The sequence below is a fragment of the Melanotaenia boesemani genome, chromosome 20, assembly GCF_017639745.1.
Source record: "Melanotaenia boesemani isolate fMelBoe1 chromosome 20, fMelBoe1.pri, whole genome shotgun sequence".
NCBI lineage: Eukaryota > Metazoa > Chordata > Actinopteri > Atheriniformes > Melanotaeniidae > Melanotaenia > Melanotaenia boesemani.
The window spans coordinates 1,993,121-2,113,651 of record NC_055701.1 but is presented as its reverse complement, the minus strand read 5'-3'; the positions used below and the strand labels follow the sequence as shown (position 1 = coordinate 2,113,651).

The following is a 120,531-nucleotide window of genomic DNA, read 5'->3' as shown; positions in this document are numbered from 1 at the left end:
TTAGTGCAGTTTCTGGTCTTCTTCTTTCTGGTCTGGATTTTTTTTTTTTTATGTGCAGCTGCACTTTTATTCCTGGTCTGTTTGTGTGTGTTTCTAAGGTTTAATGTGTTTATTCTGCTGCAGCTTGTGTGTGACGGCGTCTCGCCCGACAATAAATCGTTTAATCATCAGAATAAACAAGCAGACTGCGTTTAGCTGAACACGATGCTGTTTTTGTTTATGTTGTGGTGTAAAATGCTCTGCTGTCAGCATTTATTAAACCATTTTATAGATTCTGCCCACATCCCAAACTCGGACCGGGCAGCATCTCTGGTCCCTGGAGTCCCAGTCGGAGTCAGAATGGCTGAAGATGCTCCAGAGTTCAACCTGATCTCCTCAACGTGATGAACTCGACTCACAGCTGCAGACTTTCTGAGTCCACCCCCCACATTCCCACATGTATCCCTGTGGAGGTCCAGGATCAGCTTGGAATGATCCCACAGGATGAGACGGTTCACATAGTCTGAGCTTTAAAACTTGTCCCTGATTGCAGCTCGGCTGCTGCTTATCAATAAAATGGCTTGTTGCTATGACGATAAATTGTTTGTGTGGCAGCATCTGGACTGAATCCACTCTCAGTGATGCTGGTCACTCTTCCCAAACACCCCTTAATCCACACACACACACCTCTCCTGGCTGTGTGTCCTCACAGAGGGAGTGTGTTTTGTTGCTTAGGAACAGTTTGCCTGCCGTCTCTGCAGGAGGTCTCCATCCGAATATCATTATCTGCCTCCATTGTGGAGGACGACACATTTTTCTTTCTGCCAATATTTATCTTGGGCTCGTCTCGCTCTCCGGAGGCCCGCAGAAAGATTTTCATTGATTAAAGTCAGACGGCGCCACCACACACCTTACCTCTTCTAACGTAAATTTATCAAAGCGGCTGCAGGAGGCGGCAGGTGTCACAGAGTTCTGCTGATCTGGAAGAAGCCCGAGAGGAAGAGGAGGTTTTTAGGATGAATCAATGTACATCTGTCTGAGAGCTGCAAAATACTACATACAAGCAAGAAAGTAAGATGTGGGCCCCCATCAGATCATCACAGTCATGTAGACATGGTGAAGACCACTTACTGAAGTTCCAACTGAGTGTCAGAATGAGGAGGAAAGGAGATTTAGGTGACTGGTTGGAGGTGACAGAAAGGCAACAGGAAGTCCAATCAGCTCTGGTTCCAACCAAGGTCTGCAGAGTAGCATCAGAGTAGCAGATGGGCTCCAGCAGCAGAAGACACACCGGGTTCCTCCTGCCAGCTAAGAACAGGAAACTGAGGCTACAATTCACACACACTCACCAACACTGGACAATAGAAGATGGAGAAACGTTGCTGGTCTGATGAGTCTCCATTTCAGCTCCACATTCAGATGCTCGGCTCAGAAACATCATGAAAACATGGATGGATATGGAAAAATAGAGAAGGTAGTAAAAAGAAGCTGAAAAGTTGATGCAGTTGCATCATTTCCTTTTTCTTCATCACTTCCTGTGGAGCCAGACCACCTTCATGATGAAACTCTCAGACCTGCAGCTCCTCGGAGGTTCGTCGGCTCTCTGAACGAGACTTCTCCTCCCATCGGTTGTCTCCTGGAAGCTGGCACAGAAACGAGCCCAGCAGGAGCAGTGCCTTCATCCTTCTCTCCACTCCTTATTTCCCTATGTTGTAATGGATGGGCCTGTGTGTCATTCCAGCAAGCAGGCCAGTTCAGGGGAGGATGAGGAGCTGCTTCCTCCTCTTCTCTAATGAGAATCAGCAGCCGTTTGGCTTTTAGCAGCAAACAGCAGCTCCTTCATCTGCAACACACTGAGAGGAGCTTCATCTGCCCTACACCCTGAGTCTTCATCATTCATGATCTGGAAAACTGGTCAGATTCACTATTTACCTTTTAATGTAGCACGATTCCTCCTCAGACATCATACTTTCCTCATTCCTGTTACTTCCTACTGCTACGCATTCCGAGCATCTAATTAATTTCACTTCGCTAATTTGTGTTTGTGTCCAGCTCACATATTACTCCACGTATTTGGTTCATTTTACGATCTAGAAAAGAAGATTTTCAATGCTACATGTGGGCTTGTATTCAGCCAGGAGTGTTGCACACCACACTTGCACGAGTGTGAAAATATTACTTTGTTTTAGTTCTGAAACACAGAAGCACAAATAACACACAGTATATTCTATACACTCACACACAACGGTGCTTACACCCGTGACTTCCTGGTGAGAAACTAGCCAGATAAAGCACAGTTCAGTTCTACATTCTGCATTTTTACTTGCAAACTTTCACACACCTCTTACACACCTGTAACGTTACCTTCTTACTCTACCTGAAACATAGAAACACACGGCTGTGCACTGCAGGCTGTCAGGGTTCAGCCTCAAGGCTCAAAACCCGGTCCCAACCCGGTCCCAGCCTTGTCCAAACCCAGTCTAAATCCGGCCCAAACCAGGTCCCAACATGTTCCAACCTGGTCCAAACCTGTTCTGAATCTGGCCCAAACCAGGTCCCAACCTGGGCCAAACCAGGTCCCAACCTGGTCCAAACCTGTTCCAACCTGGTCCCAGCCTTGTCCAAACCCAGTCTAAATCCGGCCCAAACCAGGTCCCAACCTGTTCCAACCTGGTCCAAACCTGTTCTGAATCCGGCCCAAACCAGGTCCCCACCTGGTCCAAACCTGTTCCAACCTGGTCCAAACCTGCTCTGAATCCGGCCCAAACCAGGTCCCAACCTGGGCCAAACCAGGTCCCAACCTGGCCCAAACCTGTTCCAACCTGGTCCCAGCCTTGTCCAAACCCAGTCTAAATCCGGCCCAAACCAGGTCCCAACCTGTTCCAACCTGGTCCAAACCTGTTCTGAATCCGGCCCAAACCAGGTCCCCACCTGGTCCAAACCTGTTCCAACCTGGTCCAAACCTGCTCTGAATCCGGCCCAAACCAGGTCCAAACCTGTCCCAACCTGGTCCCAGCCTTGTCCAAATCCAGTCTAAATTCGGCCCAAACCAGGTCCCGACCTGGTCCAAACCTGTTCCAACCTGATCCAAACCTGTTCTGAATCCGGCCCAAACCAGGTCCCAGTTAGCTGGATTTCTTTTCATGTACATTTGTTAACTTCTTTGTTTGATAATGTTGAAAAATAAATAAAAAAAACAAAATGTAGAAAAGAACAGCTTGAGATTTTGAAAATCTTGAAAAAGTGATGATGATGATGATGATGATGATGATGACTGATTCATTCTCTGTACCGTCTAATCCAGTTAAAGATGGCGGGGAAGCTGCATGAAGAAGATGTCTGGTTCTGTTTGGGTCTTCTTCCTCCAGGTGTAGTTTCCTACGGCGCCACCTGCTGGCCAAACCGGTCTAAGCCAGCTGATGGAGACGACGTGATGAAGATTTAACCAAAGAAAACAGCTGCTGTCCCTGAGTCGGTGATGATAGAGATGAACTCTGATTTCTGGCAGGAAAACGTGTTTTATGGTGGGAGTTTCTTGAAGGAGGTGATGGAGCGCTGGGCTCGGCTTTAATGGCTCCTCACCGTCTCACTGAGCAATTAAACAGGACAGTTGTGTTTTTTACTAATGAACAGTGGTGGAAACAAGCCTCCATCCTCCGTCTCATCCATCACACACACCCGTCCTGCTGTTGCCGGGATGTTGGAGGTGTTTCCACCGCTTTGATGACTTTCTGGCCGCGGCTCTCAGCCTCCCTGCTGAATGTGTAGCTGCTTCCTCCTCCTCCTCCTCCTCTTCATCTTTCCCCCTTGTCAACACAATCCCTTCATCCATCCATCCTGAGGCAGGGGCCCGACGGGGGCCAATCCGCCCCTCGCTGCGTCCTCTGGGTGCTCTCTGCTTGTCCTGTGTCCTCCTCTCTCTGCACACACACACAGACACACACACACACACACGCGCTTGTCTTTCAGCAGCAACGAGGACCTTTGATTTATTACATCGCTTCCAAACTCACAGCTTGGCAGTTTCTTCTCTGCAGCTCCAAAACTTTGCTGAAAAGAACTGAATCTTCATGAAATCTGCAGCGAAATCCGTCTGTTTTCATGTTGTCAGGAACAATCGTGTGTAAATATCCAGCTTCATCATCTGTGGGGTCAGTGTCACGCGGCAGGACTCCGTTGAAATCATAAATAAAACCAGAATGAATCATGTTTTCATGATATTGCCCACAGGACCCACAGGAATGTTGGACATACTGGGAGGAGCAGTGGGCTGTGAGGAATGTGAAAGTGTGTTTAATTAGTTTAACGTGATTATTTTTATCTCACACCAACATTTTCTACTGGATACTGAAACTGGTCTTAACTGGATTTCCTAGAAAGTTTAGTTATTTTTCATGATGTTATTATGATCATTTTAACTATGTCTCTTTTTATTTCTGCATTATTTCTGTTTCTCTACGTTTTTTCTCTGATGTAAAACACATTCAGCTGCTTTTATGTATGACATAAATAAACTTGCTTTGCTTTCTGATTTAAATGTGGAGAAATTTGATCTTCTAGCGTTTAAAATCAAACTGAAAGAAGACTCTGCTACTTTCCTGACCAAATGAAGCAGTTTCTCTTTCTTTAAAGCACCAGTGTGTCAGAATATTCCCACCATTTTTACCAGAAAGGTTTCTTAAATCCTCTTTCTTCCTCACTCTGATGCTCAGTTTGAACTTCAGTAAGTCGTCCTCACCATGTCTACATGACTACATGCTGCTGTGTGATTGGCTGCTTAGGTATGTGTAAGCAGGATGTGGAACAGGTGGAGGGGATAAAGTGGATGGTAAGTTTATTTAAATTTAGTCATGTGATCAGTGAACTTGTCCCTCTGCAGACCTGCATCCAGCTTAGAGCAGTTTTCAACTGGAGACATGAAGCAGTTTAATAGTTATGATAATAAAATTTTATTTTCCTTCAGCTGTGTTTCTCATAGCCGTTATTTCTTTCTCACTTTACCGTGAACCTTTAAGTTCTACCAGAGAACTTCTTCCTTCTGCTCTAACAGCAGGGATCCGGTTATTTTCTATTTAATATGAAGGACTTTTTGATTTTGTATTACTTCATAAACATCTTGTTTAGTTTTTCTGCTTAAAACAACACAAGTTCAGACTGGTGGTTTAATCCTTTGTTTATAGTAAACTGTAGCTGTGGGTAGTGACCGAAAGTGGCCGGGCTCTTGCTTAGGGTAGGATGAGGATAGCTCGGTGAGCTTGGTAAGGGCTTAGAGGAGAGTCGCTGCTCCTCCACATCGAGAGGAGCCAGATGAGGTGGTTTTTCTCCTGCAGGGACAACATCTCTCAGCTGGCCTGGAAAGAACTTGGGGTCCCCCTGATGAGCTGGAGAATGTGGCTGAGAGAGAGAAGTGTATGTATGTATGTGTATATATATGTATATGTGTGTGTATATATGTGTGTATGTATGTATGTGTATGTATATGCATGTGTGTATGTATGTATGTGTGTGTATATATAAGTTTAAGTCTGGGCTTTCCTGCTTAGGCAGCTGCCATAGCGACTCAACCCTGGATAAGCAGCAGAAAAGGGATGGATGGATGGATGGAGGGATGGAGGATGGATGGATGGATGGAGGGATGATGGACGGATGGATGATGGATGGATGGATGGATGGATGGATGGATGGATGGAGGGATGATGGACGGATGGATGATGGATGGATGATGGATGGATGGACGGATGGATGGATGGATGGATGGATGGATGATGGATGGATGGATGGATGGATGATGGATGGAGGATGGATGGATGATGGATGGATGGATGGATGGATGGATGGACGGATGGATGGAGGATGGATGGAGGATGGATGGATGGATGGATGGATGGATGGATGGAGGATGGATGGAGGATGGATGGAGGATGGATGGATGGATGGATGGATGGATGGATGGATGGACAGATGGATGGAGGATAGATGGATGGATGGATGGACGGATGGATGATGGATGGATGGATATATTATATTAGGGCTGTCAAGTGATTAAAACTTTTAATCTGATTAATCACAACATACATATTAATTAAATGAAACCTGAAATCTGTCTATTTTTACTGTATTGTATCAACAAAAAAAGCTAAAACTCACTTCGGTTTTTCGTTGTAATTTAGTTACTTTAGTTGTAATAATCAATTCAGTATTTCACAAAATCTACCAAATATATCTCATTTGTGCCCCCTTTTCCAGGTCAGGTCAGTCCTTCCAGCTGTCCCCCCCCCCCCCCCCCACCCCCCCTCCCATCTAAACTTTTCTAGACCCGCCCCTGCATATCTGAAGTATAAAATCTTTCTGCCACCGTCAGCTACTCCGTTAAAAAGGGAGAGTTCCCCTGATTTGTATCTCAGAACCTGTTCAAAGTTTCTCTCCACATTCAGGCCACTAAATGATCAGACCTGTGTCTCCAACAGCTGTTAACGGTGTATTTTTGACAGCTTTATATATATTCTATTCTATTCTATTCTATTCTATTCTATTCTATTCTATTTTATTCACCTCCAGCATCAGTAAACAGGAGAATATCACATATTTCTTTATTGTCATTCCACATGTACAACAAAATTATACCCAGTCTGGTCAGTGCAAACATCAGTGATGTTTAATAAATATATCAAACATTGAAGTATAATGCAAGCATCAAATATTTTTTCCCATTCTGCTGGAATAATCAGGATTTACAGATTCAGGATAAAACGCCGATTGGTCGCTTTGCTTTCCTACCCTTCTGGGTCATTAGTGTACAAAAGATTTCTCTTCTTAAAACTGCTATAAAATGTTACAGATAGACATTTACATATTTAAGCTACCAACATTTTAATAATTCTACTTATTTTTACTCTTTAAATACCAATTTAGTCACATGGTGTCTTTTTTTTAAGTCATTTTACAAATAACAGACTCTGGGTGGCTGATGATTTTATTTACAAAACAGTCTAAAATATACTAAAAAAATAATAATAACATTTGATATTGATGGATTTACAGTTTGTGTTGTTTTTGTTTGTTTTGCAGTGTCAGATTTATAAATTTCTTTCACTCCAGATAAAAAAAAATCCATAAAACATCACTGATTCACTTTTTTCTACTTTTTTCCTTATACCTTTCAGTTATCTTCAGTCCTAATGAAAACTAACAAATATGTACATAATCAAAGTAATTTAACCTGTAGGAGCCATTTTAGTATATTTGCATATTTATGAGGTGGTACAGGTGACAAGCAGCATCGGCGTCTGGGTGGTGGGTGGGTTGCTGTGGGCGTGTGTGTGTCATGAAGTTTGAACGGTACCAACTCACAGGTGTTTGGGATGAATGGACGAGGAAGTGGGGTGAGCTCGGTGGTGCTCACATTTTCTGTTGACCGTGTAATCGCATCATTTATAGTATAAGTCTGTTTCAGTTAGAATATCGTTTACTCGTTGTCTGGATTTGTTTTGGAACCATGAATGGAAAGAATAAACGTATCGCTGCTGACACGGAAGGAATACTTTGGAACTGGCGTCTGGCAGATAACCCCGAGTTTAGCCCACAGCGGCCCTCAAATAAGTTATGGTTTTGCCCCAAAATAACCCTTTAGATCCCAGTTCAATAACTGTTGCGCCAGGCCCTGCCACGGACACACCTGACACGCATCACTGCAGTCAATCCCCGGTTACTAATCAGCCACACCTGCAGTTAATCAGACCCTTGGGCCACATATACTCCAGCTCCACACTCACTCCTCGTTACAACTCAGTTGGACCTCTCCTGCCTTCCCCTTCCCGGTCCCGACTCACCTGGCTGATCCTTGGACTCCACTGTTTGCCCCAGTCGTAAGCTCCTCTGTCAAGATTCACTCTTGTAATAAATCCTTGTTCAATCCTGGTCTGTCTGTGAGAGGCCTTTCATAACAATAACATGAAGTCACTTCAACAAGAAAGAACACACATGAGTTATATTCTATAAAATACATGTTTTCTTAGAGATTTCCTATTTTAATCAGTCTGAAAAGTTTTACATTAGTTCTACTGATTTAAGGTTTAAATCTTTTTTGTCCTCTAGGGACCAAAAGCTAGTAAATTTGTTGCTGGTGTCCTGTTGAAATATTTAAATTAGAATTTCAACATTTTCATTCATTTATTTCATAACTAAAAAATAAATAAATAAAAACCATCAATACAAACATAAATCTCACTGGAAATGAGCAGAAAGCAGACAAATCTCATATAAACTGCCCCTCTCACACAGATAATAAATAAAAGCAAATTAATAATAAAAATGAAACTAAAACAGCTGCAGACCGACATGCTGCTGATTTCCATCAAATACTTTATATTTTACTTTATTTACCATCTACACATCACAACAGAACAAAACAAATTAACCTCTTTCATCATAATTTATGTTTTAAACACAAAAGTAAATGTTCTTAAAGTCGCTTTGGATAAATGCGTCTGCTAAATGACTGTAGAATAGAATAGAATAGAATTTTTCTTCCTTAATGTTTTTATTTAGATTGTTCCATAAACCGACTCAGAAACACTTCATGACAACATTTTTGTTCTGAATCTTGGTTTACTAAATATCTTACATCATGAAGAATAATTGCTCTTCTTTAGGTATTTATTGGTTAACATTAGCTTTATATATTAGTTTCAAAACTCTGTAATTAAGTAGAAAAATAAATTGTAATCATTGTAAATTTTCTACATCTGCTCCGATGAACGCGTCCTCCTGCTTTCTTTTTGAATAATGGATGTTTTACAGGATGTTCCCCAAAAGCTAACAAAGAGTCAAATATGGAACAATCTGGAATTACACACCAGATCTAGATCTTTATTTTCCAATTAATTCTTTACATAACAGAGTTCTGTTTTTATACCATTAACATGTGACTTCCACATTAAATGCTTTTCTATTAAAAACCCTGAATTATATTTTAGGGTTAAATTATTTCAATTAAAACAAACTTAAAAAAGGTGTATCATCTACAAACAAAATACATCTGAACAGTTTAAATACATAAAAAATATCATTAATATACAAAATAAACAGTTTAGGCCCCCTGAGGTACCTCATGTGTTGTATTGCATGTATCTGATTTTATCTTCGTTTAAAAGGTACTTCTTCAGGAGGAACACCATAAAAAATCCTCCCGTATGGAGAAACGCAACCAAACTGAGGCCACGATGACGACAAGGTTTTATCTGCTTGACTTTTTTCTTTTTTATGGGATGCATCTTTCTGTTTGTTCAGGATTTGTTTTTTATGTGGGAGCTTTTATGGTCTGAGACAGATTCTGCAGAAGCCAAACTGAAGCTTTAGTTTACAAAGAGAGACAAGAGACCTGGAGAGAGACTAGTCCAGTGGTTCCTAATCGGGGGGGCACAGAGGGTCCCTGAGGCTTTGACTGTTCAGAGCCAGTGTGATTTAAATGAATGTCCATTCAGAGACTTGGTGAGGTGTATTTGCTTATTTTTTATCATCTGAATGTCTCAGTCACATGGAACCAGTGTTCTGGGAGCCTACAGACACTTTGCACCATTTCATTGATGAGACGTGTCTGAGAAACGCTACAGTTCAGATGATTCATCCTTATTTTGAATAAAGAAAAGAAAAATTGAGGCTGTATGTTGGTAATTAGCTTAACTTTGGCTTTATCAAAGGAAAGGAGTCAGCCAGGATGAATCAGCTGATTAAAGGATAAAACCAAGAAGCAACATTGGGTGTGAGGGGGACCTCAGGGAAAAAAGTTTGGGAAGTGCTGCAGACAAACAGGCCTGAAGTGGTTCAGGTTCCTTCCTTTCCTGCTAACTTCTGTACGAAGAGGCCGTGCAGAATTCCTTCGTGGAAGGTGGAAGGTGGGAATATTAGAGGCGGATGTTCCATCTAGGAGATGTCCTCATTCTATTACTCAGATGTGGAGTTTTATGGTGGCTGTGGCGTTATTATTTGCATGTATCCGCGTGCTTGTGAGTCGGCTCATGCGTTCAGGTCTCGGAGGCTTCGAGGCGTCTGGCGTTGGCGAGGCAGCGCTGGCTGATCTCAGACTGAAGCCTCGTCTGAGTCTCCACCAGAAACTCGTCCTGTTGGTCACAAACAAGCAGCAACATGAACATCATCACCTCTGACAGAAAAGAAATGAATAAAAAGAGAGATTTAAGATCAGAAAGTTACATAATGCATCTTTAAATTATAATGTAAAACGCCACAAAACAGTTTTGAGCATTTAGACCTGAATGAACCTTCACTCTGCATCAGCCTGCTAATAAACGATGAGCTACTGACCACAACACCTCCCAGCTGGATGCTAACGCCCACTGTGATGTGATTCACCAGGTTTATGTATCAGACATGTTCTCCAGCAGTTTCAGAGCTAAATGCAGGTGTTTGGAGAAGAGAGGACATCTTTTTATTTATTCATTTTGCCTTTATTAACAAGGTTTAGCTCATCAAGATACGGGGTCTCGTTTCTAAGATTGACCTGGAAGTCTTGAGAAGCAGTTGTCTCCGATGACTGAACATCTCCCCCTCTCACCTCATAAGTTATCACCGTGGAAACGGCTGTGATGCTGTCAGGAAAATGCAGCATCTCTAGAACCAGCAGCAGGAGGTCTGGATGGCAGATCCGGACCTCTGTGTCATCTTTGTGTTTTCAAACCATTTTAAAGGAAAGAAGGCTGAGGGCAGCAGAGGACCGATGGATGTCAAACATCTCCAGGAAAAAAGCTTTCCTTCGTAACACCATGTCTGCTGTGAAGAACTCAAACACTGAAGTGTGAGCAGGTTAATGTGAAGTGATGGTTCTGCTGGACTCTGCTGTTCTTCACCTGTTTCTGCCTCAGGTCCTCCACATGGTTATCTTCATCATTTAACTTCAGTTTCTCAGAATCCTGCAGCTTTTATTATTTTTAAATCTCTAAATCCTTAATCTGGACCACCCCCCAAATCCAATCACTTGTTTCTTATTCCGGTTCTGAGATTTCCTGAAAATTTAATCAAAATCCATCCATAACTTTTTACGTCACATAAAAATCATAATGTTCTCTGATGGTCTGCAGCTTCCCGTGTTTCCTCCATCGTGTCCCTCTGGTTGAGTTTAACTCTGGCTTCATTTTATCTTTGACTCACTGGGAGATCCTCTTCTCTAGATCCTCTAAGTTCTGCACATGGTTTTGTTATTAGTTTGTGGACTTTGTGCAGACACCTGAGGACTAAGCGGTGGTTCAGGTTCGTCCTCCGGTCCTGTGGAAACTCCAGGACGTCCACCATGTTGGAAAACTTACATCATAAAATCACCTTCACAGCTGAAAATGTTTTTGTGGTAAAATAAATTTAATGAAAAATTATTAAGAATAAGATTTTTTCATTAAATATTCTTCAATAATTTTATTTTTTGTGGGTTTTTTCTTCTGTAAAAAATGAACAAATAAATTAAATGTGATTAATTCACATATGATCAATAAAATAATAAAATAATTAGATCTGATCACTTCCTTCATATTCAGATCTCTTTTTCCTCAGCTTAAATAAAGTTAGAACTTTACAGGGTGCAGCCTGCACTCCTCCTCTTCCTCCTCCTCCCCCTCCGCCTCCCCCTCCTCCTCCCGCCCGGTGGCGGTGGTCTGCAGCAGAGCAGTTAATAAAGAGATTGATTATCGTCCTATCAGGAAGTGACAGTTGGACAGAGCTGCTCTGCGTGAATGACAGAGGGCATGCTCACCACGCAGCAGCACGCCGTGCACGCTCACATGCACACGCACACACACACACGCAGATGCTGTTGCCATCACAGAGGGAAGATGAGGTGGAGGAGGATGTAGAGGGTGGATGGGTGAGAGGCGGCCATGTGGAGAACAGAGATGCAACCTTCTGCTGGTGGAAGAGGTGTGTGTATTAGTGTGAGTTAGTGTGTGTTAGCGTGTTTTAGTGTGTGTGAGATAAGGTGTAGGTGGTGTGGGGAGGGTCAGAGTTCACAGCCGTTGCCTTCTGCTGACAGACAGCGAAAGGAAGTGATGCCAATGAAGCCAGACCCTGGAGCCGAAGGGATTAGAGGAGGTTCAGGAACACACAAGCCACCAGATTTCATCTCAGAGCAGCTGCAGGTAAACGTGTCCGGAGGGGTCACCGGGGGTCACATCTGCGACCTGTGTCGCGACCTTTCAGCAGTTCAGCTCAGAGCTTCATGTATGCCTTGTTGGTTCTTAAAATTTTGATGAAGGATCATTTAGTTTTTAGTCATTTTCATTTATTATTATCATTATTTCCCCCTGAAGATTCACTGCCTTATTTTGGTAGGGGGTTTAATTTTTTGCTCTGTTATTGTTGTGCTTGATAGTTATGATTCTTTAATCATTATGGTCTATATACAGACAGAAACAAACACACAGATAGTTGAGTTTATTGTTATTAGTTTCAAATTTATTCAAAATGCTTAGACATCTAATGGCTGTCCAATAGGGCAATTGTTATTTTGTTGGTTGTTAAAGCTTTGATAATGGATCATTCTTTTCTATTTTCTTACTTCATTTTGTTATTGATATTTTCCGTTCCCCCCCCTGAGGGATTGCCACCTTATTGTGGTCAGGGGGTTTGCGTGCCTCAGTGACTCTAAGAGCTATACCAGCAGGAGCTTTGGTTTCAGGTGGGACACCCAAGCTGGACAGGTCTTAGAGTAGAGGCCTGACAAAGTGCAATCCATTTCTTTGAAGTTGGACTCCACTAACAGCACAGTTCCGTTAAAGAAACACTTAAAAAACAACAACAAGAAAATGCTGAAGTATGTACTCATAATGCCCCCTTCAAATTTATGCCTGCCCCCTCATGTATGCATTCCTAGAACCGGCCCTGGTTGTTAGTCCCAAAAAATCCAAAAATGGGCAAAGAGGTGGAGCTAAAAGGGGGGCTGTGAAGGTGGGGGTGGATGATTGACAACCATCAAACTCCGAGCTGCCTGTAGCTAAGAGCTAACCAAGCTAACCCTGAGCAATGGTAGCTAACTAGCTAATGGAGGTAGGTGGGCTACAGCTAAGGTGCACGCACTGTTAGCCGGCTAAAAACCGCGGTTGTGCTACACTCTCCCTTTTTGCCGCGGATATTGGATACCCGTCAATCAAAAGGACACGCCCTTAATTAATGCTGAATTTCATGATTAATAACATCCAAATGGATGAGTTAGAAAAAAATTCATCCCCCTCACAGTTGTCATGAAGGTAAACTTAACCTATTAATCCTAAAATGGATTTTTGTACCAGGCTTTAAACATGTTTATTTCTGCTGTGAAGTTGGTCTTTTTAACATGGGAGTCTATGGGGATTTGCTCTGTTTTGGAGCCCCTAGTGGATGAGGGGTGAACTGCACTTCCGCATAGGCTTCACATTTTACAGGCAGAGGTTGCTGCTTGGTCATGAAAAAACAAACAAAAACAGTCAATATAATGTCCACAGTGTCTCGATCTCAGCCTATAATCCATCTCTCACTCGTGTTGCCGCCTCCAACTTTACCTGGATGTCATTTTCAGGAACTAGCTGCTTGGTCCACATCCAACCACTGAAAAGCAAACCCAGATAAAAAAATGTTTGGCCACATGTGGCCCGCAAGGACTTTGCCATTATCTACATCCAGGCAAGCTTCTACCACTTCTACCACTTCTGGCCCTACTAGCTGTAATCCACACCCAGACCAGCAACCAACATCTGGACCACATGTGGCCCACAGGAGATTTGCCATAATCTAAGCCAGGCTGGCAACTGATAACTGGTCCACTTCCGGCTCGCTAACACTTGTCAGTGCCATAACTGAGCCCTCAGTGCCAGACGTAGGCCTGATTCAGCCCAACGGGATTGTCTCCAGACAGCAGAAACATCATCATGTCCAGCTTCAGCGTCTGCTGCAGCTTCTCCTGTAACACAGCTGCTCTGCTGCAGGTTCCCAACGCTGTTTCGGTTGTTTGAACAAAAATAAAAACCAGTTTACTGTTTAACACCCAGCCATTCAACAAGCAGTTTCTGAAACACTCAGACCAGGAACCACACCATCTTCTCTTAAATCCCTTTCCTCCTCATCCTGATGCCCAGTTCTAACTTCAGCAAGTCGTCTTCACCTTGTCTGCATGGCTACATGCTGCCCTGTGATTGGCTGGTTGGATAAAGCTGAACAGGTGGAACTGATTGAGTGGATGACGGCTCCTCTGCCCTAAACATTCCCAGCATAAAAAGTTGACTTCCAGGATTTTACTGGGATTTTTTCCTAGTAAAAATTCATTTTCTTTACTGGTTGGAGGAGTTTAGAGAAATGAGACCAGATTAAATCCCAGAGAATTCCCTTTACTTTCAACAAAACTCTGCTTTCTGCTCCCGTCCTGCTTTATTTCCTTTTTCCCTCCATGAAACAGCAGCTTCACTCGGGCAGCAGCACATTTTCTGATCCGCGAGAGAAGCGATCAATTCCTCCAGACCAGGAACAGAACCTGGAATCAAAACATTTTCCTTCTCAGACAGCCAGGAGGAGGAGGAGGAGAGCATTTCACACCCAGGGAGGAGGAAGATGAGTGGGAGGAAGAGGAGGAGGAAACACAGATGGACAAGTGCTTTTACGGCTGAGTCTTCCTCTGGCTCGGTGCCACCAACACAGACTCCCTTTGTTTGTCCGGCTACTCGACTAATAGAGATAACGGCAGCTTCCTGCTGGCCCTGTGTTAGAAAGTCATTAAAGACTAAACATGCACACACACACACACACACACACACACACACACACACACACTTCACCTTTTCTCCTAAAGATGAGTTTTAATGGTTTAATGGAGGCTGTGGATTTACAGAAGTTTCCAACATGGTGTTTAACATGAGGGTCGGGGCCCCACTGAAGGTCACAAAATAATTACTTAGCTGAAAATAAATGCTGCGTCATGTTAATAATTCTCATCATATATCTGGTTAAACTCTGCAGTTTAAACCCTAAAAATGAACCAGAAGACATTCAGTTGGTGTTCGAGAGAATCAGCTGTTTGGGATTTCTCCATCAGCTGCTGCTTCAGGTCTAAACATCTTCATCTACCACAGCAGGGTTCTGGTGCTGCACCTGAGTCTGGTTCAGCTTCGCTGCTGGTCTAAAGAAATAAAGTCGTAGCTCATGCAGGCAAATCAAACAATACACACAGTAAACAGCATAAAGAGGAAGAGTAACATCGACTATCAGCTACAGACGTTAAATCAGAAGCTACAGCCTGAACCAGCAGTTTCAGGTGTTCCATGCAGAGCCCAGTCACACACACCTTTGTCCTAACACACACACGCACGCACGCACGCACACACACACACACACACACACACCTTTGGACTGACTGAGGAGCACCAACAGGAAATTAACACACAAACAGTTATCCTTCAACGAAATAGCAAACTAAATTTCCTGAGTCTTTAAAGCTAAGACTCAAAGACTCAAAGACTCAAAGATCCAAAGACTCAAAGACTCAAAGACTCAAAGACTCAAAGATCCAAAGACTCAAAGACTCAAAGACTCAAAGACTCAAAGATCCAAAGACTCAAAGACTCAAAGACTCAAAGACTCAAAGATCCAAAGACTCAAAGACTCAAAGACTCAAAGACTCAAAGATCCAAAGATCCAAAGACTCAAAGACTAAAAGACTCAAAGATCCAAATGCTCAAAGATACAAAGACGTCATGAGACTCAGTGACTCAACGATCCAGACAAAAACAAAATGTCCAACATGTTTAAGTTTACGTTCACAGAGTAAAGTCCTCCCAGTTTGTTTCTGGTTAAACTGGTGTGAACGCGAGCTGGTTTACCAGAACTCACCAAAGGTCTTAGAGAACGGAACCAGAGCCAGAGTCAGAGCTGTGTCTGTGTTAAACTACTAAAAGAATTCCAGAGACATCCCTCTGCACATGCTCAGACATGCCGTCGTCTCCCTGCAGCGTTGCTTTCTGTCCGCAGGATGAAACAGGAAGCAGAAGTTTTCCAACCTCACCGAGAATCTTTAACTTTGATCAGATTTTATGGGAAAACTGTTGTTTCCTGCTGTGATGCAACGAGCTGCTGCACACGAAGTCCGAAAGAATCACGACATTTTTATATTTTATTCAGAAGAAAAAGTCTTTTATTTTTAGTTTTCATTGATGTTTTATTTATATTTAATTAATGAGGAATAGTTTTTTATTATTTTATTTCTATATAATGTTTCAGCAGGAGGACAAATTACTTATTTTGATCAGGAGGACTTTTTTTCCATAAGGTGTGTAAATGATTCTTTTTAAAGGTTTTTGGTCAGGAAGAATTTCTTAATGTTTGATCAGCAGGATAAACAAACAAACAAACAAACAAACAAACAAACAAACAAACAAACAAACAGATGGCTAGCATCAATGCTTCTCTAAAAATAAGAAACTAAAAGTTGGAAAAGTTTTCAGTTTAATATCACAGCTGTAACAGCATCAGGACACAAGACCTGAGACTAAACCAGTGATGAAGACGAGAGGGAGGAAGAGGAAGATATAGGTGTGTGTGTGCATGCGTGTGTGTGTGTGTGTGTGTGTGAGGGTTCAGTTTTTGTTGTGTAAAGACAAAAACACACATTTGCTTATTTTTAGAGAACACACAATTTGAAATAAAATAACAAACAACCATTTAAGTATTTATACATTTAAGATGCTGATGCTGCAGAGTGTGCATGTACGTGCACATATGTGTGTGTGTGTGTGGGACGAAGGACTACTTAAAAAATTCTCTGATAATTGGAGCCGTAGAAGCAGCTCATTTTTAACTGTGTCACCACGACGGCTCGATGACAATTAATGTGTTTGCAGCTTCTCGTGGCATCTGTGCCAATTACTTTATATGCTAATTTATGCAAATGAGGCTCCGACGCGTCTCCGGATCCTCAGAGTGGCGTTTCGTCTGTTTTATGTTTTAACTCAGATTGTTGAAGGCTGATCAGAAAAACGTGCACTTTAAATTTAGAGGTGTGTTGTGAATTTCATCTGAGGCTGCACACACACACACACACACAAACACACACCCACACACACACATTGCATGACATCATTTGTGTTTGTCAGAATTGTCTTTTTGAAATAAAGTAGTTTGAAGAAATTCAATAATTAAAAAAAGTGTAAAAATGAAAACTAGAAATGAAAATGAATTTTTTTTCAGGTGTTAAACTGCAATTTGTGTTTTTATTTCAGAGAAGAAAATTAACAAAAACATCAGGTTTGTTTAATTTTAGAGTAAACAATAATATTAAAAATAAATAAATAAAAATGAGATTTATTTTTGTTACTGAAATACAAATTTAATTTAATTTAATTTAATTTAATTTAATTTAATTTAATTTAATTTAATTTAATTTAATTTCCAAGTATCGAGTCTGAATGTTTGTGAATAGATGTTTTAACCCTGTAACACATGAACTGATTTACAATTGTTTAAAAGCAAAAATAAATACAGTAAAAAAGAATAAAAATAAGATAAAAAAAAGACTGAAATAAATTTAAATATAATAAAATATAAATTATATGAATGACAATAAATACATAAAATAAAAAATGCAGTAGGCAAATAGAAATACAATAAAGAAAAAAGCTAAACTAGTTAGTCACACATTTGTGACAAAAGCCATCAAGGGGTTAAAATAATAAAGCTAAAATAATCAACATTGAATAAAACCTTGCTATACAATGTTTAGACTTCCACTAATATAAGTTTTCTTTCACGGACACGTGGGAATCAAACTGTGATAAAAACTCAAATAAAAACGTTGTAATATGTATTATTGTATCATGTTGAATCATATAAATAATAATATAAAACATCTAAAACCATTTCCCATGTTTTTAAATGTCCTGTATGCTGATTTTAAATGTTCCTGCTTAACGTCTACAGCTGCTCCCAGATCAGGAGAACAAGTCCTCATAAATACGACAAGATCTTTCACATCTGAGCATCACTTTGTCCTTAAAAGACTTTAACTCAGATGAACAGGAGAAGTTCGGAGGCCAGAAAGACGTTTTCTTCGTCCGATTCCTGAAAACATCAGCTGACCAGAGCTGCAGTCTGAGAACCAAGCATCCATCTTCTCCTCCTCTTCCTCAGCTCCCTCTGACTTGTTCAGGTAAAGAAAGGAGATGGAAATGATGTGTAGAGATCTCTGCTGCTCCAGGAGCATTATGGGAAATGGAGTTTCTGTACGACATCTGTCCACTTCACGCTCAGATTAAACATATTCTTCTTATAACTCCTCCGACTCCTGGAGAAAAATGTCTGTCTGCTGCCGCTAACATGCTGAACGTGAAACAGACTTTTAAACGGAGCGACGTTCCCGGATCAACACCAGGATGTAAACTCACGATGTTTTTTAACTGATCCTCAGACCTAAAAAAACCAACAAATCTTTTATGTTTAGAAACGCTCCACCAAACAGGAAGTGAGGTCATGTCTCATCAGTCAGGTTGACAACAAATCTGAGAATCTGACATCTTTTATCGGTAAAAAGAAAAAATCTGGTCTGATCCAGCTGTTACCATGGTAACCAGGCTCTGCGGAATTGAAAAAGACATTGAAAAGTGTAAATGGTGCACAGACGTCTGAAGGTTCGACGTAAAAATACAGCTGCTTCATGCTAGACTCAAGCTTGAGACCTTTGGCTTGCCGTAGTTTTTGTGTCCTGTTCTGTGCCTATTTTTCCTTTTTTTCTTTTGCTGCCCCACATTTTTTTCCCTCCAGGTGATCAGGTGAGAAGCTGATCACATGACTGACCTCTCATTTGCATAATGAAAACAAAACGCATGAGAAATGAGAAAAAAGACGGAGAAATAAATCTGTTAAATAAATGTTAGCATGGAAGTCAGAAGGTAAACAAATGATGGCAAAAACAAGAAACAAATAAACAAATTGAAAAATTAAAAAATACGGAAAAAAAAGCAAAATTAAAGAAAACAACAAAATTTTACACATGTGTGTGTGTTAAGCTAAATGAATAATGAATAAGCAATAAATAAGAAACTAATAGATAATTTGGGGTTAAACATAAATAATGTCAATGATTGAAAAAAATCAACATAAAATAAATCAAAATATTGACATGTGTGTGTTAAGGTTAAAAATACCAGAGAAAGCAGCAAATAAATAAATAAATAAATAAATAAATAAATAAATACATAAATAAATAAATAAAGGGGGCATGAACATATGAATAACTACAAAAAATAATCAAATCAAAATAAATTTAAATATTGACGTGTGTGTGTTAAAGTAAATGAATAGTGATTAATTAGTGGAGAAAGTAATAAATAAATAAACAAATAATCAAAAACAGGGAAAATGTCATTGAATGAATAAATTTAACATTGTTTAAAATACTGAATTTAAAATAATACCGATGAAAATTAAAGCAGAAAAATGAATTTCTGCCACATTTCTGCCCGTTTTAACCTGGTGTTGTTTTTGCAGCATTTATCAGCTGATGAACTCTTCCTGGAGACATTTCTGTATTTTTCCGTTTGTGTTTTGGGCGGTGGTTTGATGCCTGATGCCTCAGAACAGTTTTTACATCCAGCTGCATCAGGACCAGCCGAAGCATCACGCTGCTGAAAACACACACAGTAAATGTTAATGCGTGCACTTTGAACACATTCACCGAGACCTTTTGTCTTTCTATAAATGGCAGTAATTATCAGCACACACACACACACACACACACACACACACACACACACCTGCTCTATTGTTCTGCAGCTTTTCACCTTTCAGCCTGAAGATGTCGCTGTTACACATCAAATCGCTGCTTACAGACGGTATGGAGTGTGTGTGTGTGTGTGTGTGTGTGTGTGGGGGGGGGGGTGAGAGATAGAGAAGGAATATGCTTTCATCAGCGACACACACAGCGATGTTGTTGTGTTTCAGATGCTCGGCTGTGGCGTTTGGAGGAGGCAGAAGAGAATCTGATGTTCAGAAACGTTCAGCAGGAACTTTTAAATGTAGAAACTGGATCATTTTCTGAATCCAGACATAAAACAATTCGTTCTTCTGTTTACAAATGACAGCTGATTCTCTGAAAACAACAAATGTTCTTCCAGTTCTGAAGGATTCATTTCAACACACACTTACCCTCTAGCTTTACACACACTCGAGAGTGATGATGATGAAGAAGAAGCTCTGAATGAAACTAACACTGTCTCTTCATTTTCATTTACAGGAAACATGTCAAACCAGCTCCAACCTTTAAATGTGCAGCTGCTGCTCATCTTCCTCTGACAGAGATGAAGCACAAACTAATCAATCAGAACCAGATTAAAACTGGTTCTGAGATTTTACAGAAACCAGCAGATTCCAGCCTTAAACATAAATACAAGCACAGCATCTGAGTCAGAACCAGAGCCGGTCCAGGTGCGAATATTTGGTCTGTGCAGCTTTATCTTCAACACCGGGGGTGTCAAACTCCAGCCCTGAAGGCCTCGTCCTGCAGGTTTTAGATGTTTCCTGCTCCAGCACAGCTGACTGAAATTAAACGTGCAGAACTTGACAACAAGCTGATGGATCCATCTGATCTGAAGGAGTTTGAGCAGGAAAACATCTAAAACCTCGAAGACCGGAATTTGACATCGCTGCTCAACAGTCTGAACCCTCTTAGAGAAGCTTTCGCTTCTATGAGCCAGTTTGAGCCACGACCCCCAAGATAAGCTGCATTGCTGTTTGCGACCCCACGATGACTCAGTGATTGATTGTGTGATGTATCAAACGGGTAAATAAATTTATTAGATAAATGTAGGATAATGCAAAATTGTCTGGCGACCCCCTGAAAGGATCTTGTGACCCCCAGTTTGAAAACCACTGCTATAAGCTCCAGCTGCTGACTCTACTGTGCATGTCAGAGGAGAATCCTGCTATTTACTTAATGATTTAAAGGAAATGAAGACGCGTGTGCGGTTCCTGGCTGTGTGAGTGTTAGCAGAAAACAGTGAATATGTGACAAAGATGGACTCGGGTGGCTGGATGTGTACATCACTCAGAGAAATGACAAATGACATGTTTTAAAAGTTAGATAAATAAGATCAGACTGTTTATTTATTTTTTTTATAAAAGGAGTAAATACAAACCTGTTCCATGATAGAGGTTGCTTTAAATAACTTACCCTCCTGCTATAAACAACAGGATTGTATTCCCAACAACAGTCATCGATCCCACACTAAATTCTGTGATGCATTGATTAGCATTTATTATGCTAGCTAATGCTAACAGACTGACCCGCACTGATGTCAGACAAAAGAAAAACAGAATAACTCTGAGATCCACGCTGTAAAAAACATTTCTGTAAAAAAACAAGAGAATGTCCTGGCAGAAAATTACCAGGACATTTCACAGCTGATTATACAATTTCTTAAAATCTTTTTGGTACATTTGGCCCTTTTCTTACTGACTTTTCTTAGAGTGCAACAACACAATCCAACTTGGAGATAAGATACTCTTATCGGTAACTGTGGACCAGTCTAATGTCATCAGTCCAGCTATTCATGCCACTGTCCATGTTGGCAGGTAGCAAGTAAAAAATAAACAGAAAAATGTTTGGCCCATATCTGGGCCAAATGTGTATTTTTGGTCCAAATGTGGACTTGACTAACAGCGGTGACTGAATGTGAGCATGGCTGCTGAAATTCAGTCACGTGACCACCACATGTGGCTCACAAGGAAATTACGGCAGGCTTCCCGTATCAGGACCACTTTGGCCCACAAAATATTTGCAGATCCATGTCCAGGCCATCATCTGCACCACATCTGACCCACAGGAGTCTTTCCATAATCCAAGCCAGGCTGGCAACTGTTATCTGGTTCCCTTCTGGCCCATACACCCCTAGCCAGTGCAGTAACTGAGCCATTAATCACCAAAGTAGCTCGGATCCAACCCAAACGTGTTTGCTATCTGGGGAAGGAATTCAGACTCACCACCTCAGTAAGAGATGGCACAACACACACAGATTTAATCCTTGAAGAACTTTTCAAAACTCTTCTTTGGATGCTTCTGCCTTTTGTTCCATTATTAGTCCAGATGATCCCACACTGCTTCAATAGTGGTGAGGTCCGGATTCTGGGGAAGATCCGTCCCTCCAACAGACCCGTTGAGGTCCGGATTCTGGGGAGGATCCATTTCTTGTGCCATGTGACAGGTCCCTGTTTCACTTCCTTAAGAATGGCTTCTTGACAGTCACGTTTCCATGGAGACCATTCCTGGGGCCTCATTTATCAAACTGAGCGTAGCAAAGCAAACTTCAGGCTGCGGAGCAAAAAGGAAATGCTGCACACTTCAACTTTCAGATTAATAAAAGCGCGCACGTCCTACGCCTGTTTCCGCTTATAATCAGAATCAACTCTAAAGCGGGCGCACGTGAGGGAGCACCTTGCCCCACCCACATGGTGGCTATAAATGGTCAGGTGGATGCCTGTAATACATATTCATCACATCATTTGCATGATGGCTCGGGAGGGAAAAATAGGGAAGAAGCTGAATTTTTTCGGGGTGTAAGACAGAGATCCTGATGGACCGCGTATATAAAAATGTTTAACGGGTGGGCACGGCGTGGGCATTACTGGTGTCAAAAAGGCAGAATAGTGGCAGCAGGTGGAGATGCTGTCATCACAGTGTCAGTAGGGAACGCACAGCTGGATATCTCAGTGGGTAGATCATCTGTCTGCCATGTGGGAGATGGAAGTTCGAATCCCACAGAGGTGAACAGTAACACCTTCCAGTTGGGGCCTTCGGCTAGACGCTGCAGCCCACAGTGGATCGTTCTGTAGAAAAGCTGCTAAATGACAGTAATGATGCCGGTAATGTAGTCTTTGGTTTTAATGTATAACATAAATATGTACAGATACATCTGAGATTGGTAGAAGTTTATTTAGTGTTAAATAATATTTCTTTCTAGTTGCTGGGTGCTCCAACTGGGTGGGCGGTGCTGCAGCTGTGGTTGGAGAGGGTGAGGCCAGAGACTCCACCTAGCAGCACAGCAGCCGTGTCCTCAGAGGAAGTTCTGAAAGTGCAGAGGGACACCATCACCGCTATTAATCAGGTGGACAAGGAGCTGTGGAAATGGAGACGGTCTTGATGGAAATTGAGACAACAATTAAAGAAGGATTGTGTAAGAATAAATAAATAAATAAATAAATAAATAAATAAATAAAGGAAATCCAACTCTTGTGTGTTTCACCTCCAGTCTGTCCCAGTGATCTCAGAATAAATTACCAAAGCTTACTTTTTACATCTTTTATTGACTGATAAATTTTGGCAGCAGACTCTTCACCTCATCATCTCTTTGATTTTATTCTGGACCGTTTGTGTCACAGTTTCCCATTTTCCCAGATTCTGTGCGTACGCCATGGTCAGAGTTTGCGTGGAGGGAGGAACATTCTCCTGCCAAGTTTGGGTTTTATAAATCCCCAAAGTTGACTATATTTGGTGTATGCCGGTTTTTGTACCTACACCAGATTTATGAATGAGGCCCCTGATGAGGCTTCCAACAGGAGATGGATCAGCTGATGGTCCAGATGTATCTCTCAGGTCCTGGTTCAGGTCTTGTCCATCTGCTCTGGTTAGTTTGTTAGTCCCGACTCTTTTTCTGTCTTCCATGTGTCATATTGAACATGCTTCCATTGTGCAGCTGGCTCTGTTTTGATTTTCTACATATTCTGCTGGTTTGTTCTGAAGAGAAGCTCCATCAGCATCTCTGGCCTCCTCCTCCTCCTCTTCCTCCTCCCTGCTGTGTTTATCAGGTGGTGTAACTTCCTAATCCCTCTCTTTAGTAGCGGCATGTGAAAGCGAACACTCCTCCAAGAGATTACAGAGGGCCCAGGGCTGCTGATTATCTGAGAAGACCACCACAGAGACCCCCGGCCAGCAGTGATTTAACTCCGTTTAATTGATCTTCACACTTTTACAAGTGCCCCCCTTATCCCACCCTGAACATCAACACAGGTAGAAGTGGTTGTTTTGGCTGCAGGACAAAGCTGGATGTTGTTGATGTTGATGGTTTTCCAGTTTCTGTGTGTGGGGCTGCCAGAGAACAAGGCACACCTGCACCAAGTCCAACACGTTTTATCCTACAGCAGCAGGCTGGGATGGCTCAGCGTCCACACTGACGTTGCATCACCGACACTTCAGAAGAGTGTGTGTGCCAATGGGGTTTCCACCTAAAACTGGACACTAAACCAGAAGAAACCCATGGTGCAGAAAAAGTCAATGGGACACAAAAACACCAGAAATCATTTCTACCACTAACCAGGAAAAAAAACAAAAAAAAACAAACTGTAGCCATGACAACAAGAAGGGATGACATCACATAATGATCAGGCCGTTTATTTTTTCTGAGTCAGCTTACTGAGCGAAGACCAAGTTATCAGCAGATATGTCCTACCACACATCAGATATCCTGCTGGTCCAGAAAGCTCTCCATGACGCATGGAGGGTTTCATCCCAAGTCCTGCACCCTGAGACTGGACCCTTAGGGTGCATTCACACCAGCCCTTCTGATTCAAATCCTACTTCATTTGCTCAGAAAGTCCAGTTCATTTTGCGAGGGGTGAATGCACAAAAGAACTCTAATGTGGATCAACAATGTGGACTCTGGTCCGCCTACAAACCTAGGTCTAAAAGCAGACTACAATGCAAAGGGGGTGGTGGGTACAACACAGGGCATTATGGGTAAATGCAGCCAAAACATACATATGTGTAGGACTATAGTTGGCAGAAATGTCTCGCGGTTGGACGTGGAAGAGCTCAGTAAAAGTTCTGATATAACATGATCAACCCAGGACTGTTACGACCTGATGTAGCTCCATGTTTTACTCTGATGTGGTGGAAACAGAAGTCGTCCTGCATTAACCAATAGATAGTTTGGTTCATTTAAAGAATAAAGTGTGAAAGCAAACTTGAAACCAGAGAATTTTGCAACCCCTAATTATACAGACTAATGCACCCTAAGTGGAAACAGGACCGACTTTGGGCACCCCTGGTTTAGAGGTTCTGGGGACTGGAACAGGAACTACGCGGGAGAGCCTCAGAGGCCTGGGTCTACCACACCAGACAGGACCCCAGCTGCAGGCTGAGACGATCCAGAACACAGTAGCAGGGTGGAGGATGGAGGCAGGTAAAGTAGCCATGAAATACCGGAACCAGCTGGATGGGATAGTAAACAAGAGCATCTGTCATCTGCATAGATGTTTGCTGTCAGATCATGTGCAACGTTACGGTCAGTAAAATCGTTTCTGTTAAGAAAAAGTGAGCCTTTTTATAAAACTCAGGAACACCAAAGAGCTATTTTTATTCATAGCGGCGTCATTTCTTGGAGAATTGTCTACTGCTTCATATTTCTGTCATCTGTACAGTTTAAGATAAAAGGTCATGAAAGTCATTGGGCAACAATAACTTAAAAAATGTTGAAATCATACCATTGAGCTCGAAAATACCCAAAAAAGCTGACATTTTTTAAAATTACATTTTACTAAATAAACACAAAACATTGTGATTCAAAACATTTTAAATTAGCAAAAAATAATTCTTTACACTTTAATTCTCTTTTTTTTTTCAAGCAGAGTACGAAGCCATTTTGACTGATTGGTTGAGTATTTTTAAATGCTTTAAATCCCAAGAATATGTATAACGTAAACAACACGGTCATAGAGTATCGAAAGTCGGAAAAAAATCATGTTTTTCTTGTCATGAAACTAAACGAACAAACAAAAACACTGAACTGAAACACGTAAATGCAAAAAATATTGAATAATTAATACGTTATTTGAACTATATCCTTTTTTTAAAGCCTGTTTTATGTAAAGTTTTTGTTGTGCAAGTACTGTATGTTACAACAGCTCCCTCACCGGCTCCACTGAGTATTTCCTCTGCACCATCATCTCCAGATGTGTAAAAAGAAAAAAAAAGAAAAGGAAGGATGCTAAGACTTATCTAACCTACACTGAAGTAAACTAAGCTAAAAACTACTGATGTGCTAAAATTAAAGAAACTACTCTCAGTCTGCTGAAGAACTGGTAAAAATAAGCAGCTAAAACTACTGACTGTGATACAACTACTGAAAACCGACGGTAAAACTACCTGAAATACATTAGAAACTATAGACTAAATGTTCTCTCTAATCACCCCTGAATGCTGCGACTGTCCTGTTGTGCACCGCATGTAGCGTCACGTGATGGCATAATTAACTGGTAATGATGTCACATGTTGAAAGGGGGAGTATTAGCTTTCAGCTTAAAAAAAAGACCCTTCCAGCTATTATAGTTTTTATTTTAGGGCAGTTTTAACAGGATTATGCAGTTAGGGAAATTCTGGGAGCTGCTCTGTTTTTAAAGGGTTAAATGCTTTCACACTGCACTCAGAGGCCCGATGCTGGCAGGTATGATCAGTGTGTGTTATATGTGGAAAAACTGCCTCTCATCAGTGATGATAATCAGCTCTGGGTAAAAAATCTTTTTATTGGTGATAATAAGAAAGTTTTCCTCACGTGTGAAGAGGATTCAACTCTGCAGACTTATCTTGCAAAAGAATGTCACGTCGTTGTTACCTGGCTACCTGCTGTAATATTTTCTAATTAAATATAGAGGTCGCGTCTCAAAAATAACTCCAGCAGCACAATGACGTGACGACAGCCTGCAGGGAGACGCAGGAAAGGTAGAAAAATATCGTTCCTGCTTCGAAAGCTGATAGAATTTTACTGATGGAGATTTTTACTGAAAGTGTCTGTGCAGATGTCCTGCAAGTCGTCTCGGGCTTTATGCATGTGTTTATGCATGTTTAGAACAGTTTGCATGAGAAAAGGTTTGTGTAAGCTTAAAGATTCAAAAGAATTTAATTGATTTTTAGTTTTTTTGTCCTCACTGTAAAAGCAATGCATCTAACTAAGTCTTACAATCTTATATTCAGCCAAAATGTCTTTATAATCATGTTTTGAGAGTAATAGAGACAAAAAAGAACCATGCAGACACTCATCAGGAGCACCTATTAGAGGACAAATTGAGAAAAACATGACAAGACCATGACAAGAAAACATAACTGTAGCTGTTGGTGATTAAACCCACAGTGCACATTAGTGAATGTGAGAGTGTGAAAATATAAGGAATGATTTGTGCTCAGGGAGTGTGGTCATGCAAATGTGACCACGCCCCCTCCAAGGGCCCGAACTAGACAAAGAGGGTCCCAAGACCCAGGAAACCAGCAGCTACCACTGAGCACAAAACCCATCCAGTCCACCACCGGGATGACAACACACCAACCCAGAAGACGACAAATGAAGGCCAGAGTCACAGAGCAAACCCAGGAAGCCATGGACCACAGCCTCTGGCCCCTCTGCAGGACTCAAGGCCCCACAAGCTGAACAACCATCCCTGTGGCAGAGGCTCCGCTTCAAATAAAGACATTTAAAAAGCAGTAGAATCTCATTTTGAAACACAACGAAAGAGAAATGCAACTTCAGGCTCTCTGAGCAGCTTGTAGATCTTTCATTTGAGAACAATCCAGGCAGACGTTTTACTGGGGGGGTGTGATTTATTCCAAGGAGTCGGGACGTTTGTAGCTAGAACACAGCAGCTGGGATTACAACACACACGGGGAGAGGCTGCGTTTCACTGGCAGTTTTCTGCTGTGTTCAGCTTTAAAACCGTCCCAATCTGTGGGTTTTGGTTCTGTTTGCTGGAAATTTGTTTCTAGTTTCGTTATTTCCTCATGTCCTTCAGTTTGTAAGATTCCTTGTTCTGGTTCTAATGAAACTCTAGTTGCTTTTATTTCCTCTTATATACAGGTGAAAGTCAAAGAATTAGAATATTGCCCAAAACTTCATTTATTTCAGTAATTCAACATAAATAAAACACTAATATTTTACATAGACGCATTATATGAGAAGTAAAATGTTTCAAGCGTTCTAATTTTTTTTACTTTCACCTGTATTGTAGAAGCTCGTCTCACTTCCTGCTCACCTGAGTTCTGTCTCCTGATCACCACACCTGCACCTCATTAGCTGTAATAATACTCGGTGGGTTTTTCCACTCGTTGCCAGATGGAACTGAAAGATTCTCCGCTACATTTTCTGCTGTAAAAAAGAATAGAGACAGTAAAGGTGTGTCTATTCTGAGAGAAGAATATTTTGTTTTTTAAAAATAAAAGGCAGTTAACAGATAAAAAAGAAAAAACTTTGAAGATACAGTCTGAAGAGAAATGTGACATTCGTTGCTGTAACGGCGGTAAAACGGCTCATATTCACACATTTTAAAGAAACAAATATCTGAAACCTGATTATCTCCACCACAAATATCCTCAGAGTGAAATGTTTTGGTCCAGCGTGCAGCAGCAAGACGACAGATCATACTGATGTGAATATCTGCTGCACATTCAGCCACAGCCAGCCTCCCGCCCGTTTCTTTGTTTCTGGTAAAGCAGCTGTGACATTAAATGGACAGCAGCCTCTCCCGGCTTTATGAAACACACTAAAATGTCTCCTATTTGTTATTCATATAGGACTTTATTGTGGATGCAGAAGTGATGGTAGACTCCTCTGGAATTCAGATGTCTTTGCTCTTGTGAAACATTAAAGTTTTCATGCTGTATTTGTGTTGATTTGTCGTCAGTTCACAGTTAAACCGCTCACACATCACTAACATGTAACGGCTGAATAAACTGTCTTTGTTTTCACTTCTGTCTTATTATTCGTTCTTCACAGCCGTCCCCTTCAGTCCCCTTCAGTCCCCTTCAGTCCCCTTCAGTCCACTAAACACTGGGATGAATTAGATGGGTTTGGAGTAACTGAAACAGTTTGATGCTGTGAATCCTTCAGGAAGAAAAATGGTTCCTAACTCACAGGACGAACCAGAGTTGTGTCGACAAATAACAGTTTAGCTAAGAACTGGTTTAAACTGGATCTTTAGGCTCTTTGTCACAAAAACGCATTTGTTCCCGTTTCTTTAGTTTAATCTGTAAAACCAGCAAAGACCAGACAGTCTGACAGGAAACAGGATTTTAGCAGCAACAAGGTGATTCGCACACAGCTGGTAGCTGGAAGCAGAGTCAGGACTGAAAATCATCTACAGGAGAAGAACAGGATCTGAAATCCAGCAAAGACCCAAACCAGGACCCGAGAGATGCATCTGGAAGAGTTTTGGAAAGTCCTTTAAGGATTGATTGACTGAAGTTTTTATTTGAACAAAAGAAAAAATAAAAGAAAAAATAATATATATATATATATATATATATAAAACTATAGTCCTACACATAATACATATATATATATATATATATATATATATATGTATACATACATAATATATATATGTTAAATACTTTAGGATCCAATTCTCTTGTGGGACCCCACTAGTAATCTCCATACACTCGGACATGTTCACCCATTTTTACAGGCTGTTGTTTCTCAGGCGGATAACTGGTGATCCGGTCCGGTGTCGCTAGTCTGATGCCACACAGCTGCAGGTTCTTAATGAATACTGAATGATTTATTATATCTTAAAGTCTATAAATCTACCAGCTGCATGTTTTCTTTGATCTAATGCATTTATTATTTCTACTGTTGCTTCCATCGATGCCAGTGATGTTGTACCTTTCACTCTGGATCCAGACTGACTCTGGTTCAGTATTTCATATTTGTTCAGGGAATTTTCTAATCTGTTGTCAAAATATTTTTCCAGGATTTTTGAATATTGTGGGAGGGGTGATGCTGGTCTGTAGTTTTATAAAGATGTCTTCACCCTGCTTGAACAGTGGTATTACTTTTGCTATCTCCATTTTCTGTGGAAAGGAGCCGGTCTGGATGGATAAATTGAGGATGTAAGTTAATGGTTTTGAGATGCCATCGATAACGCTCTTAACCAACGCCATATCAATACCATCCCAGTCCGTAGAGAACGTGTTATTACAGTTTTAACAGCTGATTTAACCTCCAGCTCATCTGCTGCTGAGAGAAGGATGGAGGGAGGATTATTCTCCATCAGTGTTCCACACGTGGCGTCTCTTGCTTGGCCTGAAATCTTCGCTTACAGCTCTTGTCCCACATTCACAAAAACGTTATTCATTTTATTAACGACCTTATTCATGTCATAATTATCACCATGGTTACCAGTAAAAGATTCTGGATGCATCCTTTTCTTAGCTTTGTCCCAGACACCTTTTATAATATCTTTATTCTCATTTATTATATCAATATTAGTAAATAATATAATTATAAACTAATAATACTATACACTCATTATTTCTGTTAACTTGTTTCCATAGGTTTTATAACTATTTTCAGATTCTTTTATAATGATAAGAAGATATTTTTCCTTTTACAAGCCTTTTGTAATCTCTTGGTTAACAGTTGACAAACTGTATATTTATCATTTTTATTAATTACTTAAACTGGACAGTTTTTATCATATAATGGTCTAAATATATCAATAAATTTACTATATGCCACATCCTCCTCACTAATATCCTAATCTTAATATAGAAAATAGCATCCTAATATTCAGACATCAAATCATTTTTATTGCAGTAATTGTTTCCTCTGTTAGACTTAACTGCCTTTTCTTTGGTACTTTCTCTCATTATTGACATTAAAATATACAAGTACAGGTAAGTGGTCACTAATATCATTGATTAGTTTGCCACTTATCTTCTGTTCTGTATTATTAGTGAATATTTTGTCTAATAATGTTGCACAGTGTGATTCTTGTGACGTTTGCATCGTATCTGAGAAATCTTCTGTTGCTCCGACTTCATAACATCTGTATTGAAGACTCCACAAATGAAATCATCTTCTGTCCACTTTCTGAGTAAATCTCCTCCATGCAGTTTTTAAAAATGTCCACATCTAATCCTGTTGTTCGGTATAAACTGCTCACTAGTATATTCGTCCTGTTTTCCATTATAATCTCAGTAGTTAAACCCTCCATCACCTTTTTCCATGTTGTTTTCATTCTTGGTTTTATTTTACTTCTTAACTTTCTGTCAGCATACAGACATACCCCTCCTCCATTTTTACATTCCTCACATCCATCTACGTCAAAGTCTGCATCTTTCCCGTCATTGATCCATGTCTCCATTATGGATCTGATCCTAAATGGGGTCTTAAACTGACTGAAGAAATCCTTCATACTCTCAAAGTTTGCATAGAGACTCCTGCTGTTTATATGTATTATTGATAAGGTCTAATTATGATTCCATTTAAGTGTTGTTCATGATAATAAGAGCCCTCGTTCTTGACATGATTGAAATAATTATTGTCTGGATCTATATCATCTAACTTGTCTTGATGTTGTTGCTCAGTGAGAACAAACGTTTCCATTTTTTTCTTAGATTCTGGTCATGAGGTGCGTAAACAAAAATACAGCAAAAAGAGAAAAAAGGAAACCGCTCAGTGAGCTGGTATTCTTGGATGAGGACTATCATTTAAATTTGTCCAACTCCCCAACATCTTTTATCAGTGAGACGTAGCTTCTGGTGCACCTAGCAGATTCATCCACACCTTAGCAGTCCTCGTCCACATCGACTGGACCAATAAATAAAAAACAGCCGTTTGTCGGAGTTGATCAGTTTTTGCTTCTCTGCTGTTCTGAAGAGTGAATGCTTCTTCTTGTGTCTCATGCTCACCGCCCTGGTCACCAGCCTCAGCTGTCCCTCCAGCCTGAGAGCAGTGTCGAGCCCTCCATCCTTGTATATTGCTGCAGTTCATCCACACGTCGTTCCGTTACCTTTTTTTTCCTCAATAATTTAGTTCTCTTACTTCTTCAATTAGGCCAATAAGTACTCTTTATTGTTTTTCTATCTTTGACATCTCTTCAGACATAAAATTTAGTGGGAGCTTTATCTCCTCCAGCTCCTGGCTCTTTTTTGGAGGCATGATAACTGAAGTGGCTGAGATCAAAGCAGAAGCTCACCTGGTGGAAAATGGAGGCCATGAAAACTTTTCTGCTGAGTCATGATCCAGGTCACAAGATTCCACTCAAAACAGCCCCACATGTAGCTAGCAGGACCCGAAACTAGCCCGATGGACAGAGGAGGCCTCGTTCCAGATCTCCGGATGGACGGAGGAGGGCGCGTCCCAGATCTCCGGATGGACGGAGGAGGCCGTGTCCCAGATCTCCGGATGGACGGAGGAGGCCGTGTCCCAGATCTCCGGATGGACGGAGGAGGCCGCGTTCCAGATCTCCAGATGGACAGAAGAAGCCGCATTCCAGATCTCCGGATGGACGGAGGAGGCCGCGTTCCAGATCTCCGGATGGACGGAGGAGGGCGCGTCCCAGATCTCCTGATGGACGGAGGAGGCCGCGTTCCAGATGGATGGAGGAGGCCGTGTCCCAGATCTCCGGATGGACGGAGGAGGCCGTGTCCCAGATCTCCGGATGGACGGAGGAGGCCGTGTCCCAGATCTCCGGATGGACGGAAGAAGCCGTGTCCCAGATCTCCGGATGGACGGAGGAGGCCGCGTTCCAGATCTCCGGATGGACGGAAGAAGCCGCGTTCCAGATCTCCGGATGGACGGAAGAAGCCGCGTTCCAGATCTCCGGATGGACGGAAGAGGTCGCGTTCCAGATCTCCGGATGGACGGAAGAAGCCGCGTTCCAGATCTCCGGATGGACGGAAGAGGCCGCGTTCCAGATCTCCGGATGGACGGAGGAGGCCGCGTTCCAGTGCTCCGGATGGACGGAGGAGGCCGCGTTCCAGATCTCCGGATGGACGGAAGAAGCCGCGTTCCAGATCTCCGGATGGACGGAGGAGGCCGCGTTCCAGATGGATGGAGGAGGCCGTGTCCCAGATCTCCGGATGGACGGAGGAGGCCGTGTCCCAGATCTCCGGATGGACAGAGGAGGCCGCATTCCAGATCTCCAGATGGACGGAAGAAGCCGCATTCCAGATCTCCGGATGGACGGAGGAGGCCGCGTTCCAGATCTCCGGATGGACGGAAGAGGCCGCGTTCCAGATCTCCGGATGGACGGAGGAGGTCGGGTTCCAGATCTCCGGATGGACGGAGGAGGCCGCATTCCAGATCTCCGGATGGACGGAGGAGGCCGCGTTCCAGTGCTCCGGATGGACGGAGGAGGCCGCGTTCCAGTGCTCCGGATGGACGGAGGAGGCCGCGTTCCAGATCTCCGGATGGACGGAAGAAGCCGCGTTCCAGATCTCCGGATGGACGGAAGAGGCCGCGTTCCAGATCTCCGGATGGACGGAGGAGGTCGGGTTCCAGATCTCCGGATGGACGGAGGAGGCCGCGTTCCAGATCTCCGGATGGACGGAGGAGGCCGCGTTCCAGATCTCCGGATGGACGGAGGAGGCCGCCTTCCAGATCTCCGGATGGACGGAGGAGGTCGGGTTCCAGATCTCTGGATGGACGGAGGAGGCCGGGTCATATCAGGGAACTCCTGATAGAGGAGACCGCTAGCTTGTAAGGTACCTTGCCATCAGGTCTTTAGTGTTGAGTCACATGTCCTGGAGAACTATTCCTGGAAAGTCTTTCAAGGATCCTGAAGAACTTTTCCTATAGATTATGCTGAGGATTGATGAGAGATAGGTTAGTCATTAGCAATTATTCAAATGTCCAAGGACAGAGATTAATATTCAATAAAAAGCATTAACGATGCGGCGCCACTGGGAGAAATCTGGAGACTACCGACCAAACGTTGGTATCACCATTCAAGGTCTGGGACAGACACATGAACCACAGCACTGACCTTCACAACCAGCAGTTGTAGCTTCCCTAACAGGGTTGATGGAGAATAAAGCTGCTCAGACCAAACATTCCCAGCTCAGAACTGACCAAACCTGTTTCTGGCTCTAACTTTATATCTGTTTTGAACATGATTCTGTGAATCACTGCAGCTGCTTCCTGGTTTCCTGAACATATAGAAAGAAACAAGAACTGAATCAGAACAATTTCATGTAAGTCTACATGTAAAAACAGTAATTTAATCTATTTCATACTGATTAAATGTTCCACTGTAAGAACCAGGGCTCACATCCTCATGAGGTGCATAAGGAAATTTCTCAAACAACGTCTGTGTCTCCACTGGAGCTTCTTATCTGCATTAATTAGTGGACTCTACCTGCAGGACACTGAAGACAGAAATCATTGGCTCTGTAAAGGTGAACCAGGGGACAGCTGCAGTGAAGCCTAAACTACCGAGCTCGACTTTGACTGGCTTCCTGTCAGCGCTTTAATAAGATGTCGAGCAACACAGCGCTTCACAGGGAATGCCATGACACGGGTGTCTGGTGCCAACATGGCCCAGAACCACGAGAACCACAGAGGAGTGTTTGGGGGGGTTTCTGTGACCTCTCCAGCAGAGTGAAGGGAGGGTGACATCTGCTTTAATAAAGCTGCCTCGTCCTCCTCCTCCTCCTCCTCATGACCCGGTCGACAAGCTGTGGAGCGGCCAGCAGCACCGGAGGAGAGGTGGCAGAGGTAACAGCTGGCTGCAGCCGTGGCATCGTGGTTGTGGCATGACCACAGCTTTATTAGCATCGTCCAGGTCTCCAGCTGATCCTCTCCCAGGGTCCCTGTCATGTTGATGTCTTCATCACTAAGCTGAGCAGACAGGCCGGGCCTGCCAGCCAGAGGAAGTGACAACAAATCCAATTACCTCCCCTCCATGGGGCCGGGTCCAGAGTCTGGCTGGAGGAGGGGGTAATGAAGGCGGGTGAATGTGGGACATGAGGGACAGGAGGTGGTGCACCAACACCAGACGGACACTTTCAGTCTTTTCCTGTAAGATGCTGCAGGTTCTGGTATTTGAAACGTTGGTGTGGGTCAAACTGAGAACAGAGGCTCTTTTCATCTGCAGCAGAACCAGAACCTTTAGCTGGGTCAGACCCGGCAGCGTCCCACCCATCTGCTGCAGTAGAACCAGAAGCTTTAGCTGGATCGGACCCGGCAGCGTCCCACCCATCTGCTGCAGTAGAACCAGAACCTTTAGCTGGGTCGGACCCAGCAGCGTCCCACTCATCTGCTGCAGCAGAACCAGAACCTTTAGCTGGGTCAGACCCGGCAGCGTCCCACCCATCTGCTGCAGCAGAACCAGAACCTTTAGCTGGGTCAGATCCGGCAGCGTCCCACTCATCTGCTGCAGCAGAACCAGAACCTTTAGCTGGGTCAGACCCGGCAGCGTCCCACCCATCTGCTGCAGCAGAACCAGAACCTTTAGCTGGGTCAGACCCGGCAGCGTCCCACTCATCTGCTGCAACAGAGTGAACATGATCAGTCTGATCATCTCACAAAGGGATCCAGAACCAGTCTGTGTTTTTATTCACGTACTAAAATCCTGTTCAGAGATCTGCATGAATTTAAAAAAGGTAAAGCTTATCTGCCAGCATCGACATCGTTTCGTTGGTGGTCGGAGACGCCGTTGGTGCAGACTGGCTGTCAGGTGTCTGTCAGGCTGCCCAGGCTGCACATGTAGCTTAGCATCACCAGGTATGAATGAGGAGTGGATGAATAATGGATCCAAAGTAAAGGGCTTTGGGTGCCGTCAGCAAGTGCAATATAAATCTAGTCCTTATTATTATTATTATCTTCATGATCTTCACTCCCCCCTTATTCTTTGTGTGTTTCCGATCCTCTGTCCTTTACGTTCATGCTGCTGTGACATGTAAATTCCCCATTAAAGGATCAATGTTGCATAATATTTCCAAGCAGATGCTTCTTCAAATATGTTAAAAAGAGCTTTAATTTGCTCAGTGAGATTTTCTTCGAGTGATCCTGGAGTTCACTTCAGGCTTTAGAGACGGATAAAAGGAATAAACATTAAACTCCTGTCTTTATTCTGGAAGACATCTTGTCTCTCATCATCCAAAAGGCTGCTTCAGCTCTAACCAGTCAGTGGAAAGCATTGTTATGGTCTCAGTGACTCACTGACCATTCTGTGACTCATTTACCGACTGGATCGAAACTGGTTTAGTCACATGATCCAAACCTCCTGGAGGAGAGTCAAGACTGCATTACTGTCCTCAAAGGAGTGTCCTTTGTGGGTCTGGACCGGTAGATTAGCTTGAAATTAACAGCAATGTCACATTTCAGCAACTTAAATCTGATTTTTCTTCTGTTTTTTTCTTTATTTATCATTTGTATGGATCGACTGTTTTCACTGTTTTTCATCTTAATTCCTGCCAATCTTATTATTTCTTCTTTTATTAAAAACAGCATAATTTGTTGTTCCATGTTTGCTTAATTAAACTTTAATTGTTTTATGTGTGGACTGCACAGCAGATACTGCTGAACAAATAAACTTAATAGCAAAAATCAATTCACGTTTAAGCCCCCAGGCTCTGTGTGAAACACAAATTACTGTCTTCTTCTCCAAGTTAAAGAAAAGGAAGTCAACATTTCCATGAAACACACTTAAAAACAATAAAGTTCAACTATGGTGCTTTAATGAAATCTAAAAACAAGTCAGCTTAGTAATAAATTATAAACAGAACAATTTAATACAACAGCCATGAAAAAGATCTATTTAGGTGTTTCATGTTAAGTCAAAAGAAGAAGTTGGTGTTTAGCAGCTGAATGAACATGTCTGAAGTACAGGACATTAAGCCTCAGTGCGGGCAGCCACCTCTGATCTCTGAAAGTCTCAGCGCTTCATTCGGGGGTTTTTAGATCCCTGAGAATTATTGAAGTTTCTGTTACTTCAATAGGCACAAACATCATCAGATAAAGGAAAGAAATTATTTTGTTTCCTAAAAATTAAACCCCAAAAGCAACTCATGGTGAAAATATCAGTGGTCCTAACATGGAACCCTGAGGTACCCCATACATGAAATGGGGCCACAGAACATGATCTCCTGGTCTGATCCAAACCTGGTTTTATTATTTTTCCTCTTCAGAATAACACTGAACCCAGAAACCATCACTTTTTAATCAGCTTAATTCCTGGTTTATGTCAAAGGTCATTTTGTTTGTGGACTCCAGTTACATCCTGTTTTATTCTCTAAGCTAGTTGAAGCTAGTTCCTCAGTTGTCCTGGTTTTCCTCCTGGGTTCAGGTCCTGACACTCATCTGTCTCCGGGTTTTCTTTGTTTTTTCCTGGATGATGATTGCTGATAGTACTCTTGTTTTTGCCTGTGCAGGTTTAGATTTAATTGCTTCCAACTTTCCACCTTTAGCTTTGATTCCTCACCTCCCTGCCTATCACACACCAACCCAGCGAATTCAGCTTCATCAGAAGGAGGGTAGAAACGGTTGTTTCCCTCTGGTTTCACCTTGGTTTTTACTATTTTCCTTCATTTTAAACTTTTCTCTTGTTATGAGCCAAAGAAACGTGATGTTAATATCACACTGCATTGCCGTCTGGTATTGATCAGGTGGAGGAAAAGAAAACTTCAGGACGAAGATGGAGGGAAAGGATGCAACGCGCAGAACTTCTCAGCCATCATGTTTTCCTTCACTCCATCAGCCTCTTCCCTCGGAGCTCTGACGGAGTCTCACCTCATCATCGACAGAGCCTCAGAGTCTGGAGGTTTCCCTTCAGCTGCTGACTTTGCAGCCCAACCGGAGAAGATCATTCACCACTTTTTCCTCTGACATCCCTCCATACAGGAAGGGATGATCGATTCAGGAGAGCAAAGAAAACGAGGGTTATCTGGACTGAATGCTGAGAGTCAGAGGGGCTCTCACTTTTGAAGGTGGTTGAAGTCTTGCCAAGATATTTCATATTCATAGTTAAATATTCAGTGCACATGGTGGACAGGGGCAATTTCTGCAGTCAGCCCGCCATTCAGAAGTGAAAGGATGTGGCTGCTGGATGAAGGGAGCCAGAGAGATAGACATGCATGGGCTTCATGGTAGTCAGATGAGAGGCTGCCAGCTGCTGGTGGGTGACTGTTTGAGCGTAGCGCCTCAGGACATGCCCGCTGGAAGGCGATGCAATCCAATACCCCCACTTATGCCGGCCTTATATACATATGCCCCCTCTTATGCAGAGAAGGCCCATATCAGTTGCAGAACTTGCAGTGTTTTGGTCATTATGCCAAGTTGTTTGAGCGGGCGTGGTGCATGTCTGAGTGGGGAATGTGGACTTACTGGGCTATGACCACTGAGAAAAGCCTCCTTTGCATTAAACAAACTCACAGCTCCGCAAATGTGACGAGTGTCAGCAAAGCTGCTGCGTGAGCCAAGTTTTAAAAACTGAGTTTGATAAAGTTCACATTGAGGGTTCGTTTGATTAATTCAGATGATGATAAAACCAGAGACATCAGCTGGAAGACGAGCAACACACACACTGATTCCCACATTTAGTCTGACGTCTGTTTTACTAAAGGCAGTATAAACCTGAGGTATTTTCATGTTGTTTTATTATCGACTTCATTTTGCCTGTTGATATTTAGAAACTTTAAAATGTCAGGCTGTAACACATCCCAAATGAAGCTGGAACATGGCGCCAATTAGGACCAATTATAAGGTTAAATAATAAACAGCTGATCATAATTATGATTTGGCTCAAAATCAGCATTCATGAAAGTGCTCCTCAAAGTGAGATTGAAGGATTTCCATGTTTCTCCCTCTACAGTCAGAATTTCATTAAACCATTCAATCAGTCTGGAGGAATTTCAGTGGAAACTGGACACAGTGATGTGGTTCTGTCACCAGCTGACAGAACCCCTGCAACAAGGATTACTGTAGAAACCTTCACCAAGCTCTACACACAGCTGAGATTAAACTTCTCTGAGATAAAAATCAAGGTAAATATGGCAGCAGGATGATTCATCAGTGGCCACATATACATGAAAGTTTTAATTCCTCTTCAATTCAGAATAAAAATGAAATCCTCTTTAAAATGACCTTGTAAACAGCTAATTCCGAATCAAAATGGCCATTCTGGATTAAACTTAAATCCGAAGCAAGTGGCTGCTTTATTCTGATTTTAAATCTGAATGAAATAATTCCTTGTTTATGTAAATGTTCATTCCTCTTTAAATGAATTCCAGTCGTTCTGAGCATGGCCGTTCCCTTGTCCTGTCGCCATGACGATACAGTACGCTACCTCGCTCGTCCTCCTCAGCTGACCAGAGTGAAGCAGGATGCTGGTGTCGAGGTGCTGCTTCAAAACTAGAATCACAATCCAAGCAAAAATGGTTCTTATAATGTGGTCATACGATTTCCATGTAAACATTAAGAAAAATACTTTAAATTAGAAATATTTAATTCTAAATAATTAATTCAGAATTAAAAAAAAAAAATCAGCTGGACTCTAAAGAACCCAGATTTAGTTAAAATCTTTATTTTTTGGATTCACTAAAGAAGTTCAACTTTTTATGTTTTTCAATGAAAAAAATTATTTTTTAAATCGTATTTCTGCAGCACCTCCTTACGGAAATGCAGAGGTTAGGCTCCGCCTCCTGAAAGAGACAGTCTGCTCTGATTTGTCAGTTTGATGGTTTAAAAAAAATGGATCTGCTCATTAATTATTTCATGGTGAGCCAAAAAAAGAAAAAAAAAAAAAAAACACTACAACTTTAAGCTGTTTTTACAAACGACATTGAGCCTCTTTAAAGATCTGGACCAGCAGATCCAGAAGAACCAGTACAGGAAGTGACTCCGCTCCCCATCCAACCCCATCCAGACCCCCCAGCCCTCTCTTCCTGTGACTTCTCATCTAAATGATTACACTACACCTCCAACCCCAAACACAAACATATAAAAACTACAAACACACACACACACACACAGAGCTCAGAGGGGCTAATTAAGGCTTTAATATGCAAATGAACACTGCAGTAAATTACACAGCTGGCAAATATGCCTGTTTTTGCCTGAAAATATATCAGGAGAGCAGCAAAGAGTGTGTTGCTTGTTGTTGTGTTTGCAGAGAGACAGGGGATCACCCCCATGCCCCCACCACCCTCCCGCAGGGTTTGGTATCAATGTGATACCAAATAAATAAAGGACGAGTATCACTGATGTATCTACTTTTTCTAAGGATTGTATTAATGCAACAAGATTGATCTATTGAATTAATGTATCATTTTTTTAATGCATTACAGTTAGATTTTTTTTCATCTGGTGTCCAGAAACAAGGTTATTACTGCGACTATTTTATAAATTCAAACGTGCCATCTTCTCCGTGAGAGAAGTGGATACTGAGCATGTAGGTGTCCAATCATAGCGGTGAACCGAATCCACCAAAAACCACTTCATTCTTCTTATTTCTGAAGATTCTGACAGCTTTCCAGCCTTACATTTAGAAGATGAGCCATCTGATATATCACACAATTAACCACTCGGTCATTGCATCTGGCGTTCTGGTCCACAGTCCTTACCAGTCAACTATAATGGGATTTATTACCTCCGTCAAAACGGAGGTCATGTATTCAGAAGCGTTGCTTTGTCTGTCTGTCTGTTAGCAACATGACTTTTATCTACGATACAGGTCCAGATTTCCAGAGTTAATTATCAAGAAATCTCAGAAATAGAATAAGTGAATAGATTTTGGGGTGATCCGGATCACTGCCTGAATCCTGGAATTTTTCAAAATGATTCTTTGCTATGGGGAGATAAGGATAATTTTACCATTAAAGCTTCTAACTCTAATGCCCACAATCACTGGCTAAAAATGAGTGGCGTGGCAGATTAGCTTAGTTTAATTTGGTCACTTTAAAAATCAGGCAAAACACAAGTATTCAATGCTCTTTCCACATAATTAACAATCAACATGAAGAAATAAAGAAATAAATAAGCTAAGACTCAAGCTAATTAAACTCAACTAAAACTTCAGTTGAGCTAAAGAAAAGGATGCAGAAGCAGAGGACAGCTCATCTATGCAGCTGATTTATGGACAGAATATTTCCTAAACCTCCTTTTTATGGCTGAGTCCGAATCACCATGCAGAATGATTCTGACCAGTACTGTATCAGAACAGTATCTGTTCAGTCTCCAAACCCCATGTCAGTTTTTATGTTAGCATGCCTGACTGAAACCATCATCCTCCACTGGCTTCCCTGCTGCCTCGGCCATCTAAGCTGTATCGTATGCTCGGTTCCGGCAGGTGATGGGCCGATCCAGAAGCAGTGTGAACTCTGGTCCCTGCAGCTGCTCAGGGCTCTGTTCTACCTGGCTGCTGTCATCCAGCTGCTTTTCCCTGGCGCAGTGGTGTCATCATGATGCAAGCCGAAACCTGAGTACCGACTACATGCATGGTCAGGCCGTCCTGTCACCCAGCCACCCTGCTGGGACTGACCGTGACAGGAAGGGTGCCCAGAATCCCCCCCGTCATTCACAGACAGTCAGGTACACAAAGCTGAGAGCAGCCGGGTCATGTGACCGCCACGTTCAAATATCACAAACTGACCTGAGAGATGAATGCTAACCAACTGAGCTGATCACAGCCTCTGAAGTTAAACTGAATCATCCCACATGGTTTGTAACACCAGGAGTACAACAAATAAAAAATAATAATAAAAAAAAAAAAAAAACACCATGCCATGCCATACCATATCATACCATACCATACCATACCATACCATCCCATACCATACCATACCATACCATAATATTTCATACCATACCATACCATACCATACCATACCATAATATTTCATACCATACCATACCATATCATACCATACCATACCATAATCTTTCATACCATACCATACCATACCATACCATACAATACCATATCATACCATACCATAATATTTCATACCATACCATACCATATCATACCATACCATAATATTTCATACCATACCATTCCATACCATAATATTTCATACCATACCATACCATAATATTTCATACCATATCATACCATAATAGTTCATACCATAGCATACCATAATATTTCATACCATATCATACCATACCATACCATAATATTTCATACCATACCATACCATACCATAATATTTCATACCATACCATACCATACCATACCATACCATACCATACCATAATATTTCATACCATACCATACCATAATATTTCATACCATATCATACCATAATATTTCATACCATACCATACCATACCATAATATTTCATACCATACCATACCACAATATTTCATATCATATCATACCATACCATACCATAGCATACCATACCATACCATAATATTTCATACCATACCATTCCATACCATAATATTTCATACCATACCATACCATAATATTTCATACCATACCATACCATACCATACCATACCATAATATTTCATACCATACCATACCATACCATACCATACCATACCATAATATTTCATACCATACCATACCATACCATACCATAATATTTCATACCATACCATACCATATCATACCATACCATACCATACCATACCATACCATACCATACCATACCATACCATAATATTTCATACCATACCATACCATATCATACCATACCATACCATACCATACCATACCATACCATACCATACCATACCATAATATTTCATACCATACCATACCATAATATTTCATACCATACCATACCATACCATACCATAATATTTCATACCATACCATACCATATCATACCATACCATACCATAATATTTCATACCATACCATACCATACCATACAATACCATATCATACCATACCATAATATTTCATACCATACCATACCATATCATACCATACCATAATATTTCATACCATACCATTCCATACCATAATATTTCATACCATACCATACCATAATATTTCATACCATATCATACCATAATAGTTCATACCATAGCATACCATAGCATACCATAATATTTCATACCATATCATACCATACCATACCATACCATACCATACCATACCATAATATTTCATACCATACCATACCATACCATAATATTTCATACCATACCATACCATACCATACCATACCATACCATACCATACCATACCATAATATTTCATACCATACCATACCATAATATTTCATACCATATCATACCATAATATTTCATATCATACCATACCATACCATAATATTTCATACCATACCATACCACAATATTTCATATCATATCATACCATACCATACCATACCATAGCATACCATACCATACCATAATATTTCATACCATACCATACCATACCATACCATACCATACCATACCATACCATACCATACCATACCATAATATTTCATACCAAACCATACCATAATATTTCATACCATACCATACTATACCATACTATACTATACCATACCATAATATTTCATACCATAATCATACCATAATATTTCATACCATACCATACCATAATATTTCATACCATATCATACCATGCCATGCCATAATATTTCATACCATATCATACCATACATACCATATTTCATACCATACCATAATATTTCATACCATATCATACCATACATACCATAATATTTCATACATATCATACCATAATATTTCATACCATACCATACCATACCATACCATAATATTCCATACCATACCATACCATAATATTTCATACCATATCATACCATAATATTTCATACCGTATCATACCATACATACCATAATATTTCATACCATACCATACCATACCATACCATAATATTTGATACCATATCATACCATACATACCATAATATTTCATACATATCATACCATAATATTTCATACCATACCATACCATACCATACCATAATATTCCATACCATACCATACCATAATATTTCATACCATATCATACCATAATATTTCATACCGTATCATACCATACATACCATAATATTTCATACCATACCATACCATACCATACCATAATATTTGATACCATATCATACCATACATACCATAATATTTCATACCATACCATAATATTTCATACCATACCATACCATACCATACCATACCATACCATACCATAATATTTCATACCATACCATACCATATCATACCATAGCATACCATAATATTTTATAACACACCGTACTATACCATGCCATTTAAAGAAATACCAAATAAAGAAGCTAAGTCTCTCTGAGGTTGAAACCCAAAGAATAAAAATGTGTTTTGACTGCAGTTTTTCTGGGACAAGATGACAAAAGATGAACACAAAGACTCATCATCCCATCCCACTATCCCACTCAGTGAATATTTATGTGCTATCAAATTTAAACATTTGTATCTCTGGTTTTCTATGGTCTATCAACAACAGGGTTTAAGGAGGGTTTAAAACCTGAACTTTCGAGTGAAGTTGACTGCAGTTCTTAGGTGGCCAAGCTTTGTTGTTATGTCACTTTAAAAACAGAAAGTGATCTTATCATGCTGGCGTGATCATACCCCTAAAGCCACCTTTATGCTGTGGAAGACAGACATGGAACATTTCATCCATCGCCTGCTTCCTTGACATACATAATTTTTCATTTTTTGGGGCAATGGCGGATGCTTTCCCTGATGGAGCAAACAGTTTAATACCCCTGGGAACCATGGGGGCAGTGTTGAGCAGTATAGCTGCCACAGAAGGAACAAAGAAGAAGAAACCGCAACTTTTTATGTCTCTCTCTGAAAATGTACATTGTCATGATCTCTTCCACCACCATGTTTACTATTTATGAAAACTGATGTTGGCACTTAAAGATGAAGACTGGCCTCTGCTGGATGTATTACTTAGCAACCATGCCAACGTAAGGGACACATAAAAGTATGAGGGCAATGAAGTTTACAACGGACGCAGCTAGGAGCATAAATGCCCTTTAGGTGTTAAGAAGATTGATGAATGAGGGCCACTGTTGCTACTCTGAGGGCCGTTGTCGATGAGTGGAGCCTTGGAGGTAAATTCACAGCTAATCAACTGGTTAGGTGATGCTTCCAATCCCCATTACTGATAACTGCCTGATGCAAACCATACCTTCCCTTGAGGACAATGAAGATGCCATCAACTTTGAACCAATGAAATGAGGGCTCAGTCTCCTTCCTGTTGCCTCTGCTTCCTGAAACACCCTCAGCAATCGCCCCTCAGCTCTAACAGCTGCACCTTGCTGACATTCAGGAGAGGACACTCTCCATCGTTATCTGGATCTCCTCTGCTGAAGAGCGGCTGATGGGAAGCCGGCGTCCGACAAATCCAAAGCCAAATATTTAAGCATCAAACAGACAAACATGAGGTGCGGCTCCGCCGTCCGACCGGTGACGAGGAGCTCGTTGGGCTGAGCGACTGCGCTTCATTAGCTGCGCCCCTGATAAGGATGTATAAACAGCTCCCTCATGCAGTGGCTACAGAGGGAAGCTGCCCCTCAGAAAAGGAGCCTCTCCACCCGGACCAGGCTGCATGAATATTTTAAATGGGTAAATAATTAATAATTAACAGCAAACAGGCCACTGATCAAATGCCGCCGTGTGGCAACAGACATGAAAAATCCAGCTCTTGTAAACAAAGACGAGAGGACCCAGATTTCCTCCCCTTCTTCCACCTTCTCTTGTCTCCTCCTAAATATGCGCATCCTCAATAGCCCCCCCGCGTCCCTGTAAAACCACACATGTACCGACACACAGCGACCCCCTCCATCCCTCACACACTTATTTCCAGGTATTCCTCTGCGACCTGGGGAATGTGACTGAGCGGGAACACTTGATCTGGCCACCCGCTGCTTTCTGATGGAAAGATTTGCTTTTTAATACAATCATCACTCCTCCCACCTGGATATGCCACGCCAAGACAAATCCCATCTGTCACAGCTTAAAAATTCCCTTTTTACAATTCCCTTAAAACTCCCGGCCACACTAACTCCCAACAACGGTGGAAATGCTAATCACATCCCTCTGCAGCTCAGGGGAGCACGAAGACAGAAACACTGATGTGCACATGCAGAAAAAACTGAAGAAGATGAAGATGAAGAAATCCCAGCTTTAATGACACACAAGCATGGTGGCTCTTCAAAGCCACTCCTCCAGAATCTGGCACATCTTTGTGCCTGACTTTAGCCAGAGGAGACATTTCATAAAAATCAGGCTTAATCGTGTAAACAACATGCAGACAAACAAACAAACAAACAAAAAAACACTGCAAAGAAAAATAAAACAAGTCTGGAAGCTGTGCACGGATCGCCTTCAGAGTTCACTTAAAAGCAAGCATCCCCTTCCTCAGAGATTTTAATTATTGTTTTAATATGCAAATAAGTTAGCAGAGATAAAATCATGACAAACAGATGGCAAGTGTGGGTAATTATTCTGAGAATCCAGCAGGGGCATGTATTAAAGTTATGGCATCGTTTTCCTCGGGCCTCTGCAGCCATCAGAGGTGGAAACAGAAAAACACGACATCACTGATGAACTGTGATGTCGTGGAAGAAGTGTTTACATCCAACAAGCACATTCAGTCATTTCACACAAACATCCATAATTTATGATTCACATTTTTATACTAAACCTATAACTGAAACTCTCAGTTTTTACCACTTTGGACCCCATTTTCCTCCAGAACTGCCTTAATCCTGGTGTGATAGATGAAGCAGGTGGTGGAAACCTTCCTCAGAGGTTTTCTCCATATTGACATGACAGCATCACACAGTTGCTGCAGGTTTGTCGGCTGCATCCATGATGAGAATCTCCCGTTCCACCACATCCCAAAGCTGCTCTACTGGACTGAGATCTGGTGGCTGTGGAGGCCGTTGGAGTCCAGTGAACTCATCGTCATGTTCTAGAAAGCAGGTGGAGATGATCTGAGCTTTGTGACATGGTGCATTATCCTGCTGGAAGTAGCATCAGAAGATGCTCCACTGTGGTCATAAAGGGATGGACATGGTCAGCAACAATACTCAGCCTGAAGGGGAAGGAGATCCGTTGATCCAAGGCAGGATGGATCCATGTTTTCATGTTTCCACCTAATTATGAGTCTAGTGTCTAAATGTGGAGCTGACATGGAGACTCATCAGCTTCTCTTGTCCAGTGTTGGTGAGTGTGTGTGAATTGTAGCCTCAGTTTCCTGTTCTTAGTTGGCAGGAGGCACCCGGTGTGTCTTCTGCTGCATCCTGGTCCAGACAACTGCTGCTCTGGATATTTTCTCTTCTTCAGACCATCTCTGGAAACACTAGAGATGGTTGTGGGTAAAAATTCCAGTAAATACTCAGACCAACAACCATGCCACGTTCAAAGTCTCTTAAATCCCCTTTCTTACTCATTCTGTTTGAACTTCAGCAAGTCGTCTTCACCACCTCTACATGATAGATGCTGCCATGTGATTGGCTGGTTGGATGTTTGTGTTAACAGGAAGTTGCACAGGTGGAGCTGAGAATGTGGGCGGTGGGGTGTTCCGACTCTTTGAAAGTTTTGGAAAATGCAATAACACAAAATGATGAATGAATCTTACATCATCAGAATCAAAAAAGTGACCTCAGTTTCACATGAAGATTATATTTCCTTGTTATGTCAGATTCAGTCATTGTCTGAGCTCAGTGAACGTTTGCAGTAAGCAGAAGTCCAGCTTCAAATCGGAGACATTTCAGTTTAACATAACTGGATTACTTCACCACTGATGACCCAACCATGATATGCTCAGCCTTTATGTGTCATGTGTGCAGGATCAACAGCGCCACCTACCTGCTCCTGTGGAGGCACTGCATCCACATCCAGAGTGGCCAGAGAGCGGTTGATCCTCAGGGCCAGGCTGAGGGCCATCAGGCCTCCAAGTCTCACCTGGTTCTGACGGAGGTCTAGTTTCTGTAGGTGACGGCTCTCAGCGAGGATCTCAGCTAGCGCCACAGCACCTTCACCAGAGGAGACGTGTGTTAGGACGCTATGCTCACCGTACAAACTCATTTTATCTCCCCAGGTCTGAACACCACCAAGTAACAGCAAATATTTTTACTGGAGTTACATTTAATCTTCCACATTAAACTTGTTGATTTAATCCCGGGGTCCAGTCTTCTTGGTTTTACACCATCAATTAAAAAGACTGACTTACCACAGATCATTTTTTTGGGGCCACAATTACAAAAGAAAAAAACGTTTGCCCTCACCTAAAGAACACCATACCCACAGTGAAGCACGGTGGTGGCAACATTATGCTGTGGGGTTGCTTTTCTTTTGCTGGAACTGGAACTTTGGTCACTTTAAACCAAAAACCTTCAGCTGTCTGCTGGTAGAAAGCTAAGCTGAAAAGGTAATTCACTGTCACAGTTTCTTCATTCAGACAAAGGTTAAGGTTTTAACATGTTTTAACTGGTGTCTGCAGTCTTCCTCAGAAACGACATCCAACCGCTATGATGTGTCACATAGCAGCTGTTATTTCTAGGCACACCGCTCAATGGTCTCTGGAGGAGAATGCCCCAGGTGTGTTAGAAGATGAAGGCACCCTCATCCCGGATGGTAGTGTCCCTGGCTCACGTTCTGATTTCTATGGCCTCCTTAGAGGAATTTCACCTTTCAACACCTTGATGATTACAAAAGAACGGCTTCACCAGAAGCAACCCAGGCAGAGTCTAGAACCTAAATCCAAAAGATTTGTTGACCTAAATAAGAAAGCGTGCTAAATCTGAAAGATTTAGATTGAGTTTGTGAGGAAGACTGGGAAACAGTTCTAGTCATGGCATTCCATGCATTAATTAAAATAACAAAGTTAAAGGGATTAAATCAACAAAGTTTTAGTAATTTATAAATTATATATATATATATCTAGCACATTTGTTTGTTTTCCAGTTCACTCTTTTGTGATCATTAACATCATAAAAAGCTGGAATTCTGACATAAGTGTGAAGAGTTTTTTAATCCACTCTAAGTGTGTTAGAAAAAGAAATCCACCATCAGCAGATGAAAAACATTCCAGGCAGACATTAAAATAATGGAAATGATGGAAACTTGTTGAATGAATAGCTGAAATAAATCCGGTTCTGTTGTACCTTCACAGGTGATGCTGATTCGGGTCAGGCCGAGCTGAAGCACCGAGCTGTTCACCATCAGCGGTTCCCGGATCACCTGGATCCCCTCGTTCCCCAGGAGGTTTTCCCCCAGGTCCAGGACTTGCAGGACCTTCAGAACTGGCTGCAGAACAGGATTGATAAGGTCAGCCAGATTCAGACCGAATCAAGGCTGAAGGAGATCTGTGTGAGCCTGCAGTGACTCAGGTTTAATCATCTCCACTGAACAGATCATTTCTCCTTCTCAGAGTGTTTCCTCATACGTGAAACACTCACAACTTCTGTTTTCTCCCTCCTGAGCCACATTAGCATTAAAGGTTGATTAGCTGATACATGAAGTCAGGGGGTGTCTGGGGCACGGGGGGCCCACATCCCCCGCCAACTCCTGCCCTCGCCACCCTTGACTCCTCTGGTCACTGCTCTGCATAGATGGAGCACGGGGGCGGAAAGGAGCCAAGGCAACTGATAGACCTGCAAAGCATCTTCTTCTTCTTCATTTGCACCACTGTGACAACAAACACAGTTGAGAACCTCCCCCTCCCCTTGTTCTCCAGCACACAGACATGCTGCCACATCCAAGGCATGGCGAAAAGCCTCTGCAGCAACGATAGGAGGAGGAAGAGCATCCTGGATGGATATGCACGAGGGATAATAGCAGACAATTAAAGAGGCGACTGCATGGTTGAGAGTGTGTGAGAGTCAAGCATGGTTGAGAGCTGTCAAACGTAAACCACAGGGGGGTTGGGGGGAAACGTCGGAGGAGAAGGAGGGAGTGAAAGCACCAAAAACACCGTATGTTTTCACATAGGACTTCAAAGAAAAAAACAGGAAAACAACAACAACTCTGAACACCAACACAAGGAAAACGTGGACATGACCTCCTAAGCTCCGACATAAAGACAGGATTATTTCTATAGAAGGCAACAAGTCATCAGGAGAGAGGAAGAAAGGTTAATAAATGCCCTCCTCTTCATCATATTTGACATGACCAGCTATGCCTCTAATTATCATCATTAAGGCCTGCAAGGACGTCTACTTATCTCTGTACCCATCAGGCCACATCTATTATTAAATCACACTGTTCCTTCTTTTGGTAACACTGCAGAGACACAAGAAGTGTGTGAGCACAGGAGGCAGGCCTAATTTCTAGCCTTCCACAATGGACACACACGACAGGAAAGTGTAGTTTATGCTGCTCATCAGGAGGCAGAAATGGATGTTATTAGAAGGAGGAGGCGTGAGGAGGGACAGGGTATTTTCAGAGGGAAAATCTCTGGATAAGAACCGTCTCCTCAAACCAAAGAAAAAAGCAGGTATCAGTTCATGTCTGCGAGTCTTCTCAGTTTTCCAAATGTTTCCCAAAAGCGGCCACTTCTCTGGACTCGAAGGCATCTGGAATGAACCATCACACAGTGAAAACCTGGAGTGTAGTCACACCAGGCAGCATTCCAGATCTTTGTTAGAAGAAATGGAGCAAAAGCAAAAAGAAGCATCCAGAGTCCAAAAGTCCAGATCTGAGGGTATGGGGTTGGATTGGGGTTGTCTGAGCGTATGGGGTTGGATCCGGGTTCTGTGATGATATGGGGTTGGATAAGGATTCTATGATGGTATGGGGTTGGATCAGGTTCTGTGAGGGTATGGGGTTGGATCGGGGTTCTGTGAGGGTATGGGGTTGGATCAGGGTTCTGTGAGGGTATGGGTTGGATTGGGGTTCTCTGAGCGTATGGGGTTGGATAAGGGTTCTGTGATGGTATAGGGTTGGATTAGGGTTCTGTGAGGGAATGGGGTTGGATCGGGGTTTTGTGATGGTATGGGGTTGGATAAGGGTTCTGTGATGGTATGGGGTTTGATCAGGTTCTGTGATGATATGGGGTTGGATAAGGATTCTATGATGGTATGGGGTTTGATCAGGTTCTGTGATGGTATGGGGTTGGATAAGGGTTCTGTGATGGTATGGGGTTTGATCAGGTTCTGTGATGGTATGGGGTTGGATCGGGGTTCTGTGATGGTATAGGGTTGGATTAGGGTTCTGTGAGGGTATGGGGTTGGATCGGGGTTTTGTGATGGTATGGGGTTGGATAAGGGTTCTGTGATGGTATGGGGTTTGATCAGGTTCTGTGATGGTATGGGGTTGGATAAGGGTTCTGTGATGGTATGGGGTTTGATCAGGTTCTGTGATGGTATGGGGTTGGATAAGGGTTCTGTGATGGTATGGGGTTTGATCAGGTTCTGTGATGGTATGGGGTTGGATCGGGGTTCTGAAAGGAAGGTCCAGATTATTCCTATAAACAGAAAAGCTTTTTAGGCTCAAGCGTGTCATCTTTCTACAACATATTACCTTTGGGTTCTCTTTAGTCTGGATTATCATTGATGTTTCTAAGGTGAATTTGGGGAACTAGCTCTTGTTTCTCGGGACTGATTAGCTGATAAAGTGTCATCAAAACCAAACAATAAATTGCCAACACCCCCCAGGAACATGTCAACGCCCCCCTTGTAGACCTTTATCAGGCACTCATTGAAATACTTGAAAATTAAATTAGAATAGAGTGTTATCATAAAACAGTTTTTCTTATTTTTATGCTAAAGACTGTTCTCCGTGAAGTGGCTGGGATGTAGCCTGGTCTTTGATGATTGGTGTGGAGAACCCAGTGTGGTTCTATGATTTCATGGACTTGCATGCAGAGGGATTTTGTATGTCCAATGAAGTGTACAAATATGGTTCTTTGCCCAATAAAGGGTTAAGAATAATGCTACCTGATGGCCTTTGAAGGTTTGGGAAGGGAGGGGGGGAGGGGGGAGCAGGTGTTCCTCACCAGAGCTTTGGCCAGGTGCTCCATGCCTCTCTCAGTGATCTGGTTGTTCCTGAGCAGTAAGACCTTCAGACCTTCAGTCTGCTTGGACAGACCGTCACACAGCTCCTCCAACCCTGGACAACCACAACCAGTCAATCATCCCCTCAGTGTGCATCCATCACATCAACATAACCACCAAACCAAACATATAAACACATTATACAACTAAAAAGAAGCTGTGACTATGCGCTCCAATGCATCTTCTGACATCTCACCAGCATCTCCGACAATGTTGTTGCTGAGCTGCAGGGTGTGCAGAGTGCTGTTGTGTCGCAGCAGGTCTCCCAGGTGTAAGGCGTCCTGGTAGCTGTTCAACAGGTTGTTGGAAAGATGAAGCTCCTGCAAAGTTCTGTTTGTCCTCAGAGCTCCAACTAAAAGCAGGAAGACATGAAGACACAACCAGAGCTAAGAATAAAATGAAAATTAAGTTTTAAATTCATTTCACAAACTGACAATAAAAACAGAATTAAATATGTGAATGGGGAATTCATTTAGTGATACAGTTTTTCTAAAATGCACCACTAGGTGGCAGCAGATTGTACTATGTCAGATTACGCTGCTTAAATTTTAGACATTTTAGATTACTCTTTTGTAAGATAAGCCACCATCGAGCTAATGTTTTACGCTGGTTTTGAGGCTGTGCTGCTTAAGTGTTTTTTTCCTCTGCATCAGACTCTTTTCTAGATCTGTTATGATGAATATCCATGGCAACGGACGAGTTTCCCAGTGCGACCAAATGATTAAGCAGTCCAAAAGCAAATTAATGAAGGAAAAACACAACAAATCCCAAACGAGTTGAAAAGGATGCAGGGCAGGAGCAAGGCAGAGAGAAAGGAGAAAATTCAAACCATTTCTCCCAACTGTTCCCATGGGAAATGTGAGATTGCTAGCTAACAAAATGAACAAGCTTGGAATGCTAACAAGAACACAGAAGGAATACAGGGAGGGCAGTATTATTTGTTTCACTGAAACATGACAGCAGGAATATATCCTGATCTCTAATGCGTTGGTTCCCAAACTTTTTGAGGCCCACAGTAACAAACAGAGGTGTTCACGATTACACACACAAAATATCGGGCAGATCCAATACTGGTATAGGTGCATCACATTTGGTTAAGGCATTATATTTTACATGGTTTGAACAGGAAGTACCCTAGGAAATTGAAAACAAAAACATGATTATGGAACCAGATATCTACCCTGCAAAGTACTCATTCAAAGCAAATGAAAGCCACACTACATAACTTTCTGACCTTTAAACTCTGTGCCTCTGTTTCATTTTGATGGCACACTGACGTTTATGTACATTTCTGGAGCCGTCGTTGCCCTGCTGCGTCCTGCGACCGAGAAACTGCACTTTATTACTTTTTGTTTTAGCAGCATAAGGCATCACATTACAGCAAAGTTTCACTTTGTAGCTTCACATTACACAGCAGCAACTGGATATCAACACGGGTCGTTTTAAACATCATTGTGGCTGATTCATCACAGAAACCCAACATTATTAGAAGAAGAGACAAAGGTAAACATTAGATGGACTTTGACTGGCTGGAGAGATCTCAGAGAAGAGAGTTTGAAACTGGATGCTGGATTAGCCGCCGTTGGAGTGCGCTTCAAGAAGAAAATCTCCTAAAGTTCAGTAACGTTGCTTTGATAGAGCTTCTCTCGCTATTTTTTCCAGTGACAGAAAATGTGGTTGTCATAGTGACGGAGTGGTGTCGTTCAGATGCTCCTGTTCATCAGCATACAAGATTCAGATACGCCACTGAAATAACGCTCCACAATGTCAAAGTTTTCCCAAAACGTCTCTGTGAGGGAGGCGGCCTGAGTTATTACAGTGAGAGAAAATGGCTGCACAGCAGGAGCTGCTGCAGTTATTACAGTAACAACGTGGTCGTTCTTCAGCACAGGAGACAAAAAACAAGTCAAACGCCAGGACCTTCTCTTTAAACACATCTTTTCATGGTGGCTGGGGTGTGTTTGGTCTTCATGTGTGTTTTGTGGGTATTGTTTGGGTCTTTGTGTAACGTGTACTGGGCTGTGGTTCAGATATGTCGGCGTTGTCTGGACCCTTGCTGCCCTTCCACCCAGATCGATGCTGCAGATTTGATCAAGCCTGTCGGGCTGCATGTGGAATGCCAACATTGTCATCAGGCTCAGTGGGAACCAAATGGTGGAATTGGTGGGATTGATCCGGTCGACTCCACTGCGAGCGTCCAATCCTGCAATCACAAGCCCCTCCGATCGAAGGCAATGATCCTCAGCTGGGACCCTGCTGGGCAGGAAGGGTGGGGGTGGGTGGTGGGCTCGGTGAAGGCAGGGATGATGGGGTAGAGAGCGGGGCGTGAGTGGGAGGAGGAAGAGGAGGAGGGCATTTAGCAGAGTCTAAAATATCAAAAAGATCCAGGAAGCAGCTGAAAACATGGAGAGAAGAAGTTGCTGTCGGGAAGAGTGGGCTGCACACTGAGTCCATTTGGGTCTGTTCTGCTTCCAGCTGGGAGGACATGACTGCCTTCGTTTCCTCATCCACACACTCATCCACACACCGGCTAACATGGCATCAACACATTTTATTCTCCTCATTAGTGTAGAGGACTCTGACCCACAAGCTCATGCATCCCAGAATTTACTTTCAGCCCCTCTAAACAGGAGTGGCTTGGTTTTATGGTTATACAGCTTTCCCTGCACAACGCTGATACCTGGGCGAGTCATCCAGGTAGATGAGCACTTCTTTACATATATTTAGCATGTGAGACCATGTGAGCTGCTATGCTACGAGTTTGTGCTTCGTTTTAGAATATTTTCTCTCAAAGTGAGAAAGAAACACTGAAAAGAAGCATTAACAGTCTGTTCTGAGGTTGTTTTTACTTAATAAAGGACTTAGAATGAGCATTTTCTTATTTCAGGAAACCTTACCGTGTGATTTTTACAAAGGCGGCTCCTTTCTGCAGAGCACTCAACCCAGCATGGAACACGGATTTTACTGATTTCATTTATTTTATGTCTTTTATTTCAGGACTTTGTCTTTTACTTCTGTTTTAGTTGTATTTTATTATTTTATGCCTTGTGTTTTTACACTTTTTTAATTACTAATGTACAGCAGTTTGTCCAGGTCATTGTTGTGTAACATGCTTTATTTATTTATTTATTTATTTATTTATTTATTTATTTATTTATTTATTTATTTATTTATTTATTTATTTATTTATTTATATTAAAAATGCTTTATGTTTGTTGTTGGTAGACATAATTATGAAGTTTGTCTCAGTGATTAACAGGAAATGAAAATGATCCAGGCATATTTTATACAACAGATATATTAAATAATAAATATTAATAAAATGTTGCGGTTAATCACGATTAATGGCATTGTAGAAGAAAGTCTGTTTATCCTCTTTTTGCAAATGCTTCTTGTTTTTCTTTCTTTTAAAACCTGAAAATAGAAATAAAAATGTGGTTCTATGGGAGATATTTATCAAACATTATAATTTGTCTTTTTTCTAAAAGTCTGGTAACATCTGCGTCTCTAAAGTAGTTTTATTTAGCTGGCTGAGGGAAAAATGGCTCTTTGGATTGGAAAGGCTGCAGACCCCTGCACTAAACACATAAACAGGTTTAGCAGCAGTTTTCTCTTTAAACAGCAACAGTTAAAATATTTCTTCATATATAAAACCAAATATTTATGAGAAAGAAGGATGAAATGTTCAGGATTTACTAACTAAAAGGTAAAAAGTCAGCAGGATGAATTTAAAGCTGTGAAGCTGCTTCCTTCTAAACACAGAAGGAACAATATGTGATGAATATCAGCATCAGGTGAACAGACAGAAAGCAGGATGAGAATCTCACAGCTTCTAGATGGTGAGGAGAGAGAAATATTCACAATATGCACAATAACTTCCATCCATGCACCTTCACTGCTTCATTATCCACATTTCTGGATATAAATTCTCTAAACTTTCATTCTTAGCTTGACTGTTTAGCTTCACCTCTGCACCTGCAGCCTCCACTACCGGGAGTTAAGGGGTTAACATCTCGTTTCCGGGTGTAGCGTCAGGTCTGTAGATGTAACTATAAACATGTGTGGTATCCACAGAAAGTCCAGAATCTCAGCTACCAGCTCAGTAAAACCATTTCTGTCACCAACACACACAGTTAAGACAACAATAATTAAAAGACCAGGTACACAAAGTCTGAAATCACATGTAAACACAGATGATGTTTCCCCATGAACACGAACAAACGACTCCTCTACTGAAAGCTCACATCTCACAGATTCCACAGCTGGAAGTTTCATCTCGCTACGACCAAGATTCACCGAACCAGAGGCAGAAGAAGACCCGATTTATGCTTCATGTTTGTAAAAGTCAGAAAACTACATTTAATAAAACATAAATAAATAAATAGAAAACAACATTTCTCGTTGTCCTTTGGGATGTTCTACCATCTGCATAGGTTTAGATGGACAAAGAGAAACGTCGGTTCTTCTTCTTCATTCTTAAGTTCCAGACAGAAAACGTCTCTTCATGTTAATAAAGCCGCTCTCTCCTGATTACATCAAACGCACCGCTGCAGCAGGACCAGACATGGAGGAAGAGGCCTGGATGCAGCCTCTGTATGAGGTTCCTCTGGTTCAGAGCCAGTAGCAAGAAGTTTGAGGAAAAAAAAAAACAAACAAAAACAAAAACAAAAACAAAAACAAACAAACAAAAAAAAAACGGCATTAACTAATCAATGCGTTAGCAGGTTAATGTGCCCAGCCCTAAAAAAATACAAGCCTTTATAATTTCTAATCAGGCTAAAATAGAATCTCTGAGTAATAAAAAGAACTGTTTGGGAGTCAGAAGAGTTGGATCTTTAAAAAGAGCTGGACTCCCCATCACTAGTGGCACCCCCTCTGCTACCCACGATGAGTTTATTTCTATATGTGTTTGCATATACTCTACTTGCATTTGTTCGTCAGTGCCTGTTTCTAAGTCAATTCCTCTGTGGTCACATGACCTGCCCAGCCAGCAGCCCCACTCCTCATCCTCCCTCCTCTTCCTCACTGACTCTGTTAAAGACACAAAGCTGATCAATGACGGTCAGAGAGGACGAAGAGAAAGAGTTTGTTTACTTTAAATTAATTTTAATTTGTGTTTATCTGATCCAGGCACACACCGTCTGTGTGTGTGTGTGTGTGTGTGTGTGTGTGTGTGTGTGTGTGTGTGTGTGTGTGTGTGTGTGTGTGTGTGTGTCCTGGCTACGACAGCCTTTATGGACATGTGCAGCAGAGCGTAAAGTGACAAGTAAGAGATTAGGCCTCTAATCCTGGTCTAGACCTGCAGAGATGGTCACAGGTCAAAATCTGGTCCTGCTGGCCACAGAACACACACACCATGCTTCCACCCACACACACGCTCATGTGAAGCACACGTGTGTGTGTGTCATACCCAGTGTGTACAGAGGCCTCCCGCTGAGCTGGGCGTTGTGAAGGTGCAGCACTGCGAGCCGGCTGGTCAGCAGAGCTTTGGACAGAGACTGAACCGGGTAGTCCACCAGGGACACGTTGCACACATCCAGCCTGGACAGACACACACTCTGAAACACACACATGAACACACACATGTTGTATGGACACATTAATGGTGCAAAAGTCCTGACCTGCTTACTTGCATGTGTCCAGGAAAACAGGACAAAGCTGCAGGGATTTACCGAAACATGCTGAGTCATGATTATAAATCTAATATTTGAGTCGAGAGTCGGTCAAACGGTGAATTTTAATTCTTTTAACGCAGTCTGAACCCTTTCAGACAAACTTCATTTCTTTAAGTTGTAGCTGCTGTTTGTGAAGATCAATCTGGATTGATTTGTTTCATTGTTATATCTTCCCCAGGCTGACGTGTACAGACTAACTGACCCTTGGGACCGATGTTTAGTCAGTAGTCAGGCTTCTTCCGTGGTGCCTCATCACTGACGTTAAAGAAGTTTTTTAATGGACACATAATGATTTTAGCTAAAATCGAAAACTCCTCCCACCAACCCTCAACATACTCCACAGGAATAGTTCTCCAGGCTTCTCTAAGTACTTTCTAAAACCAGGAAACTGGATCACAGAACCCCAGTCCTCACTAAGACCAGGAAACTGGATCATAGAACTCCAGTCCTCACTAAGACCAGGAAACTGGATCACAGAACTCCAGTCCTCACTAAGACCATGAAACTGGATCACAGAACTCCAGTCATCACTAAGACCAGGAAACTGGACCACAGAACTCCAGTACTCACTAAGACCAGGAAACTGGATCACAGAACTCCAGTCATCACTAAGACCAGGAAACTGGACCACAGAACTCCAGTCCTCACTAAGACCAGGAAACTGGATCACAGAACTCCAGTCCTCACTAAACCTGCAGGTTAATAAATTTATTTAATTTTTTTTTTTTTTTTTTTGCCACCTTCATTCAGAACAGCTGTTAACTCCTGCAGGTCTGGAGCCTTTTTTCTCCGTAAAGGATTTGTGGGTCAGAGTTAAGAGAAACTGGACTAAAAATGAAGGAAAATGTAGAAAAAGTTTGAAAGAGCTTCAGGAAGACGGAGAACCATTGACACGTTAAAAGAAACACAACGAGGTCAGAAATGAAAACGTGAGAACTCGACCTCCTCTTGGACTTCATCTGGATCGTCTCATGTTCATCCCAGACTGCTGCTTCTCACCTGAACTCTCCTCCCATCCCTGATCCCGGTTGTTGCCTGTCATCTGTTATATCTGCTGATGCCGTCTGTGGCTGCAGACGACAGGCCTCCATCTGTGAGTTTGTGTTCACGTTGCAAGGACTTCTCACCCTGTTTGTTCGGCCCTGCATCTTCAGTCCATGAAATGTGCCACAAATTCACTTTGCAGGATGAACATTATCCCTGAGAGAAAGCCTACATGAAAAGATTACTGTTCCCCTGCGTCAGCCAACCTGCTTTATCAAATGAGCGAGGGCCCTCCAAGCCGACGTTCCCAGACTGCCGTTGTCAGAAATGTCAAGATATGTTGTAGATTCATAGTACAAAATCATATCCAGCAAGGACGAGGCTCCCTGGAACAGAAAGAACATTGTGGAAGGGAAAAAATGAAGAAAGCAAGGCCTAAATTTGACAGAAACGTTATGAAGTTTCTTTGGGAAGAAAAAAAAGCCTCTAATCTGATACAAGGAAGGGCCTGAATATGAAACTGTATTGGAACTGGAAGACGAAGATGAAGAAAATAAGTTTTACTCATAAAACTCACATTTTCCTCCAGTTGGGCCGCCTGCAGATTGATGAAATCAAAGTGCAGCGATTTCAGGACGACTTCCAGAGCTTCACAGGAGCGGTGGTCTAATCGCTCACCTTGATGGAGAAAAGCAATCAAACGGGAGATAATTGGGAGGCTGTTTGCTAACAGGCAAGATTTCACCGCTCTAAATTTCACCACTTTATCCATTTTCTGAAATGAACATTTCAGCAAAAGAGAAAAAAACAGCACTGAACAGCTTCCTTTACAAAGTTTGTTTTTCTTTTAATAAACTTCTGAGACTTAATCAGAAAGTTGCAGAGAGAAATAATGATGATGGCTTTGCTTTGTCGTGATTGGACCATTGATTACTGTCTGCCTGCAGAACGCACTGATCAATAAACATATCTGTCTACACCAACTCTGAAACTTTAAAAATGATTCATTTTTCAGGTTTCATTCACTCCAAAAACAAACTGAAGGTGGAGCAAACAGAAAATCCACACGTGCGCTACCGTCTGGACAGAATGTGCATCTTTACCATTTCAGCTGTGTAGCTTTCTGACATGAATGTGGATTCATACCCACAGTAAACACTTCCCCTAAACTCGAATTTTATCTGTGTCTGTGGAACCGAAGTCCAGTCTGGTTTCAGGTAGCAGCCCCTCTCTACCTTCAGATCATCTTCTAACTTTCCTTCCTTATAAATCTAATAGCAGGTCTGGCTGGGTGACCCTGATCCATCCTCTAGTCCTGCGGCTAGAGGCCGAGGCTGCTGGGGAGACGTCCCATGATGCACCGGGCTCCTCTCTGCTGGGGGACGTCCCATGATGCACCGGGCTCCTCTCTGCTGGGGGTCGTCCCATGATGCACCGGGCTCCTCTCTGCTGGGGGACGTCCCATGATGCACCGGGCTCCTCTCTGCTGGGGGACGTCCCATGATGCACCGGGCTCCTCTCTGCTGGGGGACGTCCCATGATGCACCGGGCTCCACTATGCTGGAGGACGTCCCATGATGCGCTGGGCTCCTCTCTGCTGGGGAGCGTCCCATGATGCAATGCTCTCTTTACTCTTCATGTAGAAACATCTGATGTTGTCGTTGTCATTTATTTGTGTTTCTCTTCTTTCTCAGCAGGAATCCCTGGATTAGAGTTCTGCTCCTGGTTGACCCTCTTTCCTGTCCTCTACATCCCCAACCAGTCCAGGAAGATGGCCGTCCTTCCTGGTTCTAGTCCTGATGGAGGTTTTTCTTCTTGGTTCTGGTCCTGATGGCGCTTTTCCTCATTGATTCTGGTTCTGGTTCTGATGGAGGTTTTCTTCTTGGTTCTGGTCCTGATGGAGGTTTTCCTTCCTGGTTCTGGTTCTGGTCCTGATGGCGGTTTTCCTCATTGATTCTGGTTCTGGTTCTGATGGAGGTTTTCTTCTTGGTTCTGGTCCTGATGGAGGTTTTCCTTCCTGGTTCTGGTCCTGATGGCAGTTTTCCTCATTGATTCTGGTTCTGGTTCTGATGGAGGTTTTCTTCTCCACTGTCTCCTAGTGCAGTTCAGAATGGAAGACTGAATCAAAGAGAAGCTCTGATCCAATCTGCTGGTTTCCTTATCCAAGTCATTATTTTATGAACACTGTTCTTATAAACTGGACTAAAGTGAATCACATGATGGATTCTATTTAACTGGATTAAAACTGTAAACCAGCTCTCCTGAGCCGATCCAGAGGTTCATGATCTGATGAGCAGGGGGACATAACCATGTCTGCACTCGTCCTGATGGTTTCTGTGGCAGATGTTGTTTCTGTGCACGCTTGAACCACGTGGGGGTTCAGTGATGTGATGGGTTCAGGATTATTAAGGAATTTAAAGGCTCACAACAAGATTTTTTGATAAAATTCTCTAAAATCCTCTCCTTCATCTTCTTCTTCAAAATGAGTCCAAACTCTGCACATCACAAGCGTTCCAGCCGTCTTAAATCTGTCCATCATGTAAACACACAGCTGACCTGCTCATTTTATCCAGCGTCCACGTAAACATGCCAGCTGGAAACTCGGATCAGACTGACTTCAGTCGGATGGAAGAAATATTTTTCCATGTGAACATAGCTACTGTTTCTGAACACTGACTGGTGGGTCTAAGTCTGAACTTTGACCAATCACAGGGCTGATCATCTAATCTGATCATCGAAGATGTTCAGTGTAAAATCAATTATTTTAGGTCACAATCACAAAACATGCTACAAATTCCTGAAGGGATGCAGTGATTTTTGTAAGTAATGAGATGCTTTACAGCCAATCAAAATGCATCTGGGATGAGATTCTCTGCTCCGGCTTGCAGAAAGATGGACATCTTTGATGGGGTGTCTGAAGTTTGTCCTCTCAGATGACGTCATGGTAACAGCTTCGTATGGTCCAGCTGACCCTAACCCGCTCAGCTTCCTCATTTTGCCTCAGTTATGGTTATTATTTTTAATCATGGAACCATTTAACTGATTGAACTAGTGTGGCTCATGTTGCATCACTTCTACTAGTTTCTACTCAGTTTTATCATATTTCTGTAATCAAACCATCAATATTTCTGCTTCTGAGCAATTCGTTTTGGAGGGGAGATTAATTAGTGGTTACCTCTTTGTAATCAGATTACTGTTGCTCCCTGGCCCCGATCTGAAGTCACAGTCCAAATCAAAGTGTGACTGATCAGACTCCCAGAGCACCTCTACCCCCCTTGCTCTTTCTCCTGGGTTCAGGCTTATCTCCCCAGCCAAGAAGGGGGAACGATAATTACTATCATAATTATTTCCAAACTGATTTTTTCCCCTTCTGTTTTAACAATAATCACTAAACGCAGCGATGGCAGAGGGTGTGTGGGGTGGAAGGAAGAGCCATCTGAAATCCCATTTTTCCTAATCCGCCCTGCGTGGGGAAGATAATAAGGCAGCGACACCCGAAGTCAGATGTCATCAGCGCGTGACGACGGTGACGCCCATCCAGGCGTCTGCACATGCTCCAGGACCGCTGCAGGTTGAGAACCGCCATTAGGTTCACATTTCATCTTTTTACTTTAATATTTTCCCCAGGTTTGTCTCTGTGTGTATGGTGTTTAATCTCAGCATGGAAAATACATTTATGATTAGAACAAACAGAAGCATCTGCAGGGAGACTCACACCCAATGATGAGGACATTTCCAGTCAGACATGAACTCAGATCAGGTTTATCTCCGACTGCAACTACATACGAGTTTGGTTTGCAGTTTCCAGTGGTCATTTATCAGTCCCTTCTGGATGTGACACTATTGTTTTGACCTAAAATTCCTGATTTTCATCAGTTTTGGTGAAAAGTTGCAGCAAACTTCTGAGAGATTTTCAGTGTTGCAGAAGTGAACATTAAACATTTACAGGTAAACTGCTGGTGGGTTGATCAGGGTTGGACTTACGGCCTGAAAGGCAGAGGAAACAGCATTCATTTGTAGAGCCGAAGTTCCCTTCAGCACCATGGACAGCAGCTGTGTTCGTCGTGTGCTGAGCATCCAAACAACAAACTCTTGGTATTCTTCTTTATTTGGCTGTCAAAGGAACGTTTCCTCCCTGTCACTGCTTAACAAGCTGCATACAGTAGTAGCAGAGGGATTTTTGGTACTAGCCATGTTTTTGACAATGCTACATGTATATATGCACGTGCACGTAACTTGCAAATTCGCAATACACACGTGAAAATGAGGCTCCCTCAAAAGCCCTGGTGTAATTCAAGCCCTAATTTCAGCGTTGGTATGAATATTGATCCAAATCTAAAAACATGGATACTTGAGTTCTAGTTCCTCTCCAGCAGGATGTGCTGCTGCTAAGCGATGGGATATACGTGCTGTCAGCATCATGGCTGCCACGTGTTCCTAGCGTACGTTTGGCACACCAGGAATGCAAGGACGCTCAGGTGACAGCTGTTAGTAATCTCTGGCTTCTGTCTTTGTCCCTTCCATTCTGAGTGGAAAAAATTAAAAATTAAAGTTTGACCTAAAACACACCTTCAGACTGGATGAAAACTACAATAAAAAAAATAAACACTATTAATTTATTAATTTATGTAGTCACTGATTATTTCTGTTATGTTTTCAGCCCTTAAGATAGTGGTTCCCAAACTGAGGGGCCAACCCTCTAGAAGGGGCCCAGAGTTACGACAGGGTGGTGCAGCAAGGCTAAATAAACGATGGCCAAGCGATGATGAATCAACAACAGAGATTTCAACTTGACCAGGTAGCGACCAACGGTGGTCATGAAGACAGACCACAGCGTGTCTCATTATATATTCATCTGACTTTATGAAGCCAAAGAAGTAACACAACACAAAGATTACTCTAAAAATAAACTACTATTGTCTATAGCAGAGTAGTTTTATTAAAGCAGTTTCCATCTCATCAACATCTCAGCTCACCTGAAGGAGTATGCAGAGTTTTCTGGTTTAAAACATCTCACTACAGCACAGAACTCATCATTCCTTCTGACACCGACATGGTTTTACTACGGTTAATGAAGTAGCTGATAAACGAAAGATTCCTTCATTACTACAAAATACTACAGTCCGATCCAGACTCTGATCAACTGCATGGATCAGATTAAAGATCGGATGGACCAGAACGTCCTTCAGTTAAAAGAAGACTAAACTGAAATAATAGATTTTGGAGCCAAAGAAGAAAGATTAGAAGTCAGTTCTCAGCTTCAAACAGCAAAGTTTAAAACTACCAACCAAGCCAGAAACCTCGGAGTGGTCCTGGACTCAGACCTGGGAGTAGTCCTGGACTCAGACCTGGGAGCAGTCCTGGACTCAGACCTGGGAGCAGTCCTGGACTCAGACCTGATCCTAGAACTCCAGTCCTCACTAAGACCAGGAAGGTAGATCCTAGACCTCCAGTCCTCACTAAGACCAGGAATGTAGATCCTACAACTCCAGTCCTCACTAAGACCAGGAACGTAGATCCTAGAACTCCAGTCCTCACTAAGACCAGGAAAGTAGATCCTAGAACTCCAGTCCTCACTAAGACCAGGAATGTAGATCCTAGAACTCCAGTCCTCACTAAGACCAGGAAAGTAGATCCTAGAACTCCAGTCCTCACTAAGACCAGGAACGTAGATCCTAGAACTCCAGTCCTCACTAAGACCAGGAACGTAGATCCCAGGACTCCAGTCCTCACTAAGACCAGGAACGTAGATCCCAGAACTCCAGTCCTCACTAAGACCAGGAACGTAGATCCTAGACCTCCAGTCCTCACTAAGACCAGGAACGTAGATCCCAGAACTCCAGTCCTCACTAAGACCAGGAAAGTAGATCCTAGAACTCCAGTCCTCACTAAGACCAGGAACGTAGATCCCAGAACTCCAGTCCTCACTAAGACCAGGAACGTAGATCCCAGACTTCCAGTCCTCACTAAGACCAGGAAAGTAGATCCCAGAACTCCAGTCCTCACTAAGACCAGGAACGTAGATCCTAGACCTCCAGTCCTCACTAAGACCAAGAAAGTAGATCCTAGAACTAATTAATGAAGAGGGGGCCCTGCAGAAAAAGTCTGGGAACCACTGCCTTGTGAGGACCGATCCATGTAAAAAGGGAAAAAGAAAAAAAGAAAATAAATAAATAAATGGATCAAATGTTTATTTTTAATGTTGGCATCTTGAATCTTTCAGTTCAATTCAGCTTTATTTACATAGCACCACCACAAAAACAGTCTCGGGGCACTTTGCAGACATAAATAATTCCAGCTAGTTCATTGTGATCCAGTTTATAATAACTGTCTCAATGCGAGCCAGTTCATAGAAAATAATCGTCTAGCAAAGGAAACCAACAGATTGCATGGAATCCTGACTTGGATTAAATCCCCCGTCCTCAGCGTGCAGCAGTGGAAGGGAAAAACTCCCTTTCAGTGGGAAGGAAAAAAACTCCACCTCTTTCCACGAGACACTGGACTGTCAACCTGCTGCATGAATCTGTGTCCATAAACAGGATTATTATTATTTTCATTCATTGTGTCTTTTATATTTTACTGAAAATATTCCTGAGAAGCCATCCAGTGGTGTCGTTAGGATGTGTGAGCACTCTGCTCTTTCACTGTGGATTTAAATTAAATCTGGGCATTTTGTTTAAATAGAAATCTGGAAATAAAGAAAATAGACTAGATAATATATAAATAAATATTTATTAATTATAGAATACAAGGTGGGAGTCTGAAACATTTCGTTCTCACAGTTTTACTTCAGTTGTGGTTAATAAAGATGGATGGAGGCGCTCAGCTTACCTTTGAGATCCAGACGTTCAACGCCACCACCTACACACACACCCTGCTGGGAGAGAAGGAAGAGGCATCAACACACACACAGATTTCTGGCACCAGCAGCACCCACCCACCCACTCGGCCTCTCCATCCACACCACTCTGTAGTGGTTTGATCAAGGAGGCTCATTGGACGGCAGAGTATGAATTATGAATTTCACAGCGTTTTCCGCCGCCGTTGATGGTGACACGGAGTCCTAATTAACCAGTGTATAATAATTAGAAACAGCTGGTCATCAGTTGATGTGTTCATTTGCCGGAGCCGGCGTTCCACATACATCTAATTTGACTGCATCAATCACCGGAGGTGGCAGATCTGAGCGGATGCTGCAGAACACTGATTAATTTCTTCACTGACAAGCAAAACAAGGCAACAGAGGTTTTATTTTTTAAAAAAGCATCCATCCAGAGCTGATACCAGCGCGGTTTTCTTTAATACCTGCATGCTAATATGTGACAGGATGTTTCCTCTCAGTGAAGGTGAAGCTGCTGCCAACGCTGAAACCATCAACCATAGTTTGATGGTTGAGCTTTTTACAACAATAAACTCGTTTTGGGATAATGTGTGTTTGGTTTTGTTTTGACTCAAAGAAACGTGCTTATTTGTTAGTGGAAGCTTAGAAAGGGTCCACCAGGGGGCCCCAAAAGTGTGCAAATTAAAAATATGGAGTGAGACTGAGCACTGATCAGTTGTTACTGATGAATAGGAGGGAAAATGAGTGTGAGGTGCCCGTTTCTGCTCTGGTCCACACACACCCCCCCGATCCACCGTCAAACACTCGGTCGGGTGTTTTTCCCCTTTTTCTCACTTATTGTTGAGAAGGACACGTTCAGTACAAAAGGACGTGGAAGGCTGTCGTCTGAGCAAAGCGGAAGACAAAAGGACGGCGGCAGGAACGTCCTCCTGTTGGAGGAATTAGACGGATCAATGGAGAAGAAATTGCACTGTTTATGTGTCTGAGAGGCTGGTGTGTAACTGGTAGAAGTGGCAGAATTTACCCTTGAAGTGGTCTTTTTCAGACAAACATGCCCACTTAAACACAACAAACAGGATTTGTGCTTTTTTCTTTTTGAAATCTAAATAGACACCCCTTTCTGCATCACTCAAAGCAACAGCTAAAAAGAAACTTAAAAAACCGTTTTTATCATAAGAACTAAAACTTCTCTGAGGATGAATTCTGCCTTTTCTTCGCTGCTCGGCTGACCTGGCAGGAAAAGGCTAAATCTTGATGTGGGACGTTAATAATGTGTGAATCTGAACGTTACAGCCAACCTGACTGGTGGATTAATTCCTTCTTGCATTAAAAATAACAGATTTTTCTCATTTCTCTGTAAAGTTATTCAGGTTTTTAAATACTGGTGGATCCCCTGCAGATGCCCGTCTTCAGCTCATAATAAAGAATAAAGATCAGCGGGTGTAGAAATAAAACTCTTCCTGTGAGGAAGCAGAGCCTGAAGTCCGCCAACCTGCAGATGTTAAGCTTCGGACCAATCACACATCTTTTTTAAAACTGGTTTGTTTGTGGCACAGATCCAGAGAACAATACTCAGTATGGGCACACACACTTCCTCCTCTTCCTCCTCCTCCTCTTCCTCACAGAGCACAGTGGCAGCTGTTTTTCATCTTTAATGAATTTCCCAACTTGTTCGTTCGCCGCTGCCTCGCAGTGAAAGACGGAAACCAAAAGGCGTCGGCTGCCAAATCAACTGATGTGTCAGGAGGGAGGGAGGACAAAATGCCCCCCCAGCAGAAAGAAGGAGGCTCTGGTTTCTGAAGTCCACAGAAGTCCTCTCTGGTGCATTTCACAATTCTTCTCTGAGCCGTCCGGAGCTGCTCTGCCTCTCCTCACTTAAAACTGCTTGATTGCACCATTTTTCCTCTTTGCCCCTTTAATTAACTGACAAAAACTGTAAATTAGTGATATATAGTTATATATATATATTTAAATGAATTTGCTGTGTGAATTTGGGAGCTCTCGGGGGTTAAAATCACCCCCAGGTTTTTTTCTTTCAGCATCTTTTCTGCACTGAAGGATAAATTATTTAAAATAACACAACCTTTTATCTCACACTCTTTGAAGGCGGCAAATTAAAAATGTAAATTGGGAGCAAATTAATATGCAAATGTATTCATTTGCTGTTAACAATTAGCAATTAAAGCTGCAGTGTCTAGAAAGAACTCAGACAAAATTAGTAACTTCATTTATCATTTAAAAAAAAGAGGAGAGATCTGAACAAGAACATGAAAATCTAATTGACTCTCTCAGTGTTTTCCCTCCGTCACCGGCTTTGTTCGTCCGTGCACGTTCTGAAGTGCACGGCAGTGAGCGTTCAGCGACTTAATTAATACCACTTGGTGTCAAAGATACGGTGCCCTTAAATGGTTGATGTCTAAAACAATGTAGACGTTGGAGGCTGAGTGGTGAGTGCTGGAGTGTGTGTGAACAGCATGTAGTAACGCCTCGGCGCGTCGCAGCCTGATCTGTGTGTTTGGGTTCATCACTTCTGCAGGTTTATGATCAGATCCCCTCAGCTGTGTCTTTATTTCATATATGATGGTAAAGTATATTTATGTAAAGGCTCTGAGTTAAACTGAATCCTGGTTTTAATCCTGATGATTATTTTATTATGAACCTCTGCAAACATTTAATTGTCTTTTAATTGAACTTAAATCCTTTCATTTTTGCCTAAAACTGGTTTTTATGGATAAAAAACATGTTGTGGGTCAATAATTTTACTAAAGCTTTGCTGACATCTCAGGAGACGTTTACACGTCACCAATGTTTTAGTTTTATATATTAATTATCTGAATTTTTACAGCCTATTTTTATTTGATGCTTACAGAAGCACTTTATTATTTCTATCATTGGTACGAGCTGCCAGTCGCATCTTTCCTGGTGTAATGAAAATAAAGCAGATTGATTGATTGACTGATTGATTGCTGATTGGAGTGCTTCTTCTGCATCATGTAGCCTGGACCGGAATACACAGCTCACATCTGGAGAATCTCAGCTTTCCAACGGTGTAACCTGGAAGGAAGTCTGAATAAAACACACATTTATTTCTCATGTAACCCGTTTTTATTCTGCTCCATCGTTCAGACGACGAGTCCCGATCATGAATCTTCTTAAACCTGCCTGAGTCGTCTCAGGTGAGCCATCAGTACCTTTTTCTTTTCTTTTTTTTTATTTGTTTACTTTTTTAAAGATTTGGTCTTTTAACTGTTATTCAGACATTATTAAACTGTCTGTTAAAAACACTTAAATTCTTATTTTTGTCTCTTGGTAATAAAAAAAAGAGATATATTTTTTTATTGTAAAATCTTAGTCAAAGAGATTTTAGAAATGACCAAGAAGAGTGTGTATAAAGTTTATCAGCTGCATTTTCCCTTTTCTGGTTATTATTTTTTATGAACTGGTTGGTGTGAAAAGTGATCACAGTGAATCGGCTTGAATTGATTATGTTGTGAATTGTCGCTGAATTGAATTTTTCTGGTTTGAAGTAAATCTGGAAAAACATCAAACAATTCTAATTTTAAACTTTTTCATTTTAAAATTATGAGACGACACTAAAGAGAAAACACTTGATGGAAAACGGCTTCTCCACTTTTCTCGTCTCAGCTGTTGAAGAGGAAATAAAACATTTGACGTAGTTATGATGCCGTATTTCAGCGGAAGTTTTCCTCTTTTCTTTCCCAGATGAGGTTCTGAAACCATGAACCTGGAAAAAGGAGGGCTGTTTCTTTTATTGTAAAATGAGATGTTTTCTTAATTCTGAGCCGCCATGTCAGTTTCACCGAAGACCGCCACGTTTTCTTCTGTCCGCTTTGTGTTGCTTTGATCCGAATGGTTTTAAATTATTTTTAATTATTATGTCATTTCTTTTTGTAAGGTGACCTTGGGTGTGGAAAGACACCAAGAAATAAAATGTATTATTATTTTTAGAACTCAGTTTTCTTTATGTTCTTCTGAAAACCCTCAGAACTCCTCAGAATTTTCCATTTGTACTTTATTATATCCCAGCTAAAAATTCCTGCTATTCCTCCAACGTCACTTTTCCCGTCGATACGGGTCAACTTATAGAACTGAATTATGCCCTTTAATATGTTCATTAATCTATGTGGAAATGAAAAATCAACAATAACACTAACATGCACACATTAATCCGTCTTCATGTTTCTTTCTGAATTCACTGTAAGCCGACAGCAGGCATGCTAAAACATTTTAACATCGTTTTCTCAAGATAACAGACTTATTTATTCATTTCTGCTCCCTAAACATGTAAATATTTACATGCGTGTTAAACGCCACTGTGCACATTCTTCCACGCATCCTGTGTGTTGGTATAAGTGTTGTTCTCTGCATCCACTGGAGGGCAGAGCAGAGTTCACTGGACTCCCGAGGCGATGCAGTAGACGGTGGTGATCTTAAATGTGTTGCGGCTTCTTCTTCTGTTTTATTTGCTGGTCATTTGTGAGGTTACTGCTCAACACTGCCCCCCTGGTTACCGGTGGTACTGCTACGCATGGCTATGTATCCACAAGCTCTCTGAAAACGGACTAAAATACACACTAGAAGACGGACAAAGTTTAGGTTTTAAAGTAAAGCATAAATGAGGCTTGACATCTGTGTGATGTGATCCTGATTTCTTACTTGAAAATGAAGGTCCGTGTCCTGATGAGTTTATTGGGAAACGATTCTAGTTTAGTTTCATCTGTATAAACTTCTAATGAATCCATTATTTGTTGAGAATCAGAACCCTTGTAGCACAGGGCTGCCCAACAAACGCACATCTGGTTGGAGGGGTCAGATTTTATGACGATATTATCAGGGACCACCAAGCTACAGAGCTAGCTAGCAAGCTACGATAAAAGTGATGCCATAGACAGTTAATTCATTTTAAAGATGATTTTGTGACATTAAAAGGGTAATGTTAAGAATATTAATGTGAAAATGTTGAAATAGAAATAATACTGTATAATGTAACGCTAATTCAGTTTGTTATAAATGTGTGCGTTAAGCTGTACTAATTAACTTTTACTAACCTGCAGATATTATATGACGCAGTCGGTTATTTTGTCTATTATTTAAATCGTCTTTAAGGATCATGTTTGTTAAATTTCAGATGAGATGTTGGTGGAAAACCAATAATAAATTTAGAACAGAAACACGTGAACTGAAGGTACAGAGCTCAGTTCGTGCCGGCTGCAGGACATATTCTCCCAGCTTATAGACCGCACCCCCACTTTCCTTAACTGGTTTTGAAATTTAGTTCACAGATTTACAAAAATGTCGATTTGTGTAAAATAATACAAATCAGAATAGAAAACTGAGATGAGGTTATAAAAAAAATAGAAACCAGATTTAATCTGAGCTTCCTGGAGCTCCATATAGGAGGGATGATTTGAATGTTAATTATACTACAACAGTAAAATAAAAAAAAAACAGCTTTTTCCATTCTTCTTCTTCTTCTTCTTCTTCTTCTTCTTCTTCTTCTTCTTCTTCTTCTTCTTCTTCTTCTTCTTCTTCTTCTTCTTCTTCTTCTTCTTCTTCTTCTTCTTCTTCTTCTTCTTTTTCTTCTTCTTCTTCTTCTTCTTATTATTATTATTATTATTATTATTACTGTCAATATCATTATTATTATTATTTTATTATTATTATTATTATTGTTGTTGTTGTTGTTGTTATTAATATTATTATTATTATTGTTATTATTATTAATATTATTACAAATGTTCCTCTTATAACAGAAAAACCGATGATGCTGTTTTTTTTGTTTTTTTTTAACCTAATAACACTAAAGATATTTTGAAGGGTGACCTCAAATTGATCATTTAGGTCTAAGTTTAATGACGGAGCTAACTTTATATTTCTGTGGTCACACATTCGTTAAAATGTTACATTTGCAGGACGTAAACTCCTCCACGCCTCCACCCATCTACACCCCTCCACCCTCCGTGTGAAGGAGGAAGTAATCTGTGACATTAAGAGGAAACCCAGATGATTAGCAGATCGTTTCCGCGAGCTGACAGATGTAACGCTGTTTTTTAAATTGTGGCCATTGTGGTGACGGAGCCTCTCGGCGAGTCCGGGCCTGTAATATTCTCCATCTGAAAAAGCAGCAGTGTTACGTGTGCACTCAGCCAAGCGTGCAAATTCAATTCACTCTAATAGTGCCCGACCAGTACAGCACACATGCCTCCCAGTTTAACTGCCACTGTTCCCATTTCAATTAGACACAGATTCTTTTACACACAGACAAGGTTTTATTCTTTCTTCAGTTTTGCACAATGTTTCCCAAACGGCCTTAACCCTTTAAGCTCCAAGAATTTTCTTTCTTTTTTTTTCATGAAAACTGCCTGTAGCAGCTGGAGCTTTAATCCCAGTCAGCATCAGACATGATGTTTCCAGCCTCAGCTGTCAGACTGGGAGGTAAAATGATGTAAAATGAATGTATGAATAGATGTAGCAGCATAAAGGTCGACCAGAAGAAGAAAGCAGAATTTATTACTAACAGAACTTTGTAGAAATAACACACAGATCAACAGTGACCAAACCTTTTCTCATCTCATCGTTCTCTCAAGTCTTGGCTTTCAGGAGAAAAAATATTGTTATTGAAACAAACACACAACAGAAACTATTTCCATGTTTCCACTTTTTCCTCATTTCCAGTTATTCCTGCTACTATTTACCTGCTATCCTCACTAAACCAACTCCAGCTCAGCTGCTTTGTGGCGCCACCGTGCATCAGAAACGTCTTCTTGGCTTTATTCCAGCCATAGAGGAGCATTATTTTTCTTCTTTTCACACACACATAGAACTTTCTGCTCACTGGTTGATCTTTGGCTGCTCCTGATTGGACGTTACCGTCAATCTAAGCTCTCTGATTGGTGGAAAGTCTGACAGGAAGTGGCTTCATCATCATGTCCAGGTCTAAATAGAGGTCTCTTAGCAACATAGTAGTGATGGTGATGTTTTTATGGTGAAATGTGATAAATAATGCTGTTATCATGGATCATTGTGGATTTACCAGATAGAGTCTCTGAATAAAACTACATTTAGTGGCTGGATTGTAAACCTCCTGGACGGGATAGAAATGTCTGGAAAACCTCCGTAGATCAGCTAAAGGGTAAAATATCCATCACATTTACCCCACAGAGATACACACCACCGCTCCTGAGACGCTGGTGATGATGGAAGAGATGGAGCTCAATGCGAATTAGTGGAGTTTTAAGGGTTAAGGAAAACTGTGTTAAAGTGTGTGTTCTTTTATGTTTCCTCTAGTGCAGGTGTGTTAGCAGCGTTTCTCCACCTCAGAGCCCCGTTATCACCGTCTGAGGCCGACATGTGTCCGGTTCTCCTGCTGCTTTCTGTGTGTGCAGACGCCGCCACCTCTCCCTGCTTTTATCCTGCATGCTGCAAGGAAAACAGTGTGGCACACACTTAGTGACATTTACCTCCACTATTCCACACGAGGGAGGGGCGTCGCAATAACAATCAGCATGCATTTAATTTAAAAGAAAAAATCTCCCCCTCAGAGTCACCCAGGCGGGTGGGGGGGTATAGCTTTCTGTGTGTGTGTGTGTGTGTGTGTGTGTTAGAAGCTATAACAGTTGTGCCTGCAGACTTCCGCAGTGAAACATTAATGCTAATCAAAAGAGCTGAGAAAGCAGCGGTGGTCTGTAAAAACAGATTTTCTCTTGTCTTTTTATTTCTGGAGGGATTCTCTCTTTTCCTTCCCCCTCCTTCCTTCCTCGGAGGGATTTATCCCAGGAAAAAAATAACATTTCTGGGACTTGAATCTGACCCTGAATTTAAGGGAGGCATATATTTTTCTCCTCAGCTGTGGGATAAATAATGAAAGTTAAGTTGTGGTAATTGATTTCTCCTCAGTCCACTCAACTGAATAATCTGCAAGGGAAACAAGCGCTAAGCTATTCATTAGAAGATTTGCCAACATGCAACTAATTCCAAGCTTACTCTCCAAACATCATGGAAAGAATACAAACTCACAGTTCAAGCGTCTTTAATCTGGAATCCTTTTGTGTTTTTGAGGGTTGGAAAATAAAATACTTCACTTGAAGCTCGGTCTAAGAAAAAACTGAATATTGAGTCTGATGGACGGGACACAAATACTGAAGAGGGTTTTAATTTTATTTCATAGAGCAGAGAGTTGTTTTCATTATGGACACCAACTGTGCATTTTGATGTATTTTTAACCTTAAACTACAGCTGAGACACAACATTCCCGAATAAAACAGTCACACGGTTTGTTGGGTTGTGGTTTAGTCCAGTTTCTGTCAGTAGGCAGCTAAAAGAAATTCAGCTGGTTTTGTTAGAAAGTGGTTTTGAGGGACTCGTCCAGCCAGGCTGGACTGTTGTAGAGCTCCGTATGTAGAGGTTAGCCAAGCAGAATGCAGAGCACATCTCAGCTGGTCTGGCTTCACTTCAGCGGCTTCCTGTTGGTTTTACAGTCTGTTTTCTTCTTTTAACGTATCCATCCTTGAACCATATTTTTCTGACCTTTCAGCCTCACGCCGTCAGGACTCGGCTGACCAGCAGCTCCTGGAGGTTCCTGAGACGAGGCTGAGACTTAGAGGGGTCGGCGTTGGCAAAGCCTTCAAGCAGGAAACAGGCGTCCTCGCTGCCTCTTCTTAAAAACACGGATTTTCTTTGACTTTTATCAGCAGCTGAGGTGATGCTTTTAATTTGTTTAAGGTTTTATGTTTTTGTTCATTTTGTAATTTCTAGACTGATGATGTTTTGGCCTGTGTTTTGTGTATTCATATTGTTCAGCAGTGTTGCGTTTAAAGTGCTCTAATTGGATTGGATCATATAAGAAGGAAACCCTGCATTTCATGTGCACTGATTAAAATCATGATTCAAACCCCAAATTGCAGACGATTATGTTAAAGTTCTGCATTCTGGACACAAAGTGGGCTCTGCAGAGACTTCGCTGCCCTCGGGACTTGTAAGACCACAGTCTAGCCTTTCACTGGCCTGGATCCACAATCTTCTGCTCCTGGCAAAGTCTGGTGATCCCTTCAGACTACCGAACTGTTCCCATCCATCTTTTTTTGGACTTGGTTCATTTAGCGGCTTCATTATCTGTGTTTAGGAGCCAAACAAAGCAGATGAGCTGCTTTCTGCACACACACACACCTCAGCGGTGATGCTGCACAGAAAAAAGTTCATGTGTGAGACGTCAGAGATAAATATGTAATTATGTTGATTTGTTCCTTTCACCGCTGTCTGTTGTACGGTTCTCTGCGTAGCTCCATCAGCTCCTGCACGACACCAAAAATAAAAAGCCGCTAAGGATGCAGTAAATGTGTCCTACTCTGATCCTTATGGACACGCATGTTGTGTCTACAGTGGTGTATTTTCGTAAACATGTGTGACACATTCATTAAATATTCTGTCTTCATTGAGATATGGTTCTAAACGTGACCAGAATAATCCCAGACAGAAACAGAAATCAAGGAATCACAATGTGCTGCAGCTTCCGGACTGTGAGGTGTCGTTTTTCTGCCATGTTGTGGGTAATTTACACAAATGAAACGCAGATAAATTCACAGCTTCCCTTAAGTCCACTATGAGAATCTGTAGAAATGTACGTCTGCACCGTTCAGGGAGGATTTCGAACGGCCTGATTGGGTTATTTTACAGATCAGATCCTGTGAGCTGACATGGTGGCACTATTGAGAATAAAAGGGATATTTCAGCTTTCAGAATCCATAAAAAACTGTGACTGAAATCATGAAAAATTCCTCAAGTTCAGACACTTCCAAACGAGACTCTGCTACTATAAAACTCACTGGAGGAAAAGGAAATGAATCGATTGGACTGTTTAGTAAAACTAGTGTTTGTTCACAGACTGCATTGCCCTTCGAAGTAAATGCCTGTTGGTCAGATAAAACTCTGATTAGATTGGCTGTAATTCATCTGCTGCTCATTTCCACATTATTTTGTCTGCTCAGACACATCCCCAGATAGGTCGGGAACTGTAAAGAGAGATTAGATTGATAGACTGGATTTACTGGGTATCGTATTGATTCAAAAATCTGCAGCATCGCTCAGCCCGAGCAGTGAATATGAAAAGTACTGAAGCCAACGGGCTTGTTATTCAGACATAATCTTCTTTGTTATTTTTAGTTTTCTCTCAAGAAAACTGCAGTCTCAGATCTCTGACTTGTTTCTAAATGCACAGACTTTCCAGAAACAGACTAGACCTGGTTTCCTAGAAGCCCTGGATCTGGAAGTCCATACAGGCTGGCAGGGCTACACAAACAACTAACCTGTATAAGGACACAAAGACCTGCCTCGTAGGATGACATATGTCTGTCCCTGCTGACGTACATGTATCTGTTTCCTCCTGGCCAAACTGTCCTGTTGAAAGAGGTTTTTAAAGGAAAATTCCTGCATTTGCCAGTTAGTTCTTCCTTCATTCAGGAGCCAGTTCGATCGTCTCCATTACCTTTTTAATTGCAAGCCGACGCCTCACAGTTTGCACAGTGGAATAAACGGGAGTTAAAATCCCCCGCTGGCTCCAACCTAATATTGTTTACCACTCCTATGAAGATGTCTCCAACAGCAATACTGTTTTATCCACTTACAACATTTCAAAGCAGTGCAAAGGGCCCCACGGGTGCTTAAAAAAAGGTTTAAATAGTCTTCAGTGTGGCTTCTCGGGGGAATTGCCCCTCGCCTTAAAAGACCTAATTTAATAAATTTGCTCTTTAGGCGTTCGTCTTTTCGATTTGCATCGTCTTATTACAGATTCATTCGCATGCAGCCCTTTTGGTCTAAATATTGCCCCTCTTAGCTAATGCTTAACCATACATATTTTACTCTTTCAGGAAGACCACCTACATTAGTTTCATATGCAGCTGCGTTCATTAGCACCTCAGAGATAATACGGCGGCTGTATGCTTAATGTAAGCACTGCTAAGTCTCTAATTTTCCACAAATAATTCCCCTTGATCTCAAGTGAAATTTATGCAGGCAGGGGGTGGAGAGCAGTGCTTTAACATGACTGGTCCAAATAAAGTAAGCATGTACATAAAATGAATTATAAATGGCAAACTGTGTGTTTCAAGTTACTGGAGGGAGAATATTTCTAATGCTGCGAGTCTGTATGTGTGCAAAGCAATGGGACACCATGACAACAAAAAAGAAGCATTTCTGATGCCACAATGTGACAGAGAGATATCTGAGAATACTTTATATTTGTCTCCATCTGCCATATCCCAGCAGAGAATAAAGAAGACATTCAGATGTCGCTGAAGGGACCGGAGTGGGCAGGATCCAAGCGTTTCTCTTCGTTTGCCACCAAATGATGCAAGAACACTTCTGAGAGAGTTAAAGATGTCTGAACTCCTGCAGAAGGAGGCCCTGATCCCTTCAACTTAATGAATCCATCATCCACTGAAACAACGAGGATGTTACAGGTTTTACTTCATGTGTACGAACAAACAGATGTTTTAGGTCTGAAGACAAATCAGACCTCTTAAACAGAAATAACTTTCACTAATTCCACACTTCTCTTCCTCAAAATGTACTGCACCTACACCGTTTCAACAAAAAATGTAGTTCTTAAATTTATCTTTTTATTTTTGTTTTGTTTGGAGAGTTTCTCTGCAGACTGTCTAACCATCTCATATTCAGCCAAAAAGTCTTTTTAATCTGTTGTTTTTGGCAAGAGCAGAATGTGAGAGATTAATAATAATAATATTTTTAGAATATATGTCTTTTTTTTTTTACCTTACTTAGTAGCTGAATCTTAAAATTGGTTCATTTATATGTATGTTAGGTTAAATTCTCTCACTGAGACTGTTTGAGATCACATCGTATCGCTCTCAATTTTAGCTGTAAAATCTCGCAGAACCAGCTCACACAGATTTCCTGAAACAAGAAAAAACACCTCGACTTTAAAAGAAGTTGTGAAACACTCAGCTCAGTGAAAAACCCTCAAAACCAGCGTGTTGATGCTTCTGTTCAGTGTTGTTTCTTTCTCACTTTGAGAAAAAATACCCTGAAAGTGAAAATTAGCATGAACCCGGGCTTCGTCTTCCCATTAATCCTGATAAGAGTTCTCGTTGTATCTGAATGCTCGATGTCGGCGGGTATCGGTGCGTGCGTTCCACATGATTCAGCATCTGCATCGCAATCACTGCACGTCATCAGCAGTGTCAGGGATAACCGAGAATCTGAAACTACAGGAAGAGTGTGTGTGGATGAGTGTGGGACACGTTCCACATGTTGTAACAGCTGTGAATTATTTGCATTCACACTAACTTGAGCCGTGTGAACAGTTAACCTGCTCTTAGCCTCTCATTCAGAGTGAAGATGCTCAGATTGAGGCTGCTGGAACCAAATCATTTAAATTATGTATAAACAGACTCTTAAATCCCTGCATACTGAGTCAGAGTGTGTGTGTGTGTGTGTGTGTGTGTGTGTGTGTGTGTGTGTGTGTGTGTGTGTGTGTGTGTGTGTGTGTGTGTGTGTGTGTGTGTGTGTGTGTGTGTGTGTGATCCTCCCAGTATTTCCCTGCATCTGAGAGCGTGCAGCGATTCCTTTGTTTTAATAAAATGTGTAGTTTGCAGTCAGCTCTGACAGCTTCTACTGCTGATATTGATTCTTTCTGGAGCGCTGTAATGTCATTGCATGGTACAGTTATTTTATGAGCAGAGTTGCTGATGTTGCTTAGAAATACAGTTACACACATTTCTGTTAAAGCAATATTTCTCCCAGCAGATCTGATAGAGGTTAGACATCCAGCGTCTATTTCACAACGTAAATTAAATTGTTTCAGGTTCATGTCAAAAGTCATGTTTAATATATATATATATATATATATATATATATATATATTAAACATGAAAAGTGAACCTGTTTTCCCGAACACGAGCTCGTAAGTTGCAGAGGACCCGAGATTCCAGATTTAAAGATGGCTGCGCTCAGTTTATTGTTGTTGAATTTCTCTCTGATATGTTTTGTGTTCACTACGTTTCTGGTGTAAACAGCAGCGACTTGTTGTTGTTGCGTTGGGGTTGTGTGCGAGAAGTCGCACCAATATGTGGTTTATTAATTATTAATCACCTGAACTGGCTGCTGTTCTCATGGTGCACCGTTTTGATGATGATTGTGATTTTAAAGACTATCAAAACAAACTAGTTAGTTTCAGATTTCTTCAAGTTGGTGAGCAGAAACACCTACAACAGACAAGCAGCTCCACTCACTGGTGATGTAAAGATTCGTACCTGGAGCTGCTGCAGGATGCTGTCTATGGGCTGGACCTGGTGTTTGCTGCAGCTCTGCTGGTAGGCCAACATCACATCCGCCAGGGTGATGGAGCCATCAGCTGAAACAAGAAAACATTCATCATGCATCCTGACCAGACACCCAAACCACCTCTACTGGGTCCCTCTGGAATTTTGGGCAACAAAAGCAGTTTGGAAACTGGCCTACAATTAGCGAAGCCTGCCATGTCCAGAACTCGGGCCAGCTCTTAAGAAGGTTGAAAAGTTTACCAAGCCAGAATTTTTTATTGTTTAAGTGTCAGAGAAATCCTGAGCAACTTTTTCACAGTTTATTACCGCAAAGGTTCAGAACGAAGGATGTAGTGACAACTTATGCTTCAAAGTTTCTCTCTTACATCAAACATAAACCTGCTGCATCATCATGAAGTTAAACAGTACCTGCTCGCTCTGTTTCCCTGTGCTCTGCAAAGCCGGACACTATCTGTTCATCAGGGGGGAACGACACATGTTTTCCTCCTTTGTTTTTCTTCTTCCGGCCTTTGTTGGGTTTTTCTCCACTGTCCTCGTTCTGCTCATTGCTGTCACTACAGCGAGTCATTTCTTCCACCAACAGGAATTTGATGTAAAAAGGTCAGTTCAGCTCCTCTGTGGAATCATGGCCACAGATCCTGAAGTTCTGCTGATGTGAAGCAGGAGTGTGTGCAATGAACAGACTCCACTCCACTCTGTTGCATCTGACACTAAAGACACAATATTTTATTCATGAGCTGTGTACCAGGTTGCAGGTGAGACCCAATATGTTTGTATCAAATGGCATGTTCACATCAGGTAAGGCTGTGCACATTTACATACCCATATATATTCAACATTTACAACCAGTCAGGAGTGCACAAGCAAGAGAAGGAGTGGATTAGGTGAAGGAAAGTTTTGTTTTTTATTACGTTCACCACACATCTTGATTCTTTCAAGGGAAGAAAACAGCAACAATTCTTCAAAATGTGTTTTCATGCCCTCAAAGCCCCAGTATATACAGGAATTTACCGTCTGTGTAACTAACTCATGTACCATCCTTATACCGAATTTCTTCACGCTTAATCCAGTGCATGGCAGTAGTAGGGCACACCTGCTATCAGGTGAGAGGCAGGTACACCTGGATAGGAAGGCACAGAGATTCTCAGAACCTGAAAGAGAACCACAGCAAATATATATATATATATTTCATTTATAAAAATAAAATCTGGATTAAAAAAAAAGACTAAAGTGAAATAAAAAATTAATACATAAAGAAATAACAATTAATGAATAAAGATAAATGATAAACATGAGTGAATAAAAGCAAATATGTAAACAAGATAAATTAGATAAGCAGATAAACATAAAATAAACAAAGGCCAGAAGAATATATATATATATATATATATATATATATATATATATATATATATATATATATATATTCTAACTAAACTATTTTTTTTGTTTCATGATTTAATGATCAAATAAATTTCCAATAAATGAATATTATGTTATGAGGACGACACTGACTGCAGAAGACAGATTAGCTGGCTTTGATATTTTTTTTTTTTTTTTTTTCGGCGGAGTATCAGATTTCCTACTTGCCCTGAATGCAGCTGTACGCTCTGACGGCTGCGCAGCCTGATCGACCAATAGAACAGCAAAGTCTCGTGACGCAACTTCCTGACTTGTAGTTTTGCGGGAACTTCGGTCCACAAACATTCTAGCCGGCATTCAAGTACAAAACAACAAAGTAACGGTGAGAATTGGATTTTACTTTTATACAGAAATATGTGTTAACGAAAAAAGCAGCAATTACCCAGAATTGTTTGTTGTTACGCAGCATGATACAGCAGCTGGTGTGGTTTATCGACGCAGACGAAGCAGCACAGTTAGCATGATAGCTAACAAAACGGAATAATGGAATCATCATAAATCCAACCCAGAAACTAGTTTTAGCTTTAGGTACTCTGTATTCAAACAGGTTATATTTTTATTACCGATAGTCTGGTAGCTATTTTCACCCCAAGCCGTTGATTCAAGTTAATTAAATCTGTTATAAAAAACTTAAAAGCAGCAGGTATTAGCTGGTGCTGTTAGCTCGTTTCGATAGCTAAATAATTAGTTTCCCCCTTGCTTTTCATATTTTAACTCCCTTATCTTTGGTGTTCTACATAATCCAGAAACGATTGATAAGTGAAAACAAAAATAACTTGATGTTAAATAAATGCGTCATGACCTAAAGCTGAACCATCTTCAGGTTCCGCTTTAGAACCAGTTTGATTTTCTTCCACAAGGAAACGTCAGGACTTCACTACCAACGACGTTTCAGGTAGATGTGAAAATGTTTGTCGGCATTTTATGTCGGGACGCTTCATTTGCATCAGTCACTTTGGTTGTTTATTATTTAAATGAACTTCTCCAGCTTGGTATTTACATTTTATGACTGGTCGTTAATAAGTTTATTAAACTAGTGACTTAAAAAAATAATTTTGGTTTGGTGTCTTATTTCTCCCCCTTTATCATACCAGTAGGTGTGGTATCATACATTGTTGGAAAGCCTAAACAGTCACCTTTACAACGAGGTAGATCTTGTAAGGATCGTCCTTCCGTGGAATGAGGAACACAGCTTAACATGTGGGTAGTGCCCCCAAAAATGTGCTAAGACCCAAAGATCCAACGAGTTGCTCATAATGAAAGAATTTTAATATCTTTACAAATAAATGGTAAATGGGCTGTATTTACAGAGCCGCATTTAAACTTTCAAACAGCTCTTCTTATAAACCATGAAGTGATTTTAATCATAATTCGTGCGGATGTGTAATGATTTGGACTCGTCCTGCAGTCTGTGCACATGCCAGTTTTTCCTCCACCATCAGGTTTCAATAGTGTTGATACTGCGTGGTGGGCGTGGCCTCCTCTGGGGGGAGCTGACCAATCAAAGCAGCTCTGGCTTTTCTTGGACAGGTCAACCTCCAGGAAATTTTCAGCTGCAGCCTTCAGTCTGATTAATGTTGTGGGAGCTTTTTTTCCAGTAAAGATGAATCATCACTGACAGGAGTGACAGGACTCTGTGGTTTTCCAGATGCCTCCTAAAGCCAAAGCGGCAGGGAGGGGCAGAGCTCCTGCCAAGAGGAAGCTGGCGGAGGAGTTTCCACCTGGAGAAGTCCTGACAGACACCGGAAAGAAGTCCTGGAAGTTGGGCGCTCCGATCGGCCAGGGGGGCTTTGGACTCATTTACCTGGGTAAGAGCACCCGACCTGAGACGTTCCCTTCATCATTCATCACGTTTCACACTCCTCCTGTTTTCTCACCAGCTGATCAGAATTCAGAAAAACCTGTTGGTGCTGATGCCCCGTATGTCATCAAAGTGGTAAGACAAGCATGTTGTTTACATTTTATGCTTCACATGAACACATTCAGTTAAACTTCCTTCCTGTGAATACCAGCAGGACTGGACTGTCACACCATGTTTATTCTGCTTTTTCTTTTGGTTTAAAATAACTTTTTATTTGTTTTTCATTAAGAGAACTACAGAAAATATCCAGCATTTCTATATTTCTGTATGAGCTTTCACATTGTTCTCAGACCGATGATCTGGTTGCGACTGATGTACATTCAGATTTAAACACACTCAGATCAGATCTTCTCTGACCAGATTATCCTGTCAGTTTGGATGCAGACTGAAGGAAACCTTTTACTGACCTGAGCTGACTTTACTCTGTTCTACGGCGCTGTACTCTACACGTTTTGGGACAAATGAACTCTGTAAAATCAGTCCCGCTTTTCATTTCTGCAGCGACTGTAACAAAGCAGCTGTGAGCGCAGCGCCGAAGCTCCTGACTGGTTTCCTGCAGGCTGGTGGATCAGTGCAGCGTCAGCAGTGATGTGGACTCTGCATCAGTCTGTCCTGGTGAAGAAGGAGCTGAGCTGCAGGGAGAGGCTCTGGATTTACCGGTCGATCTACGGTCCTACCTTCCCCAGCTAATCACCTGCTGTGGGAAGTGACCAGAAGAACGAGATTGTGAATACAAGCGACTGAAATGAGTTGCCTCTACAGAGTGTCTGGACTCTCTCTTAGAGATGGGGGGAGAAGGTCGGCCATCCAGGAGGAGATCGGAGTAGAACTGCTGCTCCTCCACAGCCAGAGGAGCCAGATGAGGTGGCTAAGGCATTTGTCTGGGAGCCTTCTGGATGCCTTGTTGGTGAGGTGTTCCGATCATGTCCAGCCAGGAGGAGGACTTGGGAAAGACCAGGACAGGCTGGAAGGACTGTTTCTCAGGTTCCCTCCCTAAGAGCTGGAAGAAGTGGCCTAGGAGAGGGAAGGCTGGGCCAGTCTACTGAAGCTGCTGCCCCCACACCCAACCAACCCTGAGTGTATGGAAGAAGATGAGACGTTGGATGTTAGCTGAGGTTCTCCGACACAAAGCTGACCCATCGTAAATTATAAATGTGATTTTAAAAAAGTCTGTAACACGTTTATTAAAGTTCAGGCTACCGAACATGGATGGGCCTGATCAGCTGACAGAGCAGATAACCGAGATCTGATCTGAGGTCAGAAAGCCGAGCTGGCCACGCGACCAGATCAGGTCTTTATTTCCGCCTCCGAGACTGATTGATTAGAAGGAATGCATCAGGTTGCATACTTCCACTTTCTTTAAGGAAAGGCTCATCTGGTAACGGGACATGTGGGTATAAAACTAAATGTTCTGGTTTCTCCTGCAAGGTTAAACATCCAGTTGACTTTTCAGCCGTGAGAGAAGACACTAACACAAACCCTCATCCACTGTCGTTCTGTCCACAGGAGCCCAGCGACAACGGACCGCTGTTCTCTGAGCTGCATTTTTACATGAGGGCTGCCAAACCTGATCTGAGTGAGTCCCATTATCATTCCCCATATCTCCTCACCAAAGTCAGCGCAGCGATCAGAACACAGCAGGAGAGGGAAGAAAGACAACTTTCTTAATTAAAAAGACAGTGTTGTAGCAGAGGCTCAGGGGGGCCCTGAAGGGGGAGGGAAGCTTCTGGTGCCACCTCCGCTGGCCCCGGGGCCGCAGCTTTGCATTTAATATAATAACAATCCAAATGTCAATCTCCCCTGACAATTAACTGTCATATTACTAAGGAACCAACCATTCATGGTTTATTCATGGAGTCTCACGTTGTTGGTAAATATTTGTCCCAGCAGAAGATTAGCTGGCGGCCATGCTGGCCAACCGCTCTCCAACTCACACAAACACACACACACACACACACACACACACACACACACAAATGTGCATTGATCGGTGTGTATACAGGAACCAAACTGCTTTACATGCTGCAGATTTCAGAAACTCACTCTTCACCAGAGGTGGGTGGAGTAGCCAAAATCTATACTCATGGAAGATTAGCCTTGCTTCAGATAACATTACTCAAGTAAAAGTAAAAAGTAATCATCTGAAAAAATACTCAAGTACTCAGTGACTGTTTGTTTGTGACACCTGATTTAGTTTTAGAAATTATGTAAACAGGCAAAAAAAATATAAAATAATGTCCATATTCTAGTATTTCCAAATAATATAATTAGAAAGTAAATAATAATTCAATAACATCTTCTCAAAATAACAGATTAAGGCACAAAAACCACAAATTTACAAATCTCCTGTGTTACCTGCCAGGAGCCAAAGAGGGATTTCATGTGATATAATATTTGATACCAAAACCATATTGATCATCCATAATACGTGATAGCTGGTAGCTAATGCTAATTCATTCCTCCATCAAAAACATATAGTGGTCTGGTTAGCATGCGGTAGCTAATGCTAATTCACTCCTCCATAGAAAACATATAGAGTGTGTCTCAAACCGCGCACTTACGTGAGTGCACTGGAAGGTAGTGCGCACTAAGCACTACCTTCTGTAGTGACACTATCGTGGGTAAGTCCTGATCCAAATTGAGCACTAACGTTTTGCACTTACCGGTAGTGACGTACCAGCTTAGCAGCGCCGCTCTGTTAATATACCTTTTTTTTTTAATCCAAAATCACGTCAACATACGTGTTTGCATGTCATACTTTTATGCTAAAACAGCTTTTAAATAAGCAAAGATATCTTAACTGAATTAAAGTACTTTACATTATACATCTGTTTTCATTAGTGTTTACACTGATACCGTTCACGTCTGCAACAGGAAACCGATTCTACTAGAAATCATCATTTAAAATATGAAATGCAGTAATGAAGACGCTAAAACAGGGATGCAGAAAACATTTTATTTAAACTTTTAATTAAATCATTTCTCTCTTGCCGCCTCCTCTTCTCCACAGCAGCGTCCTAGCCCACAGGTGGTAAACGCCTCAGTGCCACTGATGGCTCGGTAGTTTGATGCCACAGTGACCTACGGTGAACACAGAATGGAAGTTTATATAAATGCAAACATGATTATGTACTTTATGGGTACTTTGTACATCACTTTAGATAAGCGTCTGCAATCAGCTACTGCTTCGTCAGCGGTACCATCGAAACGGGCGGGTTCTCTAAACCAGCGGTGTTTCCTAATCAGTTTTCAGATCAAGGACCATTTCGTTTACGCCAGAGACCCCGCAGTGCTTAATTTGGAGGTTCAGCAATCATGAATAAACATACGGAACCTATAGCATTAATCATTTTTAACACTTATAGCCCATCTAGATCCGCGAAATCGGGTATAAAACTGCTAACATTTACGTTGCTAACTCTACTGCAGCCTCCAACAAATGATCAGATCCATAACTGTCATCAGGGATAGAAGAGATACGAAGCATGCTGCAGTATATTTTAGAATTATAATCAAATATCTTCATACTTACAACAGTAGAAAACAGCCTCCGCCTGCTTCGGTACCGCTGAGTCGGTGGCTGCCAGCTCTGAAAAACTGGTTGAAAGTCCCTCCCCTTCCGCTACGTCAGCAAGATGGCGTCCGTTTAGTGCGTGTAGTGTCCATCGTTTCGCACTAGATTTTTGGCCGAGTTTAGGGTAGCATCCGGGTACTTTCAGTGCACTTAGTTTTTACTGAAATTTCTGTGTCAGCGCACTAAGCACTTAAATGTAGTGTCCGAAGTATAGAAGTGCGCGGTTTGGGACACACCCATAGTGGTCTGGTTAGCATGCGGTAGCTAATGCTAATTCACTCCTCCATAGAAAACATATAGTGGTCTGGTTAGCATGTGGTAGCTAACGCTAATTCATTCCTCCATCAAAAACATATAGTGGTCTGGTTAGCATGCGGTAGCTAATGCTAATTCACTCCTCCATAGAAAACATATAGTGGTCTGGTTAGCATGTGGTAGCTAACGCTAATTCATTCCTCCATAGAAAACATATAGTGGTCTGGTTAGCATGTGGTAGCTAACGTTAATTCATTCCTCCATAGAAAACATATAGTGGTCTGGTTAGCATGTGGTAGCTAACGCTAATTCATTCCTCCATAGAAAACATATAGTGGTCTGGTTAGCATGTGGTAGCTAACGCTAATTCATTCCTCCATAGAAAACATATAGTGGTCTGGTTAGCATGTGGTAGCTAACGTTAATTCATTCCTCCACAGAAAACATAGTGGTCTGGTTAGCATGTGGTAGCTAATGCTAATTCATTCCTCCATCAAAAACATATAGTGGTCTGGTTAGCATGTGGTAGCTAACGTTAATTCATTCCTCCACAGAAAACATAGTGGTCTGGTTAGCATGTGGTAGCTAATGCTAATTCATTCCTCCATCAAAAACATATAGTGGTCTGGTTAGCATGTGGTAGCTAACGTTAATTCATTCCTCCACAGAAAACATAGTGGTCTGGTTAGCATGTGGTAGCTAATGCTAATTCATTCCTCCATAGAAAACATATAGTGGTCTGGTTAGCATGTGGTAGCTAACGCTAATTCATTCCTCCATAGAAAACATATAGTGGTCTGGTTAGTTCATGCAGCATTTAAAGAAATCGTTCCAAACACGACATGAAAGACTCTTGTCAGACTGGGATTCTGTAACCGGCAAGACCAGCATCCACCTAACCTCCTAACCAATGGATTTTATGTAAAACTTGCTGCCAGGTTATTTTGGTTAACCGTAGAATATTTGTAGCTAAAATGTTGGTTAGCTTAGACAGAAACATGAGATGTTCATTTGTTTTTCTCGTTTTTATTTATTCTTTATGTTTTTAACTGAGTAGAAGTGAAGCATGTTTTGTAAACGAGACCAGGGGAGTTCATGCTCCTCAGTTTTAACATGAGAGACCATGTGTGTCTTCTCCTGCAGTCCAGGCCTGGATGAAGTCTCACAAGCTGAAACACCTGGGAGTTCCCCGGTACTGGGGCTCTGGGCTGCACGATAAAGGAGGCAAAAGGTAAGCTTGCCACAAATCTGCCTTCATTTTCTATCTTTAGTCTTTTTTCTGATTCAGCTTGGATCAACATGGGGTCGCGATGAAAAAGCTCGCTCTGATTGGCTGTTCAGTTCCATGAATAGAACGCTAACTTAACACATATTTCTTGGTCTCATTAATTTTATTTCTTTATAACCGTTTGCCTGCTGAAGGTTTTCACTCTTTCTTCAGACAGAACATCTGTTTGAGCATCAGTACCTTCCTCTTTCAGGTGTTTCAGCCCGTCGGCTGTATGGAGATCAGACTGTTACAAGATGCTGATTAGCGCAGTAAAAGAAGCTAAGCTAATGTTTGATTTGTTGTTTCATTAGCAGAGAAAACTGGCGATCAAAGCTGTTCTGAGCAATGTTGCCAGACCTTGCAAAATAAACAAGCAACCAGCTCAGTGAAAATAAGCCCAAAAGAAGGCACATGGCCTCCTGTTGTGAACAGCTGAGAAAGAATCAGGAGGGCTTTATAAAGGAAGCAAACCCAAATAAGCAACCACACCTAAGACAACAAACTTTACCGAAAGCCCAAAGTCGCTTATAACAAGCGGACATGGCAACACTGATCCTGAAAGGAAAATCATGATGTCAAATGAACATCCGTTAAGCTTAGCAGCTGTCTGCAGAATCACCTGTTGACTTGCACCTTAAATGAAGCAGCAGAGACGTCACATGGAGGCGAGTTGGCGTCTGTTTATCACATGACCTCTGGCTGTTTAATTCAGGTTCATTCAAACACGTGTTTCAGATAAACGTCCATTAGGGCCAGTAATCAAATTTTAATCTCGACTACGATCTGGGTTTTCAACGATCACAAAAATGAAAAGATCTGATGTTTTGCTCCTTCTCCGTTTCCTCATGTTCTGTTTTCAATTTCAAATCGAGCGCCACTGGCATCGCAGTGCTCTGCTTCAGACTCCTCCCACAGCTCCAACGGTTTGCTTTGATTCAGCGTGAGTTGCCAACACCTCAGATTAAAGCGGACTCGCGTGGCGGCTGCGTGCGTTAGGTTACGGCGTGACTGGAGTCATGACTAAATAACCCACCAGCTCCCAGAGACACAAAGAGACAAACGTTATAAACAAACAGAACTTTTTTTTCTCACCGAAGACCAGAGCTCAGTTAACAGTGAACAACCCGGGATGTAAGAAACTCATCACCACTTTGAACAAACGGCGTCTCTGCCATGTCGTCTCCATGCTAGTGGAGTGTCTCTCTCTGCCCTGGATGATGGGGGTGTTGTGAAGGACGTGGCTACAGTCCGATGTTTCGCCACCTCTACGGTCCTGAGGTCAAGCCGCACCACAGAGTCGTATATAAATCTCATGTTACATTTTATTAATGCAAATTTGAATGTGAAAACTAAATGTATCCAGACACATTTTTCCAGATCACACTGGGCAGAACATAGCTGCTGGTCTGAGACAAACTAGAGCTAGGAGAACCAACAGTTTGATGTCCCTGAAGATGCTTATTTTATACCGTTTCATTAGTTCTGGATTATTCTGCTGAACAAACTGTGATCCCAAACGTTATGCTTTTAAAGCTCGTAGAATTAGTCGCTTTTAGGGCTAAAACGCTTTGTGATGGGTTTACTCATCAGAAGAAACACAATCACCATCATGACTCGTTCAGTTTTCTGTCAGAATTGGGACTGGTCCAGTGGATCTTCTGGTCTCTTTCAGCATTTTGGTGAGTTTGATGTTTTCTCAGAGCTGAAGACGTCCTCCGTGTCCGACAGGTACCGCTTCATGGTCATTGACAGACTTGGCACAGACCTACAGAAGAAGTTCGAGGAATGTGGAAGGAGATTCTCCAGAAAACTGGTCCTACAGCTTGGTCTACGGCTGGTTAGTTACAGTTTCATGTTTATTGTGGTTTTGTTGTTTTTCCACTAAACCAGTGTTTCTCAATCCAGGTCCTCAGGACCCACTGCCCTGCATGTTTTATAAGTAACCCTCCTTTAACACACCAGAATTAAAGAATGGCTCGTTAACAGGCTGTAAAGAACTTGATGAGGAAGTTCATTAATTTGAATCAGGTGTGTTGGAGCAAGAACACCTAAGACATGCAGGGCAGTGGGTCCCGAGGACCTGGATTGAGAAACACTGCACTAAACTGTTAATGAATTTTAAACATTCAGAGAACCGGGTGAGCTCTGAGCAGCTGAGTGGTTCTGATCCCCAACGATGGAAATATTTAACCACAGCCTAACTAGGTTCCTTTTGTCTATTCAGACTGTGCACTGCCTGGCCAAAAAATGTTGCTACCGAAAGAAAAATGTCCTCACTTTGATATCTGGTTGGACCTCCTTTATCTCTCATTCCAGCAGCTTCTCTGTGTCATCGTCTCAATAAGCTTCTGCAATGTCACAACATTTATTTCCATCCAGAGTTGCTTTAATTTCTCTCTACGATCTGGTATTGATGATGGAGAGTCCGACCACTGAGCAAAGTCTTCTCCAGTACATCCCAGAGATCCTCCATGGGGTTCAGGTCTGGACTGTGGTGGGTGATCCATGTGTGAACATGTTGTCTCCTGTTCTCTGAACCACTCTTTCACAGTCTGAGCCCCATGAATCCCGCACTGAGCCATCAGAGAAGATGGAATAACCTGCTTATTCAGGATATTCAGGTACCAGCTGACCTCCTTCTTTGGACACATAATGTTGCTGAACCTAGACCTGAACGTAGACCTAAACCGAGACCTGAACCTAGACCTAACCAACTGCAGCAACCCCAGGTCATAGACTGCCCCCACAGGCTTGTACAGTAGCACTAGACATGATGCTGCATCCCTTCATCCTCCTCTCTTCTTACCCTGATTCTCCATCACTCTGGACCAGGGTAGATCTGGACTCATCAGACCACATGACCTTCTTCCATGGCTCCAGAGTCCAGTCTTTATGCTCCCTAGCAACCTGAAGCCTTTTCCTCTGGTTAGCCTCACTGGTTAGTGGTTTTCTTCTGGCTGTTCAGTCCCTTGAGTTCCTTCACATTGTTCATGTGGAAAAGTTCTAACTTTCACTATTAAACATGGTCCTGAGTTCTACTGCTGTTTTTCTTCCATCTGGTTCCACCAAACGTTGAAGTGATCAACAACCACCATCATTCAGGGTGACCACATTTCTTCCTGAAAGACGATGGTTCCCACCATCCTTCCAGTTTTAATGATGGTTGGACAGTTTTAACCCAGTTCCAGTAGTTTCTGCTTCTCCTGAGATGTTTTCTCTGCTTGATGATCTGACCCTTCTGGAACAGACTAACATCTCCTCCACGACCCCGATGTGTCTTTCCTCATGGCTGTTTAAGAAATGAGAAGCTGCTCATCGCATCAGTTGGGGTTAAATAACTTCCTGAAAGATGGTCACCCTGCAGGAATCATCCAGTTGGAGGCTCTGACCTGTTTGCTTAGTTAAATCCAGGTGGTCACGCTTCTTTTTTGGCCAGGCAGCGTATAAATCTGTTCCTTAGGAAACTTTAGTGTTTTGGCCACGGGTTGCATCTTGCAGCTGGTAAGCGAAGCTGTTCATATCTCAGCTGTACATCCTTATTAGATGTCATCTCACTGTGGTAATCTTCCATCTCATATAGAAACTATATTTCTATAGCAGGGGTCTCCAACGCCGGTCCTCGTGAGCTACTGTCCTGCAGGTTTTAGATGTCACCTACCCAGTTGTATCAGGGTAGAAACCAAAACCTGCAGGACAGTAGCTCACAAGGACCAGAGTTGGAGATCCCTGTTCTATAGAAACAAGGTACACTGAACAGAATCTGATATTTAAAAGATTAAATCGCAATAGTGGTCAGAAAATCGCAATTAGTTTTTTTTTCTTCATATCATTAAAGCCTAGTGATTTTGTTTTTTTTCCTACAGGGGTTAAAAATAAAAAAATAAAAATGAACATCATACTTGAGGTTAAACTGCTAATCACAGTGAGAATGGAGAAAGAGCCCTAAAGAGCTAAAAGTGGACAAACAGATCGTTAGAGGTTGATGTGGTGATTAATGAGTGTCACACAGATCTCAGAGGTGATTATTGATGAGGGCTGACCCTGAACCGGACTTCAGCATTCATGTCCGATCCAAAGTGTGTGTTTGTATCCAGCACTCTGACAACCTAAAGCCAAACGGTCCTCTTTCAGCTGGACATCCTGGAGTTCATCCATGAACACGAGTACGTGCACGCTGACATCAAGGCTTCGAACCTCATGTTGAGCCACAACGACCCAGACCAGGTCAGTCAGGGTTAAATCATCATATGTGAGTGCGTGTGTGTTTGCTGTAGTGCTGGCTGCAGATAATTGTGTTTTTAGTAGTAATGTACTCGTAGCGCTTCATTAGATTCAATTAGGCCTGCAGTGTGTGTGTGTGTGTGTGTGTATGGGGAGATTAGAAGCAGCAAAGAGCTTTTCTAGCAAACAAGGTGGGGGCGGCGGCACATATTTAATTTGGAGATTAATAATGTATCATTGGTGTTGTTATTAAAGAGCTTTTTATAAATGACAATTTAAAAATCAGCCCCTCAGGATTTCAGCAGGAGGCGGGGCTTCTGTTTGTTAAATGGTCTGCCTGGAGTTCAGGATTTATTCTGACTCGTTTCTGTCTGTAGAGAACTTCAGGTTGAATTTACTGTCTGCAGCACAACAGGTAAACTTTGTGTTTGAGTGGAGATGGTTCATCTGGTGTCCAGTCTGGTTTTAGGATCCTTGATGAGCTCCCTTATTTTCATTTTCATTCTCCATGGCAGCAGAAACAGGAATGGAGGGTGTACCTCCATCCCAACGCAGCATGAAAAACCTCCACCTTCTCTACAGTCCAGGACCCTGAATGAAGCCACTGCTGGTCTGAAATCTAAATGAAGTGTAGTTGTTGATGTGGTTCTGCTTTGTTGTAGGTTTACCTGGTGGATTATGGGTTGGCGTACAGGTACGCACCTGACGGAGTCCTCAAAGAGTACAAGGAAGACCCAAAGAAATGTCACGACGGCACCATCGAGTTCACGAGTATCGACGCCCACAAAGGAGTATGTAGGTATCGGAGCTGTCCTCTGATGAAGCCTTTCTCAAACTGGGTCCCACCCCCACAGGGGTCCCAAGAGGATGCCAGGAGGTCGCCAGATCACTGTAAAAAAAAAAGTCTATATTTATCAAATAAATTAAGGATTATTAGAGTTGTCAACATTAATGGGTTCATTTTTAAATGCATTAATTAAAACTGGGTTTAAAAATGGTTGAATCATTAAAAATTTAATTAATTAAATATCGATGGACTCCCACATTAGTAGCTAACACGAAGACCGTGGCCTTTTTATACAAAACTATACTATAAATGGTCTGTATTTATATAGCCCTTTTACCCAAAGCGCTTTACATCATACATCACATTCACACACTGATGGTGGACGCTGCCATGCAAGCCGCTAACCACGACCCATCAGGATGTATTTGGGGTTCGGTGTCTTGCTCAGAGACGACCACTCTACCCACTGAGCCACGCTTCTCCTGCTAAGCTGAACTAAAAAGAAAGACCTTGAGCCTGTTTTTAAAAGCATCATCAGTCTCTGCAGCCCTGAGGTTCTATTACAGGCTGTTCCACAGTCCAGGCCTGTAGTGGTGGAACGAGACTGCACCATAAGTCTTGGTTCTGACTTTGGGAACAACCATGAGGCTGGTACCAGAGGATCTCTGGGTCCGCAAGGGTTCATAATCTAAAAGTAGCATGGCATTACAGTAATCTAATCTCCTAGAAATAAAAAGCATCAGCACCTCGGTGCTGGCGGCAGAGAGAAAAGGGCGACTCTGGCGATAAAAATCCTGTCTTTGTGACATTTCTGTGTGGAATAAAATCAAGCCCAGAGTCTAAAACAGGGCTACTCAATTCGGTCCTACAAGGGCCGCAGTCCAGTAGGTATCCCTGCACCAACACACCTGAGTCAAATTAATGAGTCATTGTGTAGAACTTGATTGGCTGTTAGAGCCACCTAATTTGACTCAGGTGTGTTGGTGCAGGGATACATGGAAAACCTGCTGGATTGCGGCCCTCGTAGGACCGAATTGAGTAGCCCTGGTCTAAAAGGACACCCAGATTTCTCACAAAGAGAATATTTAAAGTTTTGTTATTTGGATAAAGGGCTGCACGGTGGTGTGGTGGTTAGCACCGCAGCCTCACAGCAAGAAGGTCGCCAGTTCAAGCCTCGGCTGGGGGGAGGTTTGAACTGTATGCATGGGTTCTCTCTGGGTTCTCCGGCATCCTCCCACCGTCCAAAGACATGCATGTTAGGTTAATTAGTTATTCTAAATTCTAAATGAATGGTTGGTATGTTGGCCCTGCGACAGACTGGTGACCTGTTAAGGGGGGGACCTTGCTTCTCACCTGCTAAAATGCTGGGATAGGCTCCAGCTTACCTGCGACCTGTAATGGACTAAGTGGTTAAGATAATGAATGAATAATTTGGAGAAAATGATCTCTCTCTTGTCTTCAGGACCGATAATTAAAACTTCATTTTTGTCCTGATTGAGCTGTAAGAAGTTCTCTGCCATCCATGGCAGAGTGTTAACTGGCTCCACGTCATCAGGAGACACAGCAATGTAAAGCTGCATATCATCAGCATAGCTGTGGAACTCAATGATGACTTCCCCAAGTGGCTAAAGGATTAAAAAGATTAAAAAGAATTGGGCCTAGAATCGATGCTTGTGGAACCCCAAATATTATTTTATGGGTCTTTGAGAAGCATGTATCCATATTTACATGAAACGGTTGCTCTGTGAGATAGCAACCAGTAAAACCACTTAAGAACAGTACCTGATATATTCTTATCTTGATTAGAAAAGCTGCTTTTGGACTTATAGGTGCCTTGTCATAGAATCCACTAAAATCAGTTTATCCTCCGCATCTATGAAGTCTGACAGGTTTCCAGCCGTAGAGTCAGAGGATGGCTGCAGGATGACCCATCTGAAATATCACACAGTTCACTGTTTAGTCAGTATGTTATCAAAATGTTTGGGAACCACTGCTCTAACGGTGGGATGTGGTCCGTAGCCATGGTCCACAGGGTCCGTGTTGTCTGATGATGCCGGTTTTTCCTGACGATGTGGTTGTCTGACTCCAGCTGCTTGCAGGCGGAGCGACCTGGAGATCCTGAGTTACTGCATGGTTCAGTGGCTGTGTGGTCGACTTCCCTGGGAGGACCGGCTGCAGGATCCCCAGTACGTCCGAGACTCCAAGATCAGGTGAGGAGCACACCTGAGTCACGTTGGAAAGAACAGATTCACATTCCTCTGATTGTATCAGAGAAAGAATTTACTGATTATTTTCTTCTCACAGGAGTCAAGAAAACATCTCAGAGTTTATGTCCAAGTGTTTCTCCTCTCAGGACAAACCAGGTGAGGAACACAGTGTTACTATGGAAACCGCTGAAAAAGTCAAAATAACCAAAAATCAATACATTGCATGACAGAAATATTAATATCACGATCAAATTATCAAATGTTTTAGTATCTGAAGCAACAACATTGCAGCGCTGGTTTAAACCAGTGTTTCTCAAGCAGCGGCTCATGTACCGTTTGGGGAACTTGGAGACTCTCCAGGGGGAATGTGAGAAGACAAAATAAAAAGGGGGAGAACTTGTTCCATCTTTCTGACTTCATAGATGTGACTTCAGTTTGCATGATGAGCTGAGTCAGTTTAGGTGGTCAGGATTACTACACATGTGGAAAAGTACACGTATGTACATTTAAAATAACTTCTAGACCTGGAAAAGCTCCTCTGATCATCATGTTAAATACTGGATTTTTCGCTTCCAGATACCTGGAACTAAATGTTTACTAGTTTTATAGATATGTTGTGATCTGGAAGCTGTGACGCGTAAACATGTAAATCAAACAAAAACTAAAATAAGTAAATAAATAAATAATAATAATAAACAAAACAACAAAAAACAAATGTATATTGATAAAGTACTGTATTTAGTTTATTGTGCCGTTATTTCGCTGGTCCGACCCACTGCAGACCAGATGGCTCTGAATGTGGAACCTGAACTCGAATTCCTGGTTTAGGAGGAACTGGGCAGAAACATGACTCCACAGTGTTGGAACAAGGAAGGTGTCCCATCAGCGGGATTATTTTAAATATTTTATATATTATTATTATATATTATATATATATATATTATTTTATGGGGATAAAATGATAAAATGAACCTGTATGTTTCCTTTTCCAACCTTCCCATTCTGTTTGTTCTCACTCCAGATGTTAGACAGCTGACTGCCAACCAGCATCTTTTCCTCTCTCAGCTGAATTAGGTCCTAGAAGGAGTTTTATAATCTTTTCCATAAGTTCCAGCATGTTTCCTGTAAACTCTGCAGAAACATGTAGATGTGTGCAGGTATTTCTGTTAGAAATGTAAATTAAAAGGTAACTTCAGTTCAACTGTTAGTCATTAGAATAATTCTGCTGAATGAAAATCCTCCAAGAGTTCTGATTGCCCACAACACAGGTTGTGTTATGATAAAAATTCTTCTGTGTTGTTTGCATCAATATTTCTACAGAGGAGATGCAGAGGTTCATGGAGGAAGTGAGATCTCTGGGCTACAAAGACAAGCCAGCGTACGAGAAGCTGCGCTCCATCCTCCAGGACGGGCTGAAGGCCATCAAGGCCAAAGATGACGGCAGGCTGCAGTTTCCAGCCACCAACGGAGCGGGTTCACCTCCTGTTCAGGTCAGCTCATAGACAAGCTCAGATGTTCCGGTTCCAGCTGGTTCTGGTTCAAGCTGGTTCTGGTTCCAGCTGGTTCCAGTTCCGGTTCCGTCTGTGGATGTGGAAGAGATTCCCTCCGTCTTGCTGGACATGATGCTTCCAGTGGAAGGTTACGGGCCTCGACGCTGGTTATTGTATGCAATTGTCCGTCCAATCTGTTCACCACAGCAGTGAACAGATTACTACCTCATGGCCGTCATGAGGTAGTAATTGGGCTCAGGAAGGAGGATGGAGGGACTGAGGCCACGGTTCAGATGGAAAGCTGTTTTCTGATGCTCCGCTAACCGGTTTTCCTCTGTTTCTGCAGAAGAGCACCAAGAGGAAGAAAGCAGCAGACAAAGCGGAGGACAGCGAGACGGATTTAAGTCCCGTCAAGAAGAGACGAGTGCCTAAGAATAAAGGTGGGGCTTCCTCTGATGGTGTTGCAGTTTGTCCTCCCTGCTGACCCTGTTTAACTGGGCTGGAATTCCCTCTGCAGAGGTCAACGGGAAGAAAAGTCCCAAAGCCGCCGCTGGACGCAGGAAGACCCCCATCACTGGAGCAAAGGCAGACCCCACATCCAGACTGGTGGAGATGGGCACCCAGACGTCGCCCGGACTCGCCCAGAGAGGCAGAAAGAGAACCAGAACATGAACATCCTCCTCCACCTTCCTCCATCCGTAACAACTTCCTCCCCCCAAGCACAGAAACATTTTTACTTCCACCTTCCTCCATCCTCCTCCATCCTACTCCACACTCCATCCTAAACAACTTTCATCCTTCTTTCTCCTCCACCTTCCTCCATCCTCCTCCATCCGTAACAACTTCCTCCACCCAGCACAGAAACATTTTTTACTTCCACCCTCCTCCAACCTCCTCCATTCTACTCCATCCTTCTCCATCCTACTCCACACTCTACCCTAAACAACTTTCATCCTTCTTTCTCCTCCACCTTCCTCCATCCTCCTCCATCCTTAACAACTTCCTCCACCCAGCACAGAAACATTTTTTACTTCCACCCTCCTCCAACCTCCTCCATTCTACTCCATCCTTCTCCATCCTACTCCACACTCTACCCTAAACAACTTTCATCCTTCTTTCTCCTCCACCTTCCTCCATCCTCCTCCATCCTTAACAACTTCCTCCCCTCAGCACAGAAACATTTTTTACTTCCACCCTCCTCCATCCTGCTTCCTAACCAATCACTGAAGTTTTAGGTGTTAATCTGCGCTCATGGTGATGTGTGTGTGTTGCGTGAGGACAGAGCTGCAGAAATAAAGATTAAAGTCAATGTTTGAAGGTCAGACTGAGGAGACAGTTTTTATTTGAACAGCAGGTGGATCAGGAATCTTTTTCCAGAGCTGGTTCTGCTCTTTGAGCCCCGGCTGGTGGATCTGGTCTGGTTCTTGTTCTGTAGATGTCTTCCAGAGGATGTAAAAATAATAATAAGTGTTTGGGTTCTCCAGGTTTTTCAAATAGGTGTACATGTAGACGCTCCAGGGGGAAAATGAGCGGTGGACGGATCGATCCGAATATTGACACCAGTGTTTGTATCGATCATAGAGGAATAACATGGATACTCCAGTTCCTCTCCTCTATGCAGCTTTTCATCATGACCTGCTGTTTGTATAGTTTCTCTCCATCACATGTAGCTCCTCCCTCCCTCCTCTTGCAATGTTAAACTGTCACGTGACTCACCTGCGCAGGTAAACGAACAAGTGAACAGGCAGGTGAATCCCTCTGATTAACACATTGAATTTTAAAAGCCCTATTAAAAAGAATCGGCTAGTTTGTTCTGAAGATGTCTGTCAGTGTTATATTTTTGTTGTGTGCTGATTTCTGGGCACAGTGAACAACGAATCCGCCCATGCAGACCTACAGCCAGCGAGGACGGTTTCAGACCCCCGGGCTGGGGGCTGCTTGGCTGAAAAAGTTTGAGCAGCACTGATCGTAGCACTGAGGCCGGTTTCTGACCCGTCCATCCCGACAGCTCTGTGGTTCGTCCCAATTCCATCCGATTCAAACTGGTCCACCTGCAGTGGGACCTGGTTCGGTGTGCACCAGCTAAAGAGGGAACACAAAAACAGCTCAGAGAGCACGATGTGACTTTTCCACAGAGAAAAGACCAAAAACTTGTTGCAGCATCTTTAAATGTGTTGAAGTAGACGAACAACGGACGAAAACTGGGAATTACAGGAATGAAGGCTTTAAAGAAATGGAGACAAGATGGTCTCCGGATGGTGTCCAGAGTCAGACCGATGGTGCAGTATGAATGTCCAAGAGCAGACGGCATGTCCAGGATTTGTGGACAGAATGGACCAATGCGGCCCAGAAGATCTGCCAGATTCAGATTCACTGGGTTCTGAACTGAAATGGTTTCTGTTCACCGCTACGTAGAAAGATGGAGGATGGATGGATGTTTAGTTGTAGTTGTCTGCACTTAATCTGATTCAGCAGCAGGTTTTCCTTCCAGCTCTGGAGCCTTTTACAGCAGCTTTACATTAAAAATCCAAATCCAGGTTTCACACCCTTCTGGATTTACAACCATGTAACCAAAACATTCTGCATACCGAGCTGGTATTTAAATCACTGGAAACAGGAAGTAAAGCAGGAAACAGGAAGTGCACGGAGCCAGGACCCTGCTCGGTACAGAAGGTGACTCGTGGTGATGAAGCACCTGAGGGGAATTCCATGTGGGTCCAGGTGTTCCTGAGGAGAGGGTCCTGAGCGCTGCCAGTTCTCCTGTTTGGTCTGAATGAATCCGGGCCGGACCAACATCGGTTGCTCGGTAACATCTTTATTTTCTTTAGTTCCACTGTGGAGCCGAGTGTTTCTCACGTACGCCTTAAAAAGGAAACAGGATGAGGTTTTATCTCGTTTCCATGGCAACACTAAAAACTGATGAGTGAAATATTTGTTTCCACCAGCTGTACATTTTCCCCACATCTATCCCCCACCTCCCTCATTAACTCCCAGTAACCCCCCCATGTCTCCCCTCCCCATGGAGGAAGACATCTCCACTAATGTTGGTGTGTGTGAGGGCCCTCGGGGGCCCCTGCAGCGATTGGTGGCTCACTATCGATTGTTCGCCTCCTCAGGAGTAAAGAGCCCCCACTACATCCCAGCCCCCCTCCCATTCATTGACCTCAGGGGCGCCACAGCCGCGGGCCCTCAGTAGGGGGCAGTAGTACATAATGATAGCAAATGGATGTCGGAGGGTAGGGGGCAGCTTGGGAAAGTGGAGGTGGGGGCGCTGCAGCGTGTTACCTGTGTGTCGGCCTCCGATTGGAGAGCCGGCGGAGCGTGAACGCCTCGCAGCGGTGGACTAACCGCTGCTTCACGAAATGGATGCCAACCCTCCCCAGGCCAACGCGCTGATAATTCAATAACACTTTCCCCACCAGTGTCTTTCCCGTGTTTGTGACAATTGTCAGCGTTTTGGGATGGAGGGGGGGTGAAGGGAAAGCTTTATACAGAGTCCAAAAGTTCCAGGAAAAGTAGTGTGGCAGCATCTCTGTCTGCAGGGATGCAGTGGAAGACAAGCATGCTCAGCATTCTGCAGAGCACCAAATCTTCCAGAATCTATTTTCATTTTCATTCTACAGAAAATAACCTCGCCCCAACCCAACTATGAGACATAAGAAAAACACACACATTTACAAGTCCGGCAGGAAGTCCGACATAATTTCTGCCTCATCGGCAGCCACCGTGGATGCCAGGACGGAGAGCAACAAAGATGATCTTTACTCGAGGAAATGGTGTAAAATTTGCTGTCTGCAGCGTTAGTTGAAGAGCAAACTGAAGCCTAAATTCTTTCTGAGTTTGCATGTCCCCCCGTGTATGCGTGGGTTCTCTCCAGGTACTCCGGCTTCCTCCCACCGTCCAGAGACATGATGTTGGGTTAACTGGTCTGTCCAAATCCTCCATAGGAGCGAGTGTGAGTGGTTCTCTCTGTGTTGGTCCTGCGATGGACAGACTTTGTTCAAAACCCATTTGTACACAATCTGACTTGTCTCCTGCCCCCTGGTGGAGACGAGGAGCAGGGAGATCATGATGATCTTTCTCAGAAAGAGGCAGCACAGTGATGGAGGTGGTATGTGCAATCATAAAATACATTGCATCTGTATCTTTGTTCCTTTCCCTGGTCACACGTCAGCTCTGCAGCTCAGCGCTGCCCCTGTGGTTTCCGGTAGTGCAACCCTGTTCGCTCGGTCAGGGTACGAACCGAAAACGGACCAAGTCACGCACAAGCGAAATGCTCTGTGTTCGTCTTTATGATGGAACATAAAGGTGGATAAAGCATTTTATCGTACTGTATTAGCCTTGAGTATGGCCTTATTACATTTCTCACATTGAAAGAACAAAATGAAGAAGCTGCATTTAAAAATATTAAAAAGTGACTCTGAACGATGGATGAAAGTCACAGAGTTAAATCAGCTGTGATGTGGTTTTAGGAACGATGACACCAGCAAACATCGAGCTCTGGGCGGTGGTCCAGATGAAAGATGGAACCTGAAATAAAAGTTGGGAGTCTCCGTCTTCGGGTTGTTTTGCTTCCAGGAATTATTCAGACCCCAAACAAACTAAAGGAGTTTCTTTCTATGATCTGCAGACAGAAACTGACACAGTGAATCTGCAAATCGAGCCATTTTCCAGTGTTTTATATGATCTGCAGAAGAGCCAACATGTATTTCTGCCACTGCACCGCCTGTTCTGACAGAATTAGATATAAAAAACAGTTGAAAAGAAGTCATTTTTCTTTTCATTGTGTTTTAATGTAAATCATATGAAGCTCTTTGTCTGGCGCTTGTGAATAATCTGCTGTGTCAGTGGCCTCCTGTGTCTTCTCTGCATTCCCTGGCTCTTCAATTGTCACAGCTCCGACAATAAATCTGCATTTCACCCTCCTCCCTCACCTCCACACGGCAGCGCACACATTCATTTCACCCAAAAAGTGGGATAAAAACTTTCCAACAGTTGCAATCATCCACACCTCCTCCCCCTTACGCTCTTGGATGAAAAGATGAAGAGAAATTTCACTCTGTAATTTAGCCCCCCCCCCCGCCTTCTCCCCTTTCTGTAGCAATAGCAGACCCCTTCTCCCAAAAAAAAAAACACAAAAATATGCAGACAGGTTCCAGGTGTGGGCGAAGTTACGGTACATTTGCAGCTCTAGTTGTGTGTAAATATTAGAAAGCAGCGGGTTGCTGGCGCGAGGAGAAGCCAGCCGAAGACGGGCTTCCTTATCGGTATTGTGTTCAGACTCCGGCGTCCTCCTGCTGTTTGTAATCTGCAGTCGCCGCTGTGAGCAAAACTGGACAGGCATTTATTGTCCCAGCAGGACGCTGCTTGACAAGAGAATGTTAAACACTCAGCTACCTGCAATTTTCAAAAGGCGATAGCAGACATGATAAAATGTACACACACATTTAATTTCATCTTTTTCTGTTCAGGGCAGCTGTGAAACTCTTTGTTCTTCTTGTTGTGTGTGTGATCACTGATGCCACGATGGAGGCATGTCTTCTTTCTTTAGACCCTCCAGCTGATGAATCCCTCCAAGAGAAGAAGAGTGTGGTCCCAGGCCAAATGAGGGCTTTAGTTTGATTACTGCTGGCAGCGTCTTTTAATGCAAGAAAACAGCAACCCTCACACACACTTTGGTATCTTAGCAGTTCATTCAAAACGTATTCAAGCGCTTTGAGGAGATTGACATCATATGAAGTGTAGAATTTAGAGCTGAAGCTGATATGTGAAGTTCCTCAGACAGCAGCAGAAACCTGGAGAAAGAAAGATCTGACAAGCTGATTGTTTACATCAGAGTGAAACTGAAACGTGTGTCTTCATGCTAACCTGTGAAAGGCTGCTTGTGTTCAGTCACATGACTTTTGCAAGCTTTCACCTCCAGCGAACAAAGCAAGAAGGCTTTTCTCAGTTTAAATATGAGTTCACCCTAAAAAAAATTCCAGTTGTGTGATTCATGGATCCTTGCACACTCACTGTCCACTTTATGAGGTTCAGCTTGCTAGTAAATTGTTTCCGTCTGTCCTGTTAGATTGGTCAGCCCCAGTTCAGTTCAGCTTTATTTGTATAGCACCAAATCACGTCGTCTCAGGGCACTTTACATACAGATCAGTTTGAGTCAGTTCATTGTGATTTATAATCAGTATTCATGCAAGCCAATTCATAAAAAATAATTTACAAAATTTACTTTGATTCAATCCTCCATCTTGAGCATGCACGGGGCGGCAGGCTACAGTGGAAAGGAAAACCTTCCGGCAAAACCCGACTCAGGGAGGGCAGCCATCTGCCTAGACCGGTTGGAGAGGACTGATGGTAGCTAATGCTAATTCATCCCTCCATAGAAAATGTATTGTGGGCTGATTAGCGTATGGTAGCTAATGCTAATTCATCCCCCACCATAGAAAATGTATTGTGGACTGATTAGCGTATGGTAGCTAATGCTAATTCATCCCTCCATAGAAAATGTATTGTGGTCTGACTAGCGTATGGTAGCTAATGCTAAGTCATCCCTCCATAGAAAATGTATTGTGGACTGATTAGCTTATGGTAGCTAATGCTAATTCATCCCTCCATAGAAAATGTATTGTGGTCTGACTAGCGTATGGTAGCTAATGCTAAGTCATCCCTCCATAGAAAATGTATTGTGGTCTAATTAGTGTATGGTAGCTAATGCTAAGTCATCCCTCCATAGAAAATGTATTGTGGACTGATTAGCGTATGGTAGCTAATGCTAAGTCATCCCTCCATAGAAAATGTATTGTGGACTGATTAGCTTATGGTAGCTAATGCTAATTCATCCCTCCATAGAAAATGTATTGTGGACTGATTAGCTTATGGTAGCTAATGCTAATTCATCCCTCCATAGAAAATGTATTGTGGTCTGACTAGCGTATGGTAGCTAATGCTAAGTCATCCCTCCGTAGAAAATGTATTGTGGACTGATTAGCTTATGGTAGCTAATGCTAATTCATCCCTCCATAGAAAATGTATTGTGGACTGATTAGCTTATGGTAGCTAATGCTAATTCATCCCTCCATAGAAAATGTATTGTGGTCTGACTAGCTTATGGTAGCTAATGCTAATTCATCCCTCCATAGAAAATGTATTGTGGTCTGACTAGCGTATGGTAGCTAATGCTAATTCATCCCTCCATAGAAAATGTATTGTGGACTGATTAGCTTATGGTAGCTAATGCTAATTCATCCCTCCATAGAAAATGTATTGTGGTCTGACTAGCGTATGGTAGCTAATGCTAAGTCATCCCTCCATAGAAAATGTATTGTGGACTGATTAGCTTATGGTAGCTAATGCTAATTCATCCCTCCATAGAAAATGTATTGTGGACTGATTAGCTTATGGTAGCTAATGCTAATTCATCCCTCCATAGAAAATGTATTGTGGTCTGACTAGCGTATGGTAGCTAATGCTAAGTCATCCCTCCATAGAAAATGTATTGTGGACTGATTAGCTTATGGTAGCTAATGCTAATTCATCCCTCCATAGAAAATGTACTGTGGACTGATTAGCTTATGGTAGCTAATGCTAATTCATCCCTCCATAGAAAATGTATTGTGGACTTATTAGCTTATGGTAGCTAATGCTAATTCATCCCCCCCCATAGAAAATGTATTGTGGTCTGACTAGCGTATGGTAGCTAATGCTAAGTTATCCCTCCATAGAAAATGTATTGTGGTCTGACTAGTGTATGGTAGCTAATGCTAATTCATCCCTCCATAGAAAATGTATTGTTGTTGGATTAGCTTATGGTACTTAACATGTGGTCTGATTAGCTGGTAGATTCCTCTGACAGATGGGGATTCTGTAACCTAGGAAGATTAGCTTCCACCTAACCATAGCTAAAGGGAACTTGGGTAAAACTTGCCGCTAGGTTTCCTCAGGTTAGATGTAGAGTTTTTGTAACTGAATTGTTGGTATGTTTAGACAGAAACAGTGAAAAAAGATTGATTTAAAGTGTGAAAGTGAAACTTGTTTTTTTACACAGAGCCAGGAGAGTTCATCCGCTTTAGTTTTAACATCACTAACATCATGCTAGGTATGAGGAGTTTGTGCTGCTATGCCACCATGGTTTATGTGTGGTCATGTGACTGCTTGGCTGCATCTCTGATAAAAATACAGCAAATTTAAAATGATAAATGGTGAAAAATTAGTAAAAGGGTTACTAAACCTAACAGCGTAAGTATTCATAAATTTACTCAAGTAAAAGTAAAAACTATTGTCCTGTAAAACTGCTCTTAGATGTACGTTATCTTTAAAAAGTTACTCAAGAAAATGTGTTAATGGAAGTCATAATGAGCCACCTGTGAGCACAGCTAATGTTAAACAGGCGTGGATGTCGCGGTGCTGGAAGAAAAACTGGAGGCTGAAAGGAGACAGGAAGTGATGTACATGGAAGACTTCACACACCAGATAAACTCCAGCAGTTTGCTTTCAGAAGTCTGAAAATCATTTAAAATCTTAAATCGTGTTTCAGGAGACCTCTGTGCTTCTTCAGCCAGACCTCCTACAAGGTAAATATGTTGGTTTAGTCTCATGAAGTGTGTCAGCCTTCCCACCCAGAAGCTTCACAACAAGCTTGACTCTGAAGTCTGATCATGGATTGATTTCATCGACAGGATGCTACAAGCATACCAACAGTGGAGAAAGTTGAACTGGGTCACAGCGACTAAAGGACGCCCGCTGGGAGAGCCATTAGGAGGACATAAACCTATGTGGGCAAATTTATTTAGCAGTCTGCTGCTGGAGCATCTGTTAGAGTGTAATGGGTCTGACTGTCCACATTCAGGTTTTTATTATTAAATATTATAATCAAATGAAAGATAATTATACTCTTATCAGTAAAAAAATAAGCAGCATGTTCACCAAAGACTACGGCATCGTTAGACTGACAGGAGGAAAAAACCAGGTCAAGCTAAAGGGTTCAACTTCCTTTTTATCTCCTGTCAGGCTCTTCGTCTTTCATCAGACATTACATGTTGGAGGGGGGCACGGTCCGTCCTGGGGGAGCACCTTCTGATGTCTGGAAGTAGTGACAGGGTCCGGCTGGTAGACTGGCCCCAGGCGGCGCCCTCTCTGACCGGGACCGGGCTGTTGTAGCTCAGAGGAGGATCGCTCCAGACGAGTGAAGGAGCTTGTCGGTGGTCCATGGGGAGGTCACGCTCATTCAACAAACAGCGAGGGCCGGTGGGGAGCCTCAGGCAACGTCCCACACTGGGGGCCACAGAACAATGTTGTGGTGAAAGTCTTTGGGCTGAGAAACATCAGAGTTGCGGTCAGCCGGAGAACAGATCCTGACTTTGTTTCTGTCCTCAGATGCAGCCTGATGATGCTTCAGTGGACTTTAGATCCAAATTCAAAGTCCAGTTAATTATCAGTTTATATGGCAGAACAACAGGAAGGTTGTAGCTCCTCACAGATCCGTAACACGTCCAACTGGTCTCCTCACTGCCCAGATGTTTACAGTTAAAAGAAGAGGGGATGCTACACCGTGCTGAATGTCACCCAGGAACGACCTTTTCCAGATGTGTTGCTGCCATCAAATTCACTATCAGCTCATATTTTCCATCACATGGTAAAACGTCTCAGTTTCAACAGCTAATATGTTGTTTAACTTCTACTGGGAATAAAATATGGCTTAATGAGAACACAGAGAAATCATTACATTCCGTTTTTATTTTCATTTTACACCTGTCTGGGAACTGGGTTTGTAAATCAAATGGAGCATTTTCTTCATGACATGCAGAACAACAGCCAAAATAATGTGATTAAGTGGGAGGTTTCCATCATGTCTGCACCACCTTAATGTCTTATATGTTTGTATATGGCATACATATTATATATATGCGTGTATGGGTGTGTATGTATATATATATATATATATATATATCATTGTTTGCAGCAAAAATATACACAAACGCAGAGGAACGTTGACGTGTACGCTTGCGTTCACAGCAAGTATATCCCAGCCCTAAACAAAAGCGCAATGAGAGCCGAGCCAGTCGTATCAGTAGAAGTGACGTTGCTGATAGAGAAGACAAATCTCTGCTGTTTGTGAAATGGAAAATGGTAGGGACATCTCAGGAGTTCATACTGCCCATACCCAGTTCTACACCAATGTAAACTACTAAATACAGTAACTTACCATATTTACTGTTTGTTACTTTTCTTGATTTGATAAATTAATTGTTGCAGAAAAATAGGTCAAATAAATAATTTTAATCTGTCTTAAATTGTAAGAGACAGACAGCAGTGATCCATCCTGCAGCTCTTTCAGCCTCCTCTCAGCTGCAGACCAGTTTGATGCCGCAGATCATCTCAGGTATTATTAATACTAAACCAAACACCGCGGCAGGCTAAGGCTTGAGGATTTACACCAAAGACGCGTCACGCTGAACCAGTGCACTCATCACGATGTTTGTTTCATATCCATGTCACAACCTCAAGAAACAAGCACTTACTTCAACTCATGAGCTTCAAGGTGTGTAAAGATGTGTCAAAACAGTGCATTTAGGTGACGGTGAACAGAAAATTTTTCCCCAAGCTCACCCTGCCTCCGTGCTCCAGGCCCAAAACTGACACAGGTGAGCGTACCCAGTAGTGAAGGTAACCCACCCACGGTGCCACCCACAATCACCGGTGATGTCACCACGCATGTGCACACGTGCATGGGGAAAATAAATAACCCGACATATGGCTCCTACAGGTATTGAGTGATTTCAGGTCCACAGTGAGTCGTGACGTGATAAAAACCTCCTCTGTACCGTTAGAAATCTGGAGGGTGATGAGAGCATGGAACGAAAAACAAAAGCTGGAATTTGTGGTTTTATTTTAGATAAAGTTAATGTGAAGCTTTAACTCCACATCTCTTTCAAAATTCCCGATATTAGACGTTTCATGGTCCAGCACATCTTTCAAATATCTTATAATAAGGACATCTCTAAGTGAATTTAGCCGTTTTTTTTACATCATTGCATATTTAATATTTGCATGAAGCCGTGAGATAAACAACAACCAGCAGAGAAAACTTATGAGTCTCTGCATGAAACAACCCCAACAGCTCTGTGCACACTCGATGCCTGTGCACGTTTCATCCCACTTTCCATTTCAGCTGCTAGCTACACTCTGATGCCACTGATAGGAGTAATTAAATGAGTGAGTCTGGTTCTTTGGCCTGTAAACCAGCTCTCCTGGGCCCGGTACTACATGGAAATTCAGCTCTGTGGATCCACTCTCAGATGTCTGCCTGGGTGTGTGTGTTTATACATGGAAGTGATGGATTTGGGGAATACACTTAATGAATCTTTTAACCTCAATATTTTCTCCCACAAATGCATTCAGATCATGATCTAAGTCTGGGATGCAGGGCCAATATTCATGATTAATTGATTGGGAAGGAAAAACCTCCATGTGGGCATTGGTGAGGGTTTGTTCAACAGTCGGTGATGTTCCAGCTTCAGAATGACTCATTTCGGCTTTACTTTAGTTAACTTCAGCATTAGTTGTCTTTGAAGGAATCTAAATGTTTTATTTTCATCTTTTTACCAATAAAAACATTAAAAACCATAAAACTGACAACAACAACAAAGTCATCCCAAGACATTTAGAGACAGTCCAATTCATTCTAGACCAGTTATAATCCAGTTAGAACAAAGACCACATTCACCACATCCACATTAGTCTAATTTATAACAACTATGTTCATATAAACGGTTTATAAAATGATGACCTACCCAAGGAAAACCTCCATCAGAACCAGAACCAGGAAGGATAACCTCCATCAGGACCAGAACCAGGAAGAAAAACCTCCATCAGGACCAGAACAAGGAAGGAAAACCTCCATCAGGACCAGAACAAGGAAGGAAAACCTCCATCAAGACCAGAACAAGGAAGGAAAACCTCCATCAAGACCAGGACAAGGAAGAAAAACCTCCATCAGGACCAGGACAAGGAAGAAAAACCTCCATCAGGACCAGAACAAGGAAGGAAAACCTCCATCAGGACCAGAACAAGGAAGGAAAACCTCCATCAAGACCAGAACAAGGAAGAAAAGCCTCCATCAGGACCAGGACAAGGAAGAAAAACCTCCATCAGGACCAGAACAAGGAAGGAAAACCTCCATCAGGACCAGAACAAGGAAGGATGGCTGTTTCCCTGGACCAGTTGAGGGTGGAGAGGACAGGAAAGAGGGTCAACCAGCAGCAGAACTGTAATCCAGGGATTCCTGCTGAGAAAGAAGAGAAACACAAATGAATGACAACAATTTCAGATGTTTCTACATGAAGTGTAAAGAGAGCAGAGAGGAGCCCGGTGCATCATGGGACGTCCCCCAGCAGAGAGGAGCCCGGTGCATCATGGGACGTCCCCCAGCAGAGAGGAGCCCGGTGCATCATGGGACGTCCCCCAGCAGAGAGGAGCCTGGTGCATCATGGGCAGAGGATTCATCCCAACAAAAGGAGGACGTCTACAGAACGAATAGACTCAGAAAATGAAAGTCCTTTTTTTCTCTCGGACGGCAGCGTTTTGTAGAAATAATGTAAACAGTTACTCAGTACTTTGAAGTAAAATGAAAATGTAGATATAATAAAATAAACGTTTGCAACGTGAGGAGCGCTGTTTGTGATCAAGATCAGGTGCAGTTCCAGCAGCTGTTCCTCCTCCTCCCATCTCCACCTCCTCCTCACGTCTTTATGTATCGCCTCATTTCCCATTGTGATGGATAGACAGATGAAGACAGGAGGAGGAGGACAAGGCTCAGGTTTCTGTCCTCCACCTCCTATTTTCTCGTGCCCCCTCTTGGCCTCCTCATGCCCCTTCCTGGCCCTCTCTCACCATTATGCCCCCCCTTCAGCTCTGCAGAGGAATGGTGGAGCAGCAGAAGAAGGACGGAGGATGTGACTGGCCCCCGTCCATCTGTCGTGACTCCAGGATCAAATAATAGGATTCTGTCTGAGAATAGCAGATAATTGCAGTCTGTATTCTGCTCCCTAAGTGTATGATATTAACCCCTCGCTCTGCACTGCCCTGCAGTAAGAAGCAGATGGTTCAGGGTTTTGATATCTGAGCCAGGAAGACGGGGGTCAGGGGTCAAGTTGGAGTTCAAATCCAAAGGAGTCACAGCTCCCCCTCCTCTCCTCCTTCATCTCCCACGCTCCAGAAAATATGGATGTCATTCAAAAAAGGACATTCCATGAGACCTGTGCTCCAGCTGACCCCGCGTAGCCTGATGGAAGTAGCCGCTAACCCACTTATATCCACAACGAGCAGAATGCAAAGGTGGCAGAACGGAGTCCAGATTAAGAGAGATTCGATCGTCGGGCTGCAGAGGTCAGCAGCACCTGGGGTGGGGGTGGGGGTGGGGGCGCCTCTGAAATATATATATTATATTTATATTCATGTTTAAAATCCCTGTTTGACTGTCAGAGAGTGAAAGTCAGGCAGGGTGCTCGCTGCTCTCCACAGCTTATTACTGGCTTTCATACAAGCTGAAGAACCCAAATGTAAACCAGAGGAAGAACCAAAGTCAGTGTGGACTCCTGGAATAATGGAGGACACGATTAGCTGAGCAGATTCCAGACAAGAGATGAGCGCTTCAGGCTAACTGAGGGGACACTTATAGGGGATGTTTAATGCTGCAGCAGGTAAGAAAAGATGTAACGGATCATTCAGAACTGTGTTTCTACTGATCCCTAACCACTTTACTAAAATAACTTGTGTTTTTATTCTCTTAGAATAAACCATTTATTCATTGCTGGGGGTCCACATACATGGCAGCTCATCCAGCTTCATTTATAAAACACTTTTAACAACCACAGCTGAAACAAAGTGTTGCACATAACAGAATAAACTATGACAGACTACAAAAAAACATAAAAACATTAGACATTTACATAAATATGACATAAGAACAAAAAAGAAAAGTCCAACACAATAATACTAATTAAAACAAATAAAGCCAACAGGGGCCTCTCAAATGTACAAAGAGGAGTTAGTTCATAGCTGGGGCTCAGCAAAAGAGAAGGCCCGGCCCCCTGAGCCTCGAGACAATATGGGACTCAGCTTGGTAATATTTTTTAATTGAGTAAACCAGAGACCAGGTCGAGTCCAGAGTCACACTGAGGTCCCTAACTGAAGGTTTAACATAGCAGGCAAACAGGCTAAGAGACTCTACTATACTTACCACTATACCACAGACAAGGATTTCAGTTTTGTCATCATTAAGCTGAAGAAAATTTTCATCCGCCTTCCGGAGTCCAACTGTCTGAGCAAGATCTGAACCTTAAAAACATCATGAGGTTTCAAAGTAATGTACAACTGGATATCATCAGCATAGTAACGATAAGACACGCCATTTACTACCCTCAGACGATCAGTCTGAGAAGAACTAGAGACACTGCAGTCTCCTGTGTCGCCTCCGTCCAAAATCAGCTTCTCTTGCAGAGATGATGTCACATTCAGATGTTTTCATTGATCAGTGTGGATTACATCAATCTGTAAAATATTGTGCAGCTTATTACCGCCCACTTTTCACAACAGAGCAAATCCCCATAGACTCCCATGTTAAAAAGACCAACTTCACAGCAGAAATAAACATGTTTAAAACCTGGTACAAAAATCCATTTTAGGATTAATAGGCCAAATTTACCTTCATGACAACTGTGAGGGGGGTGAATTTTTTTCTAACTCATCCGTTTGGATGTTGTTTAATCTTGAAATTTGGCATAATTAGGGGCGTGTCCTTTTGATTGACAGGTATCCGGCAAGAAGGTAGAGTGCAGCACAACCGCGGTTTTTAGCCGGCTAACAGCGCGCCTTAGTTTTAGCCCGCCTACTTCCGTTAGCTGGTTAGCTACCGTTAGCGCCGGTTTACCTCTGCAATTTGAAAGCTGTGATTAATCGTGATCAGTTTGAAAGCTGTGATTAATCGTGATCAATTTGAAAGCTGTGATTAATCGTGATCAGTTTGAAAGCTGTGATTAATCGTGATCAATTTGAAAGCTGTGATTAATCGTGATCAATCTGAAAGCTTTGATTAATCTGATTAAAACTTTTCATCTTTTGGCAGCCCTACTCTTTTCTTTCCTGAGTGTTTTTTTTTTCCCCAGCACAGCATGTCTGGCTCTAAATCTGGGAAACACTGTATTGTTTTGGTATTTCAGGAACGGATGTAGATCAAATGTCAAATCAGGTTATTACAGTAATCTGATTACTCCCAGATAACTGATTTTGATTGTCAATAAATGCACTCTGTTTTATAAAAATAGTTGTCTGAGAATGCCTTTAATATTCCAAAAAAATAGGTGGTACACAATTAGCTGTAAATGACTCGGTATAGAATCTAATTGTATTTAAGCAAAATTGAATCGAAATAGGCTGTTGTGACTTAAATCGATTCAGAAAATTAGTGACGATCCTCAGCCTATAATTAACATTTTGTTAATTTATTAAGCAAATGAATAATACGCCTACATTCACTTGAGATATTATGCTGAGACACACGAGTCTTGGAAGTGTAACCCAGAGTTTTCTGGAAGGGCCAGCATGAAGTATGTGAATGGTATTCATTAAAATGAGCTACAAGCTCATCGGTTCGTTTAACAAGTGGTGGTTCAACTCTGCACTCTCAGAGGATGGGAAGCAAGCAGGCCTCTTTCCAGCTAACCCCTGCGCCTCTGCTGCTCCAGACAGCAGATAAGCAGGAAGATGGATGGGAATAATAGCTCCCATAAAAATCCAGCCATCTCATCAGCCAAAATCACAGCGTGAGGCCGCAGCAGAGGAACGCAAGCCATCCTCGCTAATTAGACTCAAACAACATGTCCAAATTTAGTTTTGGAGCTGGCTGCTCTCAGAAGTAAAATAACTCATAAGAACTATTTAATCTTCTTTGACCTGTCTCTTATTCCTCTTTGGTTCCTGATCTACTGGATCTGGACTGGAGGAGTTACAACCAACAAGATCGTATGGGACTGATGGAAAAGTTTCTCATACTGATCACTGGGCTCCATATGAGAGATTGTAGACTTCGTGGTCCAATCGAGTTGAAATCCAACATGAATCCTTTTCTTCCAGCAATGATTTGCTTGATAAAATGGTTCTTGGTGGGAATTCAAACCTTACATCGTCTTCAGACTAAAGGCAGCTGTATGCATGATAACATCAAGCCAGTGGAAGGATACAGATAGAGAATAAAAATCTTTCAGGTGGACTGTACCATTTTACCGAAGCTTCTCTGCATTAACCTCAGTTTCGACCTTTTTTTGATAAAACCAGAAGTAAGAACCAGTAATCAGTAAAATGGATGACATGTACGTAATTTGGTTTTACTTGTTACCTTAGCTAGGTAATTATTTTTATTGGCTTATATGAACACAGTTGTTATAAACTGGACTAATTTGTATTAATCGGATTATAATTGGACTACAATAAATTGGATTGTGTCTGTAAAAGTGTGGAGAGATGGCTGTTGGACAATGTGAAAGACTATGAGGAATCTGGGTGTGATCTACGATAATGGATCTGAGCTTCATCAAAGCTAGCTGTTTTTTTTTTTAACCTTAGATCTGTTGCAAGATTAAAAACCTTGTTTTTATCTTTTAATGACTTTGAGAGGGTCAGTCATGCTTTTTATTTTTTCACCTCTACACTATTGTAGTTTTCACCACAAAGGTATAAAAAAAAGTTCGGCCTTGATGACCTCCAGCTGGTCCACAATGCAGCTGCTCAGCTTTAAACAGGTAAACTCAAATTGGAGTTCTTGACAGGCCAAGGATTGATTTTAACATTGTTAGTTTTTAAATCCGCCCATGGTTTGGCCCCCTCCTGTCTGACTGATCTTTTGTGTCCTTATGGGCGCCAGCAATCTCTGAGGGCTTCTGACCAGAAGCTCTAAAGGTCCATTTCTGCTCCCTGTCGGTTTTAAATGTTGTCATTTGTTGCCGCCCTCATACTTCCATGCATGTTTTACGTTGCCATGGTTGTTAAATCAGTTCATCCACTAGTGGGCAGTGTTGAGTTCAGTGTTCACTCCAACCCTCCGACGTGAGTTTCAGACACCGGTTGGTGGTGGGAATGCACCACTATGAAGTTGTTTGTCAGCTGTACTGCTCAACACTGCCCTCCGGTGGATGGATCCTAAAGGTCATCCTCCTCAGTAGCACGACTCAGGGCGCATGGTAGTTCGCCCAACCAGTCTACATGTGCTTTGTGGATTCAGGGACGGTGTTCAGCTGTTGGACCTGGGGACTGTGGGCAATGCTCCGGGAGTATGGGATGCCGGACCCCCTTGTACAAACTGTCTGGTCCCTGTGTGACCAGTGCCAGAGCTTAGTCCACATTAGTCTTAGGCACCCTTAGTCCCCAGATATGTGGCAAGAAAATGGATGCATGGATACATAGATACATATACATACACACGTATACACACACACACATATATGTAAAATAAACAAATAAAGGCAAAACAAATATATATACCCTCTATGTGTAATCATTTACATATCTATTATACATATGAACATACCTGCATCTATACAGCACATATACGTGCACACATAAGCAAACTACAATTACACTGGTGTTTTTACTCTTACACAACATACATATGTACACGTAGTCAAACATACCTATATATACATTCACACATATAGAATATATGCAAAGTTCATTCTGTGGGTTTGTTCTCTTTCTTTATACTTCATGAATCACATTTCTTTTCATTTGTTTTTATACTGGATGATGTTTGGACTACATCTCTCGGCTGGCCTGGGAACGCCTCGGATCCCTCCGGATGAGCTGGTGAATGTGGCCCGGGAGAGGGAAGTCTGGGCTTCCCTGCTTAGGCAGCTGCCCCCATGACCCGACTCCGGATTCATGAGAAAATAACACAACTAAGACCCAACGCCACCAAATCAAATGGATTCAGGAAAATCTCTTTTTAACTGTGCAGTTTTAGTCTGCTCCACCAATCAGCATCTGTTTTACTGTGAGCAGAGCTAAAGAGGGATTCAGTGTTAGCAATAGAGACGAGCATTGTTTGCTAATTACAAATAACAGCAAAGCTTCTAGTAAATAATAAAACAAACAAAAACAAAGAAACTGTGGCGTGAAATAAAAACAATGCTCAGGAGAAAGTTTGCTGTCTTAAAAAGGCGACTTTTCTTCATGAATTTAAAGCACGTTGAGTAACATAACAATAATGTTGTAAACGAGTTCCACTCCGCAGCTCTAAAAACGATAAAACAGTAAAAAGAGCAGAGAGCATTAATTAAGCACCACTTCCACATTACACACAGTGATTGAACATATTGTTAACTTAATCATATTGAGTGAAGCTTTAAGCTAACATGGAAAGTTAATTATGGCCTCTGTAATCAGGGTGTAATCAGTTCCAGTGTTTGTGAATGAATGGATTAGAGTTGAAACTGATTTTGATCCTTATTTTCCTGTTTTCATTCAAACAGGAAATAAAACTTTTTGACAACAGTTTGCTGAACTTTTCTGGAGGATGTTTGTTTGTTTATGAGGAGAAACCAGCCTGACCAGCCCAAAGGTGTGAAGTTCTATGAGCTCTAAATAAACAGCTCGAAAACCCACCAGGTTTAAATTCCTTCTTTAAGTTGCAAAACTTCCCGTTCAGTTCAGCAGGTGATGGTGATTAGTCCTTTAATGCTTTCATTACATTTCCCCTCAACATTATTTCATGATGTATCATCCATCCATCGGCTGCCTGGTGACATGTAGGTGGTCTTCATCTCTATGGTGACCTCATATTAGCAATAATCCACCTTTCACTGCACTTTCAGTGTAGACATGATCTGCTGTTTACCTGTTAGAATGAGGTTTGTTATGCATGAATACACCGTTTTCGCCATTATTACCACATTATTACAAGTTATTACTTATCTTATAGTAAAAATCTGAATTTGGCATCTCAGAGAGAGAACCTGATTTTGGACATGTAGGTGCTTCAGAATCTACCGAAAACCACTTCGATGTTTTTTCTTTGATCAACATTTCCTTCAGACATAAGCAGAACAAAGGAGAACTTGCCAGACCAGGTAGGACCTGCCAAACCAGGTAGGACCTGCCAAACCAGGTAGGACCTGCCAGACCAGGTAGGACCTGCCAGTGCAGGCAAAAATGAAAACCATTCCATTTCAGTTGAAGTTTTAAGGCAGTGTGGTTTATTTATTTATTTATTTATTTTTTTTTTTTTTTTAACCTGTCTTGTCCAGCATCGTTGCAAACAGAATGATTGTCTGGCTGCTGTCTGGTGCTGGGCAATTTTACTCTATCAAGCAGGGATTTATACTACATGTATAAAGTCCCTCTTGATGAAAAACTTTATTAAATCAGACTCTTAATGCTGGACTCGACCGGAGGGGACAGAGAGAGAGAGAGAGAAAAGAAAGTAGAGAGAAGAGAGAGGGGAGAGAGAGGGACAGAAAGGGTGTGGGGAGTGCGGGTGGGGACTTGAAACATCATACAGAAGACCATGTAATCCATACTACTTACAACATATATAGCTACGATCATCCTAGCCAGTAGGTCATTACACAGCTAGTTGGTAATAGTAACAATAATAATAATAAGAGTAAGAGTAATAATAATAATAAGAACAGAAATAATTAAAAAAAGAAACAAAATATGATAATAGATATAAGTGAAACTGCTGTATTCAAGAACACGCGCAGAGAAACCTGTGTGGATGTGTTGGAGAACTCGGCCACACGGCGACGCAAAGACTGTGTGGAGACGTTCAGGAAGGAGTGACCATGCAGAGTGATCATGCAGATGCCACCTCACTTGAACAGAGGCCAGAGTCAGGCCAGCGGTCCCGAGACCCAGGCCACCAGCCCCCCCGCAGGCAACAGATCCCGACCGGTCCACAGAGACGACCACTCGCCCGCTCAGGAAGGCAGCAGCAGGAGACCCCAGCAGGAGCCGCCCCGCGGACCCAGGGCACCGGCCCCGGCGGGCCGAGGCCAGCAGTCCCCGACCCCCCCGGGCACCGGCCGCCCGGGACAGACGGGGCAGAGGGCCCGGGCCCAGGAGCGCAGGGACACCCCCCCCCCCCCCACAGGCCGAGGGCCAGCACGCCACCCGGGGGGACCCGGCCCGCCCAGACGGCCACCACCAGAGGCCAGCCCCACACCCCAGCGCCCAGCCGCACACCCCGAGAACCAGTCCTGCCCCCCCCCAGACCAACACACACAAACACACACACTCTCCTTCCACTCCTCCATTTATCCTCCCACGCATATACCATTCAACCCTCACATACTCTGTCCTCCCACACACACACACCATCCTTCCACCATCCATCCTTCCACACACACACCATCCTTCCTCCCACACACTCACCATCCTTCCACCATACACTCTCCCACACCTATCCCATCCTCCCACACACACATCATTCCTCCACCACTCATCCTCCCACACATACACCATCCTCCCTCTCACACACCATTCATCCACCTTCACACCTCCCATACACACACACACACCTTCCTTCCACTACCCATCCTCCCACACATACATCATTCTCCTACACCAAACATCCACCTTCACGTACCCCATCCTCCCACACACACACACCACCCCTCCATCACCCACTCTCCCAAACATACACCACTCCCCCACACACACACCATCCTCCCTCCCATACACCATCCATCCTCCCGCACACACACCATCCTTCCACCATCCATCCTCCCACACACTCCCCCATCCCTGCACCATACATTCTCCCACACATACCCCATCCTCCCACACATACATCATCCCTCCACCATTCATCCTACCACACCCACACCCCCCCCCTCCCACACACCACGCATCCACCTCCACACACCCCACCCTCCCACACACCATCCCTCCACCACCCATCCCCCCACACCCACACCACTCTCCCCCCCCCCCCCACCAACACACACACACACAAACACCATCCCCCCACCACCATCCTCCCGCCACCCCACGCCATGGGGGGACAGCCCCAGCCAGGAGGCAAGGAGACACGAGCCAGGCCCCCAACCACCCACCCCGCCCCCGCCCCCCACTCCCCACCCCCAAAACAGCACCTTCCCCCCAGGGCCAGCAGCCAAAACCCCCCCGGGACAGCCCGCCTACGCCCCTGGCCAACGCGACAGGCCACCCGGCCCGCCCCGCCCCCGGGCCATCCATGGAGACAGGGGCGCTTGAAGACCCCATCCCCCCTCCCTCCCCCACTAGTGATGGAATATATTATGTGCTGTTTGCAATTAAAAAAAGAGGGTTAAAATTGGGGGGCAGTAACTGCATTGAGGAGGGGGTGGGGCCACCTGAGCAGTCCCACCCACCTGACCTCGCATGTTCCACCCCCCAAAACGTGTTTGTATGTTGCAAATGTTATTTGTGCTCAGTGACTAAGTGGAATTAAAAGCTGGGAGGCATGCTGCCGCTGGGCGAAGCAACAGGGCCACTATGATGACCCCCCTGCCCCGCCCAGCGCAACAAGCACACCTCCCACAGCCCTACCTGTGTATGTAGTGAAGAGTGGGGGAGGGGTCAGGAGATGTAGGTCCAGAGGGGAGTAAGCCTCTCCCCTGGAAGACGACCCGCCAGTGGCTTAGGGCGCCCCCGTCCCCCGCCGGCCCCGAAGGGCGTCACAGGCCCGGAGCAGGCACCCCAACCCAGGCACGCCACGAACCCCCCCAGGGGCCAGCCACCAGCCCAAGGGGCCACTTTCCTCTTTCTGAGTGGGAGGGGGGCGAGGCAAAGGAAGGGAACCCCAGGCCCACGCCCCCAACACCCGGCCAGGGCGCCCCCCCAGAGGACACGTCCTAACCCCCTGCAAACGCACACACACTTTTTTTTTTTTTTTTTTTTTTTTTTTTACCCCAGCCACTCACACACCCTCTCACACACCTCTATACACCAACACCTCAATACGTGCACATACCTCCACACACACACTTCACGCACATACCTATAAACACACACACCGGTGCCCACACATCCCTCTACACCCACCCACACACCCGCATACCTACAGACACACACACACACACACACCCACCTATATACAAACACACCCCCACCCAGGTTCCGGGGCTGCGACCAAGCACCAGGGCACGGACCAACCCCCGGCACGGCACATCCGGACGGGCCCAGCCCCCCCAGCAGCGGCAGACCCCCCACCCCCAGGAGAGGGGGGAGACCCGACACCCCAGAGCCCGGGGCCCCCACCCGGCCCACCCCGGGCCCGACCGGCCACCCGGCCAGGGGCCGGCGGACACCGACCCAGGCACCCCGGCAGCCACCCCCCCACCGCCACGAGGCAGTCCCACCCCGGGGCCCACCCAATGCCGCCCGCCCAGACCGGAACCCCCAGCCGACCCAGCAGCGGAGCAGCCGAGATCCCCACCCAGGAGACAACCGGAGACCCGAAGCCACCAGGGACCCCCCACCCATATCCACCCCCATCCCAGCGAAGCCGCAATCCTCCACCTACATTAGGTGATGTAGCCAGTCACAGGGGACCAGAGGGAATGAAAGTCATCTGATTGGTTCCTGGAGGAGGCAGACATTGTCTCAATGCTGATGTGGTCTAACAGGAGATTTCTAAACTGCTGGATAGACAAATTATTCTTATCTTTCCAGTTCACAAGGATAGTTTTCTTTGCGATGCATAAGACTGCGAGGACCAAGTTTATGGAGTGTATTCCTATGTTAGTGTCACCCAGGTCGCCCAGTAGGCAAAGTGTGGGGTTTGCAGAAAAACTGGTTTTAAACCATTTTGAGAGATCTTCACACACCTTAATCCAGAACCTTTGGACAGGTGTGCAGGACCACAGCGCATGGATGTAGCTATCAGAAGTGTTCTCAGAGCAGTGTGGGCAGATATCTGATGGTGAAAGGCCCATCCTGAACATCCTGTGTCCTGTATAATGAGTTCTATGGAGAATTTTGAATTGTATTAGTTGTATATTTGAATTCTGAGTCATTTTAAACGTGTTTAAACATATTTGTGACCATCTTTTCTGATCAAAGTTATTAGATAAATCATCTTCCCATTTTGAAGTTGGGAGAGATATCCTGTCTTCTAGCTTTGCAAGTAATCTATATATTTTTGATAATAATTTTGGAGTATTAAGATTCAAGAATTCTGCTATTCTGACAGGAAGCTGCAAGTCTAACTGTACAGGGGTATACTTCTTACATATAATTGATTTTAGTTGGTGGTACTCTAAGAATTTATTGCTGTTGATTCCATACTGTGAGACAATTGTGTTGAAAGATACAAAGTTTCCATTTTCTATTATCTGTCCTAACTGTTGTATTCCTTTAGTCTTCCATTGAGTGAAGTTTATCATCTTTTTGTTCTGCAGGATGTCAGGGTTGTTCCAGATGGGTGTAAGTCTACATGGAAAGAGGGAAGATCTGGTTATCTTACAGAATTCCCACCAAGCCATTAAGGAAAAACGGATGTTAAGGCTTTTAAAGCACTTATATGGTTTAATGGTTGAGCTGATGAACGGCAGGTCAGAGATGACTAAGTCCTCACACAAAGCCTGCTCCCCATCTAGCCACGGCTCATCCAGATAACTGGGTTTGAGCCACATTGAGATGTACTGCAGCCTGTTAGCTATAAAGTAGTTATTAAAGTTTGGTAGATCCAGTCCTCCTCTATCTTTAGTCTGCTGTAAGGTTTTAAGACTGATACGTGACGGCTTGTTTTTCCAAAGAAACTTGGATATGAAAGAGTCCAGAGATTTAAACCAACTGGTGGAGGGTTTAGTGGGTATCATTGAAAATAAATAATTTACTTTAGGTAGAATCATCATCTTAATGGTGGCAACTCTCCCCCATTAGTGAGATGGGTAAGCGCCTCCACCGTAAGAGATCATCTTCTATTGTTTTTAGTAGCTGAACATAGTTTAATTTTGTTAAATCTGATAATCTGGGGGAAATATTTATACCTAAATATCTAATGTTTCCTGTCTGTATTTTGATATTAGGGATGTTTTGTAGGTCACAGTTGATGGACATGGCTGTAGTCTTAGACCAGTTAATAGAATAATCAGATATTGATGAGAGCTTATTAATAACTGTGATTGTCTCAGAGAGTGATGTTTGTGAGTTCTGAAGGAAAAGTAATATATCATCTGCATAAAGACTTATTTTATGTTCTATGTTTTTGCCCTGGATTCCTTTAATTTCTATATTTTGTCTAATAGCAGCTGCTAACGGCTCTATGAAAATGGCAAAAAGTGAGGGGGAGAGTGGACAGCCCTGTCTGGTGCCTCTCTGTAAGCGAAAGCTTGGAGAAGTTTGATCGTTGGTTTTCACACATGCATTTGGGTTATTATATAATATTTTAATCCACTCTATGAAAGCAGGTCCAAACCCAAATTTGTCTAGTGTTGCAAATAGAAACTTCCAGTTTACCCTGTCGAAGGCTTTTTCTGCATCTAGAGAAATGATTGTGGATTCTAGATTATGTAAAGTAGAGTAATCTATGAGGTTAATTAGTCTACGCGTGTTAGTAGATGAATGTCGACCTTTTATGAAACCTGTCTGGTCCGGATGTATTATAAGAGGGGTTATTTTTTCTATCCTTCTGGCAAGAGCTTTACTAATTATTTTCAGGTCTACATTTATTAAAGATATGGGACGGTAACTGGATGGAAGTGTGGGGTCTTTGCCTGGTTTTAGCAATAGTGTTATATTAGCTAAGTTCATATTTTGCGGTGTTTTTTGTTTTTCCTGTATTTCTAACAACATATTATAAAATGTAGGAGCTAGCGTTGTCCAGAATTCCTTGTAAAATTCTGCTGAGTAACCATCTGGACC

At 42.6% G+C, this 120,531-nt stretch overlaps 2 protein-coding genes across 2 annotated transcripts; one reads left to right on the top strand and one right to left on the bottom strand.

The window, feature by feature from the left end:
• Positions 1-9,749: 9,749 nt before the first annotated feature.
• On the bottom strand, positions 9,750-79,118 carry si:dkey-288a3.2 (protein phosphatase 1 regulatory subunit 37). The gene is made up of 11 exons (XM_041971164.1): positions 78,959-79,118; positions 78,521-78,621; positions 65,225-65,270; positions 58,971-59,071; positions 58,660-58,779; positions 57,145-57,292; positions 51,931-52,086; positions 51,677-51,789; positions 48,846-48,987; positions 47,548-47,714; positions 9,750-10,097 (listed from the first exon to the last, which is right to left on the bottom strand). Exons 1-11 carry the CDS (start codon positions 79,116-79,118, stop codon positions 10,002-10,004), a joined length of 1,350 nt encoding a protein of 449 aa, XP_041827098.1. The 3' UTR covers positions 9,750-10,001.
• Positions 79,119-80,201: 1,083 nt separating this feature from the next.
• On the top strand, positions 80,202-96,959 carry vrk1 (VRK serine/threonine kinase 1). Its single transcript, XM_041972843.1, has 14 exons — positions 80,202-80,294; positions 81,621-81,780; positions 81,853-81,908; positions 83,340-83,409; positions 86,806-86,893; positions 88,661-88,769; positions 91,064-91,156; positions 91,816-91,948; positions 94,030-94,150; positions 94,245-94,303; positions 95,468-95,637; positions 95,984-96,077; positions 96,155-96,356; positions 96,808-96,959. The coding sequence occupies exons 2-13, from the start codon at positions 81,621-81,623 to the stop codon at positions 96,307-96,309; spliced, it is 1,308 nt and encodes a 435-aa protein (XP_041828777.1). The 5' UTR covers positions 80,202-80,294; the 3' UTR covers positions 96,310-96,356; positions 96,808-96,959.
• Positions 96,960-120,531: the final 23,572 nt, after the last annotated feature.

Excerpts from the sequence above, each read along its gene's own strand:
- si:dkey-288a3.2 (XM_041971164.1), bottom strand. The coding sequence starts at position 79,118 with ATGACTCGCTGTAGTGACAGCAATGAGCAGAACGAGGACAGTGGAGAA. Across the intron at positions 59,072-65,224 it reads TGAACGTCTGGATCTCAAAG|GTGAGCGATTAGACCACCGC; the intron begins GTAAGCTGAGCG and ends TTCTCCATCAAG. Across the intron at positions 48,988-51,676 it reads AGCACCTGGCCAAAGCTCTG|CCAGTTCTGAAGGTCCTGCA; the intron begins GTGAGGAACACC and ends CCTGTTCTGCAG.
- vrk1 (XM_041972843.1), top strand. The coding sequence starts at position 81,621 with ATGCCTCCTAAAGCCAAAGCGGCAGGGAGGGGCAGAGCTCCTGCCAAG. Across the intron at positions 86,894-88,660 it reads CACGATAAAGGAGGCAAAAG|GTACCGCTTCATGGTCATTG; the intron begins GTAAGCTTGCCA and ends CGTGTCCGACAG. Across the intron at positions 94,304-95,467 it reads CTCCTCTCAGGACAAACCAG|AGGAGATGCAGAGGTTCATG; the intron begins GTGAGGAACACA and ends ATATTTCTACAG.